The following is a 144,179-nucleotide window of genomic DNA, read 5'->3' on the forward strand; positions in this document are numbered from 1 at the left end:
AATCTGTTCAAATCATGGACAAAAGCCACCAAGCTGTTCAAATTCCTGTGCTGAGTCCCCAAACTGTTATCTCATGGGCTAACTCCTCTGTTAACTTAAACCTGACACACACAGAAGCTCACCTTGTGCCGTAATCTGTTAAATTTCAAGAGACAAACTAACTAACCCAGATTTCATAATTTAAGGTAAATTTGCTCTTTAAGTCCAAAGAGAACATTAGACAACTATTTTCAATTCTTTTCTCTTTAACCTATCTTTTATCTCCCACTTTACAATACTAGTCCAATAAATTCCCTCCTAAATTTACAGCAAATCAATTTCAAACCAAGTTGTCATCTTCAGATGTCAAACTTTCTCTGTAGATTTCTCTCGGTCGGTTTTGGTCCTCTGCTGCACAAATTTCTTATGCACAAATACTTTTTGAAGAATTATCTGGCTGGCCTTATATTGGCGCTTGCTTGGCTGCTCTTTGCTATTCACCCTCTAACAGTTCAAAATGTCCAATTTTATATCCCAAAACATCTGATTATTTCATTGGTTTGATGACATCAAAATATTACATTCAAATTTGATTGGATTTTGGTCTCTGGGTTGAAGGGCTGTTGCGATGTTACTCTATGACAGCCTTGATTTTATTTATAAGTTCACAAAATACTTTGATGGCTAAATTTCAAGCTCACAAATTTACAGTCGTGGATTATGTAACCCAAAAAATAATAACAATGCTACCATTGGCACATTTAGCAGGTCTTCCTCAATCATAACATGATTGTTTGAGATGTTTCCATAAGTATCTCAAGATTTGTGGGCAGCACGGTGGCACAGTGGTTAGCACTGCTGTTTCACAGCGCCTGAGACCTGGGTTCAATTCCCGACTCAGGCGACTGACTGTGTGGAGTTTGCACGTTCTCCCTGTGTCCGCGTGGGTTTCCTCCGGGTGCTCCGGTTTCCTCCCACAGTCCAAAGATGTGCGGGTCAGGTGAATTGGCCATGCTAAATTGCCCGTAGTGTTAGGTAAGGGGTAAGTGTGGGGGTATGGGTGAGTTGCACTTCGGCGGGTCGGTGTGGACTTGTTGGGCCGAAGGGCCTGTTTCCACACTGTAAGTAATCTAATCTAATTGATCTAAAACATAATATTTGGATATTCACAAATGAAACAATTAATTTTTCATAGTACATTTAATATAGAAAAATATCTCAAGGTCTGTCCTGTGAGGAAATTGCTCACTGAGACATCGAGAGTGCATGGGATCTGGAGAAATGTTAAAAACACTGACTGTTAAAGCATGAGAGGACGATGCAGTGGATAGATGAGGAAAGGAGTTTTTGTCAGTTGGATTCGGAGAGTTGACACACATCTCATAGAATCATGGAGTTCCTACAGTGCAGAAAGAGGCTATTCATGTCTCAAGTCGGCACTGAGCTGAAAATATGTTGCTGGAAAAGCGCAGCAGGTCAGGCAGCATCCAAGGAACAGGAGATTCGATGTTTCGGGCATAAGCCCTTCTTATGCCTGAAACGTCGAATCTCCTGTTCCTTGGATGCTGCCTGACCTACTGCGCTTTTCCAGCAACACATTTTCAGCTCTGATCTCCAGCATCTGCAGATCTCACTTTCTCCTCAAGTCGGCACTGACCCTCCAAAGAGTATCCCAGCCAGACCCAGCCACCCGACCCTATCCCCATAATCGCAGCTACCCTTACCACAGTTAACCCACCTAGCCTGCACATTCTTAGATACTACGATGCAATTTAGCATGGCCAATCCAACTCTTCTCCACATCTTAGGACTGTGGTAGAAAATCAGAGCACTTGGATGAAACCCACACAGAAAAACATGCAAACCCTATACAGGCAAAGTTACAGATCACACAGCACCAGGTTATAATCCAACAGGTTTATTTGAAAGTACAAGCTTTCAGAGCGCTACTCCTTTGTCAAGTAGCTAGTAGAACAGGATCGCAGGACACAAAATTGATTGTAAAAGATCAATGTGCCATAAAACTGATGCGATGTTTTGAACAAACCTATTGAACAAACGAATGTTAAGTCTATAATCACTTAGAATGGGGATGCAGGTTTTGATTGTTTAATATGTAACTCAGAACTTTCTTCAAGTCACATTCCCAAGTTAACTTAAGGTTTTACAAAACAAAAGTGACATCTCAGCTCAGACAATGCATTAAAGGTGTGAGGTTAGAGCCTGTCTGTTTCCCAACCTTGAGTCAGACTGGTTCTATTTCCAAAGTAGGAATTTATAAAATGTCACATTGACTGAATGACTACAGATTGTGCCTTTTGAACAAAATAGAATGTATCTGCAAACACAAATACACCCCATAACCTTATATGTGCATGCATGTGTGTGAGAGAAAGAGAGAGAGAGTGTGTGTCTGGAAAAGAGGGATTGAGTGCATGTATGCACAATGGATAAAAAACATGCGTGCGAGTGTGATGGGAGTATATGCCTGTGAAAGGGTGTGCACATGAGAATGTGTGAATGAGAGAGGGTCTGTATGAATGTGATCGTGTGTGTGTATGTGTATATATTATAGTCACCCAAGGCTAGAATTGAACCCAGGTCCCTGGACTGTGAGGCAGCAGTAATAACCACTGAGCCATTATGCCACCCAGTGGGTCTGTCCTATGTGTCAAAGCAAGTTGAAGGGAACCAAAAATGTACAGGCTTGCTGACATCATAAGAAATTTGGGTTGAGGGCATAAAAAGTTGGTTAAAGTTACAAAGATGAAGAGAAATGTGACTATGGAAAGATCCAAAGACAAATGAGAATTCATATTTGAATTGTAATGGAATAAGTCAACATAGGCCCATGAGAATGATGAACCAAATTGAAAGCAGGATAAGATTTTGAGACTTGTTGACACTGAGATATTGTGTTATAGGTTATCTTTATCAACTCACTCATGAGCTCGCTATATTCACTGATACCAGGTTGCTGTTCATTCATTCATAACCCTTTATTAACCTGTTATTTACTATAGCTAAAAATGTGTTACTCATGCCCGAAATGTCGATTCTCCTGCTCCTTTGATGCTGCCTGACCTGCTGCGCTTTTCCAGCAACACATTTTCAGCTCTGATCTCCAGCATCTGCAGTCCTCACTTTCTCCTGTTATTTACAGTAATATGATTTCAACAATAAAACTGCAGTTCTGTAATATCCAAATGGTAAAACAATCCTTTCAAACCCATTACTACATTTACACACCTTATCAGCATACAGAACCATACCATCTCCATCGAGTCTCCACAAAACATTATAATACTAATCAGCCCTTGCTCACCATCTCCTGGACCTGAGCAGATTAAATATCTGTTGAATACCTTTTAACTGAGCCATTATCCGTTTAAGAAACTGACTGACAGAACAGTGCTTGCATGAAATTGTATGAATGAATGATACTCATACCAGCAAATAGTAAATAAATCTCTCAACCCAGTTGCATTAATCGGTTTAATATCCTTTGTCCTTTTATTATTATTTCTAAATTATTTAGAGCATATAGGCCTAATATTTTTTCTAATATTTATTAATTTGAGACAAAAAGGCTAACACCTTAAATTACACAAGCAGACTGGACAGATATCCCATCTGAAGTAGCAGCCAGCATTTAGTACATTTTAACCCATCTCCTGTCTCCCAGGACAGAAGCCCTTCAAATTTTTGTGTGCTATAGATAAAAGATTTAGATTTTAATATATGTAAGAACTGTATTTTGGGATTCTATCGCCACCTCGAACTTGTGCAGTGATTACTGATTAAGGAAGCTATTTTCACCACTCATCAATTCCGTCGTTATTTGAACACTATCCCACAACACTTACAAAGATGGAGAATGGCAAAGAGAACATAGGAGGAAGAGCGTAAAGATGTAATAAGTACACGAGGGTGCCAGCAGCAAAAAGGCTGAGGCAGCTGCCATTATACCAGTGAAAATAGACATTCATTGTGATGGGAAAAATGTAGTTAGAAAACATTATTGAAGGTTGAAAGGAATACAAGGTTGCAAACAGTTTGGCTTGTTCTTGGAAGGGAGCTGGGTAGAGGAATATTGGATCATTTTTGTGACTGCGACTTATTAGTCTTTAACTGCAAGAAATTAAGACATATCTAAGTCAGTGTTGGGTAATTAGTTTGACAGCACAGTGAACAAGTGAGAACAGTGGCAATCTTGATATTATCAATGCACACAGAGATTGATCCAGTTTACGGTTGATTAAAATGTTTCTGTAGACAGGGATGAAGGGAACTTTCATGGGTTGTAGTTGGGGAGGGAAATACTCTAGAGAAGCTCTGACCTGTAAGATAGGTAACAACACAAAAGAGAGATTTAAAGTCATTAATTTGTTCTTTCCAGAGAAATGAGTAATACCATTGTAAAAATTCCAGATCCTAAAGTCCCAAAGGAAATCTCTAACAGGCAATCCATCTCAGCTCACCTCATCTGTTTTTGTGAAAGGGACTGTTGAAAATGTATGATCAGTAAGCTGTGCACAAGCAGTTGGGAGATGGCATCCTCAATGAGGCAGAACCAATGCATGCATTTTTGGGAATTTGGAGCAAAATGGAAGAGGTGCTTCCTGTTTTCTTTTTGGTTCATACGTCTATAAACTATAAACCACCAAAACATTTACAGAGTTTATTCTTCAACTTCGACTGAACAGAGTCAGCAGCAGGATAAATTGAGGCCAAGAATGAAGGGCCAGCACTTCAGCTTTAACTGAGCAGAGGAGAGTCTTAGTTTAACAGCTACAAGGGGTCTGCTTGTTGGGAAAACAGATTAGGAAAATGATGCATTGGCTGGTTTGAGAAGCCAAAAAGTGAATTTTTTGGAAGAAGGGATTAACTCAACAAAAGGAATAAGTGAAAGTCAGAGCCAATGTAATAAATAAGCAAAATAGGGTAAGAAAAGTAGTTAGCGTAAGGAAGTAATTATTTTTACATAAGCTTACTTTTTTTTTAAAAAAGGGAATATCTAAGGGGCTTAAAGGACGCTATGAAAGGTGTGATGATCTTCTCCCATGCTACAGGGCAAATTATGGAAGTTTGTTCTCTCTGGTGACATATGCAGGAAGAGTGTCCATCTGCAGCTACTGGCTAACTACACTTCAGAGCCAGGGCTGCAGGTGAACTCACTATGAAGCATCTGCAATTCTGAGCATGCCATTAATAGCACATTCAGTAAGGCAATCACACTGCAGGTAAAAACGAAACAGACAGAAAAGACCACAAAGCAGTGGCCCCCTAAAAGTCCAAGTGAAACAGAAGGGCAGATACATAGACAAATTTCAGGAAGCATGAACGTAATAGGATGGTGATAGTGGGAATTTCAACTTCGCCAGGGGCAGAATTCTTTAAAAAACAGCCTTGAATGCATTTTAAGTCAGTATATGGAAGGGCGTATAAGTCACGGGGTGGTTGTGGACATGATTTTAAGCAATGAAGCCAGCAAATGGTTGAAGTATCAGTGGTGGAGCATTTGCAGACAGCCATCATAACAGTTAGATTCAGGCCTGTCATTGTCTGAAAAAGGACAAGGACAGGCCGGAAAGTAAAACTATAAACTGGGAGTATAGGCAGTTTTAATAAGGTCTGATTTGGCCAGTGAACGAATAGTGGATATGTTTAGATAAATCGGTGTCAGAACAGTGGGACATATTCAGGAAGGAAATAGGGATAGCATTTTGCCAACATGTTCCAATGAAGTGTGGGACAAATCTTGGAAATCCTGGATAGAGGGACACCTAACTAGACTGTAACTTTATATTTACTGGTGCCCTGAGTAAAGACAATGTTATTAGAAACCTATTGGACCAGAGGGCTCCTCCCTCATTAGACGGAGGTATCTGATAATGGTTTAACTGAACGTCACCAGAAGAGATGAGGGGAGAGGTCAAGAAGAAAAATCCTTCATGGTAACCTCAACTGGTGTAGGAATTGACTTCACGCTGTTGGTGTCACTGTACATGATAAACTCTCAGTCAACCTAGCTAACCAACCCAAAATATTAAAACAGAAGGTGCAATTAGATAAACTCCTATAATATTTCAAAAGGTGAGAGACTACATAACCAATAGATTATATTATTCCAGACTATCAAAGGAATTATGTTATCTCTGGTTATTTAACACCCAGCCACATTTTGCAAAGTACACAGGACTTCCAGTTCATTTGTCTATGGAAGTTCTCACATCTTTATACTTAATGGATGTAGATGAGATAGTAAGGCCTACATTTTTTTTTTAAAAAACTTACCTCTGCCCTTGAAATTAGTGTTTTGCTTGGTCATTTCAGAGGACAATTAGCAGTTAAATTGCTATGGACTTGGAGTCATGCGTGGGTCAGACTGGGCAGATTTTGTTCCCTAAAAGAACCTTTGTGAACTAGAATAGTTTTTGCAATAATTTATGACAGCTTCATGTTAATATTACTGAGATGTGCTTTATATTCTAGATTTATTTAGTCTTTTGCATTATTAGTTTAGTAGGAGAAAGTGAGGACTGCAGATGCTGGAGATCAGAGCTGAAAATGTGTTGCTGGAAAAGCGCAGCAGGTCAGGCAGCATCCAAGGAGCAGGAGAATCGATGTTTCAGGCATAAGCCCTGAAAAAGGGCTTATGCCCGAAACATCGATTCTCCTGCTCTTTGGGTGCTGCCTGACCAGCTGCACTTTTCCAGCATTATTAGTTTAGTGTTACAATGGTTAGCCCTGTTGCCTCACAGCACAAGTAGTCACGTTCAAATTCAGCCTTGGGCAACTTTGTGCAGGTTGTGTGTTCGCACCTTGTCTGCATGAGTTTTCTCTGGGTGCTCTGGTTTCCTCTGCAGTCAAAGGATGTACAGACTAGATGGCGAAACCGTGGCAAATGCAGGGTTGCGGGGATAGGTTGGTTTGAGACATCTGAAAGGGATTCTCTTCGGAGGGTCAATCCGGAATTACCCCTATCGGCACTGCTGAAATTCTATTACCCACTATACCATCACCATCAACAAATGGACAAAATTGCAAAGCAATGAATTTCATTGGCACATGTTATAGACATAGATGTTCTGAATTTCTTCGTATATAGTTTAACATATAGCTTGGATATTAATCGTTTTGATTTAGTATATAAATAAAGTGCAATTTAAAGAGAACATTATTAATAGTGCAAAACAAATTGTCAATATTGTGGTCATTTTGCTTGGGTGAGGGATGAGAGAGACACATGGGCTGATATTGTGAAATTCCTAAAACAAAGCAACTTTTCTCCAAGAGAAGCAGTAATTAAGAAGGTGATGCAAATTAGTGTTTATTTACTGTACAAATGCTATTACAGGAATGATTCGGTTTACCAATGAAACAAAATGACATCACCAGAAAGCATTTCTGACAGTGAATTTCTGATATTTGTACAGAAATGACAACCAAGCTTGCTTATTTTTCAATAAAAGTTACAAAATCATAGAATCTGTGATTTCATAGAGACTTTTGAAACTATCACAAAATAAATTGGAGAAAAATGTACAAATGATGGCACTGATTAGGATCTGTAGAACAATATCCACAGTTAGATCAAGTCCTGTAAACATTAGGAAGTTAGAATTTATTATCTGGAAATGCTGTACTCACTTTCAGAGATTGTGCTTCAGCAGTGATAAGACCATGACTAAGTTACAGCATTCATCCCCACAGTAGACAAAAAAAAACTTACAGCTGTAGTTCACACATGATTGGCACTTCTACCTTGGTCACTATCACAAATTTAGCAGTTAATTATTGCTCGATATGTCTGGATCTGCATGTTTATTTTGTTCATGATTTCGAATTTTCAGCATGTGGTTCTCTAACAGAAATAAGCAACATTCTTAAATACCAAACCTTTTACAGTCTCGAAGGACATCTGTTCTTTCTAAAATCAACTATTCTTAAAAAAAAATTGAAAAACACCCCATACCTGCCTCCATGAAGCTAATTGTACATGATTTCAAGTTTAAAAGAATTGTAATTTAGTTTATAAACAATGTTACAAAACATTAGTTCATTATTTTCCTGTTTTCAATGAAATCCAAGCAATCTATGTATAAAAAACTCATGCTGCATTTCCAGTTACATCAGTAGAAATATTGAACACAGTGCAATACTCACACACACATTTGATTATTGAGGTCTCCCAATAAATCAAGATTGACTCTTGCACTCATTCTATATTTTAACAGACCCAGGCAAATTTAGTCTCAGTCAGATTGTTTCATCAATACTCTAAAAAGTTAGACTTATTCCTCTCCAAAAATACAGGACTTTAGTTAATACCTAGGTTAGAATTTTATAAGATTGATTTAAGTCTTCACATTTATAAACATGGACCTTGTTGTTCCTACACCATATTTAACCTAAAAATGATTAGTGTTCACAAAAAATTCCTTTAGTACCCTGAAGTGAAATGGTAAAAGGATGACAAGTGTTCAGTTCAAGAAAAAAAAAGTGGTCTGTGCAACCGCGCAGTAGAATTCTAGGTTGTGTGTATCAACATTGGATCAGCATTAAGTTGCAAGACACCATTTGAGAGTCCTTCAGTTTTGATGAACCAACAGCCTACTGCAGTTGACTTGACTTATAGATTATCTCCAGGTTGATACTGGGGCTCTGTCGCAGTAAAGTAGTCTTCCAGGAAGGACTGTATATATTCAAATGTTGGTCTTTCATCTGGATCTTTTTTCCAGCACTGTTTCATGAGCTCATGCAGCGACTCTGGACATCCCTGAGGGCAAGGCATTCTGTAGCCACGTTCCACTTGTTCCAGAACTTCCCGATTGACCATACCTAGGGAGTAATCAACAAATTACGCACACCTTCAATTAAAAAGATTTTCGCCAGGTTTTATTCAAACTAAAAGCAGATCAGATTTTTAAGTACCTACATGTAATGATGTCAAATTTAAATACTATGAATCAGTTAAATAGGAACTTACTTCAGAGACAAAAACAGAGGAAGGGTCACTGCATCTGAAATGTTAACTGATTTCTTTCCACAGATGCTGCCAGACCTGCTGAACTTCGCCAGCAATTTCGGTTTTTGTTTCTGATACACAGCATCCGCAGTTATTTCTACTTTTACTTATTCCAGAGACTCATTTTATTGACAATTAAAACTATTACAGCATGTCATTTTGTACATTTGACTCTGACTTAAATCCCCAAAACTACTTGCAAATTATGAACAATTTTTATGCAAGGCAGCTGTGAACTTCCATCTTTTTAACAATCCAACTGAATAGTTTATTCACCTTTTCTGTGCATCCCAAATTTTGGGATGAACACAAAACGCTGAAGTTGGTAAACTGCAGTAATTTCCTTCTAAAGGCTACTCTCACATTACTGAATTCCCAGATAGAGCTTGTAGTCTTTATTTATCTCTCACTACAAACTATGACCGAAGAGTCTGTTTCTGTGCTGTACATCTCTGTGACTCTATTCCCCAGTCCATACACTAGGTACGTTCAGTGCTGTTAAGAGTTCCCGAATTTGAGCCAATGACAGTGAAGAGATGTGGCTTGGAAGGACACTTGCAGGTGGGAGTACTCCTACGCATCAGCTGACATTGTTCTTCTACATGTTGAAAGTAATTTGTTTGAAGGGTGCTGTTAAAAGGCCTTGGTGAATGGCTGTGATCTTGTAGTTGGCACATTCTAGTGCCAGTGCGCACTGTTGGCTGATGGACCAAACATTTAAAGGTAGATGGTATATCAATTGAGCAGGTTTACATTGTTCCAGACCAAACTTTTTTAGGTTTTGTGATTTACACACGAAAGAAGTGAAACTATCACTGTATTCTAACAGATGAAAGGCTTAACAGACAATCAATTTTTCAATGTATAATTTCAGTTACATCACACTGAAAATTTTTGCTATAAATTCTGTGTTACGATCGAGCCCTGATGAAGGAGCATCGCTCCGAAAGCTAGTGTGCTTCCAATTAAACCTGTTGGACTATAACCTGGGGTTGTGAGATTTTTTTTTAAACTTTGCCAACTTATTTTGGGACAAATTCTGCAGAATGTTTCGTGTTAATTTTAAAAGTTCTGTATCCATTACAGCGTCTTAGAAAGCCTAAGGCAGGAAGTGCACAAGTACTTCAGCTCATTAAACGAAGAGCCCAGAAAAAAAAATGTATGCAGAGTCCACTCTCTCAACTTTGTGATACTTGTGTGGGTTGCATAGCTGTTTTTCTGGCACACACAACAGACAAACTACATCACTGCAAACCACCTTCCTCTGTACCAAGAGGCACCTCATTTAAATATTTTCTCAGCATTTTGTATGAAGAATCTGTGGAATTTTCTCTTTTATGTTACCTGGATATGGCACTCTGCCCTTAGTAACCAACTCTATCAGCAGAATTCCAAAAGACCACACGTCAGATTTGATTGTAAACCGCCCGTATAAAGCCGCCTCTGGAGCTGTCCATTTGATTGGAAATTTGGCTCCTAAAAATGAGAAGAATGTGGTAGTCATTGAATGGACTCGTGCACCTATACAGAATTATCCACACATCCAGCAAAAATTAAATGACCAAACATTACCTTGTCTTGCTGTATATTCATTGTCTTCAATCAGTCGCGCCAAGCCGAAATCTGCTATTTTACATACAAGATTGTCACCTACAAGGATGTTGGCTGCTCGCAGGTCTCTATGGATGTAGTTCATTCGTTCAATATACGCCATCCCATCAGCAATCTTATGGAATGAGAAAGTTCAACATATGTGAGCAGGTATCGACAGAAATTTTTAAAAATCAATTACACCAAATGGCAGGATTAAATAGGCAGAGTTATTATAAGAAAGTTGCCACATGTAGTTGAATATTTACTACTTATGCACAGTACTCTTACTACCATTAACTTACATGGGACACAAAAACCAATCACATGTGACAATTTACCTTGAAATTTATGATTCATAGAATATAAAAGATTTCTATATAACCATATTTTAATGGAAGAGAGATTTTGTTAATTTACAAAACTCAGCCTAAGACAAAATAAATTTGGATAGTTAGCGACTTTTGAGAAGATTTGTAACTCAGGTTGAGGCTGTGGATGTAGGTTTGCTCGCTGAGCTCAAAGGTTAGTTTTCAGACGTTTCATCACCATACTAGGTAACATCATGATGAGTGAGCTTCCTGCGAAGCACTGGTGTTACTGCCCACTTTCTATTTGTGTGCTTAGGTTTTCTTGGGTTGGTGATTTCATTTTCTGTGTTGGTTATGTCATTTCCCATTCTTTTTCTCAAAAGGGTGGTTGATGGGTTCCAAGTTGATGTGTTTACTGATAGCGTTCCAGTTGGAATGCCATGCTTCTAGGAATTTTCGTGCATGTCTGTTTGGCTTGTCCTTGGATGGATGCGTTGTCCCAGTCAAAGTGGTGTTCTTCTTCATCTGTGTGTAAGGATACTAGTGATAGTGGGTCATATTTTTTTGTGGCTAGTTGATGTTCATGTATCCTGGTGGCTAGTTTTCTGACTTTTCGTCCAATGTAGTGTTTGCTACAATTCTTGCAAGGTATTTTGTAAATGACACTATTTTGCTTGTTAATTGTATCGGGTCTTTTAAGTTCATTAGCTGCTGTTTTGGTATGTTGTAGATTTGTGGCCTACCATGATGTCAAGAGGCCCGAGTAGCCTGGCAGTCATTTCCAAGGCGTCTGTGATGTAGAGGAGTGTGTCTAGGGTTCCTGAGCATTTCGTAGTATTAGTCTGCTTGTTGGGTTTGGTGCTAAGAAATCAGTGAACTATCTTCAATAGGTACCTGTTCTTTTTGAATACGCTGTATAGGTAATTTTCCTCTGCTCTGTGTAGCTCCTCTGTGGCTTATTGAAATTATGTTCTAATGCAGCTTCGTTAGAACTGTAACAAACAACACTGGACAAACAGACAGAAAACTAGCCACCAGGAAACATGATCAGTTAGCCACAAAAAGACAGAGCCACTATCACTGGTACCCTTACATACAAATGAGGAAGGACACCACTTTGACTGGGCTAAAATGAGGACTGCAGATGCTAGAGATTAGAATCGATAGTGTGGTGCTGGAAAACCACACCAGGTCAGGCAGCATCCGAGGAGCAGAAAAATCAATGTTTTGGACAAGAGCCCTTCGTCGGGAATGAGGCTGTGAGCTGAGGTGATGGCGAGATAAATTATGGACGATGCCTAACCTGCTGTGCTTTTCCAACACCACACTCTCACCACTTTGACTAGCACAAGACATTCATTCTCGGACAAGCCAAACAGAGACACGTATGAGAAGTCCTAGAAGCATGGCATTCCAACCAAAAATCGATCGACAAACACATCGACTTGAACACCCCTCCTACCACACTGAGAAAAAGAACAGGAAACTACATCACAAACACAGGAGATGACACCACCAACCCAAGGAAATCTAAACACACATATAGAAAGTGAGACATAATATCAGAGACTCATTGATGATGTTACCTAGTGTGGTGACGAGCTGTCTGAAAACGAACCTTCCAGCTCAGCAAGTAAATTTAACGTATCACAATATCCAAATGTTCTGGATGTTAAGTCAAAAAGATAGAGATATCCATGTTGGGGTCATAGTTTCTGTTGATGTTCAAATAAGGGCTTTATTGTGTGATAGGCTTGTCTATTTTTCCTAAATCTGAACAGATAGACGTATTTGGGAGGAAGATGGCCAAGTGGCAGGACTTGCATGCCGGAAACCCTATATGATATCACTGCAATTACATGAATCATTAAAATAACCACCTTATTTTGCCAACAGGTATGTACAGATTTTAAGAGAGTCAGTTAGCTGGATATTTGGTTTGCAATGCAGTTGACACCAAAAGCAAGAGTTCATTTCTTGCTCAGGCAGAGGTTACCTCAAAGGATTTTCTTTTTTAACTTCTCCCCTTGCCCAACGGTTCAAGTTAAACCACTATCAGTTGTCTCATACTCTCTAATGAGGGGGTCAGACCTATGGTTCAGTAAGATAACGGTGACTTTCCCTTTTATATACAATTTATCCTAACCATGAACTCCTGTTTACAGACAAATTATTTTCACCAGTTCTTAGAGCACATAAATTTGTTCAGCTATTTTACTTCAAAAAGTGGCCTACTCAGTAAAAACTTTACCAACCTGGAAGTTCATAAGTCAATTAGGCCAGAGGGGCAAAAGACTTTGACAAAATCAAAACTCTCCCTCGAGCTATACATTTTACAAAGAACAATAACAAACTTCAATAGCTCAATACTTTGTCTCAATTGTGTGCATGCTTTTACAGTTTAAAAGAATTAAATTATTTTTCAATAAAAGTAGCACTTCAATAATAAACAATGTACTCACCTGTGCAGCCATATCAACAAGCTGAGGAAGTTTCAAAACTTTGCCATCACCTTCCTTTACAAAATCCAATAAGCTCCCTGTAACACAAGAGTTAATTCTTAATTTAGTTGCACCAATTTCATTCATAATTTTGACAGAACTATACATTTAGTCTGTTGGAACTGTTTTGTAATGGCCACTTGATATACTTTTAGGAGAGTCAGATATAATTGGATTAAACAAAGGCAGCATATTAAAACAGCGATTAGCAATCAGCATTATCGACAACATTGGAGGAGTCCTACATCTGTAAGCATTCTTGGCAAATATACTAGCAGAGTCACCTGGTCATAATAATGCCAAGCTGCAGTAAGGATTTAATTTTGAACTGTCCCCTAATTTTAAGCGTTAAGATCCTTATAGGGACTTGAGGGCGTAAAAGTTGTAAAATGGCAAGAGCATTATAATGCATATATGAATGTGAGTATAAGTGTCTACACATCTGTTTCATAAGGAGTACTGCATTTTACAATGTCAACAAATTAGAAACAACCTCTTGCCAGTGGTCCGAAATGTTGAAGCAGTCTTGTTTGTGAGGTGCCAAGCAATGCAAATTTGACTGTATATTTAGTGGATTAGCCATGGGAGATGCAGGGTTGGGCGTCTGCATGGGATTCTCTTTGAAGGGTCAGCGTGGACTTGATGGGCTGAATAGCCTGCTTTCACACTGTAGGGATTCTATTAGCTCTGCTTACGACTGGGCAATTTCTGCAAAGTCACACACTGCATTTCAGAACAATGTTTCTATTAATTACCAAAACCTACATTTAATTTCTAATACATTCAGAATGAGTGGCTTATCAAAGTCATTAATAGATGACTTAATAAAGCTTCAAAATGACTTTGGTGTTACTAATCCTGTTCACAATGAGACACAGCAATGCACAAATCAAAACTGTAAATTTTAAGCAATTTACCAAATTAATGGAAATCAAAACATTAATTCTAATTCAGTTTGTGCACATTTTTATCCTGTACAATAGGAATGCAAAGGATTGTTTTTGCAATTTTTCTCATTTTAAACTTTATCTGGAGTTTACAATACAGTATTGATGAATTATTTTATTGACAGAGGTGATATCTTTTGACCATTTATAGAGTCAGAGTTATGGAGATGTACAGCATGGAAACAGACCCTTCGGTCCAACCCGCCCATGCCAACCAGATATCCCACCCATATCCTTCCAAACCCTTCCTATTCATATACCCATCCAAATGCCTCTTAAATGTTGCAATTGTACCAGCCTCCACCATTTCCTCTGGCAGCTCATTACATATACGTACCACCCTGTGTGAAAACGTTGTCCCGTAGGTCTCTTTTATATCTTTCTCCTCTCACCCTTAACCTATGCCCTCTAGTTCTGGACTCCCCGATCCCAGGAAAAAAAGACTTTGTCTATCTATCCTATTCATGCTCCTCATAATTTTGTAAACCTCTATAAGGTCAACCCTCAACCTCAGACACTCCAGGGAAAACAGCTCTAGCCTGTTCAGTCTCTCCCTATAGCTCAAATCCTCCAACCCTGGCAACATCCTTGTAAATCTTTTCTGAACCCTTTCAAGTTTCACAACATCTTTCCAATAGGAATGTTCTTACAACCACTCTTTCTTCAACCAAAACCACTTGACACGAAGTCTTGTAAAACGTATAGCTCCTTTCTCTCTTTTGATTTTTTTGGTAGAAGACTTTTAAATTCCTAACTTGGAAGCCAACTGCATAAATATTTTATTGCTGGCCTCTTCAGATTCTGTTAACTATTTTTTCCGCAATAACAGATGAAAACATTCTAAATGTTTTAAAATATGTTAAGAACATACAAAGACAACAAAACAAAGTGTATTACACAAGGATCCTTGGTCAATTGGAATTTACTTAAACCCCCATCATGTGCAACTGTGCATTTATAACTATTGCATCAGGTTTACAAGACAGTCATTTATAAATAATCTAACCTTTCGCCATGTATTCTGTCACAATGTAAATTGGTTCTTCAGAAACAACAGCATACAACGGCACAAGTTTATCATGACGCAATTTCTTCATAATTTGAGCCTCTTGCAAAAAGGCTTCTGGAGACATAGTACCAGGTTTTAGTGTTTTAATTGCAACTTTTGTGGTTCCATTCCAAGTTCCTGAAAAGTGAAAAAGAGGATAACATATTGGAAACATTTCCATAATTCAGACGTAGTAACTTAGAACTGGTATGTAATGTTGCGCTTGGAGAGCAATTCTCACATTTCTAAGTTTTCAACTCAAAACCTGAGATTTGGATATGTAGTACAAGAAATGGAATACTATTACAACTTGATTTAGCAAATTTTCTGCAACGTGTTTGGTTTGCTTATAATTATCAGTTTGGGTGTCCCGTACATAGATTATATAGTAAAACTCGGAGAAGTAGAAATGCCTCAAGGCAAATACCTACAAAAAAAAGTGATAGAAGTAACTTCCATGATGAAATATAGATGAGACTTATGGAAACTATGGGCGCTGGCAAACTAGAACTCTAGATACCCTGAGTGAATTATGTCATTTTACAATTTAAAAAGGCTCACAGCCTTCTGCAAAGCTGCTTAATTGTGAACCTTCAGCGAGTTAGGATCACCAATGCCAACACTTGCAGTTTACTTCCCTTCTGGATCCAGACTCTCTTGGACCTGTCACTTCTGTAAAGTCTGTGCATGCAAGTCACTGAAGACATGGTGAGTTTTGTGAAAACCTGCTTTTCTGGAATGAGGAGCTCTTCAGTCAGCATCAAGAGCAGCAGAGAATCCACTAGGCCTGGGAAACAAAATACTTGCAGTGCTTTACAGTCATAGAGATGTACATCACTGAAACAGGACTCTTTGGTCTAACTCATCCATGCTAACCAGATAGTCTAAATAAATCTAGTTCCATTTTCCATCATTTGGCCCATTTCTTCTAAACCCTTCCTATTTAGACACCCATCCAGATGCCTTTGAAATGTTGTAATTGTACCTGCCTCCACCTCTTCCTCTGGCAGTTCATTCTATACATGCATCACCCTGCGTGAAACATTTTGCCCCTTATGTCTCTTTTAAAAGTTTCCTCTCTCACCTTAAACCTGGGCACTCTAGTTTTGGACTCCCCCCAATCTTATTTACCCTATCCACGCCCCTCATGATTAAAAAACCTCTACAAGGTCACCCCTTAGCTTCCAACCAGGAAAATAGCCCCAACCTATTCAGCCTCTCCCTGTAGCTCAAATCCCCACAACCCTGGCAACATCCTTGTAAATCTTTTCTGAACTCTTTCAAGTTTCACTACAGCAGGGAGACCAGAATCGCATGCAGTATTCCAATAATGAAAAAGTGTGGTGCTGGAAAGCACAGCCAGTCAGGCAGCATGCGCGGAGGACAGTCAACATTTCAAGCAAAAGCTCTTCATCAGGAATCTGGTTCACATTCATGATGAAGGGCTTATGCTCAAAACAGCAAGTCTCCTGCTCCTCAGATGCTGCCTGACTGGCTGTGCTTTTCCAGCACTACACTTTTTGACTCTGATCTTCAGCACCTGCAGTCCTCACTTTCTCCTAGTATTCCAATAGTGGCCTAATCAGGTCCTGTGCAGCCACGACATGATCTCCCAACTCCTATACTCATTGACAAACAAAAACAGAAGCTGCTGGAAAAGCTCAGCAAGTCTTGCAGCATCTGTGAAGAGAAATCAGAATTAATGCTTCAGGTCCAGTGACCCTTCCTCAGAACTTGAGGGCTTGAAACATTAACTGATTTTTCTTCACAGATGCTGTCAGACCTGCTGAGCTTTTCCAGCAACTTCTAGTTTTATTTACAGCATTTGCAGTTCTTTTGGTTCCTATACTCAATACACTGATCAACTAAGGCAAGCATACCAAATGCCTTCTTCACTATCCTATTACCTGCGACTCGACTTTCAAGGAATTATGGACAAGGTCTCTTTGTTCAGCAACACTCCGCAGAAATAGAGCAGTTCCGCTATTGCAATGGAAGCGATATTACCAAGTCCCCATTTGGCAAACGTCATGAGTGCCACTGGCACTTTGCACTTACTTGCATACATTGACCTCACCAGTCGCCTGAACCACAACACACTGATGCGAGAAAGATATTGTTTTCTACCCCATATTTTCTCAGTGGATGTTTGCTCCCCCCCGCAATCAATTTCTTCTCCCATGGCTTTAGTTGGGAATCTGCTACTCTGAAGCAGATTTGGGAAGTGAAATTGCACATTTGTACTTTTCAAGATGACAAACATGCCTGAGAGTCTCAGCTATCAGTTTTCTTGTTTGTCATTCAGTCTCTCATGAGGACCCACTCCTCAGCCAAAAAAAACCTATAGGTTCTCCAAGAGTGATCTGTTTCATTCCCTTCCAGATGCTCTCAATCCCAGGCTTGCATTCAAAACTTTGAAATATAGCACGACAGTACTATGATATATGCCTCATTCTTCTTTCCTGTAATTGCCCTAATATAGACCATATCTGGAGTATTATTTGCAGTTTCAGACTCACCTATTGATACATTTACTTACCACAAACTAATTCCTGTAACAGATCATCGGAGGAAACAATTTTAAAATTTTTTTTAAAAAACTGGACTTTTACACGCTGTAGGAGACTGAAAGACGATCTAAGAATTCTTCAAAGGTCTTAAAGAATTGATCAGGCAGTTTCTGGAAGGATGCTTCCCTAGGTCAATGGGGAGAAGTTTCAAAATAACTGTAGGTCGTTTAGGACTGAGTTGAGGAGAAATTCCTTCATTTAGCAGATGGTGAATCTTCAGATTCTCTGCTGCAGAGAGTTGTGGAGGCTTAGTCATTGAATATGTTTGAGACTGTGATAGATACACATTTACATATTAAAAACAAAAGGTACAGGGATAGTGCAGGAAAATGGTGCTAAAGTAGATCAGCTATGATCTCGTTGGATGGTAGAGCAGACTTGAAGTGCCTACTCCTGCTCTTATTTTTCTAAGTTTTTGTTAATACTGATGAGCAGAACTGAAAAATAAATAGTACACTCTACAAAGCAGTTTGAAATTAATCAGGGAATTTTGCATTGAAAAACTGTTCAATGTCATGGGAGGGGTCTCTTAGCATCAGTGCAGCTGAGAATGACCTTTCTGATTATGAAGTTTTTTTTAAAAACAAAAAAAAACATACACTGACCATTTTGGGATCAGGACACTTTTTTTTGTAAAACCAAGGACTACTGGTATCAATCAGGCAGATTTCTGTAATGCATAAGTTCACTACATATTAAGCGGCTATACTTGCTTTTTCTCACAAAAATACTGACCCATCCAGACTTCTCCAAAACATCCTTGTCCAAGCTTAACTTCCAGACGCAAGGAGTCCCGAGGTATTTCCCATGCATCTTTAGCCAGTCCCTGGGTTTGTGGTTTTACAGTAGGGCACACAGTAGTTAATCTATGGCATAAACCATCCGCATGATCTAAAGAGTTCAGTAAAACACAATTTCAGTCATAAGTTTAGATTTTGAAAGGTGAAAGACTGAAAAAAATTGAAAATGTAGGGAACAAACAACAAAGCACTATATAAAATGTCAGGTCCATCAAAAATTAATAATGTTATCCATCAGGATGTAACCCTATTTGGCTGTAATAGATTGAGGTACTTTTAAATCCCATCATGAAATTTGGATTTTTAAAAAGATTTTAGTCTCAATACTTTGGTTATCTTTCCCAGTTGGTTGCATTTATGGACAATACCACTGTTAGGTGGAATATTAAATGTGGATGTGAAGAAACAAATAAATCTGCAGACTTTTTTAAAATCAGGAGGAAGTATCTGAAATAATCCACCTTAACTACTGCGCTTTATTTTGCAAGCAGTCTGAAAACTTTCCAACAACAATGAACACCTTCTGGCAGTGGAAGAATTTAGCTGACGTGTTACAGCAGGTTATGCAGCAAAGAACACGGATACAAATATTTTATGAACATGTCAGTCTGACACATCTACTTGCATTCCTTTACTTTGCTAAATGAAACTTTCAGATCTTTGAACGCTGGTGCAAATACCTGTGTAACAACAGCTGCAAGTGCACCTGTGACTAAGCAGCTGGATGTGCAAATTCAAATAGCAGGGGGATGAGAACCTATAAAAGGAGTTGACGGAAGGGGAACCAAGGAGAAGAACATAAGACAGAAAGGGGAAGAAGAAAGCTGATAGGCAGAGGAATCAAAAGGCCAGGATCAAGTAGGATCACAGTAAAAAATGATGGGAATGTAACAAGTTAAAAAGATAACTTTAAAGCTTTGTGCCTTAATGAGCACAGTAGCCACAACAGAATGGATGATTTAACCATGCAGCTAGATGAAAACAGGTATGATACATTCAGGATTAAAGACATGGTTGCTGGATGACCAAAGGTGGGAATGGAACATCCTAAACTACGAATACCCCCAGAAGGACAGACAAAATGGAAAGGCAGTGGAAGTGCATTTCTGGTTGAAGAGGTCAATAATGCAACAGTGAGAAAAGGCATTAGCTCTGATGTTGTTGAATCTGTATAGGTAGAACTGAGAAACAGAAGGGTAAGTAATGGCTACTGCCTTTATATAGATCCCTAAATTGTAGGGTATGGTTGGGAATAAACAGGAAATTCGAGACGCATACAATAAAGGAACATTTGCAATTAAGGGTGACTTTAATCTGCACACAGATTGTTATGCTTTCTATTTGATTTGCCCAAAGAGGAGAAATTCTGGACTTTGAGGTGGTTTTTTTAGACCATGGGAATTGGAACTAGAATACAGTATAGGTTATTTTAGATCACATAATGAAAAATTAATAATTGGCAATCCAGCCAGTGGATTCAAGTTCAGTAGCATGCAAATCTTGTTGCAATTATAAGGGGCTTTGGTGAGAATCCATCTGGAGTGGTGTGTGCGGTTTTGGTTTCCTTATCTGAGGAACAATGCTCTTGATATAGAGGGAATGCAGTGACAGTTTACCAAGCTTATTTCTAAGAGATGTCGAATTGGTTGAGATTATATTTTCTGTAGTTCAAATGAACAAGGGGGGCCAGAATTTCTCAGAAACCTATAAAACGCTAACTCATCTAGACAAGGCAGATGTAGGATGGATGTTCCAGAGGGTGGGGGAGCCCAGATTCAGGAATCACTGTTGTAAGAATAAAGGGTGAATCATTTAGGCCTAAGAAAAGGAGAAAGAGCATCACCTGCAGAATGGTGAGCCTGTGGAATTCGCTACCACAATATCATATGATCTCAAGAAAGAGATATAGCACTTGCAGCTAAAGGGATCATAGAGTGTTGGGGAAAGGCTGGAACAGGCCGTTGAGCTGGATGATCAACTATGATCACACTCAATGGTGAAGCAGACTCAAAGAGCTGAATGGCCTTATCCTGCCATTTAGAGCAGCACTGTGGCTCAGTGGTTAGCACTGCTGCCTCACAGCTCCAAGGACCTGGGTTCAATTCCAGTTTTTGGTGACCTGTCTGTGTGGAATTTATGTTCTCCACATGTCTGCGTTGTTTCCTCTGGGTGCCCTGATTTTCTCCCACAATCTAAAAATAGTTAAGTGGAATGATTATTTTAAACCATCCACATGTTCAGGGATGTGCCAGTTTTGTGGATTAGACATGGTAAATGGGGGTGGGGGTGGGGCTGGCGTGGATGGTTGTGGCTGAGGGGTCTGGGTGGGATGCTCTACAGAGAGTCAGTGCAGACTGAAATGGGCCAAATAGCCTCTACCTGCACTGTAGGGATAACATGATTCTTCTAATTTGTAATGTTTCTATGGATAACAGTGGCCATATTTAAAGGCAGCTCTCCATTGCCTGTATTGGGAACACACTCCAATTCCAATTATAATAATGTAGGCACTGAGTTTAGGTCATCCTTTGATATGTTGTAAATATTGTGTATTAATTTGGAAGCAATTACAAAAACAATTATACATCTATACAATATATTTCAGAAACATGGCAGCACTACTGATTGAAAGTGATATGTCTTTACATAAACACAGGCAATGTGATTTTTTAAGAAAACGTAAAGGAAGTCTTGCACCAATAAATGCTCATCATGACCACTTGATATCTTGAAGTTCTCTACAGTCAATGAAGTACTTTTTGAAATGTAATCAATGCTGGAAAACAGGAAACACAGCAGCTATGTTCATGACCAGAAATCCTGTGGTTTGTATTATAAATTGTGATTGACTGTTTGCCAGGAAAATAGAGGCAACTCCACTGCTATTCTTCAATATAGTGCCATTAGACATCTTTAGTCAATCAAACAGGCAGAAGGGGCCTTGGTTTATTATCTTTTGTAAAAGATACCTCCTCCTTTATAGTAACTAACACTGGATATTTGTGCTCAAGAGCTGGAAGCTTGTGATTCAGATATGAGAATGTTACTAACTAAGCCATGATTGATACACAGCACAAGCTTCATTCACACTTGCTGAAGTAAATTAGATGTTTTGTCAGACTTTCAACATTACATATATTCCATTGTTCCACTACTTTTCAACAACAAATTATATTTCAAAAACTCAGTTATCTAAACCATCGAGATGGAGGTACCTGTGTAGTGTTTCACCAGCTTCTGTAATGACTCAAACTGTGCTCTTGTTGTAATATAATAACCACCGCTGTCAAGTTTTCTGATTTTGTAGTGTTTGACATTATCACCTTTTACTTCATCCCAGTCTCTTATCGAAAGGGAGTATGCACCTGAAAGAAAATTCATAAATTTTTTTTAAAAAATCATGTTTCAATTTTTAATAGATTTCATATAAACCTATGTCTCAGCTTTCTGGGTAGCTCAGATTTCATCAGTGACAAGAAACTAGACAGAATTAATATCATTGGCTTCCCTTTGATCAAGATTACTTTGAAGCTCCAAGGTATGGCACTTCTTGGGGTTCTTCCATGAGCTTGTGGCCAAGCAACACTAATTCTTTCCTTTAACACTTCACAACTGTGGACTCTGCAGGTCAACAAGGACCTCAGTTTTTTTGATTTGAAATTCTAAATCAAAAAACAGTCAGTTTCCAACAACCCTCATCACTTGGTTCCAGGTGCTTTACTACCTATGGGAGGTGCACTCTTTGCCTGTATCAAAACTACTCCCAAGCTAATTTCAATTACTTTTTTTCTGTGACTCTTCTAACTCAAACTGTTCTTCAAGTGGCATTTATTCTGTGGATATTTTACCAGTTTCTCCAACTCAGGATATTATAATTAAAAACAATTCAATTCCCAAAACATTCCTCCTGAAACTTCTGAATCTTACAATTAGATATTTGTACCACATTGTAATACATACAAACACATGGTGGAATCTAAAATTACTTGGATCTTTTTATGCTTCAGATTTTTTTTTCTTCTAATTTTCCAAGGTCTATATTTGAATAAAGTATTGATGAGTCTACTCAAATAGTATGACAAAAGTGCTAAGTTAATATCTTTGTAGAGTCAGTACAAAAGTGTTTATCTTCCTTGTAAACAAATCAGTATGACCTTTGTAATCACAGATATAAATGGAAGCAAAAACTCTATTCAAGTCAGAAACAGCTCATAAGCGAATCTAATACAGTGATGCTTCAAATGAAACAATTACATTTAAATAACAATTATAACAAAAACAGAACCAAGTCAAGATTATTAAAAATGTTTTGTTTTCATTTCAAAAATTTATAGCTGCCAATTAATTTTCAATTCATCAATTGCAGCCTTGAGGACACAATATAGAGTTCAATCATTTTACAACCTGAACATCCCTTTCCATGTCCTGCTTTCAACAAAGCTAATCCATTTTTTCACTTACTCATTATCAGTTTAGTTCCTTCCCTGACGTACTATCAACCACTAGTTTGTTTGCCTAACTGCCTCTATTTTGGACTACGTCGCGCATATCCACTCACTCCTTCTCCTCCCCATGCTCTGTCATCAGCATAAATGCCACTTTTCCTAGCTATCAGTTCTGAAGAACGATCACTGGTCTCAAAACGTTAACTCTGATTTCTTTCCAGAGACACTGTCAGACCTGCTGAATTGCTCTAACGACTGCCAAGATTTTAAGCAAAAACAGAAGTCATTCATTAGAAAAACATCCCTTCATACCCGAACATCTTTCCATCCTATTCTTGTATATACTTGCCAATATTGACCATCCATATTGAGAAAGTTTATAGCCTTAAAACTTCTCCTTAAACATATAGACTAAAATGTAATTTTGAATTTTAGAACACATTTGCTGAACACTAGAAAATAAGATGACAGGGAGGGTAAGATAATTAAGAACATTTGCCTTAACATCAACGAATCTGTATAAACAAGATACAGAGTGATAACATTCACGGCTGTTCCTTTGTGAAATTAATAAACAATGTTTAGTTCTGACCTCTGAACAAAACTCGATCAAATTAACTTTTCTCCCGAATTATTAGCCTTTGCTAGTATCTGTCTAGTTCAGATTATGCAGCACTTTCATTAACTTTTTGTGTTTGTGACAGTACAGCCTTTGTAAATGTGTGTCTAAAGAGAGTCTGAGATAGTACGATGAAGTAGCTAGCCAGGGTTCTTGAAAAAAGAGCAATTCTTACTTACCTGGGTTAATAGAATCCAGTTAACACTGATACCTATAAGTCAGAGTATGTTGTAACAGTGATATTATTAATGAAAGGGATAATTAAAATTAAACTAAAGAGTTTTTTTTTAAATTCCAGACTTTCAAAGAGTACGAACTCTGGGACGAACAGAGGGGCTTACAGGTTTGAGTCCACAAGGGGTTCTCTGGGCCGTCTCAAATCTGTATTTTAACAATTTGGCGCTGTGAATGGGGTTCCAACAAGGGTTATGTTTGAGTGAAACTGGCAGAGGAGATCCACCTAAGGGTCAGACTTGAGACCAAAGGGCCCACAAGGTAAGATTGCACCTTGATTGCTCTCGGTCTGCTTTAATTGTGTGTTGCTTCCCCCATTTCACTCTCTCAGTACCCTGACGGAACCCAAAACGAAATCGTTTAAATAGGTACTAACAACAGAAACTGTCAGGGTTTTAGAATGTTGAAAACGTTGGCAGAAATAATTTGTCTTGTTTATTGTTGGGTTGTTATCCTGTAAAATGTGTGTGTGTGTGTGTGTGTGTGTGTGTGTGTGTGTGTGTGTGTGTGTGTGTGTCAGAGAGAGAGAAAGAAAGAGAGTGAGCAAGACAGACAAACCGAGACTCAGCGCTGATCCCTTGCAGCTTGCAGAAAGTTTAACCCTTTGAGATTCGGTTTGGATGCACATTTGCTTGTTGGTGAGTGAATGTTTGTGTTTTGTAGGGTCAGAGCCCCTGTAGATCAGTAGTTTTGTGAAGATTTAAAGTTAGTAAGATAAATATGGGTATGACCCTAGATAAAATGAAGGACAAATGTCCCTTAACAAAAATAATAAGTCTGTATCCTACCTATGAGTAACAATTAAGGGAAATATTGGCTGCAGCTGCTCAACAGAATAAGGATTTGCCTCTAGGAGGCGCACACGATTTAAATCTACTCATTAAAATTGAACAAGGGACTTCGCAAAAGAAAGGAAAGTAAGCAGAAAGAAACCATTTCAGCTTGGAAAAAGGTAGCTAGGGAAAAGGGGAAAAATCCATGCAATCATTATGGAGACTAAACTGCATTAAAAGGGAATTAGTCCATTAACTGAGAAAGGATTTGAACTAGATTGGATAGAACTAAAATACAAATGTGAAGCACATGATTTAGAAGCAAAATTGGAATTAGCTAGGGAGAAAATAAAACGTCAGGGGCCCCAAAGAAAAGGAAAACCAGTGAATAAACAACAGACCGCAGCCGTGCAGGATCAAACTAACAACAAAGACTGTTCCTTATACCCCACCCTCCCCTCTCACAAAGACTCATTACTAAAGAAACCCGATCCATCAGTGGATGGGAAACCGATTCAGAGGAGGGAATATTTTACGCCTCCCGTCCTGTCAGCCAACCTCCTCCGGTTCCCCATATGAAGCCTCCTCCTTACTCTGAGGATGAACGTGCTGAGGCTCATGACCTTCCCCCAACTGTTCAGCAGAATAAGGATTCGGCCTACCATGAACCCATAGCCCACTGCACTAGGAGTCAATTAAAATTAAGATGGGGAAGAAACACCAAAGAGACTCCTTTGATTTCTACTGCTCCTAAACTGAAGTCCCAAAGAGATCGATGATTTGCAATCAAAGTCTCGGGACCTTAATATCGGTCCTCGCACTCACCCTGATGTAGGAGGGCCAAAATGGAATTGCCCGAATAAAAGAGTTCCTAACCCTGAATCCAGGACAAGCTCAACTTGTGGATCTTTACCAACTATGGAAACCTCATGAACTCTCAAACCTTATCAATAAGGCTCCAGATTATGGAAAGAATCTTGAGGGATTTGTTAATTACATTATTAGGACTAGGACCATTTATAATGCTGCCTCCTGAGACCTACTTCACCTCAAAGAATGCACCCTTTCCTCTGAAAAAGGGGCTAAGTTCTTAGAAATTTTACAATGTAATAACCATACCCAGCTTGTAGTCCAGCACGAGGCCAAACCTAACCCATCAGATTGGATTATTACCTGTCTCCGCCAAGCAGTGCATCGTGCAGTTGATGTGGGTAAAGTCTTAACATGTAAGACTTGGGCGAAAGGGCTGTGGAGTTCCTTGCCCGTTTTAAGGAATGCTACGGCGCTTACTCTGGTGACGCTAACTACCCACAAGGCTGATCACCCTGATTTAATGCCCTGTATATGACCATCTTATCTGATCAGGCACAGAAAGCTATTAAAACACACAACTTCCATTGGCAAGTTGCAGGAGGTTGCACAATTCAGCCAAGAGATTTGTTACTCCTGGGAATTAAATCATCTCAACAGTAAGGCTACCATTGGCAAGGTCAAGACAGAACTCACCCAAACTACAGGGGCTAATATCTAAACCCAGGATTCAAAACAGACCTGACCGTCTGCAAGGTCAGTCAGGCTATTAAATGGAACCCTCATACTACTAACCAGTATGGCAGGACAGTAGGGCTGGTACCATGTATTGTAGTAAAAAGTGAGGTCTGCAGATGCTGGAGATTAGAGCTGAAAATGTGTTGCTGGTTAAAGCGCAGCAGGTGAGGCAGCATCCAAGGGACAGGAAATTCGACGTTTCGGGCACAAGCTCTTCATCAGGCACGTTTCGGGCCTGATGAAGAGTTTGTGCCCGAAACGTCAAATTTCCTGTTCCTTGGATGCTGCCTCACCTGCTGCGCTTTAACTAGCAACACATTTTCAGCGCTGGTACCATGTATTCACAACATCCCATTGGACCTTGGGGTCCTCCTATGTATCCTCCCCAACAGTCCATGATGCCCCTTGCTCTCTATACATCCTCTCAGTACTATTCACTGCCCCCCCCACCCCTTAGAGACCCCCAACAATCACACAATTGCTTCAATTGTAATCAACCAGGACACTTCCCAAAGCAGCCCCTGGTTGATCACCGGAGTGGAAACAGCTGGCAACCTCTTGGTCACCCTCCCCAGGGACCTCAGCAGGTTGCCCCTTTTACCACACAAAACCCTTTTCCATCATTGCCACATGTGCTACAGCTGTTCTTGCCCAGGAACATGGCTCCTCTTGGTGCCTTGTTGCATTTTATTCTACTAAGCTTGGCCGTGTTGCTCAGGGTCTGCCTTCCTGCAACCAGATTTCCTCACCATCCATACTAGTGGCTGCCTCTAATATAACTTTACATCAACATGTAGAAGCCTGTACCTCCCACTCTGCAGTGTCCTTGCTTACCTCTAAACGTACTCAACACCTCACTACGGCTCGGCTCAGTTGTTCTGAGATTTCATTACTTCAGAATTGGCTTCTCTCCTTTAAATTCTGCTGTGCTACATACCTGCAGGAAGGACCTCTAATTGCCTGATCCACCCAATGATTGTGTTCTCATTAACTACTAAACCACATCCTGATCTTATGGATTAGGCTCTTGTTAACCCCGACCTTACACTAAGTCAATGGTTCTTCTTCAATCTTTCCAGAGGGCAAATGCATGTCAGGATATGCAATTGTCACTTTGCCCCATACAATAGAAGCTTATTCTGTCGACCCACCCTGTTCCTCCCAACAAGCTGAATTCTTTACTCTCACCTGTGCCTGCACACTTGCTGAAGGAAACTCAGCTAATATCTATAATGATTCCTGCTATGCTTTTGGGTGTGCCTATGATTTTGGTCAATTCTGGCAGCAGCACAGCTTCAATGCCTCATCAGGAGCCCCTACCCTCAACCCCTATGTTGCTAATCTCCTCAATGCTATTCAATTTCCCTCTCAAGCGGCAATTATCTAATGCTCTGCTCACTCCTCTGATGCTTCCGATGTCTCTAAAGGCAACATTGCCGCTGACGCAGCTGCTAAGAAAGCAACTTCTGAGCAAAAAGACATGGTTACTCAAATGATGAATAGAAAACCAAAAGGAGACTCTTCTATTTTCTCTTTTGACACCCAGACCATGCCTGATCTAGAGCATGGGTTATGCCATCACAGGAAGCCTCTGATGAGGCAAAATAAAGACACATGAACCATGGTTGTTATGTAAATAGTTACAATAAGTTTTGGGTTATGTCGGTAGGGCAGACATGTCTGCCTGATTCACTTTGTCTATTCTAGTTGATTATGTTCATAGGTGTATGCATGTAGGTAAGGAGGGAATGGTGCCAGAATTCTCCCAACCTAGCGGAATCCCCACCTGCAAGAAAAAACAAAACAAGCGGCTGCAAATTGCCTAATTTGTCAAAAGGATAATCCCGATAAAGGAGTAAAGTGCCCACCAGGTGAAACTCTCTTGCCAAATGCACCTTTTAATACTATCCAGTTAGATTTTATCAAGTTACCTAGATGTCATTGATTATCAGTAAGCAATACTTATAACAATGTATTTGGAAATGGATTGAAGCTTATCCCTGTAATGACTACTCAACAACAACTACTTATAAAATTCTACTAAGGGAAATCACACTCAGATTTGGAATACCAGTAACGGACTCCTCCAATAATGATCCCCACTTCTGTAGGGAGCTAAATAAGGCACTATGTAAGAGTTTGAATATGAATAAAAAGTTCCATTGCGCCAACCATCCCCGAGCAGCGGGAATTGGAGAAAGAGCCAATGGCACCTTAAAAGGTCAGCTAAACAAGTTGGTAGAAGAAACAGGCCTTAATTGCAAGTATTCCCAATTGCCCTTTTTAATAGGCAAACCATGACACTGAAAAAGGTGGGATCCTTGGTGGCTGAACTGATATATGGAAAGCCCCTGAGGACTCCCTGGTCTACGCCATTAACTACCCAACACCCTGTTGATGTGCAGGTCATGGCAGAAGAGATGTACAGGTACCTGATTAAGGTAACCAAAGCATTGCAGTCTTGTCATCTACAGGTCAAAGAAGCCTATTGAGTACCAGGGAAGAAGAAAGAGCTCCAACGTTTAAAGACATTGACCCTCGTAAAAGACTTTAATCATGAAAAATGGACCCCTGCTGGAAAAGGTCCTTATCAAGTTCTTTTGACAACGGAAACTGCAGTAAAAGCAGAAGGACGTTCAACATGGTCTACAAAGGACACTGCAAGCTTGTATCTCCTCATAGTCCTGTGTTCGTACTGATACAGGCATCCTATCAAAACCTAACGCAGTACATGCGCCCAAATGTAACCAACCCATCTGTGATATCTCAGACCAGCTAAAACTCCAATGTGACTGTATAACTGAAACCTGTACTAATACCATTGGAAGTCATGAATACAGCTGCCCAGCTGAAATTCATTTAAACTATTCACATTGTGTATCCAAACATCACTCTCAACCTTATTGTCATCATCGCAACACTTCTATGCCAGTCATCATGAGATGGCACAATTCCATAACCTCATCCGCTCCATAAACCAAAAACTGTTACTTTGAAATGTTTGTCTGTTCCCCTCTCAAAATGAATCATACAGATTGCAGTATTGAGCACATAGTACCAAAATTACCAAACCCTAAGGCACCTATTGCTATGACTGACCATCTATACTTTCTTGACTGAATCCTCTCCTATCCGACCTATCACCACTGACAGACGTACCTCTATATATTTCCTGTATCCAGTAGCTGCTATAATCAACAAGACAAGCTGGAAAAATGAAGACAGACAAAAATACTACACACTTCCAATTCTCCGTTACTCCTGGTTTCTTTATTCAAGCTAAACTCCCGATCCGTGTGTTATCTGCTTACTCTTCCATCATCCTGATGTACAGTGTGTAAATAGGACTCACCCACTCATGCAACCCCTCATTTCTGATGGAAAAACCCATTCGATAGAAGCAGCGCATCGCTGTGTGAAATGTACTAATGAACCTCAACATTAATGTTATTCCGCTGTTAGAATGGTGCGTTGAAAGACTTCCTGGTACCCGTGAAATGGGGCAAGCGAAACAAGAACTATATAAAAATATTGTCAAAGACACTGGTCGTACTTCTACTCTCCATCCATTAATACACTTGGACAACCGAAGGTTTGACAGCACCACTGTTTACAAGATTCAGCTCTTGCGGAGTCATTCACTCTCAGAACTGCAACCATGGAACTCCTTTTAGCCTTCATTAGCTATGCAAAAACAAAGCCTACCCATATTTACCCAATGAGTGGTACAGACGTTGTGCCCTAGTGTACACCTTACCACTTTTTATCCTCCACCATAAAGTACCTATATGACGAATGAACACCCACCAACATGTGAATTAGTACAGAACAAAATAAAAAGAGGAAAAACAAAATAGGACTTACACAACAACTTCCAACAACAAACCTAGTGGTCCAGGTTGCTGGGAGATCTTACTCCTGGCTGGGGTATTGAGACTTATGACATCAAAAACTTGCCAACTCAACTGCACACACTTTGAAGCTGGTGAACAAAGGGTTACAGGAGACCTGGGCGATGACGCTTCAGAATTGGCTAGTGTTAGATTTTTGCCTTGTTAGAGAAGCAGGAGCTTGTTCAGTCATTGGCGTGCAACATTGCGTCTACATCGATGACTTCTCAAAAGACATTGCGGACAACACAGATGTTACCAACAAAACGGGTCAATACACAGGGAAGATACCTGCCCTACTGTTGTCTGATTCATGTGGATGGAGTGTAACTGCTGGTTATGGTCGCTGTGTGGATGGATCGTGTGGAACATATTGATAGTCCTTGGACTCATCCTAGGAATAAACATTGTTGTCTACTTATGCATGAAATGGACTGTACATTGCTTTTCGCCTAAGCCAAAGAGAAATTTGGTTAATCAACCCTTGTCTACTCTTGTACCTTCATGCCTGAACTCTCATGCTGAAATCCAGCATCTTTCAGACTTTGCTCCTCTGGATGATGACTCGCCAAAGGAAACGCTTGACTTATTAAGAATACAAACCAACTAAATGGACTAATTATACTTGTATAAGCTATGTAGTCGTCGTGAAATGACCAAAGGAGGGAATGAGAAGTTTTATAGCCTTAAAACGTATCCTAAAGGATTTAACTAAAATGTAATTTTGAATTATAGAACACATTTGTTAAAACACTAGAAAATAGTATGGCAGGGAGGGTAAGATAATTAAGAACATTTGCCTTAACATCAGCGAATCTGTATAAACAAGACACTGAGTGATAACATTTACGGCTGTCCTTTGTGAAATTAATAACATTGTTTAATTTTGACCTCTGAATGAAACTCAGTATCAAATTAACTTCTCTCCTGAATTATTATCCTTCGCTGGTATCTGTCTAGTTCAGAACAGGCAGCGCTTTTGTTAACTTTTTGTGTTTGTGACAGTACAGCCTTTGTAAACGTGTGTATAAAGATAGTCTGCTTGAGATAGTACAACGAAGTAGCTGGCCAGGGCTCTTAAAAGAAGAGCAATTCTTACTCACCTGGGTTAATAGAACCCAGTTAGCTTGACTTATAGGTTATGTTATAACAGTAATGCTATTAATGAAAGGGATAATTAAAATTAAACAAAGTTTTTTATTCCTTTCAAAGAGTATGACCTCCGGGACGAACAGAGAGAGGCTTACAGGTTTGAGTCCACAAGGGATTCTTTGGGCTGTCTCAAATCTATACTTTAACAATATGCTTTAGTGTAGAGGAGAACAAAGATTCACAATCTTCTGAGTGAAGAAATCTCTCAATCTCAATTCTAAATATTTGAGCCTCTATGCTAAGCGTATGTCCTCCGGTTCTAGACTCGAGAAACGGGAGAAGCAGCCTCTCCGCATCTACCCTTCAAATTTTGTACACCTTGAGGTGATTCACTTGGCTGATTTCTTGGATGAAGGTGCTGCCTTACAAAGAAAAATTAGGCTGATACTAATTGGAATTTAGGAGAATGGGAACTGATTTTATTGAAACAAACAGGATTCTGATAATGACAGAAATTTCTAGAAAAACCCAGGTCTGACAGCATCTATCGTGAGAAAGCAGACTTAACATTTTGGGTCCAGGTGACCCCTCTTCAGAACAGTTCTGAAAGTCGCTGGATCTGAAATGGTAGCTCTGTTTTCTCTCCACAGATTCTGTCAGACCTGCTGAGCTTTTCTAGCAAGCACAGTTTTTTGATTTCCTTATAATTCTAACAATGCTTGACAGGGTAAATACTGGGAAGATGTTGCTTTTTCAAGGGGGAAATCTAGAACAAGGGACACAATTCAATAACGAAAAGTGGACCATTCAAAATAGAGATGCTTTTTATCCCCCTGCCCGAAAAAATAATTAATCTTTGGTATTCTCTTCCACAAAAAGCAGAAGAGGCACATTCATTGAATATACTCAAAGCTTTCACATTTTTGATCAACAAATGTTACAGAAGAGAGGAAGGAAAAGTAGAGTTAAGGTCACAATTAAATCAATCATGATGCTGTGTTCCTATTTCTTACGATAGTCTAAAAGTTCGTAAAATCTCAAATTGTAGGCCATCAGAGCCAGGGAATTTGTTGGTTTTTAAGCCCCATTAATTTCAATGGTGTTGTAACTGAATATTTATGATTTTAAGTTCCTCAAACAGCCTATGGTCCACACAATTTCCAGATGTTATGTCTTCTGCTCTGAAGACAGAAAACATTTGCATATTTGCACTACAATTCCTCCCACCTGGGCCTCTAAGGTAGCCATACTTATTTTCTTAATCTCTTCCTTTTTACATACTCGTAAAAGTTCCAACATGGAATCGTTAACAATTCTGAACTTAAGAGTAAAGTGGTAAAGTACAGAAAAAGCTATCTGTGACATCAAATATGCATTTGATCTCTGAATGAGCAATTCAGTCCTTGACCTTCTCCTGCTTTATGCACACAACCTTGCAAGTTCTTCCTTTTTACATATCAATCCTATTCCACTCTGAAGGCCTTGAACAAATGCACCTTTCCTACGCCAAAGCATTTCAGACCTTAATCACTTGCTGTACAAACAATTTTTATTTTCTCATGCCACCTTGGCAAGTTAGATTAAATTTGTATCCTCTGATTTTCAGTCCTTTCACAAATGAGAATAGTTTCTCCCTAACTACACTGGTCAGACACCTCATGATTCTGAAATCTGCTCTTAGCCTTCTTCTCTCAAGAATATCCACCCAGCTTCACCATCTTCATAGCTGAAGCTCCTCAAGCCTACAAACATTCTTGTAACCTATCTGCAGTCTCTCCAATTCACTTACATACATCCTAGCTCAGCACCCAGGAACTGGACAATTCTCCAACTGAACTAATCTAGTGTTTTATGCTGTTTCAACATAACCTCTTTACTTTAGATTAGATTAGGATTACTTACAGTGTGGAAACAGGCCCTTCGGCCCAACAAGTCCACACCGACCCACCGAAGTGCAACCCACCCATACCCCTACATTGACCCCTTACCTAACACTACAGGCAATTTAGCATGGTCAATTCACCTAACCCGCACATCTTTGGACTGTGGGAGGAAACCGGAGCACCCGGAGAAAACCCAAGCAGACATGGGGAGAACGTGCAAACTCCACACAGTCAGTCGCCCGAGTCGGGAATTGAACCCGGGTCTCAGGCGCTGTGAGGCAGCAGTGCTAACCACTGTGCCACCGTGCCGCCCACTTATGTACTTTATGTTCCTCTTAATAAAGCCAAAGATACTGCACAGTTTATCGACTGCTGTTTCAACCTGTCTTACCATCTTTACATATGCACATGTACAACCAGGTCCCTCTGTACTTGTATCCTCATTAGAGTTTATAGACTGCAATTTATATTGTCTCTCCAAATTCTTCTTACCAAATGCATCATGCCACATTCCTCTGCATTGAGCTTCATTCTGCTACAATTCCTACCATTCTTTCAACTTTTCTATAATGATCTACATCATTTCCCCTCAGTCTGCACACTTTCACATTTCAGATCAAGTTTGAAATTGTGTCCTGTACACCATTAACATAGCAGGTAAAGCAAGGGTTCCAACACTGACCCCTGAGAAGCTCCACTACGAACTTCCCTCCAGCTGAAAACTATTCAATTAACTACTATTCCCTGTCACCCAGTCAATATTGCATTCATGCTACTACTGTCTCTTTTGTTTCTTTAGCTTCAACTTTGCTCAAATGCTGTTTTATACCAAGTATCTTTTGGAAGTCAATGTACACATCAACATTATTAACTTCATCTATTCTGCTACCTCTTCAAAACAAAAACTACAGTTAGTTAGTTAAACATGATTTTCCTTCAAGTATCCTTGCTACTTGCACGGGCCCATGTGACTATTAAGTTATGATTTGTACATGTTTCTTTACCATTGAAATTAACCTGACTAGCCTGAGGGTGTTGGGCCAATTTTTACATGCTTTTATAAACAAGGCTGTTACATTTGCGGCTTCATGATCCTCTGGTACAGGGGTCTGAAGACAAAGATTATAGCTAATATTTTGTAATATTCACCCCTACTTCCCTCAGTATCTTTTGATGCATCTCATCTGGTTTTAAATCCTTTAATATATGAAACACCTTCGCTTTCATTGTGATGTACATAGCATCTTCTTCCTTGACAAATACTGATGCAAAGTATTCATTTGATAAGTAGTGATAGACAACCCTTTATCTGCCAAAAATCCGAAGGTTTTTTGTGAAGTTTGTATCTCATTAACAAGGTTGTTTGGTCTGCAAACAGTTAACCCAACTCCATACCCACTTGATGCGTGTCACTCGGATGTGATGTGGAGGGACATGGCCCAGTACTGCAGGCCTCAATTCTGTCTCAGGGCCCACAATACTCACGGAGTCTGCTGTTTAGTAAGATTATTTTAAATTTCACCATTGAACTGTCACTTATTCAGAAATTCGAAAAATCAGCTGGTCCCAAGCGTTTCAGATAAAGGTTCATGTAGCTGTATTTAGATGTGCATTCCTGAAAGCAAGGCATATAAGGGTGTGGGCCAATAGCTTGCCCTACCTTGCCCATAACTGAACTGCGCCTGAAGACTCTTATTGAAGGTAGCCCACTGCTCAGCTGCTGTTTCTCCAGCCAACCTTTGATTCCTATTTATTCAGCCAAATTTATTCTGACCTCAGCAAAGTTGTTTTCCCCCATTAATTATTCTTATGCTTGAATATTCATTGCCCTTTCCTACAGCCAGACTGAACTTTGTGCTACAATGGTCACTGTTCCTAAATGCTCTTCCATTGTCACTTGGTCAAAGTATTCATAAGAATCAGGCCTAGTAGTACCTTCTTTTAATTCAACAAATTATGATTTTTTAATTAAATTTTTGAGGATGTGTGTTTGAAGGACCATGGACAGCAGAACATTCGATGATTGAAGAGATATCTGAACTGTACTTTTTTTTAAAAAAGGGTCACATCAGGAGATTTTCTTTTAGAAACATTTATTGGAAGTCACATGGCTTAGGTCAATTATTTGGGCTCATTTACTGGGAATCATAAGCATGGAATATTGGTGTCAGGTTTTGTCTGGACTTAACGGCACACAGTCTAAAATGACAGCAAAGGTATACAGCTCATCTCCTGCCTTTCTGAAGGAAGTTTTTTGGAGGGTCCAGTGTGCTAACTGTTTGCCTGCAAAGCCTCCGAATTCCTGACGATACCCAAAAAACGTCATCTGCAAAAGTCCCACTGACAAATGCCTACCTGCACTAGAATGCCAACTGCAGGTAGTCTTCAACATCTCAAATTATCTTACTTTCTACAGCAACCAATTATTGATCAAGGATTTTTTTTCCCAAAATTACCCCATTGCACAGTTTTGTCTTAAGTGATATGCACATGCACGCGTGGGGCTTATTTAGAAGGGTAAACATTTATATTCTCATTATTTAAAACTATGTTAACCAGTTTTACACCATTAACAAATAAGTCCAGTTTTCATAGTAAATCAATACTTTTGTTTCCGAAAGAAACTTCCTTAATATTTCTCTTTATTTCAAACCTAATACAGATAAAACTTATAGTTGGCCACATCAGTAACTAGGCAAAGCATTTAAATTTAGATTGTGACCAGTGGCCTAGTGGAATTACAAACCAACTTTGAACTTCTTTAATTTCAGTCAAGAATGGCAACATATTGTAGAAAATTCTCCTAAACACATGCTAGGAACTCCTACGTTTGCACTACTGCTATAGCAACCTGTATTTAAAAATTCAAGTCTCTCATTGATAGAATTATAAAATAACTATAATGTCTACGATTTCCTTGGAAATTTGTCTCTCTATATCTTTTCTACTTGTTGATGACCTATAGACTGACTCAGCAATGTAATTATGCCGTTTTGTTCCCTGATTCTTGCCAAACAGGTAACGTCCTTATGCCAAAATCAAAACATTTTTCATTAGAGTGTTCCTTTTGAGATAGTCTACAGAGCTCCTTTTTTGATTTTCAGGCAGGACATTTCTGATCCTCACTAACTCATTCATTAGATCATGTGGTCACATAATAGCAATGCCTTATGTATCTTTCTTGACACATTGGTATTTGAACTCTAAGAATTATCATAATTCATTTCAATTATCAACAATTCTCAACAATCATCAACATTCCACCAAATTTAAAAACCACAATACAAAAGAAAGGCATTCATTACTTGGACAGTAGCATTTAAGTATTTAGATTGTACAAGACAACGAGTTAAACTTTACCTTAAACAGAACTTCAAAATGATGATGTCACAGCTAATGTTTCTATCAAAATGCACAAAGCTGGAACACTGACCTGGCAGTTATAACTCAACTTACTGCATCTTGGATCTTAATCTCTGATGTAAAATTACCAATTGTCAGCACCAATCTCCAAACCAAAAGTGTAGTAATTCTTGAAATTACACAGCCTTAAACAAGAGACACACTTATTTGTGAGCAATTAGTTTTCTTGAATCTTATTATTACTATTATACCTTTATCTTAATAAAGTAGTCCTTTGTTGCTGTTTCCTTTGCAGCCTCTCCTCTCCCATACCTTCTACCCTGTGATTTCTTACAGCCTCCACCTTTCCCTCTATTCTTTGCTGCAGCCTCCCACTCTCACTTCTCTTGCAGGCTCCCTCTCCCTCCCAAAACCCCACAAACATAACTTTCTCTCCCACAATCCTCCACACACACTGCTCTAGCAGCAGTTGTCTTGCCCCATCCCCTTCTGTCAGTATCCTCCATGATCATTTCACTGACCAAGTCACCATCTGGCAGTGTCATCCTTCATACCCTCCCCATCATGGAACACTCCACTTGCTGCCCACTTCTCATCCCAGCTGAGACACAGCAAACAGAACTTTGAGATCTGGCCAATTGACCCATCATCCCCAGCCAAAGATTTCCACATCTTGGTGAAATCTGCTCAGTGTACCTCCAGCCCCACACAACTTGCCTCCATGCTCCTGGACCTTGTCACCTGCTGGACCAGTTCTCAACCCCAAGCTTCCACACTTTGGTGTCTGGTGACTCCCTCAACGCCAATGCTAACTTAGTGAGCTGCTACCTGCTCCTCGAATCACAGGCTGGTTTTCTCCCACATTTTCTGCTGATAGGTTCACCAGAGGCACAGCTCTTCAACATTTTCTTCCATGATAGGTTGCCTACAGGTGACTTTTGCAGGTCAATCTGGATTGAGGATGGATCGCCATGCTGCCTGGGTATTTCATAAACAGCCTTGACCCCTCTTGGAAACCTGCTCTTCAGCAATTTAATTGTCTCCTTAAATAATACTGCCTCCCCTTTCTTATTTCTTCCTTTTCTATCTTTCTTGAATTCCTTCTCCAGAAATATTTAATTCCCAGCTCCACGCACATTAACCCCCATTTAGACAATTATTTTCTCATTTAGAGTGATCCCACCGAATAAGTTACTATTCCTGCTCAAAGATAATATCTCTTTCTGTGCACCTTGGCACTAAGTTTTGCAATTTACTTTTGGTTCTCACATCTTGGCAAGTTGCATTATTCACTGCCAGACTAAGTACTTGTTATAGCTATTACCTTTTGTGGTTTCACTCTCTCGAACTAAGAATGTGCCACGTGGATTTCCTGGATGAAGCAGCAAACGCTCTGCATCCTTGCGACCCATTTTACCGAAATACCACCTAGAAACAAAATTATAGAAAGAATGAAAGAGCAGTGAGTAACTTCAATTAACAATTTATCACACATTCAGTTTTCTAAAAAGGCACACAAGAATCTAAAAACCAGAAAACACCTGCTACAAACTTGTAAGTGGTGGCAAAAAAGTATGCTCTTCTCAGAGCTCAAGTTTGAACCTTGTTTGAAACTCACATGAAAACAATTTTGCAATTTAGCTCGACTAGGAATATTCCAAAAAGGCAATAAAATCAGGACTTGATAAAAATCAAGTTACCAGTCTTGTGAGAATGAAATTCAAAGGAATGATGGGATAGAATTGCAAGATTGTTGAGGGATCCATTAAATGAACAAGATTTTTAGAAAAGCCAGAGACCAAGGGTGTCTTCACTTCACAGTATCAATGAAGAGCAACTTCATTTAAAGCAGTCCACTTTTACAGGTATGCTCTGCAAGACCCTGAAGCTCATATGCCATTGTTCTACATTGCATAAATAGAAACGTATCAAAGTGTTTCCTATTCATCGCAGAAAGGTAATAGCTTCGTGGCATCATCACTGAACTATTATCCAGAGACCCAGGAAATGTTCGAGGGGACTAGAGATTGAATCCCGCTGTGGCAGCTGGCGGAATCTGAATTCAATAAAAATTTGGACTCGAGTCGAAAGATGGCCAACAAACTATCGATTGTCGAGAAAACTGAGTCACTAATGCCCTTTAGGGAAAGGAAGCTGCTGTCCTTACCTGGTCTGGCCTACACGTGACTCCAGACCCAGAGCATCGTGGTTGACTTTTTATTGTTCTTGAAAAGGCCTAGCAAGCCATTCAATTGTATCAACTGCTAGAAAGGAGAAATGGAATGAAACAGATGGACCATCTGGTATCGACATTGGCAAAACAGCCCTGACGACCCCACAAAGTCCTCCTTCCAACATTTAGGGGCTCATGCCAAAACTGGGAAAGCTGTCTCACACTGACTAGTCAAGCAACAGCCTAACAGTCACATCCAAAGTATCATATTATGTCACCATCACATTCATCCAACAATAGTGCGGGTCCAGCAGAGATGGTGGTACAGTGGGAGGGAGCTGCCCTGGAAGTTGACACTGGACACCTTGAAATCTCATACATTCATGAGAAATTTGGCCAAGAAATCTCCTGCTGATTACCACACAGTCTTCCCTTGTTGAGGAATTAGTACTCTTCCATGTTAAACAACATCTGGAGGAAGCAATGATGGTAGCAAGGGCTCAGAATGTATTCTAGGCAATGACCACTTCAAAGAGTAGCTCAGCAGCAGTACCACTGATTTACGACTCAACCAGCTGAAGGATATTGCTGCTAGACTGGACCTGTGGTCAGATGGGGAAGGAAGCAAAAGGGCAAACATAGTTGACCTCATCCTCATCAATGTGCCTGCCACAGATGCAGTATTGGGAAGAGTGATCATCGCATGGTACTTGTGGAGACATAGTACCACTTTCATAGTCTGAAATACGTTACATTATGTTGTGCCAATATCACGGTGCTAAATGGGCCAGACTTCAAAGAGATGAAACAACTCAAGATCGGTCATCCATGAGTCTCTGTTTGCCATCAACAGCAGATCTGTACTCTAATACAATCTGCAGCCTCATGATCCATCATATCCTCAACTCTACTATTACCATCAAGCCAAGGGATGAAACCTAGTTCATTAAAGATTGCAGGAGTGCATGCCAGGAGCCACATCAGGCAAATCTAAAAGCAGGACTACTTGCATGCCAAACAGCAAGGAATACAAAGAACTAAGTGACCCCATAAACAACGGATCAGATTTAAGCTGTGCTAACACATCCAGTGGTGAATGGTGGTGGAGGGTCCACAAATATTCCTGGCCTCAATAATGGAGGAACTCAGCAAATCAGTGCAAAAGTTAAGGTTGAACCATTCACAACAGTCTCCAGCTAGGTGTCAAATGGATGACCAATCTTGGCCTCATCAGAGATGCTGGTTTTAAACCAATTAGCTTACTCCATGTGATATCAAAAAATAGTTGTAAGCACAGGACACTGCAAAGATTACAGGCCCTGATGGTGCTGGTATTGAAGACATACACTCCAGAATTCATTTCACCCATACAAAGGTATTTGACTACAGCTACAATACTGGCTATGTAGAAAATTGTCCAGGTAGGTCTTGTACACAAAAAAGCAGGACAAAGCCAACTCTGACAATTACCTTCCCATCTGTCTACTCAAATCATCAGTACAATTATGGTAGGTGTCAGTGACAATGCGATCAAGCAGCACCTTGCTCAGCAATAACTTGCTCTCTGCAACCCAGTTTGGGTTTCACCAGGACCTTTCAGCTGTTGACTGCATTGAAGTCTTGGTTCAAACATAGGCAAAAGAGTTTAACTCTAGAGATGAGGTGAGAGTAACTGCTCTTGAGATCAAGATTGCATCAGATAAAAGTGGCCTCAAGGAGCTCTATCCTAGAATTGGAATCAATAGGAAGCAGGGGAAAATCACTCTATTGGTTGGAGTCACTCCTGGTACACTGGACATTGGCTATGGTTTTTGAAGACTAATCATCTCAGTTCCAGGGCAGTTCTGTCAGAGTTCCTCAAAATTTTCCTAGGTTCGACCATCTTTAGCTGCTTTATCAATGACACCCATATGGTCTGAATTGGGGATGTAGCTGATGACTGCATAATGTTCAGCACCATCCGCAACTTCTCAGAAACGGAAACAGTCAATATCCAAATGCAGCAAGAGCTAGACAATACTTAAGGCTGAAATATGGTAAGTAATATTCATATTACACAAATGCCAGGTGGCAACCACTGCCAAAAAGAAACAAATCAAACTGTTACCATATGATACTTAATGGCCTTACTATCACTGAATGCCCCACATAAACATTGAGGGGTTACCATTGACCAGAAACTGAAATGAACTCACCATATAAATACAATGGGTCCAAGAGCAGATCAGAGGCTGGGAATACTGCAGTGAGTAGCTTACCTGGATCCCCAAAGCCAGTCCACGTCTACAACACTCAAATTGCTGCTTGAAAAATGTCTATTATTTGTCATTTGTCATTAGTGGGCAGCACGGGGGCACAGTGGTGAGCACTGCTGCCTCACAGCGCCAGAGACCCGGGTTCAATTCCCACCTCAGGTGACTGACTGTGTGGAGTTTGCATGTTCTCCCCGTGTCTGTGTGGGTTTCCTCCGGGTGCTCCAGTTTCCTCCCACAGTCTAAAGATGTGCGGGCCAGGTGAATTGGCCATGCTAAATTGCCCCTAGTGTTAGGTGAGGGGTAAATGTAGGGGTATGGGTGGGTTGCGCTTCGGCGGGTCGGTGTGGACTTGTTGGGCCGAAGGGCCTGTTTCTATACTGTAAGTAATCTAATCATTCTTCTATTACTGTAACTTGCACGCTTTGCAAGTATACACTTTATGCAGTGTACGATCGCTGCCCACAAAGCACTCTTGGTCCTGAAGGAACGCTGTCTCATTTTTACTGTATCAGTTGCATGTGGTAGAAACGTCAAATAAAAAGCTACTCCACTCTTACTCTATAATGTGCATTGTTGCAACATGTGGGAGCTGCTGGACATCATTGTGGTTCATATTGATTACATCTGCAACAAACTTGCGGAATGGTGGCTCACAGTTGATGGGCTCCAGTCTGAACTCTGAACACTACAACACATCAGGGAGATGGGGGAAGAGTGACCTGAATGCTATGATTCAGGAGGCAGAACACCTCATACATTAACCACCTCCAATTTGGTCAGTGGGAGAGGAGGGTGACTACACGAGACAGGTAGAGGGAATCAGGAAGCAGCAGCACACTGGAGCTGCAGGGAGGATGAGCAAAGTGACCACAGCAGCAAACTGGGGAGAAAAGGGAAATGTAGTTGTAAGAGGATGGTATCGTCAGAGAAATAGACACTGTATTTTGTGGCCAGAATAGAGTTCCGAGGTTGTGTTGTCTGCCTGGTGCTTGGGCTATCTTACTTACGCTGCTGTAGAACTTGAACTGGGAGGAGAACGATTCAGTTTGTATGGTCCACATAGGTACTAACAATATAGGTAGAATAAGGGAAGAGATCCTGCTGAAAGAATATGAGCAGTTAGGTACTAAATTAAAAAGCAGGACCACCAAGGTAATAATGTCTGAATTACTACCTGAGCCATGAGTACCCGACACAGGGTCATTAAGGTTAAAGCAGTAAATACATGGCCCACAGATTAATGCAGGAAAAATGGTTTTGAATTTACAGTCAAGAGAATCAATACTCTGAAAAGCGGGCACAGTACTGTTGGGATAAACTCCATTTGAATCATGCTGGGACCCAAAATGTATAACTAGGGTTGCAGATAGGGGTTTAATCTGAATTATGGGTGGGTGGAGGCAGAAGAAACAGAAAAGGGGTTCAGTTGCATGGCTAATTACAAAAATCAAATGACAAGGAGAAAGTAGGAGTACAGATTAGTTAAGAGGCTAATTGTTACCACAAAATGAAAGGAAACATGTGAATGTCATATTGCACCAAGGAACCATACATGAGCAGGGAAAATTCATAATAGGACAAACTTAAAAGCTTTGCATCTGAAATCACATAGCATTCAGAATAAAATTAATGAATTAACAATGCAATTACAGATGAATAGATATATAATTCGGTGGCGATCACAGATGTGGTTACAGGGATTATATGACACCACATTACAGTCCAACAGACTTGTCTGAAATCACAAGCTTTCGGAGCGCTGCTCCTTCGTCAAGTGAAGCTTGCGATTTCAAGTAAACCTGTTGGACTAAAACCTGGTATCATTTGACCTCTGATCTTGTCCACCCCATTCCGACACTTTTGCACATCCACACCATGGTTACAGGGAGACCAGAACAGGAAGTCAAATATCCAAGGATACTCTGTTTTGGAAGGATTGAAGAAAGGCAAAGGGAATGGTATAACTTTGTTAGTAAATCTGATATAGTGAGAAATGATTTGGTAATGGAAATTAGGATGTAATATTGAATCTGGGTAGAAATACGAAACAGTATGGCAAAGAAGTCCCCAATGGGAGTAATCCATAATTCCCTAATAGTTGTCCTAAAGGAAATATAGAGAAACCTCGATTATCTGAATATTGGATTATCCGAAGGAGATCTTGAGGTCCCGATAGAAACATTACATTAAAGACACGTCTCCAACACTGATCACGCTTTTTGTTTACAGTGATTAAAACTGAACTTGGCTCACTGCCGAGAATACTCTGGAAATCGATGGGACCGAGGCACCGTCTCCAAATGACTTAGCTCGCGCCCTCTCTCTCTCTCTCTCCCCATCACATTCCCTGGAGTTCTACACAGGCATGTACATAAACTTCCCTTCCCCAGATAATATCTCCAACATTGCCCTGTACAGGGCAAAGGTGGAACTTGTCAAAAAGTTGTAGTAAAAAGTTGTGTGTGTGGCTGCGTGAACACGTTATTTGGAGACTCAATCTGTCAAAGTCAGCTTGGTTTTATGGAGGGTAAATCATGTTTGACCAATTTGCTCGAGTTCTTTGAAGATCTAACAATGAAAATGAACAATGAGGTCCTGTTGATAGTATATACTTCTAGAAAGCTTTTGACAAGGTGCACAAAAAGTTAACGCACAAAGTAAGATCACATGGGGTTAGGAGTAATTTATTAGCTTGAATAGAGGATTAGCTGACCAAGACTAAACAGCGTCAGGATTATATGGTTCTTTTCTGGTTGGCAGGCTGTAGCTAATGGGAGTCCCAGGGTTCAGTCATCAGGTCCAAACAATTACATTTTATATGAAGGACGTGGATGCAGGAATAGAATGTGTTACACCCAAATTTGCAAATCACATCAAAACAGACTAGGAAAGGAAGCTGCAATAAAGAAATTTACAAATAGATATGATAGGTGAATGGGTCAAACTTTGACAGATGGAGTTTAACTGGATAAGTGCGAGGTTTGCCATTCTGTTTGGAGAAACAGCAAGACAATATTACCTCAATGGAGAGAAACTTCAATGTTTCCATGTGAAGGGATCTAAGTGTCCTCGTGCATAGTCACAGAAAGCCCGTATACAGGTACAGCAGATAATAAGAGAATTTTGGCATTTGTTACCAGAAGAATGAAGTATAAAAGTAGGAAAGTGCTGTTGCAAGCGTACAAGTCATTGGTGAGACATCAGAAGCACTGGGTACAGTTTTGTACCCCTTATTAGAGGAAGCATATACTTGCATTGGAGATAGTTCAGAGAAGGTTCACTAGATTAATTCTGGACAATAAAGGCTCGTCTATGAGGAAAGATTGAGCAGTTGAGGTCTATATTCGTTAAGAGTTTAGAAGGATGAGTGGAGATTGAGGTATAGAAGACGCTAAAGTGGATTGACAAAGTAGATGTAGAGCATATGTTTTCCTTGTGGGATAATCAAGAATGAAAGGTCATAATTTTAGACAATAGGATGGCAAATTTAAAACAAAGGTGAGGCAGAATTCTCAATTGGTTGTGAATCTGTGGATTCACTTCACCAAATGTGGTGGACACCAGGAAACCTAAAGATTTTGAGGAGATGGACAGGTTTTTAATTAATAATGGGTTATGGGTAGCAGACAGGAAAGTGGAGTTGAGGCTAAGATGTAGTCAGCCATGATCAGGTTCAAAGGGCTGAATTTCCTACTCCTCTGCTTACTTCTTGATAGCTATTTAAAATGACTGAATATTTTTGTCCCACTACTACCAGAAACAATTAGTTTTTAATTTATTCACCACTTACAGTACGCTGCCTTGAACAATGAACCATACTTGATTGCTGCAGAATTTGCTAACTTCTACAAGCTAAATGGATTTAAATGATCATTTTATCTTCGATATCACAAGAGTTTTGAAATGTCTTGAAAACATTTAGATTAGATTAGATTACTTATAGTGTGGAAACAGGCCCTTCGGCCCAACAAGTCCACACCGACCCACCGAAGCGCAACCCACCCATACCCCTACATTTACCCCTTACCTAACACTATGGGCAATTTAGCATGGCCAATTCATCTGACCTGCACATCTTTGGACTGTGGGAGGAAACCGGAGCACCCGGAGGAAACCCACGCAGACACGGAGAGAATGTGCAAACTCCACACAGTCTGTCGCCTGAGTCGGGAATTGAACCCGGGTCTCAAGCGCTGTGAGGCAGCAGTGCCAACCACTGTGCCACCGTGCCGCCCATTAAGTACTCTTTAAGCGAATACTATATTGTGATGAAAAATAAATTATTTTTGCAGAAGTTGCTAAGTAGAGACACCTTAAAAACTCTTGTCTGATCACTCTGTCAATGCACTGCTTTGTTCCAACATGCATGCAAAGATCTTTTTAGCTTGTTGAAGCCTGACTTGGCTAGCGATTGCAATAAAGTGGGAAGCTCATACAACATAAGACAAATAAAGATCAGGGAGGGGAAGGAATCTTTTACTAATGGAGTCACCCCATCAACAATTAATCTAATTAATGCCTCGATCCAAAGCATTTGGATACCAGCCCTTTGGAAGGACAGAGTCTACTGCTCCCCCTTTCTCCAATCTCAGAAAGGAGAGCTCAATATTATCGAGCTATACGTGTGTTAGGAAAAATGTCAGAAACAAAAACTGAACAAAGGTTGAATGAAAATGTTAGTGGACATAGAAATGCAATCGAGATGGACTGTAATGCTAAGTAAAAGAGATAAGGAATTAATGCAGTATAGTGGCCAAAGGAAGCACCTTCTAACATGGGAAGCAAGCTTTACAGTCAACAGTAGCATTCAGTTTACCAGGATGATGATACTTACTGGGAGTATGAACTCTAAGTTCTTGCTTCTATGCAAGTCCAAATCTTCAGTATATCAACACAAAGAAGAAATCTGACTGCATGACTTAATAAAGGAGTTAGAGGCTGTTAAAAACAGACCCTGAAGACCAAACTCTAGCCCACAAAAGTTTTTTAAAAAAGCCCTCAAAAATATTTTAAGCCCTTGCACCTATAATTAAGCATAATAATATTAGAAAAAGTGAAAATTGATCACAAACCAATTGCCTGATAAATGCTAAAAGAGCTGGTAGAATGGTCCATCATATGATCTAGTTAATGAAAAATATTGAATCAACTGCTAATCTCAACCTCAGCAACTGTATGAAGATAAACAATTACAACAAATTAAATAGTTAATCGACTTAAAATCATGAAATTTTAGATAATATATCAAACACTTGCAAAAACATAAAACAGAAATAAATCTTACTCCTCAGCTTGAATAGAGTCAGCAGGAGCCACATAATTGCTGGGAATGTAACCTTTTTTCCCTGTAGTGATAGATCGAGCTTCCCACCAGTCACCTTCCCTGCAACATCAAAACAGTTTGGAATTGATTATTCAGAGATATTACAATAAATGGCATACTAAAAAATTTTCAGAAGTCAGTTAACTGAACTTTGAAATCCTGTCAAAAATGGTTTAAAATAAGGAGATAGAGATCATACGTACAAATAGAACTTTTTAGATCCTCAGTTTGCCTCAAAATATACTGCAGCTGACAAAAAAAATCACTATTTCAATAAAAATTAATGATCGTTTAATTAGATTTTTAAGTGAGGTTAGTTAAGGGCTGAATGTTGGCTATATTGCCAATAGTAGGCACTATCCATTTTCAGAAGAGTAGCATGGTATATAGGAGCGAGGGCCTTGATGTAAACACGTGATCTGAAAGTAGCATTGCTCACAATGAAAGACTGCTTTATCTGAACTTCAAGTGTTAAAATACAAGAAAGCTTCAAAGTACTTCTGAGCTAACGATTACATCAGTCTTTTGGAATAGAATAAATTAATGAAAAGTAATGTGAAGTCATTTATTTGAAATCTATCATGTAATGATACCCAAACTCATGGATCAGACAAACCAATGAATCAGCTATTCCTGAGATGTGGAATATTTTTTTTAAAAAACACAACAACCTGAATAACAGAACTTGCAGTATAGTTTAGATTACTGGTTCTCAAACTTTGAAAGCGCAACTCAGTTAAGAGCTGTTAAGGGTGTTCAGATGAAGTGCAACAGAGGGTGGAGTTAAAAAAAAACCTCTAAGTATAATAGGTGGACACTTCAATAATCCCTAGTCAAAATATCATGCAAGTCAATGATGCAGTGCAATCCAGAAGCACCTCATCTTTTAAATGGTTAGCATCCTCTATGAAAAGTAATTTGCCTTTCCTAAAATAATTAACAAAGAGCACACATGGTTAACATTTAAAATCTAATCTGCAAATAATGTCATATAGACTTGCAGCACGAAAAAAGCCCTCAGGCCCATTGAAATTGTGGTTGAAAACAACAACCTAAATATTTAAATCCCTTTATCCAGCACATAATCCACAGGCCTTGTATGCCTGGTCATCACAAACATTTTTTTTTAGTACTTCCCTAAATTGAGGGTTTCTGCCTCTTCCACCTTTACAAGCAGTGAGTTCCAGATTCCCACCATCCTCTGGGTGCAAAGGTCTCCCCTTACAGCTCACCAAAACCTTCTGTCATAAATTTGTACTTTGGTCAGTGATCGCTCCATCAAGTTTAAGATCATAATTCTAGTGAAAATGTGTGATATCAATGTATGAGGAAATGAAAGCAATCTGCCTCTTGATTCTCTGATTACAAAATCTTATGAATCCTACAATATTTCAAACCAATTTTCTGCATTTGCTCTCATTTCCCTCTAATCTTATGCCATAACATATCATAATAGCAATAGCCTCCCAACAGCATTGTAGGGTCTACCTACAGCTTATGCAGCATTGCAAGGTAGCTCCCCAACACTTTCAAAATCAAGGGGAATAAATTGTGGCCAAACCAGAATTGCCCATCTCCCACGAGTGAATAAAAAAAAGTTAATAGAGTCTGCATCTGAAGAAATTAATGATTCAGCCAATATCGATGATGCACAAACAAAATGTTGCAAATGCTGTTAATGTACTAAATATATAGATATTGTTGGAGAATTTTAATGAGTTTGGAGCAGAGGAATGTCTCATATCAGTGAACTTTTATCAGAACTCTGTCACTGACCGGAAATGTTAGCTTATTTATTGCTACAGATGTAATGTTTGACATTTTAACTTTATTTCTTTAATTTTCTAATTTTATGCTAAGACGACTGTAGTGCTGAAATTTTAAAACTTATTTTGTTATTTTTCTATTTCTGTAACTAAGATTTTGTATCTAGGTATTTTGTACCTAAGATGGCACAGTGTGTGGTGACATGTTACACTTTTCAATTTACTCTTATACACCACTCTTGAGTACGTGACAATAAAACTTGAATCTAAATCTAACATGTTGTCTGACCTGCTGCACATCTTTAGCATTTTCTGTTTGTATTTGGAATGCAAATCTTAGAGAATGTGCAAAGCCATGAAACTTCTATAGGCAGTGCGTGACTACCAAACATTGAAGTGCCCTGGTTGAAGTGTCTTTCAATGTGGTGATATCAGCTAAAACTTTCTATTCATGCAATGGAAACTAGCATTGAAGGGATACTTATAACAATATACAGGTTTGGCATAGTATAGTGCTTCAGCCTTGAGTTGATCATTCTAAGATTCTAAAAAAAATTGAATCAAACTTGCATAGAACTTCACTTATAATAAGCAGCTACAGAAAATTTAGAATATAACTCCCTTGAAGTTTAAAATACTTACGTATTGTTTATAATCTGGAATCTCTCACCCTTTTTGAAAGACAAATCTTCTGTTGTTCTTGCTTCATAGTCATATAAGGCCACAAAAATAGTTACTCCACCTTCAAGGAGATACAAACATTCATTACTGTTTCGAAATTTTCATGTTTTGAAATTAACTGATAATTTAAACTTAAAACCATAAACTCCAGAAGATACTGCAACTTCCATAGTAACTGCTACTGGGCCACAAGATAAACATCAAGGCTGGCAAGTTTTTAGAACCTGCACAAACAGGAGATTTATGCCAGCAGGTTCTCATGCTCTGTCGCATACATAGTGCAGTCAATGGCAAAATAGCAACAGCTAATGATAGAAACACAGGGACTAGGGCTAGATTGATCCAATCACCCTCTTCATTTTATTAACCACAGAACAACAGAGCTGCCGAGTGACAAAAACTAACAAATTTAGTTTCAGCGTGAATGCGAAGCTCAAGACCCTCAGCTGTGCAGTATGGATATAATTTTCAATTTAACTTCTATAAGAATTAACTTATACAAGAATTATGTATCAATGAAATAATGGACTTGTGATTAACATCCCAAAGCACTCTTAACTGCTGCTTATTGAGACAATACTTTTTAAAAATGTTTATACTAAGTAGTGACTGGATCAAACAAAGCCAACAGAGCAAGATCTGAAATTTTTGAAAAAAGGATAAGTGAGAAAATTGTGATTAGCTGACACCAAGCCTGGAGTTTTACAGGTTTAAAAATTGCACAATGAAATAAGGAGTAAATAACTTTTGGTTTGGGAAGGAAAAAGTTTGAGAAGACTGCACTATGATCTAATTTAGCAGTGAGGATTTAGGAATGAACGCGGAAGTGTGCATATAAATGCACGTCTGATAACAAAAGATATCTCAATAATGATAAAATATGACTGGGATCTGGTGGCTGAGTTAATTGAAAGGGCGAATAAATGGAGAGTCTACAATGAGGAAAAGGAATGAAGCAGAGATTTTAATCAGGGGCAGAAACAGTAAGAGTGGGAAATAGGTAAAGAATTCAAAATTCAATCTGAAGTACATGTTGTCAAATTGTGACTTGGGAGTGGAGATGATAAACCTAGTGTCAGAGGACTGAGGATTCCATGTATGACTGCAAGACAAAGAGGTCACTAAAGCATGGTAAAAGACAAAGCCTTGAAATGATTTACAACAAGGACCGTATTTTGAAATCAGCAAGGTATGGAATTGGGAGGTTTGGTTAGTATGGCATAACCCTAATATGAGACTAGGTTGATTTGTGGTGGGAGTCTTTTACGTAGTCTTTGAAGAAGCCATACTTTGGGTGGTGACAGGTAATTAGGGTTCCAGCTGAAGGGAGAAACTGGGCACGAGTGATTAAACTTTGAGGGAAAAGCAAGCCATTTAATAATTGATCAGATATGGGGAGGAAGCAGATTGCAGAGTCAAAGAGTGGCAAGGTTGCAAAACTTCTGTCTCTGCACAAGGTTGCGATTTCACCAGCTAGCAGAGGGAGAGAAACAAGATCAGTCTCCATGATACAGAAGTAGCATTCAAACTGATAACTTTAGCTTCAGAGACAATCAACAGATTTGAGAAGTATTTGATATGACAAAGGAAACAGCTTCAGAAGCCGAATGAGAGATTGTAATGTGAATAATGCTGCTATAATTGCTCGGAGACCAAACAGAATTAAGGTGAAACTATTGAGAGCTCCAGATGCTACCTATTGGTTAAAATTGAATTTTAGAAAAATATCACGATTAATCAGTTAAAAATTATCACTGCTTCAGAGAAGAGGTTGAGAGAGAACCAGAAACTTACTGGAGTACTATAGAGAGAAATGAAGGTTTATGAAAAATTAAGCATGCAAAATAAAAGTGCAGAGAATTGGGGACAAGTGTATTGACATGGATAGAGTAGGGTAGTTTTCTGAAGGGCAGCCAGTTCTCTATCCATTTCAGTACACTAGACAGTGACCAGTGAGTTACTATAAAGAATTACTCAGGGGGTTAGTTCTGCTGCCTTACAGTGTCAGGGATCCAGGTTCGATTCCATGGGTGACTGTCTGTGTGGAGTTTGCACATTTTCCCCGTTTCTGCATGCATTTCCTTCAGGTGCCCCAGTTTTGTCCCACAATCCAAAAATGTGCAGATTAGGTGAACTGGCCATGCTAAATTCCCTAGAGTGTTCAGATATGTGTTAGTTGGGGTAAATGTAGGGGAATGGATTTGGGTGGGATACTCTGAGGGTCGGTGTGGACTTGTTGGGCTGAAGGACCTGTTTCCACACTGTTGGGATTCTAAGAACAGTGCTTGGACCTCAGATATCGAAGGCTGAACTGAGGAGATGATGCACAGCTGCTTCACTGAGATCAGGACAAGATGAATGAGTGGGCAAATTCAGAGCTGATTAAGTATAATGTGGATAAATAAGTAGTTATCCACTTTGATAGCAATAACAGATATTCACATTATCTGAATGGTGATAGATTGGGAAAGTGGAGGCACAATGAGAATTGGGTGTTCTTGTACATTAGTTGTTGAAAGCAAGCATGCAGTTGGGGAAGGTGGCAAATGATATGTTGGCCTTCATAGCAAGAGGATTTGACTATAAGAGCAGGAATGTCCTGCTTCAGCTGAACAGCGCTTTTGTTAGACTGCATCTGGAGTATTCTGTATTTCTTTGGTCTCCTTATCTGAAGACTGTTCTGATAATGGAGGGAGTACAAAAGACCGATTCCAAAAACTGACATATAAAGAGAGATTGAATCAGTTAGGACTATATTCACTGGAGCTTAGAAGAATGAAAATTGCACAAAAACCTATAAAATTCTAACAGGATGAGACAGGATAAATGCAATAAGGATATTACAAATGACTGCGAATCTGGAACCAGGGATCACTGTCTAAGGAGAAAGTGAGGATTACAGATGCTGGAGATCAGAGTCAAGAGTGTAGAGCTGAAAAAGGACAGTTAGGTCAGGCAGCATCCAAAATGCAGGAGAAGCAACATTTCCTGAAGGGCTTACACCTGAAACGCTGATTCTCCTGCACCTCAGATGAAGTCTGACCTGCTGTGCGTTTCCAGCACTACACTCTCATCACTGTCTAAGAATATGGAATAGACCATTTAGGTGTGAAATGAGGAGAAATTTCTTCACCCAGGAAGTAGTGAGCCTGTGGAATTCTCTGCCACAGAAAACAACGAAGGCTTACCAAAGGTTCCAAGAGAATATGGTTAAAAGGGTCAAAGAGTATGATGAGGAAGTGATCATATTGAATGGTCGAGCAAGTTTGAAGGTCTGAATGTTCTATTCCAGTTCCCATTTTATGTTTTGAAATGTGCACCACTTTAAAGATTTTATTAATTTTACTGTTGAGTAATCAGCAAAATGTGACTAGGGATAGATGAAAAGTGCAGAAGGAAGTCTTTAAAAAGGAATAGGAAAGAGAAAAATGAAGGAAAAAAAAGTCTTTAGGCAGCTCTGACCTAATGGGGAGATCAAAGGATTCAGAGCAGAAACAGGACCACTGCCCAGTACTGTATTTTGGAGAAAACAAGATAAACAAACAAAGCTAAAACATGCCAGACATACTAAGATCTGGCAGCATCTGGAATGACAGAAACAGATATTGTCTCAGGGTCTCATACTTCACTAGAACGGAGAATAGTTCTCAGTCATAATTCATTTAGAAATAGAAACAATCTTATCCAAGGTTATGGCAGATGATTTGAGAAAAGGTAAAAAGAGTCACTATTAGAGCAGAAAAGCTGAAACAAATATGAAGGTCATTTTCTATTATAAAAGCAAAATATCTTGGATGCTGGAATTCTGAAACAAACAATGCTGGAGACACTCAGCTGATCTGGTAGTATCTGTGGTCAGAGTTAATGTTTCAGGGTATGACTTCTTCAGAACTGAAAAGTGTTGGAAATTTAATAAAATGTATTTTGACGGAAGCAGAAGGGATGTTTGAAATAAACAGAGACAACTTTGATACAAAAAAGAAAGATGGATGTAAATTAAGATGTGAGAGGGAGAGAATAGTTCCTCTCCACTAACAGCAAAGTAACAAGCCAAAGTTGTGGAAGAAGGAGGTGGAGCAGAAGAGAATGCAAGAAAAATTGAGAACAGTCATCTGAAGTTATTGAATTCAATAATGAAACCTGGAGGCTGTAAACTGCCTAATCAGAAAATGAGGGGTTGTTCTTTGAATTTGCATCATACTTCATTGAAATATTGTTTAAAGCCCAGGTCACAAGTGCTAGTATGAGAGCAAGATTGGGCGGCACGGTGGCACAGTGGTTAGCACTGCTGCCTCACAGCACCAGGGACCTGAGTTCAATTCCCGCCTCAGGCGACTGTCTGTGTGGAGTTTGCACGTTCTCCTCGTGTCTGCGTGGGTTTCCTCCGGGTGCTCCGGTTTCCTCCCACAATCCAAAGATGTGCAGGTCAGGTGAATTGGCCATGCTAAATTGCCCGTAGTGTTAGGTAAGGGGTAAATGTAGGGGTATGGGTGGGTTGCGCTTCGGCGGGTCGGTGTGGACTTGTTGGGCCGAAGGGCCTGTTTCCACATTGTAAGTAATCTAATCTAAAAGATCATTTTAAAATAAAAGTTCCAGTTATTTCTGTGAATGGAGCACCACCCTTCTATATCATCTACCAGGGATATGTTAACACTCCAAAGTAAGAACCACAGCATTCTTAATAGCAGGTTTAACAAGAAGGTTGGGCCTGAGGGAATGGAATGCAGAAAACTCAGAGGAAGACAGTCTAGGGTGGGCAACGGGAACAGAAAAATTAAGGCGACCAATGTCCATTGATAATTCTCAATGTAGAGATCAAAAGCAGGCTAAACAAATGGATGATCTTATTGTCACAGATCTAGGAAGATAGCGAAAATTGTTTTGTCGCCACAATCTAGCACATGAAGTAATTTCTTTCTATTCTTTTGCAACTCAGAGTCCATCTTTTGTTCAAATTTAGGTCTCAAGCATGGCAAAGGTTTTGCAAGGTCTCTGCAAGATGTTCTGGACTTCAGGAATCCCTCCTCCATGACTGTTGTGCCTCACCAATGCTGCCAAGAATCCTTCCTCCAGGCACTGCCCTGCCACCATAAAAAGTCCTGGCTCTGGGCCTACTGCCACCAGGAATCCAGGCTCCGGCTCCAGGCCAAAGGCCAGAGGGAGGGCTCCAGATGGAAGGGAGGTATTAGAGACAAGTGAAAGGGTTCATGTGGCAGGGAGAAGATTCCTGTCCAAAAACGTGGACCCAAGGCAAAGACGACACAAGATTAGATTAGATTAATATGGAAACAAGCCGTACGGCCCAACAAGTCCACACTGTCCCTCCGAAGAGTAATCCACCCAGACTCATTTGCCTACCCTATATTTACCCGACTAACGCACCTAACACAACGGGCAATGTAGCAGCTCAGCATTTGGTTACACCCAAGATTCCTTAAGGTAGGGATGTCAAGGGATAAAACCAAGTCCTTTGTTGAGCACAGATCGTTCTCATAGAGGGGGATAAAGTCAGAACGTATAGTGAATACATGGCAAGAACTAAGATTGATGAGATTCTCTACAGTGTGGAAACAGGCCCTTCGGCCCAACAAGTCCACACCGACCCTCTGAAGAGTAAACCACCCAGTCCCATTTCCCTCTGACTAATGCACCGAACAGTATGGGCAATTTAGCATGGCCAATTCACCTGACCTGCACATGTTTGGACTGTGGGAGGAAACTGAAGCACCCGGAGGAATCCCACACAGACACGGGGAGAATGTCTGTGTGGAGTTTGCACAGTCACCAGAGGCTAGAATTGAACCTGGGACCCTGGTGCTGTGAGGCAGCAGTGCTAACCACTGAGCCACTAGATTAGATGAAAAGATGGAGTCAGAAAGGGAAAGGAAACACGTATAAAAACAGACTTCAGCACCCTTGAGTTTTTGGAGCTTGCATTCTTTAACACCTTTAATATGGAGACATTTTACCTTTTTGTTTACTTTGTTTCTGCGTTTAAAAGCACAGGATATATTTTTCTAAGTGTAGATAATTTAATACTTAAAGGAATTCAACACGCTTCTGTTCCAGTAAACCAGTTCGTAATCTGACCAATTTTATTACCATCTTTTGAAAATTGCCCATTTTATTTTAGCATTAATATTAGACTGTTCATTGGTCCTCAAATTTGGAGGTTTTGACAAAAGATCCTTCTTGGATTAAGTGGTCTCTTATTTGTGAAGATGTTAGAGAGCATCATGTCAATCCTTATACTTTTTTTCCAAGACAATAACCCCTTCTGATACTTAACTCATGACTCTATCCTCAATTTTCAGGAATTAACCTCAAAACTTTGCATTAGATGCCTTCCATCTGTCTAGTAATTTTGAAATCAAAACTGAACCATGCTCCAAGGACAGCCTCATTAAGATCAAGATCCATCTTTAAAATAAACTCCTTTGGCACAATCTCAATCCTAGTTGTAAGAGTGAACCTTTATTTCTTCACTAGCAGTGAACTGGTGATTTGGTTGATCAATCAAACTCCAAGACATCTTTCTTGCTACTTCCTAAGGCAGAAACCTGCTCTGTTCCAAAGTCATTGACCTTCTGCATAAAGTATCACTCCTACTCAATTGTTGATCTTTAACAGTCAGCTCCTCATCAAATGACTAACCTGTTTACTTTCAATTTGAATTATTGTACTTTTGCTTAATGAACAATTTTATTTAAATAAAACCTATTCATGGAGTGTGGGGATGCTGCTGACTAGGCCAGCAGCTGCTGTCATTGCCCGTTTGGCTTGCAGAAGAGTGTGCTGGGTCACTTTCTTGAATTGTTGAAGTCCTTAGGGTGTAGTATACCTACACTGTTGCTGGGCAGGGGCTTTCAGGAGCACGTAACAATGAAGGAAGGATGATACAGTTGCAAGTCAGAATGGTATGCAGCTGAGAGGAGGAATTGCAGGTGATTGTGTTCTGTGAATCTGCTACTCATTCTTCTTGGTAATATGGGTCACAGGTTTGAAAGGTTGCTGCTACACACAACTTTGATACAGGATACCAAATAGTATCCTGCTTTTCAAGGAATGTATAAAATTCAGCACAACAGCTCCCAGGACGTCTCGGTGGGCTCCCACTGATGATCTTTTCTACTCGGACATCACTCCAAGCATCAGTAGTTTTCTTCCAAAGATAAGAAATAAGAGGAGGAATACATGAATCCAAACTGTTTTGTCAACTTTCCCATCTGATTCCAGCATGAAAATCAATCACATTAAGCTCAAAGGAAGTTCGGCTACTGAATCCAGAATTGGCTGAATGGCAGGAAGCAGAGGGTATGATTGAGAGGGGTATGCGTGACTGAGAGCCTGCATCCAGTGGGGTTCCACAAGGATCACTGTTGGGGCCATTGCTGGTAGTGGTATATAAAAACGACTTAGATTTGAATTAGGAGGGTTGATCAACAAGTTGCAGGTGATATGAAAATCCATCGTGTAGCAAATAGTGAGGATAACAGCGTTAGGAGGAGATAGATGGACTGGTCAGATGGGCTTAACAGTGGCAAATGGAATTCAATCCAAACAAGTGCAAGATGATCTACTTGGGCAGGACAAACAAGGCAAGAAAATACATGATGGATGGTCAGATCCCGGAAAGCACCAAGAATCAGAGGAACCTTGGTGTGTATGCTTACCAGTCCCCTTAGGTAGCAGAACAGATAGATAAAATAATTAAGGTGCCAAGTGGAATACTTGCCGTTATTAGCCTAGCATAGAGTTTGAGAGGGAGCCTGTGCTGAAACAGTACAAAACATTGGTTGAGTCATAGCTAAAGTACTGTTTGCAGCTCTAAAATCCACAATACGATCACATTGGAGAGGGTGCAGAGGAGATATACCAGGACTTTCCCTGGGCCGAAGAATTTTAGTTATGAGAAAAGATTGGACAGACTGGGATTGTTTTCCTTGGCGCAGAGGAGATTGAGAGGAGACATGGTTAGGATGTATAAAATTATGAGGAGCATAGACTGGCAGTCAGGAAGAAAAATTTCCCTTGATGGAGGGATTAATGATCAGAGTGATAGATTTAAGGGAAGGTTCAGGAGGCTTAGAGGGGATGAGAGAAAAACATTTTTCATTGAAAGGGTGGTGGGGATCTGGAACTCATTTCCTGTACAATACTTCTGTTAAATTCAACTGCGTATGTTGAACAGACTATTTGGCTTAGCCCTGAAGGAAACAAGAGTCTAATTTTAAAACTAACTGCACAGGGCTATAATCCAATAGGTTTACTTGGAAGCACTAACTTTTGGAGCGATGGTGGTTGTGGAGTATAAGATCATAAGTCATAGAATTTATAGCAGAACTTTACAGTGTGATGTAACTGAAATTATATGTTGAAAAAGACTTGGACTGCTTGTAAGTCGCTCATTTTTAGAATTAACATGTTGGTTTCAGTTCTTTCATATGTAAATCGCAGAACTTTTTAAAAATTACATTCTCAAGTGAAGTGAACTTTAACAACTGACTTGAGTGTATAACTTTTAAAAAGTTCTGCGATTTACATATGAAAGAACTGAAACCAACGTGCTCAATCTAAAAGATCAGACTTAAACAATCCAGGTCTTTTTCAACATATAATTTCAGTTACATCACACTGTAAACTTTTGCTATAAATTCTATGACTTATGATCTTATTCTCCACAATCACCTGATGAAGGAGCAGCGCTCTGAAAGCTAGTGCTTCCAAATAAACTTGTTGGATTATAACCTGGTGTTATGAGATTTTTAACTTGAATTTTTTAACCTCAGTCCAACACTGGCACCTCCAAATCAAGAATCTAATTCCTTACCTACAATAACAAATACACTAAGGTAGTGATCATAAAAAGGAACCAGTGTTATAGCCAGGAATACTGCTTTAATGATTTATCAAGATTTGAATTTTTGATCATTTTGGTTTACACGAAGGATTTGGGATGGAGTTATCATCAATGAGCATTTTTCTTCAAAAAAGATAATTTATAAGAAGCTAATTTTAAAAAGTCTGCAGAAGTAAACATAAGGTTTTATGTATTAATTAACTATCCTTAATGTCCACAATAATGGGGACCATTAAGCAATTATTTTTTTCTGATGGCCTAACAAAAAAACACACCTGTTACAGTAGGAATAATTCCATTCATGTGAACCCAGGATGGCTGCTGAGAATATACTCTTGGAAGAAGTGGTAGGTCTGTTTGGTTGACAAGCCTACTGGCGAATATCTGAACAAAGAAGTCGGAGGCCCCACCCTTCCACTTCCTGTGAATACTCAAGAATATAGGAGAAAGAGAGACAAATGGACAGACAGTGAGGTTTCAAATTGGGAGACTTTAAGGTGCAGTTCTGTGCTAGAGCTGTAAGCTAAGATAAAGGTGAGCTTCTGAAGATAGCAGTTCTAGAGAAAGAAAAGCAATACCAAAATCAAGTTAGCTAGCGCACACAGTTGGGTGCATTATTTATTAAGATTTCTGAGAACAGAGATCGAGTGAATAAATGGGATTTGCTTTAACAATGTCTTTGTAAATTCACTAGCTGCACGAAATAACTTGCCCATATGCATCACATCTTATCTCACTAGCATACAATAAAACAAAGAATTGCCAAGGCTGGAGCTCAAACAAAAGAAATAAATTGCTGGAGAAACCAGCACTTCATCACCATGCCCAAAACATTTGTCCCACATGTAAGAAGCAAAGCTCAAAATATTTTTTATCACACTTATACCTGTAGCTATCATGCTTTTAGCTTGTGTGTAAACACTGAGGCAGCTAAATTTCAAGTCAAATGAAAACTCAGCCAAGAACATAAAATCACAAGTGAAAACAAAAGCCATGATGGAAGTCTTCGTTCAAAAGAGGTCTACAGCATAGAAAAAAAAAGCCCTTTTGAGTTGGCACCAGCCAAAAGTAAGCACATAACCGTTCTAATCCCATTTTCCAGCACTTAGCCTATTATTGTGTATGCCTTTGCATTGCAACAGTACATTTAAATATGACATAAATGTTGAGGGATTTTGCCTCTACCACTCTGACAGAATTCCACTATACCTTGATTTTAAAAAAAGTTATAAATCTCAAATCTTGTCCTCCCTCATTGCTTTCATCTATACATCTGCTTCCTTGCTTTATGCTGCCCAAATGTGAAAGACATAATGAAATTGTGGCAATTGCACTTTTTTAAAAATATAAATTTCTACAAGGCAAAAATGCACCTCGATGTTTGATCAACTTGTAAGTCTAAAATCCATTCCAAAGGAATTTTGGGACCTGACACTTGTTTGCATCTCACTCTTGAAGTGCACAGCTTGCAACTCTACAGCTAAACTTACATCTATGGTTTGATTATCCAAAGGAATCTTCTGAACTTCACAACTAATGATCATTAATACATCCATCAGATTTTTCTTCTCAAAGTTCTATTATTCAGAGATACAAGGTTTTGCCCCCGCGGGCGGCACGGTGGCACAGTGGTTAGCACTGCTGCCTCACAGCGCCTGTAGACCCGGGTTCAGTTCCCGACTCAGGCGACTGACTGTGTGGAGTTTGCACGTTCTCCCCGTGTCTGCGTGGGTTTCCTCCGGGTGCTCCGGTTTCCTCCCACAGTCACAAAGATGTGCGGGTCAGGTGAATTGGCCAAGCTAAATTGCCCGTAGTGTTAGGTAAGGGGTAAATGTAAGGGTATGGGTGGGTTGCGCTTCGGCGCGTCGGTGTGGACTTGTTGGGCCGAAGGGCCTGTTTCCACACTAAGTCTAATCTAAAAATGCAGAGTATCTGCAGACCCTGGCAAACTCCCATAAATGGAACTTTAAAACACTTCAGCCATTTGTAGAAATCTAACAAATTATTTTGCGATATTAAGTCATTGTAGCATGAGAATCTGTCTGCAAATGGTTGCATGATAATGTAGAGAAGCAGATCATTTTCTCAAAAGTTGGTGCTGTAACTCACCTGTAACACCACTTGGGTACTGACTGGGGACAACTGTAAATGATGAAGAGGCCCCTCCAAAAGGCGCCATACCAGCGGACCCACCAAATGGTGCCATGGAATGCTTGTTGAAATTACCAGATGGTCCTTTTGATGCTGGTGACTGTGTTAGCTGGGTGGGATCAGGACCATACTGAGTAATGTGTGTACCAACAGTTCCAGTAGCATCACCTGGTCTGTATTTCATAGCCGGCTCTTTGTCCTCCTTGCTCTTTATGCAACCCATAGTTGAAGCTGCAAATAAATAAAACTTATCAGCATACATGGTAAAACCGATATCCACACTGCCTTTAAATACCAAATGCATAGGCAAAAACAGAATATAGAAATACAACTAATTTAAACATTTTACAACTAGTTGAAAGGGAAAAGTCACATGGTGTGCAAACAATGCACTTGCCTGTTTTCACAGCACCAAAAGAGGTTGTAAACATAAGATTAAACCAACTGGTTTGAGGTGAAGTACATAACAACTAAAATTACAGTATTTTGATACTTAATAGACAATAAAAATCCTTCACCAGACTACCAGGTTTGAAGGGTGAAGCACTGAGGCTCAAGTTCCCACATTTCCAAACTTTGATCACAACCATGATGAAGGACATCACTAAGACTGAGCAATGGTTAGTAGATATTGATACATCAGATCAGACTAGAGGATCAGATAAACGAACTAAGTACAAAAACAGGTACAACAGGTAAGAGGGCAAATAGAACTCTGGCACTTATTGCTAAAAGAATGGAGTATAAAAGTAGGAAAATGTTATTGCAGTTGTAGAAGGCATTGATGTAACTGCATCTGGAGTATTAAATGGTGGAGGGGCTGAATTGCTGCCTCTTGCTCCTAATTCACGTACGATGTTTAAAAGGCCAAGAAACCACTCAATTTTGTAGAAATGTTTAGATTTTTGTGCAAATAAGTTTTGATTTTGTGAGTATAGCAGCGTTCACATTGTACATGGTGAACATTTTTTGTAATGGTGGGTAATAAATATTATTTATGAAATTTATACTTGATTTTCCCCAACTCCAAGGTACTTTTTAATTTAAATAGCCTCATTACTGACTGTGGAATAAGTACACAGCATTCTATTCTTATAAAAATGGCTACTGTGAACTGATAAAACTTAACAGTGGGCAGATTTGTTACGTACATAACATTGAACATGACCATTTACGAAAATGTATAAAACAGACTCTCCCATATTGACTTGACATAAAATCTAAATGCCTCCATTTACTCATTAACTCTTCTTATACCTTTAGATCCATGCATCAAATGAAACTTGCAAAATTAGCTGCCCAAGTTTCAGAAGGGAAGTTTCCTTAATTACCACTCACCATACAGCAATCTCAGCTGTTGGTGGAAATCAACTAAACTTTGTTAATTACCAAAGCTTTAGAATGAACTCCTGTTGCTTCCTCCTGAAGAGAGGATACTTGCTTGCCCTTTAAGACAGCAGAATTCAATTGACATGTAAACCTAGTAGTTTAACCAACTTAAAAAGAACCATACATGAACTTCAGTTTATCAGTGTTCAGCTAGCTCTGTGACATCAAAGACTGAAGCTTATCTCCACAAATATTCCAACACCAAAGACTAGTTCTGAAGAGTCATACCAGATTTAAAAACATCATCTAAATTAATTGTTTACTATCTCTACAAATGCTGTCAAACCTGCCAAGGGCTTCTGCCTGAAACATCAATTTCCCTGCTCCTTGGATGCTGTCTGATCTGCTGTGTTGTTTCAGCACCACTTTAATCTTGACCCTAAACTCCAGCATCTGCAGTACCCACATTCACCTTGCTCTATTTGAATAACCCTTGAACAGATAGCAACTCCAATGATGCATCATTTCCTCAGCGTAGATAGCGATCGCTATTTTGGACTTGTAAAAATAGAGAAACTGCAGGTGTTCATCATAAATTTGTGAAAATGACAGCAACTACTGCACAGGAAAGTCAAACTGTTAAGGTCCTTAGTCCTCAGATTTATAGGGTCAACATCTATCTCAATATTTTACTTTAGATGACCTTCTTAACAATTATTGTGACTATGTAAGTGGCAGACAGAGTACAACGTGGGAAAGAGTACTGTCATGTACTTTATTTAGAAGAATACAAGCATGTGACTATTTTCTATATGAGGAGAAAATTCAGAAGTCTGAAGTGCAAAGAGACTTAGGAGTTTTAGTCCAAGATTCTCTCATGGTAAACTTGCAGGTTAAGTCATAGTTAAGAAGGCAAGTGCAATGATGGCATTTACTTTGTGAAAACTTGAATATAAAAGCAGGGATGTACTCCTGAAGCTCTAGAAGGCTCTGGTCAGACTACATTTGGAGTATTGTGTGCAGATTTGGTCCCCACATCTCAGCAAGGATGTACTGGCTCTGGAGTGGATTCAGAGAAGGTTCACAATAATGGTCCTCGAAATGAAAAGCTTAACAGATGAGGAACTTTGGAGGACTATGGGATGATACTCAATGAAATTTAAAAGGATGAGAGCGCATTCTAATTGAAGCTTACAGAATACTGAATGACCTGGACAGCGTGGATGTTGGGAAGATGTTTCCATCGGTAGGAGAGACAAGGACACAAGGGTGCATCCTGAGAGTAAAGGGAAGACCTTGTAGAAACTTCTTCAATCAGAGGGTTGTGAACTTATGGAATTCATTGCCACAGAAGGCTATGGATGCCAGGTCATGGAGCATAGTTAAGATGGACATAGATAGGCTCTTGGTGAACAAGGGGATCAAGGGTTACGAGGAGAATGGGGTTGAGAAACTTTTCAGCCATGACTGAATAATGGAGAAGACTTGATGGGCTGAATGGCCTAAATTTCTGCTCCTACTTCTTATATACTTGCTTTTGGCCAATATCTTTTAACACCGTTACTTAACGAAATCTTTATGTATGTCTGATTTAACAACTACTCCAGCATTAGCTGCTACTTGTGAAATAGAGCTCTAAACTTCTCCCACATTGTGCATTGAAGTGCTTCCTAAGATCTTTCCTGAACAGTTAGGTCCTAGGTTTTAGACTATGCCCTCTAGTATTACTTTCTTTTAGATAGCTAACTTTAGCTTTCAAAAAAAAAGTGGGTCCCTAGAATTACTGACATTCGCACAGTGTCTGATCAACCAAAATTCGAAAGCCACTGCTTTGATGATGAGCTGATGAGTCTTAAGTTCAATAATTTCCCTAACATTAAAGGCAAATCATTAATGCAAATAGAAGAGGCGGCAAGAGAGGGGTTGTTAATCATGAATGATTAAAAGAATTAAAGCCATTCCAAGTTAACAGGCTGCAGGTCCAGTGAATGACTTTTTAACCTAACTTTTAGGCCATTGTACGTTAGATAATTGGATAGCTCACATCTTTTTAATGCCAAACTTTTAAAAAAAATATTCAAATCAGGTTTCATCTACAATGGAAAAATTAAAACTTCTATTCTAAATAGTACCAGAAAAAAGAAACATGGCAGCAAAAGGCAATGCAGGGGACAGAACAGAATGCTCCATTGCCATGCCCATTAAAACTACTACATGTGGTTGTGAAACCCACGCATCCTGCTCACCTGATGGCAGAAACAGTCAAAAGCCAGGAATAGAAGTTTTCCTACTCTGTTATGGGATTATGGAAAAAAAAACATCCAAGTATATTTAACTTTCACCTAGGCTTCACCAACCCCAGACAGCTGAGATGTACATCTCGTTTTTCAGTCAGCTGTTTGAAATTCAAAACAGGTTCTTTTCACTTCTACACTATGGCTGCTGACAGCAAGGTCAACACAGCTGTGGTCTCAGTCGAAGTCTCAGTGGGATGAAGAACAAATTAAATTTCAAAATTGGTTTGGCATAATTGCAAAACCAGCTATTTTAAAAATACAATTTTGTGCTTTGATGGGAGAAACATTACCTGTAATACCATTTGACACCATCAGCTGATATAGCTATTTGTCAAAATAAGCATTCAAAAAGATTCAATGGTCCTTCATAATGAATGCAATGTGCCTGAAGGTAAAAATCTTTGCAACTCGTCCTGACAATTTTCCAATATCGTTTGCTGCTAAAGGTGGTCTTTTGGTAGTTAAAAACATTTTTTTTAAAAAAAGATACTAGTCTTTAAAAGATTAACAAGTTCAATGTGAATCCAAATTAATTCTATTTCAAAGTTAACAGGTTTAAATTTAATCCAAATTAATTTCAGCTCTCTCTAAATAGACAGGTCATCAAATTGCGGGGTGGGGGGTGGGTGGGAACAAGCTAAGGAAATGACTTTTGCATAATCACTTTATTAGCATTTGTCTCAAATTACTGGTAACTGTATTGAACTACAGCTGTCATGTCTAGTTCAAGGAAATTCATGATGTGGCGGAATCACAGCATCAAATTACAGTCCAACAGGTTTATATGGAAGCACTAGCTTTCGGAGCTCTGCTCTTCATCAGATAAGATTTGTCTAAAAATTTAAAAACCATTGCTAGTTCGCAATGTAACTCCTAACAGATTGGATTAGTTATTAGTGTTAGATGTATGATATGATTTTATTAAATAGGAGTATCTGTATACACAATGAAAAATTTAATTGAAAGTAATGAGTAAGCAATTACGACACTATCTTTTGCAAACATTTAGTTTGGTTACTCCTGGTCCACTTACCAGGATTGACAATACTTATGAATTTTTGGTGGGACAAGATGGATTCCAGTTCTGACCTAGAAGAATGAGATGCTGACCCTGAGGAAAAAAAAACTAACATTTTACAGCAAGCTGTACTTTGTATACTTCACGGAGAAAAAAAAAGTTACAGTTAACACTGAACATTTTGTACTGCCCTACAGCTATGTAACAATATTGTAACTACACTGTAAATAACATGTATACACCAAACAGTTATCTGTAAGGTCAATTGACTTTTGAAAAATGCTTATTTATGCAAGAATTACATTTTACTTTAGATGGAGGGACTAAAAACCTAGAACTGACTGAAAATAGGGCATGTTTGAAAATATTGACATTAGAAACGTTTTGATTTCATAAATACTAAGCGCCTGTTAAAGAAAATAACAACACAGGTACAGACCCTTCAGCCCTCTAATCCTGCGCCAATCCAGATAATCTTAACCTCTTGCCTAATTTCTAAGGATCTGAACCCCTCTGCTCCCTGCCCATTCACGTACCTGTTTAGATACATCTAGAATGACTACCACCTCCGCTGTCAACGCATTCCTAGCACCAATGACCCACTGCGTAAAGAACTTCCAACAGATCTCTCAAAATTTTCCACGCTCACCTAGAACTCGGTGACCCCTAGTAATTGAGAACCCAATTCTGGAGGAAAAAAAAGCTTCTTGCTGACAGTATTTGTTCCAAAATGAGGAATTTTCCTGAGTTTTTCACCAACTCATCTGTCTTAAACTTCTGCGTTTTGGTGGGTATTCGATGAAGTAAGGATCCAGTGGGTATTCGATGAAGTAAGGATGATTACAATACTTTGGAGGAGCATCAATGATTCTGCAATTTCAGGTGAACTTCCTTCAGGTGAACGTACTTATTTTGTAGGATATACACATCCAACACAGGCCTCTGCTCACAGGCATCCTGCTGCACCACAGCAATCATCTTCGCCAAATAGTCATAATCCTCTGTATAATTCACCAGCTTCCTGCTTCAATGTTTCGGTCAACCTGTAGGGGTTAGCTAGGGTTTCGTCTGCTTGGGTTCTTGTCCCAGCAACATTATGATGGTTTTATTGATAACGGTAGTATAGATGGACTCTTGTCTCTCACTGAGAGCAGCTAAACCACAACCTCTTGTTTTGGAGGAATTTCCAGAGAGTGACATCAGATTTCAAGCTTCTCAGCAGGAATGGAGTCAGGATCTGGTGAAGCATGTACAGAATATTTTGTTCCTGCTCGCTGGCAACTATATCTGTAATGTTTTCTGTTGTGCTGGTAATGTCAAACCAAGATTCAACACTTTTCAAGTCATCAAATACATCAGGAAGTAGAAAGTTGAGCAGTAACCACAGTTTAGCCAGGCTATTCTGGAGAGGGTTCCAGTCAACAGCAGCTTGTTGTCAGTGTTGAACCTTTTCAATTCCTGAATAAGACAACAATTTAAGTTCTTGATTCTGTGGCCTTCATCCACAATAACGTATTTTCAGTGACAATTCTGAAAGCATTCTCTGTCCCTCATGGCTATTTTGTAAGTAGTCATGACAACTGGTCATTTATGAATTTAGCACAGGTTTTGTAAATGATCTTTCCATGATAAAGCCACACCAGTAATTTCTGGTGTGAATCTCAAACTCTAATACCCAGAGTAGATAAAGGGCCACAGACAAAGAAAGGTCTCAGGATTCCTCGATCCACCATTATGGCTATCATAGCAATGCACTGGACAGACTTCCCCAGGCCTATCGCATCTGCCAGAATCCCTTTAGTACCGTTTTCTCACAGCACCTGAAGCCACTCCATTCCTTCCACCTAATATCACCTCAATACTTCTTGTAAAGAGTTCGGGCTATGGATATGGAACTGTTTGACTTTCTTTACTGGGTCCAGGTGTGTTGAGAATTATGGTACACAGTTTGGGCTATCAGTTTTTGATTGCAAAGATGGAATCTTGGCTTTTCTCAATATCTGCAGCTTCAAGTTTTTGGAAGATGTTGCATTCTCAGTTTTAGCCTTTTTGACCCTTGACAAAACGTCCAGTTCGGAATTTCCTGTATTTCAGATTTCCTTGACACTTTGCATTTTTCCTTACTGACGTAATCAGACAGATTGTACGTTTCTTCTCTTCTTTTCTTCATTGCTGCTTCAGTTTCATGTCTTGACTGGTTGACCCCTTTCACCATTTGAACTGGAGCCAACCATTTTCTTTTTTTTAAAAAAAAGTTTTGATTTTCTTTTCTGTTCCTCCAGCTGCTGTTTGCTGCTCCATTGGTCAACAAAATTTGTAGATGTCACTCTTCTCCAGTAAGTGCTATAACGCTTGTAACACATTTCACATGAGCTCTTGTCCCAATACATTTTGGCCTGTTGCATCAGCTTTCTCTCCCAACATACTGGCTGTTATGATCTCAGTTACTTCAGGCTCAGCTATCTCACTATTTCTAGACTCTGGGACTGAAATAGGGTCCAACAGCTCCTGCTTCATGCAGAGGTTCAGTTCAAGACAACAATTGTTTCGTTCACCCATTCAGCCCCAGAAGAACAACCTGAAACTTCCCACCGGTCACCCTCTATCCTCATCCTTGAATGGTAACTATATCCAAAATAACGAAAGCTAGTAAACTAAACAAACAATACAATGTCTTACTTTTTTCCTCTTGGGTCCTCTGTTCTCGGCATGTGAATGAAAAGGCTACTCTTATATTGATGAGGATGAAATCAAGGATATGTGATTTTATTGTCCAAACTCTGGAAAAACCTGATAATTTGTAGGTCTCTTTCCCAAAGATGGCAGTCTTGACACTTAAATCTTGTTATACTTACTTAGTTTCAATGTCATATTGCATCCACTTCTTCATCTAATCTCAAAAACCACTCTCATTCTGTAGCAACAAGAATTATTGCTGACCTCATTTCCTCAGCCGTAAACAACAACATGCTACATGGAACAACTTGACAAATTTATCAGACATGAGAATTAAAAACATTCTGTATTTTCCAGCACACTCCTCAACCCATCAAGATGAGAGTGAAGACAGATGCCCTGATCAGGGAACTTCTGAATGGATATTAAACCATAGGACCAAGTGCTTCCATATTCTCATAACAAAGCCTGGTAAACTTAATCAACATCAATCACTTGCTAATGACAGTACGATTGTCCACCTAGGAAATTCTGTTACTGGTCATGGGTTCTGTGGATCCTTACGTGGCTAAGGAGTCTGATCCAAAGCTGCATCTCTGGACCACGGATTTGGTATGTGTTGCCAGGAGGTGAAGTGGTCTTTGACCTTGAGATTATTGGCATTCTTTCTCTGGTTCCTTTTCTGTACTACTTCTTGCCAACAGGCATGCTTGAAAAACTGTCGCCTTCATATAGGAGTTTTTGTGAATTCCCAAGTGTTGATGTCGATGTGGCATTTCTTGAGGGTTGTCTTCAAGGAATCTTTGAAATATTTCCTTTGTCCTTCTCTTGTTTGTCTGCCTTCCTTGAGCTGGGTGAAGTTGATTTGCTATGGCAGTCAGAACTCAGGCATCCTAAACATGTGGAGAGTCCAACAGAGTTGGTTTTGGATGAACACTGCCTCAATGCTAGTGATATTAGCTGCTTCTAGAGCACTGATGTTTGTATGCTTGTCCTTCTAACTGATGTGGAGAATCTAAGATGGCATTGAAAGTACTTCAAGGGTCTTAAGATTATTCTAAATCCGCCAACTAGACAGAATAGCTAAGAGAGTAACTGCCCAAAATAAGGATTTTGGCACCAGTATAGATGTCACAGTTGTCAAAGACTGTCCTTCTTAAGACAGCACTTGCAGACTGGATGCAATGGTAAATCTTTGAATTAATGTCAGCCACAGATGGGCAGCACGGTGGCACAGTGGTTAGCACTGTTGCCTCACAACGCCAGAGACCCGGGTTCAATTCCCGCCTCAGGCAACTGACTGTGTGGAGTTTGCACGTTCTCCCTGTGTTTCCTCCGGGTGCTCTGGTTTCCTCCCACAGTCCAAAGATGTGCGGGTCAGGTGAACTGGCCATGTTAAATTGCCCGTAGTGTTAGGAAGGGGTATATATAGGGGTATGGGTGGGTTGCGCTTCGGCGGGTTGGTGCGGACTTGTTGGGCCGAAGGGCCTGTTTCCATACTGTAAGTAATCTAATCTAATCTAATAGCTTCCCAGGTGAGGGAAATGTTCCAAGTTTGGGAGAATTTCTTAGTGAATCTTAATGGAGAAATGAACCATAACTTGACCTGGGATAGGTTGGTAAAGGATTTGAGTTTAAGGTTGAAACCAATTCTTCAGAATGATTCTGCGAAAGCATTAAGCGAGGCTTGAAAATTCTCTTCCAAAACAGAGATGACATTGTTATCTGCAAACTGAAGTTCCACAAGTGAGGTCGGTGTTGTTTTCTTGTTAAGATTTTAATAGGTTTGAAGTTCAAAAGCTTTCCATCGTCTTGTAGACAGACAATGTCTGCATTACAGAAGTTTGTTCTTAAGATGGAGATAAGAATGGAAGTGATGATATCACTGCTTGACTCAACCTCAAAGAGTTGTCATATTACCAATGATGAAGGCCGCCATCAACATCTTGTCTTGGAGGACATAGAAGATGTTGTAGAAACTCACTGGATAGCTGACCTTTAACAGTGCCTTCCATAGCTTTTTCCAACTGAGTCGGAAACCTTGGTCAGATAAATGATGGCCAAATAGAGTGGTTGGCGTTATTGTTGGCATTCCTGTTGAAGTAGCAGTGTGAAAATCATGTCTACAGTTTCATTGTTTGTTAAGAAGCCAGAATAACTTTCCGAAAGGACTTCCTCAGTGGGAGAAGCTACTTACCTCTGATTTGGGCAATGAACTTCCTGGCAATGGAGAGGAGGGAGATGTCTCAGTAGTTCCCAAAGTCTACAGAGTTTCTTTTCTTGGAGATGGTGATGGAAGCATCCCTGAGATCAGCAAAAATTTCTTCTTCATCCCAGATTTTCAGGAACAGTTGATAGAGATGACAGATAAGCACTGCTCCTCCAAGTTTGAAAATCTTTGTTGGAATCCCGTCCTCCTGCAGCTTTTTTATTCTTCCTATGTCTCATGATGGCTTCAACTTTTGTCACACCAGTTGGGAGTCAAAGATCACCTTTGATGGGGCATTGGGAGATTTCCTCCAATATGTCCTCATCATGAACTGTATTGCAGTTTGAGTTCTTTGAAGCTCCATCAGAGGCAAATGTTTTTGTCTTGCAAAAGGATTCCATCAACTTACACCTGAGAGTAAAAAATTATTTTTCACCTAAACCTTGAAATTATTCTGACTCCACTGCACCAAGATTTATTACCTAATTTCCTAAGCTGTAGATAATAGCAGTTTACAAGGAACAATTTACCATAAGTTATCAGAATCAATAAATTCCATCTCTGGTGTCCAGGATGCATCTTTAGCATTACATGCAAAAACAGAGCCATCAATAAAGAAATCATTTAAGTTCAAACAATGTAGGCATGCTGACGCAAATTAAGGAAAGAGATTTTTCTGGCTTGGGCATGTAGATATGTCGTCCCGTTTCCCTATCTACGTATCAGTCGAAGCAAAACACTCAGACATAGTATGGCTTTACCTCCTTCATCTTTATTCTGGGCCCTAGAGGGAGAGAGAACAATCATCCATGTGCACAGAGACATAAGTTCGCGGTTTTGTCTCAAACAGCAGTTTCTTAAGGAATTATGTAGTCACTTACAGGGAGGAGCAACATAATATAACATAACAGATAAAGCAACATACATATTGATTGGGTGACCATTACAAGCAGCGAGTGTCAATATAAAGATTAAGCTACTTGCTGTTACACAATGAATAATTGGATTCACATAATGAATACTTTTCACCTTGTTAATTGACTTTACATATTGAATGCTTTTCCACCTTGTTAACCCATTATCCTTGCCTCCAGCACCTCATTGTTTACTGCAAGTTCTTATCTGATATGAGTCATGCTTAGCTGAACTTCTGTTTAAAATTCAAAACTTAACTCTTTCCCTACTTGTTCATACTTTAAACACTTTCTCAGATAGAAGAAAAGATTGTTATATCCCCCAAAAATGTGTTATACAGGGCAGCTGTCTCTGCCAGGGGACCACGAGGGTGCTTAAAACTCCAATTCAAGGATGCTGTCAAAAGTGACAGAGTACTTAAACACTAATCATGTCAAGTGGGCAAGTTTAGCTGATCATCGGTGCAAATTGCAACATGAATATTGAACAGAAAGTTGTCACCACATGGTTTTACAAGTTCCAAAGCAGATACCAGCCCTGAAAGCTAATTGTCAACAGAAATTACCCTGCACTGTATTAAGAGATATTATGATGTCTGCATTTGTAGCAAACTTTGCCTTTCTAGAATTGATTTGCTCAGTCATTAAAACTGCAGTAGATAATCTCATTGGATCTAATCGAAGTTCTGGGGCTGCATTCCCATCATGACTCTCAGTTTAACAGCTGGTCAATCATTTAAGTTCAACGTGATTTTGGCCACAGGCTATTAACTTTAGGACATCTAATCCCCAGACATTATGCACCTTTCAACCAGTGTCAATAGATTCTAGATGATCTTGGAGCAGTAGTGATTTTACACAGTGCATTTGATGTCACAACAATGAAAACATTCGTACATTGATAATTAGCTAAAGCAGTCATCTAGGTCCAATTACACCCTGGAGAACTTAATCAAGACATCAGCCTTACTGTACTTCAAAAGAATAGATGGACTTCAAAATTAGATAAGCACATAGTATTTCAAACAAGACCCACCAGAACTAGACATAATTAAAATATTTTAGCATTTTTAAAACAGAAAATTATTACACTTCAACAAAACTTTGTAACCATAGGTTGGATTTGATAATACAAAACGAATTGATATAAAATTGATACAAAATTGGCTGAGTGATATAAAACAGTAATGGTCAATGGATATTTTTAAGGCTGAGGGAAGGTTTGTAGTGGAGTTCTCCAGTGATTGGTATTGGAACCCTTACTTTTCCCGATATATGTTAATGATCTGGATCTTGGTGTGCAGGTGACAATTTTCAAGTTTGCAGGTGACACTAAACTTGGAGGAACCATAAACTGAGGATATCATGGAACTCAAAAGATATGGTCAAGTTGGAGGAGTGGGTGGACAGATGGCACTATATCACGATACCACTATTTCGATTTATTACTGTGCGAAATATAATCATTTTTAAAAACAAACAAGCTTGAAAAATCTCAAATTAATCTGACTAGTTTCTTTGCTTCCTATTTGATGTAAATCTCTCTCAAAAATTAACACTGACCACTTTTGGGGAAAAATCTGAAAGCCTGAGGAAACTGGAAATTAATTAGATGCTCCAGATTATTCAATTGCTTTCACTGTGATTTCACTTGGATCATACTTAGTTACCATATTGCTATTTGTCCCAGAGTGTTGCCAATTTGTATGATTGTTACACTTATCCTCTCACCAAAGTAGTTGAATCAATGTTTTCAAACAAGCTCAATTTTAAATTCTCCCGAGCAATGGAATATTGTTCAATCTTTCTTCATAAAGTAAGCCCTTCATCGCAGGAATGAGTCAAGCTGCCAGACATGAAACACATACACACCTCTAGTGGAACAGACACCATTAGGCTTTAAATACTTTATATTATTATGGCTTATCCTGGATATTCCAATTGACGCAAAGCATAAATTGGGCATAACCACTTTACAAAAGTAAGAACAGTAACACTGAATGTCTTATCAGTTACAGCTGTTAAGTTTAATTTGAGGAGCAAAGGAGACTGGAGATACATCAGAATGGGGAAAAATTTTCAGTTGTCACATCTTTACTGGTCAGAAGTAAAAAGTAGTGCAAGTTGTTAGAGGAGTATTATTTTCTCTCTGGTACCACCCAGTAGATTCCAGTGGAAAAGTATAATGGACTTTCTTACCAAGAGGTCCACTGCAGAAGGCCATAATAGTCACTGAAAAACAAACTGCTTTTGGCAGAGCATCTTAATTCTTAAGATTAAGTAAACTGGAAGAATGTATTTAATTTTTTGTTGCATTTCTATTTTCTTTGCATCTGTTTAAGGGAGCAGGCATTCACCATGATCTCTGCACAAAGGCCAATATTTAGCATTAGAGTCTGAGGTCTACATCACAAAGAGGTCCTTTGGCTCATCATATCCCACCAGTCAAAAATAACCACCTAACTATTTCAATCTCATTCTCCAGCACATGGGCCACAGCCTTGGGCCTCGCAAATGCACATCTAAATACTTACAAGTTGCAAGAGTTTCTGAGTGTTCAGTCCATTAGCTTAAACTTAAGTCTCTGGTTACTGATCTCTCCATCAAGGACAGAAGTTACCTACCATCTCCCCGATCATTGCCCTTCATAATTTTACATTATACACACACTTCACCACTGTTTAAACTCATTCATCAGCTGTAAAGCTTTTTGACCAGCATCCAGAGGAACTACAATTTCCACCAGTTGAAAATAGAGACGTTCCCTCATCACAGATGATCATGATCTTAAATTGAATGAGAATTCACATGTCAATATTGACTCAAGAGCCTCAAAATCATCAGCTAATCATTTCCGATCACTATTTGCAGGCTGAAATCAGCTTGTCCAATATTTAAAGTTTTCAGCTTCCAATGATATCACTGATTCTAAAACTAGCTTCTTCCGTCCTTACAACAAAAAATTAATGATCATCCAACTCTTGTGTTCAATCTTCCCTTCTCTCCATCATTGATAGCTGACCTTCAATGGATGGGCTTCAGACTCTAATTCTTACTTTAAACCTCTCTGCTTTGTTAGCTTTCTTTTAATGCCGAAGTTCACATCATTTGACTAAATAGTTACCATTTAAATCATCTTGGTTTGACATCAATTTTTGTTTGAATGTGTTTCTGTAGGACCACAACATTGTTCACAGTGGTACATAACTGTTCCATAACTTCAAAAGACTGAAGCTGAGATTGTTTTTCTGGCACAAAGGTCAGAAAGTAAGTTGAGAGTTGTAGAGGACATAACTATCTTATTGTGGCTTCCTTAAGTGAGTGGGTAAGGGTCTGACAAATAGTACATTATGAGGAAAATGTGAAATTGCCCAGTTTGGCAGGATGACTTATAAGCATATTATTTAAATGTGAGAAACTGCACAGCTCTGACATAGAGGATCTAAGTGCCTTTGCAATTGCAAAAGGTTAGTATGTAGATACAGCAAATAATTAGGAAAGCTAATAGAATGTTATCATTTATTGCAAGGGAATAGAATAGAAGCAGGGAGGTTATGCTTCAATTATGCAAGGCACTTGAGATACCACATCTAGGACACAGCGTGCAGTACTGAGTTCCTTAATAAAAGGAGGACATAAGTACATTAAAACACCTCAACTGCATTCAATGGACTAACAGCTGAAATGGATAGGAAATCTGAGGAAAGGTTGGAGAGGCTAGGTTTGCATTAGTTGGAGTTTAGACTTGCTTGAAACCTTTTAAATATTCCTATTTTTATACCTGGTTAACCACTTACCTTACATGCCTAATCACTTTCTGTCATTTCATGTACTAGGCCACAAAGATATCTAAAGTTATCAGTTGTACAATCTCTCTCAATTTAAGTAATATATTAGTGAGATCAGAAAAATGAAGTGGATAAATTCACATTTTTACCCTTTGCATTCTATCTGCCAAATTTTCATCTATTTATTGAACACATTGGTAACTCCTTGCAGACTCCTGGTGCCCACTTCCCTACCTGCCATAGGTACAGATAATTTGGCACCTACTTATTAGGTTTCTTCATCTAAGTCATTTATACAAATTGTAAATAGAAGAGGCCCCAGCATGGATCCCTGTAGCATTCCATTTGTCACATCTTGCCAACTTAAAGATAACATATCTCTTAACATTGTCTGCTTCCTATTAACTAATCAATTCTCTAGCCGTGCTAATACTTTACCCCTAGTCCATTAACTCTTATTTTGTGTAGTAACATTTAGTGGCATGCAGTCAAATGCCTTCCAGATCCAAACAGTTAAATTACAGTATGGCAGAAGAATATTTAGATGATAAATTAAAAGGAACACAAAGGTTTAAAATTTATTGTTTTTAAAGAAGGAATTCTGAAACCAGAAGTAAATACCATGATACCAGCAGAGTAAATAATTTTATGGTAAACCTTTGGTGTTCATTTAGCTTCTTGCAAATAAAAATATTGTTAACTCAAGAGACATTGCCAAACTAAAATTGCTAAGTTATTTCTTTAATCCAAACTGCAAAAGCACCCTTTTTATATTAAATACATTTTAAAATTTCCTGTCCAGAAGACATTTTGACCTTGATTCAGCTTAGAGATTTTGGCAGTAATGAAAAATCTTTTAGTTGTACAGTCAGAGGTGGTTTTCCAGCCTGGGATGGAGAAATTGAGCTATAAAAGGAGAGATAAGACAGACTCAGGATGTTTTCTTTAGAAACGATGGAAGGGGTTAAGACTGAAATAAAGAACATTATGAGGGGTACAGACAGAGTGAAGAGAGATCAGCTATTTTCCTCAGTTGAGGAGCCAATCATGAGAGAGCATGGTTTGAGGGTAAGGGGCAGGAGATTGAGGGGATTTAGGAAAATAACTTTTTTCCACTCAGCAGGTGGTGGGGATCTGGAATGCACTGGGAAGGTAGCAGAAGCTGGAAACCTTACAACTTTAAAAAATATTTAGATGAGTACTTCAAATACCATAACATTCAAGGATAAGGGACAAGCGCAGGAAAATTGGGATTAGCACACTTTTAGTGGTAGTTATGCTGGTGCAGACGTGGCAGGCCAAAGTACCTTTCCTGTGGTTTTTGAATATATACAGCCATAGTCAGGACTCAAATTGAAGGAGAGTCTATGTAGGTCATATCAGGCCCAGGAAGTTGTTAATCAGCTTGATTGAGAGGGGTGCACACCCACTGTTCCATCTAGAGTTTCAGCAAGGAAAGAAGAAAAAGACAGAGGGCTGACAGGTCAGAACACAATTCAAATCAGCCACAATCTAAATTGTTGAAGGGCTAAGGACCTACTTGCTGATGAGACTGTATATTGGAGGTTCATGAAGAATTTTGTTTTCCCACTTTTCTTTCAATAAACTGAAATGTGAAATTCTTTCCTGTTCAAGATAATCAGTTCAACAAATCACAGTAGGAACCTTAAATGGATTGCAATTGAGATTGGATTTCAGCATAGCAAGAGGTGGCAGCTTGTTCCATTGTTGGCCTCAAAATGTTGAGATATGAACCTGCAGAATGCAGACTGCCACAACATTTGTTCACACAAATCTGCTTTTTCTGGAAACAGACAAATAGATACTGCCTTGTAACATAATCTTAAATGCCAATAAAATTTGATATGTTTGAACAAGTATATGCACAGGCATGCAAACTATCATAAAAACCATGAACTGCAGATGCTGGAGATCTGAAACAAACAAAAACAGAAATTTCTGGAGAAATTCAAGCCTGGCAGCATGTTGAGTGCAGTTACCCTTCTTCAGAACTGCAAGTTATCATATCTCATAATTAAGTGAAATTTCCCTGTTAGCTGTGAACTCCACCAATAGTGGCCATTACATTTTCCAAACACACTTTACAAAGCAACATATAGAAACTCTAAATTGGAAAATGTTAATAGTATCATTCCTACAAACCAGACAGAACATCTTAGAACTATATATGTTGCATACCTGTTATATCAGAATAATTCTTTATTCGATTAAAGTTCAAAGTAAATGGAGGTACAATCTTAACAATACACTTTAGGATAATATACTGGTATTAATTCAGCTGGTCAGAGATCCAGCCCTATTCCAGCTCAACTTAAATGGAATAACATTTTTAAGAAACACACTAATAAACATATTCCAAACATAGAAATCTAAGTAGTCATATTGTACCTGAAAAGTCAGGTCTGTTCCTTTCTCCACAGATTTGAAGTGCGTCTCCTGCAGGATGAAGATTTTCTTGGGACTGCTTTCACAAGCCTCAAAATATTTTAACAGGGTAACTTGAACATTATAGAATCAGTAGTAATTTTACTAAACCAATGCAAGGGGCAAGAAAACCTTAACAGGGAAAAAAAATCAGGAGATAGCTCAAGAAAAGTCAAACTATACCCCACAGGGGGTAATGTAGGACATATAAACCCAGAGTTCCATGGACATTGAAAAAAGAGAGGAAACAGCAGAAATGGTGTGCTCATAAACTGGCTGGATAAGGAGAGCCAGAAGTCGAAAAAGAAATTTAAAAAAATATGAGTAGATACTAGCAGTTAGCCAAAAAGGGAATTTCAAAATTCTTCCAATGGCATAGAAACAGGGAAAGGATGGTAAAGCAAGGACGGGAAGATGAGCAGGATCCAAAAAGTGGGACTATCCATGGAGAAAGGAGGCATGGTTGATGTACTCAACCTTTAACTTTTTACGCTGAAGATACTGCCATTTGAAATAGAGGTGGTGCTGTCAATAAAGGCCAAAGCAGCAAATTGAGCCCAGTCCCATTCCAAGGAATGGATTCTGGTGTTTAGCACCTTGTGTAGCCCCACCTCCAAAGTTTCATCTGTTCCTCATTAACTTCCACAGCAACCTGACCATTGATGCTCACTTTGTAAAGGTCTGAGAGGAAGGGTGCTTCTATCAGTTGGAGTTATTTCTTTCACAAAAGGGAGAGGACTGTCACACTGGAGGTCAGTCATTTCAGTTCCAGGATATCACTGCAAGATCCCCTCTGTGTATTGTCCTAGGCTCAAAATTATAGGAAAAACACAAGAAAGTGGATGAAGCTATGATCTTACTGAATGACAAAGAGGCCTACAAATGTTCCTATTTATTTTTATTTAACCTCCTTTTTTAATCAACCAGCTTAGATATGTTATTACACACCTCTGGAGGAGGGGAAACTTGAACCCAAGTCTCTCAGTCCACAGGCAGAGACACTACCACTACACAAGAGTCCCCTACTGCTATTCCTTTATCTTATGGTCTTATTATCTTCAGATGTTTCATCAAATACTTTCCTTTTGTAAGATCAAAAAAGTGTTCTCGTTTGTGGAAGAGTCTAGGACCAAAAGGCACCATTTCAAAATAAGGGGTCGTACATTTAATACTTAAGTGAGGATTCCCTTACAGCCCTTTGTAGTAAAGAATCCCACAGATACGCTACATACAGAAGAAATTCCTCCTCACCTCAGTCTGAAATGTGTGAACCCTTATCCTGATGTCATGCCCTGTAGTCCTAGACCCTTCCACAAGAAAACATCTTTCTGCAACTATCTTGTCAAGTGTCTTAAGAATTTTGCGTATTTCAAGAAGATCACCTCTCACTTTCATACTGAGTACAGTATATATATTCAGAGTACGGCCCTAGCCTACTCAATTTCTCAAATGACAGTTCCTCCTAACCAGGTATCAACCTAGTGAATTTTGTCTGGTCTGCTTCCAATGCCATCATATCTTTCCTTAAATAAAAAGGGCCCAAAACTGTTCACAGTAATCCAGCTGTGATCTGACTAGTGCCTTGTATAGTTTTAGCACAACCGTCCTTTTATACTCCGTTCCCCTTCAATTAAAGGCTAACATTCCACTTGCTTTCCCTATTACTTGCTGAATTTAGATGCTAACTCAAATTCATAGAGGAGGACCCCCAAATCCAGCTGCTCCGTAGCTTTCTGCAGTCTTTCTCCATGTAAATAATATTTCAGTTTCTCTACTGATCCTGCTAAACCTCTAATTTCCCTATATTATATTCTACTTGCATTGGATATTATACGCTCACTTTTCTCATCTAAATCATTAATATAAAACTGTAAAATAATTTTTACCCTAGCACCGATCCCTGTAGCACTCCACTAATCACAAATTGCCATCCTGAAAATGCATCTCTCCCACCCTTATCCCAAGGTCTATTAGTTAGCCAACCCTTAGCATGAAATGAGGTACCCTATCAACCACCTTCTGAAAATCCAGAAATACTACATCCATTGCTTCCCTTTTATCTATCTTGCTTGGCAGGTATGATTTTGCCTTCATGAAGCCATGTTGATATTAAAATTTCCAACTGCACTATCATATTCTTTATAATAGCTTAATATGTCAATGGGAAAATATTAGTCTAACTGGTCTAAAGTGATCTATTATTTTGTTCCTTTCAATTTTTAAATAAAGGTTTTACATTTACAATTTTTCCATCCATGGAACTTTTCCAGAATGTAAGGATTCCTGGATGATGACTACCATTGCACCTACAACTGCTGTAGTTGCTCCTGTTAATATCCTAGCGTGTACTTTATCAGGTCCAGGTGTTGTCCCACTCCCACCTCAATCGAAGCAAAACGCTCAGAGATACAGTATAATTTACCTCCGTCATCTTAATTCCGGACTCTGGAAGGGGGTGGAGAGGGAGAGGGTTCGTCCATGTGCACAGGGACATGAGTCTTATACACTTTCTCACAGGTGACTTATTGATCTTCAGAACCATAAATTTCCCTACCACCTCCAGTGATAGTGTTTTCATTTCCTCTCCTCCTTTGTCCCATACTTACTTAGGAATTCTGGATTGCTATTCGTACCTTCCACTGTGAAGACTGATGCAAAGTATTTATTTCATTTCCTGGTTTCTCATTTTCCCAGACTCATTCTCTAACACCCTAGGTTCACTTTGGATTTTTAAAAATATATATAGCCTTTGTTTTAACTGGCACTTTTGATAAACTGGCAAAAACATACCTCAAATACTGAAGTTTACTGTATTATTGTCTAATTATTAGTTTTTAAAATTCATTTATCTTAACATAAATATACTTGTCCAATTGAATGACAACGCAAAATATTAAGTTGATTAAATTTCGAATCAATTTCTCCTCAAATACCGCAATGTCCAAGCAATCACTTGAAGATACAAGTTAGAAGGCTCGGTGCCAGTAAGTTTTAGTTAAGGCAAAGTTACATTATTTAAATGATTTATGCTGTAAATAAAGTATAACAGTAATACGTATACCCCGATTATATTTCTATTACTGTGTTTTACTTTGATTAATATGGACCTCAGCTGTGGGTAAGGTTAGATTCCTACAGTGTGGAAACAGGCCCTTTGGCCCAAGTAGTCCACAATGACCCTCCGAGTAACCCACCCAGACCAATCTCCCTCTGACTAATGCATCTAACACAATGGGCAATTTACCATGGCCAATTCACCTGACCTGAACAACTCTGGATTGTGGAAAGAAACCAGAACACCTGGAGGAAATCCACACGGAAATGGGGAGAAATTGCAAACTCCACACACACAGTGGAATTGAACCTGGGACCCTGGTGCTGTGAGGCAGTAGTGCTAACCACTGAGTCACCATGCTGCCAAATGTGGTCTGACCAGAGCATTATAGAGCTTCAAAAGTACATTTCTGCTTTTATATTCAAGTCACTCAAAATAAATGCCACCTTTGCATTTGCCTTCCTAACTACTAACTCAACCTGCAAGTTTACCTTGAGATAATTCTGGAATCCTACCATAGAATCCATTGTGAAGGATGAGATACCTGATTACTTGGAAGTTTATGGTAAAATAGGGGAAGTCAGCATGGTTTCATCAAGGGGAGGTCATGCTTGACAAACCTGCTAGACTTCTTTGAGGAAGTAACGAGCAGGAAGAGCCAATGGATATTATCTATCTGGACTTCAGGAAGGCCTTTGAAAAGGTGCCACACAGAAGGCTACTGAGTAAGATAAGGGTTCATGGTGTCAAAGGCAAGGTGTTAGCATGGATAGAAGCTTGGCTGGCTGGCAGTAAGCAGAGAGTGGGATAAAAGGGTCCTTCTCAAGATGGCAATCAATGACAAGGCTTGGTGTTGGGACCACAATTTTTCACTTTATACATTAACGATATAGATGAAGGAATTGAGAGCATTCTGGCTAGGTTTGCAGATGATACAAAGATAGGTAGCGTTACAGGTAGCATGGAGGCTGCAGTAGGATTTGGACAGGTTAGGACTATGGACAAAGTAGTGGCAAGATGAAGTATAACGTGGAAAAGTGTGAGATCATGCACTTTGATGTTCTAAAGGAGAAAATTCAGAAGTCTGAAGTGCAAAAAGACTTGGGAGTTCTGGTCCAGGATTCTTTCGAGGTAAACTTGCAGGTTGAGTCAGTCTTTAGGAAAGCAAATGCAGTGATGGGATTTATTTTGAGAGGACTCGAATATAAAATCAGGGATGTATTTCTGGAGCTTTATAATGCTCTGGTCAGGTCACATTTGAAGTAATGTGCAGTTTTGGGCCTCATACCTCTGGAAGGATGTACTGGGAGAAGGAGCATCCTCAGGGGAAGCTCACAAGAAGAGTTCCAGGAATGAAAAGGTTAACATATGGAGGAGGATGAGGGGGGGATCTAATTGAAAGATACAGAATACTGAATGGCCTGGACAGAGTGGTTGTTGGGAAGATGTTTCCTTTGGTAGGAGAGACTAGGACCCAGGGGCTTAACCTTAGAGTAAAGAGAAGATCTTTTAGAACGGAGATAAGGAGAAAGTTCTTCAGCCAGAGGGTGGTGAATCTGGATTTCACTGCCACAGAAGACTGTGGAGCCCAGGTCATTGAGTATATTTAAGACTGGGATAGGGTTACAGGGAAAAAGCAGGAGAATGGGGATGAGAATCTTAACAGCCATGATTGAATGGCAGAGCAGACTCGATGGGCTGAATGGCCGAATTTCTGCCTCTGTGTCTTATAATCCAGAATATTTGATCAATTGGCATATTTCTGGTCGCATAGGTGCCTGATAATAGAGTGTTTACTGTACTTTGAAGAAGCTTTGCTGTCTGTCTTAATATTACTTCCAAGCTTATCCTCAATTTTCCCAGTCCTTTCGTTTACCACCAATCTTTGCCACATTGAAAGGAAAAAAAAATGTTGCTATCCTTAACTTGCCTGGTTTACGTACCCCCTTCCTAGAATCCTTCTTTCTTACCTTTATTTCCTCTTTGCTGTAAGCCATGACTATTTTCTTAAACATCTACCTGTGGTCTTTAACAGCCTTTGCTGCTAAACCTGCTCCCCAGTCCACTCCAGCCAGCTACACTCTCTTTCCTTTGTAATTACTGATTTATACACATACAGTTGTTTCTGACCCAAGTTCCTCCCTCTCAAACTGAATTCCTAATTCCACCACATTATCACCACAGTTTCTAAGGAGATATAATGGAATAAAAATTGGATTGAAGCAATTTGCCCTTCACGCTCGTTTCCGAGTTATGGTCATAGCTGATCATCCAGCTCAAGAGTCTGGATCCATTAACAAATGTATGATGAGATGTAGAAATATTAATGAGTATTGCTGGAAATAAAAATAATTGTCATTTTTGTCTTGCAAGATGATCATACGCATTCACATGCATTTGTATGGTTAATTCATTTATTTTGTTCCGAATATGCTTACTTAAAATCCATTAATTGTGCCCTTTTACAAAATTTCTCCCCTTCCAACTGTCCATTTCTGTGCTGTACATCTCTCAGACTTCCCCCAATAATGTCTTTTGCTTCATGAACTTAAACTTCTCTTTAATTTTATTAACATTTTGTAAATCTGTATTAATTCTTGCTTGAACATTTGCTGGACAATTCGTACAGCGCAAATTATACTGATAATTAATTTTGGATTGTCACTTAGACACATTTGCATGTATTGGAAGCTATAAGTATTAGAACACAAGGTCTTAGGCACACTGCAACTGTTTCATAATCAACAAAATAGGTAACTATCATAGCTTAGCTTATTTCTCAGCACAATGCCCTGACCAGTCAGCCAGCCTGGTTTAAAATTTAAAATCCTAGCAGTTAATTGTCAACCATTAATAGGAGTAAAAAATGAGGTCTGCAGATGCTGGAGATCACAGCTGCAAATGTGTTGCTGGTCAAAGCACAGCAGGTTAGGCAGCATCTCAGGAATAGAGAATTCGACGTTTCGAGCATAAGCCCTTTCTGCTGTGCTTTGACCAGCAACACATTTGCAACCATTAATAGGTACATTCTTCGTGACAACATCTCTGCCAATCAGAATTAGCCTGCCAAATAATGATCACCAGGATCAGATTTTTAAAAAATCTAGTAGAAAGCTTTTATTCAATTAACTTGGTGAACGTGTCTATGTAATTTCTAGCTGCTTTGTGTTCTGCTGAAGCTTTATTTCCACATGTTTAATTATCTCTTTCCATGATGCCTCAAACTTGGTAACCAATTTCAAATATAGTTACATGATGTGAACTATTCAGTTCATCTGAAAAATTTCTGATTGGTTAATCAATATTGGTCTAGTCAAAGCTATTTGTTCTCTCTCCTCTGAATCCACTCCATTATCACTCTGTCCAAGATATCATCTTCAGGTTTATGCATAACTTTCGGCTTATTCATTTCTTTCTAAATGTCACTTGAAGCTTAAAATTTCAAGATCTGATGGTTCTATTTCTTTAACTTGTGAATGAAGAGAAGGTTTCCATTTCATACCTAATCTGGTCTCTCTATCCAACTAGAGCAATAATTCCACTGTCTTGGCTAATGACAATGAATGATGCTTCCATTTTGCAGTGCTAACCATGGTGTTGTCCTCTGACATGATTGTGACGGCAGTTCAAACTTTTGGATGGAGCCAAGTGTAGGAATGAGGCTGGTATGCCACTGCAAACAAAGTGGCAATGCTGATAACTGATCTGGCACACCACTGAGAACTAGTGTCAGTAAGTCAGGAATACTTTAACTAAACATGGAATGAAAAATTTATACAAACTTTTGGTTTTTAGCCAGCCTATTTAATAGTACATTCAACACATTGCACGAGGTAATATACTGTCAGTATTTGTAAAAAAATACCGATTTGAGCCAGCTGGGATTAAGCAATCTTTTAGAGCCAAACAAGTGAGAAATATTTCACACTTTGGCAAAGCTGTTGCTTAGCTCTAATCATGATTATTTTAGACAGTCATGATGATGAAAAGCAGATGTCAGAATTTAAAAAGTAAGATGGACAACATTTTTCTGAAGATTCTAGTTTTCTTGAATACAATATCAGAATACAACACTTTAAATAATATATTCCTAGAAACCACACAAATTCAAACTACTTACACTGAAGCAGGCAATATCATCTAAATGTATGCAATATCAGGAGATGGTTATGTAAACCAAGACTTGTGCCCTTCATAACAAACAAAAATAAAGTGTAATTAACTTTCGACACTAGTTGTCATGACAAACAACCAAAGAGAAAAAGTGATTAGGAAGAGCAAAATCCTATGACCATAACACTTCTTAATTACCTACTCCTACATGTACCACTGATCTTGACATTGATCTCCATCAATGAACAACTTCTTGACCTCTGTCTCCTTTCTGCAGTGCTGACGACTACTTCCAGACGGATAAATTGCTGGTCAGGACTGTTTTGGTCACAACGCTTTGCTTCACCACTTGGAGGTCCAAGAGAGTTATAATTTGGAACTGATTAAGGTTGAAGCTGTCAAATGCCTTGTCAATCTCCTGCAGCTCTGCTCTCCAAGACAGATTTGCAAATGTCTAAGGAGGCTTTAGACCATTCCTTATTCCTCTACTAGTGCTGTTGCTACTATGGACCATGAAAGCAAGCATACAGGTACAGCAAATAGTTAGGAAAAGTCGTTGCAAGGCAGTCAGTGCAACCGTACAGGGTCTTAGCGAGACATCACTTACAATAGTGCATGCAGTTTTAATCACCTTATTTAAAAAAATACACAGTTGTCATAGAGGGAGGAGTATAGTGAAATTTCAACAAACCAGTAGCTGAGATACAGGGTTTCTCATGAGAAGAGATTGAATTTAGAAGAATGAGATTCAAGCTCACTAATGTGATAACATTCTGATAGTTAGACAGAGTTTTGGTGGAAAGGAGAAGAACAAAAGCTCCTACAACAAGGACTTGCAGCTTTTGGATACAGATTAAGGTTTTAGGGCCTAAAGAGGAAAAACGGTTTCAAAAGATGGTGAACCTGGACAATCCTCTACCATATAAGACTCTGAAAGTGAAGTTGCTGAACAATTTAAAACTGAAACAGATTTCTAGAAACTAAAGCGTTAAAGGGTATTGGGTGGGGGGAGGGGAGCAAAGAGAGAAGAGAGGAAAATTAAAACAGAGGATCAGTCATGATCATTTTAGACAATGTACTTTTGCTGTAGTTTCTGTGCATAATCCTCAGTGCAGATCCATTTGAAGATGCCTTCACCGTTAAAACCAGGGATAAAGAAACTGAAACCCAAGTTGCTTCACTCGGCTGGACACTACGCAAACACCGAAATAAAGTTTTACACTCATTCCCAACTACTTCATAAGTTATATAGTAGGTGCATGGAGAAAGTGAGGACTACAGATGCTGGAGATCAAGGTCAAGAGTGTGGTGCTGGAAAAGCACAGTTGGTCAGACAGCATCCGAGGAGCAGAAGCATCGATGTTTCAGGCAAGAGTCCTCCATCAGGAATGAGGCTTGTGAGCCAAGGGGGCTGAGAGATAAATGAAAGGGGTTGGTCTGGGAGGAAGAAAGTTGAGTGTGTGATAGGTAGATGGATGTGGGCTGGATAGTAATTTAACTGCTTAAAAACAAAACATTACTCAAAATGGAGTACGGGTGCATAAGGAAGAGAAAAATTACTGTGAATTCTATCATGTTAAAACATTTCAAAATATTGGCAAAGTTATCATTTAAAAAGATCACAAAATACATTTTACTATTTGCCAGTAGATTCCATGTGTCATTTCCGAACAGCAAGTTGAAAACTATTTTAACCAGTGCATTCTAATTGCGGCTTATAAACCCATAGTTAATCAGACACCCATGAAGACTAATGTTGCACATAACCAACATATTTAGGGAGGGGTTTCTGCTGTGACAAATCTTACTTAACCAAAACAAATAACTTACACAAGTTTTAAATAGATGGGTATACCATAGCCAGAAAGACATCACACAATAATCCACAAGAACAGAATGAGGTTTTCAAAAACAATTATCCTTTCCAAATTATGGAAGTCCATGTTAGGAAGGTACACTTACAATTTCAGAGAGATTTTCAGTGGAAAATCACGACTTTTGCATCAATATCAGGCACAATGACATGAAAGCACCTAACTTGAATAGTTTACACAATGCATTGAAATGCAGTACTGAGGGATTGCTGCATTATTGAAGATGCTGTCTTTCAAATGAAACCTATAATCAAACTGCTTCCATCATCCAATATTAAAAGTCACTCAACACCAGATTACAGTCCAACAGGTTTGTTTGGAAGCACTAGCTTGTTTTCATCAGGTAGTTCATCCAATGTGTGGATGTAAAAGACTGAAGTAGACAAGCTGAAGAGCAGGGAACACTGCCATCATGACATTCAAACCTTTACTGACAACAAATATTAACTGGTTATTTATCGGAATATACCATTCCAGAGAATTTGCCCTGCACAAACGGATAAGTATAGTGTTGGGGGGAGACAGGGGAGGGTAGGACAGAGCCCTTCCTGGGTACAGGGGCTGAACCACCTCGCAAACAAAACCAGGCCCAGGTGCCTCTCACCTGCTCTCCGGCCGGGACTTGAACGTCTCCTCACATCCGCATCACTTTAACAACTCTTCCTGCAGCCGAGAGGAGAGGCCGAAGCGGCTCCACCAACTGATCCGACCAGCTCGGGGCTAGGCCCGACTCACAGGGCCGCCGCTGTCATCATCATCACCTCATTCCCCGCCCGCCAGCTTCACACGAGGCAAAGAGAAAAAACCCAACTTAAACCCCTTAAACTCAAATTCTGTGTTCCGTATCTAAACCATTCTCCTGCCAGCGCACACTCTCCTAAAGCCGCAAACCTCTGAATACAAGATGGCGACTCCTCAGGGAGCGGAGACCGCCTCCGGTTCTGCTCCGCCCCTGCACCTTCAACCCCGCCCACATAGTCCCGCCCCTGCACCTTCAACCCCGCCCACATAGTCCCGCCCCCGCACCTTCAACCCCGCCCACATAGTCCCGCCCCCGCACCTTCAACCCCGCCCACATAGTCCCGCCCCTGCACCTTCAACCCCGCCCACATAGTCCCGCGCCCCCAACCTTCAACTCCGCCCACATAGCCCCACCCCCGCACCTTCAACCCCGCCCACATAGTCCCACCACCGTACCTTCAGCCCCGCCCCCAACCTTCAACCCACGCCCTTACAGCCCCGCCCCCGCAAATTCATCCCCGTACGTGCAGTTCCACCCTCACGGCCCCACACCTGCCGGAACAGCCCCGTCTCCGCACCTTCAATCCCTCCCTCAAAGCTCCGCCCCTGCACGTTCAGCTCCGCCCTAACAGTCCCGCCCCTGCACCTTCAGCTCCGCCCTCACGGCCCGGATCGTACACCTTCAGCTTCGCCTTCACGGCCCCGCCCCTGCATCGTCAGCTCCGCCCTCACAGCCCCGCCCCTTCATCGTCAGCTCCGCCCTCACAGCCCCGCCCCTGCACCTTCAGCTTCCGCCCTCACAGCCACCCGCTAATTCCTCTCTCCATCTGAGCCAATCACCTGCACCGTCAGCTTCGCCCCTCCACCATTAGCCCCGCCCAGCATCTTCGGCTCCACCCTCTGCCCGCGCCAGACCCCGCTTGGCCCCGCCCCTTGACATTTTATCCCGTCCGCCCAATTATCCACAGCATGGCACCACCCCCTTCCACCCCGGACACGCCCCTTCCACCGCCTCCAGCTGAGGCCCCACCCTCACCAGCTGCGGCTCCGCAGCGCCTCCTGTCCCGTACAGTAACAAACCGCTGGGTCTTGCACACTGCTGATCTTGTTTTGTTATTAAACATGTTCGGGGCAAGTTATAGAATTCAGGCAGATATGCAAAAATGAGTGTTTGAAATTTTACTTGTTCGTGACCTGGGAATCAATATAGATCTGTGAGTATGTGATAAGTGAACGTTGAAAATGAGTTCACTTATTGAAGTTTGAAGGCTAGTGAAGAAAGTTTTGGAATAATAGGTTTGAGTTATAAAGAAAGGCTGGTACTTTTTCACTTAAGTGTAGGAGGTTGAGAGGCGACCCGAAAGAAGTTTATAAAATAATAAGAAATAGGGATGGAGTTAATAGTTATTTTTTCCATAGGATGGGGATTTCAAGACGAGGCGTAAAATTTTAAGGTGAGAGGAGAGAAATTCTAAACAAACATAAGCAATTTTTTTACATGAATGAGGTTCATGTGTAGAATGAACTTCCTGAGAAAGTGGTGGATGTGGGTACAATTACTATGTTTAGAAGATATTTGGATAGGTACATGAACAGGAAAGGTTTGGTTGGATTTGAGCCAGGAGCAGGCAGGTGGGACTAGTTTAGTTTGGGATTGTGTTCGGCATGGACTGGTTGGACTGAAGGGTCTGTTTCCTTGCTGTATGACTCTATGGCTCTATGATAGGTTTGTAGTTATTGGATGTGATTCTGAAGAATGTGGGAACAAACATTCAAAACTGTAACAATTCTGTGATGGGGTATTTATTTGTGTGTAGATACTTGCTGCCAGCTATTCTGTTATGAAAACAGATAACCAAAAAGGTTTAGCAGTCCTGGCAGCATCTGTGGAGTTGAAACTGTGTTGCTGGTTAAAGCACAGCAAGTCAGGCAGCATCCAAGGAACAGGAAATTCGACATTTCGGGCCAGAGCCCTTCATCAGGAATGAGGAAAGTGTGTCCAGCAGGCTAAGATAAAAGGTAGGGAGGAGGGACTTGGGGGAGGGGCGATGGAGATGTGATAGGTGGAAGGAGGTCAAGGTGAGGGTGATAGGCCAGAGTGGGGTGGGGGCAGAGAGGTCAGGAAGAAAATTGCAGGTTAGGAGGGCGGTGCTGAGTTCGAGGGAATCGACTGAGACAAGGTGGGGGGAGGGGAAATGAGGAAACTGGAGAAATCTGAGTTCATCCCTTGTGGTTGGAGGGTTCCCAGGCGGAAGATGAGGCGCTCTTCCTCCAACCGTCGTGTTGTTATGTTCTGGCGATGGAGGAGTCCAAGGACCTGCATGTCCTCGGTGGAGTGGGAGGGAGAGTTAAAGTGTTGAGCAACGGGGTGGTTGGGTTGGTTGGTCCGGGCGTCTCAGAGGTGTTCCCTGAAGCGTTCCGCAAGTAGGCGGCCCGTCTCCCCAATATAGAGGGGGCCACATCGGGTGCAGCGGATGCAATAGATGATGTGTGTGGAGGTGCAGGTGAACTTGTGGCAGATATGGAAGGATCCCTTGGGGCCTAGGAGAGAAGTAAGGGAGGAGGTGTGGGCGCAAATTTTGCATTTCCTGCGGTTGCAGGGGAAGGTGCCGGGAGTGGAGTTTGGGTTGGTAGGGGGTGTGGACCTGACGAGGGAGTCACGAAGGGAGTGGTCTTTGTGGAACGCTGATAGGGGAGGGGAGGGAAATATATCCCTGGTGGTGGGGTCCGTTTGGAGGTGGCGGAAATGACGGCGGATGATACGCTGTATACGGAGGTTGGTGGGGTGGTAGGTGAGAACCAATGGGGTTCTGTCCTGGTGGCGGTTGGAGGGGCGGGGCTCAAGGGCGGAGGAGCGGGAAGTGGAGGAGATGCGGTGGATGGCATCGTTGATCACGTCTGGGGGGAGTCTGTGGTCCTTGAAGAAGGAGGCCATCTGGGCTGTACGGTATTGGAACTGGTCCTCCTGGGAGCAGATGCAGTGGAGACGAAGGAATTGGGAATATGGGATGGCGTTTTTACAGGGGGCAAGGTGGGAGGAGGTGTAGCCCAGGTAGCTGTGGGAGTCAGTCGGTTTATAGTAGATGTCTGTGTTGATTCGGTCGCCCAAGATAGAAATGGAAAGGTCTAGGAAGGGTAGGGAGGAGTCTGAGACAGATATATTTCCCTCCCCTCCCCTATCAGCATTCCGCAAAGACCACTCCCTTCGTGACTCCCTCGTCAGGTCCACACCCTCCACCAACCCAACCTCCATTCCCGGCACCTTCCCCTGCAACCACAGGAAATGCAAAACTTGCGCCCACACCTCCTCCCTTACTTCTCTCCAAGGCCCCAAGGGATCCTTCCATATCCGCCACAAGTTCACCTGTACCTCCACACACATCATCTATTGCATCCGCTGCACCCGATGTGGCCTCCTCTATAATGGGGAGACGGGCCGCCTACTTGTGGAACGCTTCAGGGAACACCTCTGGGACGTCTGGACCAACCAACCCAACCACCCCGTTGCTCAACACTTTAACTCTCCCTCCCACTCCACCGAGGACATGCAGGTCCTTGGACTCCTCCATCGCCAGAACATACCAACACGACAGTTGGAGGAAGAGCGCCTCATCTTCCGCCTGGGAACCCGCCAACCACAAGGGATGAACTCAGATTTCTCCAGTTTCCTCATTTCCCCTCCCCCCACCTTGTCTCAGTCGATTCCCTCGAACTCAGCACCGCCCTCCTAACCTGCAATTTTCTTCCTGACCTCTCCGCCCCCACCCCACTCCGGCCTATTACCCTCACCTTGACCTCCTTCCACTTATCACATCTCCGCCCTCCCCGAAGTCCCTCCTCCCTACCTTTTATCTTAGCCTGCTGGACACACTTTCCTCATTCCTGATGAAGGGCTCTGGCCCGAAATGTCGAATTTCCTGTTCCTTGGATGCTGCCTGACCTGCTGTGCTTTAACCAGCAACACATTTTCAGCTCTGATCTCCAGCATCTGCAGACCTCACTTTTTACTCGAAGCATCTGTGGAGTGACATCAGAGGTAATGTTTCCATTCAAGTGACCCTCCTCGGAACCTGTTCTCTTTTTCAATTGTACATAGGAAGCCATTTGGCGCCTTTTACAGTATTTTTAATTTTACAATAGTGGAACAACTAGTAATGATTCTTAAATACTAATAAATCATACTGGAGATCTGAAACAAAAACAGAAATTGTTGAGGAAACTCAGCAGGTCCAGCAGCATCTGTGGAAAGAAAGCAAAGTTAACATTTGTAGGACCTAGGAAAATCTGAAGCCAAAGTGAGGGGGCAGGGGTTGGTTTTTGGGGTAAGGGGAGAGGTGACTGGATAGGTGGAGACAGAGCCCAGAGAGAGACATGAAATGGATAGATATATGGAAAGATTGTGGATATCAGGCCAGGACAGAAGAAAAGATGAATAAGGAATAATGAAGAACCAAGAGTGAGAAAATAGGAGAGCAGTGCTGAATACAACCCATATAACACGACAATAAGCCCAGAAATACGTGAGACTAAGTGACTGTGCAAAAAGCAACCCATGTCATAACATGGAAGATTGGAATCAAGCTCTGCACTTATTGAACTCAATGTTAACCCTAGAGACCGCATGGTCCTGAAGCAGAAAATGAGATATTGTTCTTTGAACTTGGGCTAAGCCTTTGTGGAACACTGTAGCAGGCATGCAACAGGGATGTTAGTGAGGGAACACAGTGGTGTGTTGAAGTGGCAGGCAACTGGAATTTTCCCTGTGGAAGATGGCATCATCAGAACATATGTGAAGGAAGAAAAAGAAACTGGAAGAATGGGATGGAACTCTTCCAGGAAGCACAGGGTGAGGATGTACAGGGGTTAGTGAGAACTGCAGATGCTGGAAAACCAGAGTCACTAAAGTGGGGCATTGGTAAGAGCACAGCAGGTCAGGCAGCATCCAAGTAGCAGGAAAATTTACATTTCAGGCAGGACCCTGTATCGGTCCTGATGAAGGGTCGTGCCTGAAACGTTAACTGCCCTGCTCATCGGATGCTGCCTGACCTGCGGTGCTTTTTCCAGCGCTACACTTTATCGACTGTGAGGATGTATCATCCAGGTAACTGGGAATTGCTGAGTTTGTAATGGATATCGGTGGCTAGTCTATAGCCAGAAATGGGAACAGAAATGTCAATGAAGGGAAGGGAGGAATCAGAGATGGAAAGGGGGACCAGATGGAAATTGGAAGTGAAATTGATACATTTTTCCAATTCTGGATGAGAAAGGGAAGCAACAACAATAATGCCATCAATGTACCAGAGAAAGAGTTATGGGTGGGGGTTGGAATGGGACTGGAACAAGGAATGTACCCCACAAAGAGACAGGCATAACTGGGTGAATGCAGGTACCCATGCCCACATCTTTGATCCAAAGTAAGTGAAAGGAGTGAAAGGAGGAGTTGTTCAGGGTGAACTCAGTCAGGTGGATGAGGATGTGGTGAATGGAGATGATTCAGGCCATCTTTACAGGACAGCATCTTGATGGGGATGGGCATGTAAATGGATTGCACATCCATGGCAGAGGAGATGGCTGGAGCCTGCAAACTGGAAATTTTGAGACTGACATAAAGCATCAGAAGAATGTGGATGGAGAGGGATGGAACAAAGGGAGAAAAAAAATGATTCAAGGTTGGAATAAGTAAGTTCTGTGGGGCTGGAACCAATGATTCTTAACAAGAAGAGATTGCTGTCTTAGCATTGACATTGTATAATCAGATCATCAGACATTGTTATTTCAAATTATTAGGATACACTGATGACACACCTCCAAATCAAAACTGTTCTAATGATTTCCCTATCCAAGACTCTATAACTTCATCAGATTGTATGTACCTTAATGCAATCCCCTTTAATCCTTTTAGATCCATGACCTTAGACAACAGCGGATGCATCAAACTTTACCAGATCTAGGACCAATGTCCTTCAATGTGCTTTGCTAATGCTATGGCACAGGATTTAAACTAATTTGGCAGGGGAATGAGAATGGGATGTAAGATCAGGAAGGATAAACAAGGATGCACAAGGGAGCAGCAGATGACATTACATTAAGAAATAATAAAGTAATACTAAAGTCATAATAATAGTGTTAGGTCAGGTAAAGATGTAAGATAATATGTTTTAACTATGACCTTGACTGATGTTCTTGCTGTGGAGTGCTATTGAGTGAGTACAGCAAAGATTAATCAGATTGATTCCAAGCATGGCGAGATTGAGGTTGAATCAATTTAGATTACATTTGCGCGAGTTCAGAATAATGCTGGAGTATCTCTTAGAAAGCTATAAAATTCTAACAGAAATAGATAGAGTAGATGCAGAAAGGATGTTCTTTATGGTGGGTGAGTTCTAAACCAGTGGTCACAGTCTAAGGATGTGCAGTAAACCATTTAGGTCTGAGATAAGGAGAAATTACTTCACGCAGAGAGTGATGAGCCTGTGGAATTTGCTGTCACCAAAAGCAGCCAAGGCCAAAACATTGGATGATTTCAAGGAGTTGGACTCAGCACTTGGGCTAAAGGGAACAAAGTATCGCTCCAATAGAAGGACAGGGCCAGCAGACAGATGGAAACAAAGCCATCTACAAGTCCCTCTTCAAGCCTAACTTGTAACCATATTTTTATTCTCTCACTGGGTCAAAAACCCTGAACTTGCTTCCAGCTGCATTCTGGATGTATTTGTGCCACAATGGCAATTCAAAAAAATAGCTCATTCTGAAGATTAGTTATCAATGGATAACAAATGCTGCCTTTGTCAGCATTATCCACCTCCCATGAAAGAATTAAAACAATTTGAGTGGGGTGCTGGAATAGATGAACATAGACAAATGAGAGATAATCTTCTTGAAACATCTAAGATTGTAATGGAAATGGCTGGAATAGATGTGGAAAGATTGCTTCCCCTTGTGGGAGAGTCTAGGACCAGAGGGCCTAATCTCAGAGCAAGTTTTTGTCCATATAAGACATAGATGAGGAATGTCATCTCTTAGAGGCAATAAATCTGTGGAAGTCTTTACCATTAAGGGCTGTTTAGGCTGGGTCATTAATTATATTCAAAACTGAGATAGACATACTTTAATGAGTAAGGGAATCAAGAGTTATTGGGAAAAGTCAGGAAAGGGGAGTTGATGATTATCAGATCAGGCATGATCTCATTGAATGGTGGAGCAGTCTCAATGCGATGAATGGCCTACATCTGCTCATATGATTTATATCCTTATGGAAACCTGAGAATATACCTGCACAAAATCACTGAAGATGGTAAGACAGATTGAGAAAGAGTTAAAAAGGGTTTATGGGTTCCTGTGCTTTGTAAATAGAGGCAAGGAGTACAAAAACAAGTAAAAGCTATGATGATCATTTGTAACATATTGGGTTGACTTCAACTGGACTTATGTCCAATTCTGGACACTGCAATGTAGCAAGGATGTGAAAACTTTAAAGAGGGTTATAAAGGAGAATGGTTCCAGGACTACAATTAGTTTGGAGCTTAAAGAAGAGATTTGATAGAAAGCTTCAGAACCATAAAGAGTCAATCATCCAGTGTGAGTGAAGAGAAACCCCTGCCATTGGTGTCAGTTTGATAATCTGAGGTTAGTGAAATTGGGTGATTGACTGACTCCCACAGCTACCTGGACTACACCTCCTCCCACCCTTCCCCCTGTAAAAATGCCATCCCATATTCCCAATTCCTTCGTCTCCGCCGCATCTGCTCCCAGGAGGACCAATTCCAACACCGCACAGCCCAGATGGCCTCCTTCTTCAAGGACCGCAGATTCCCCCCAGACGTGATCGACGATGCCCTCCACCGCATCTCCTCCACTTCCCGCTCCTCCGCCCTTGAGCCCTGCTCCTCCAACCGTCACCAAGACAGAACCCCACTGGTTCTCACCTACCACCCCACCAACCTCCGCATACAACGTATCATCCGCCGCCATTTCCGCCACCTCCAAACGGACCCCACCACCAAGGATATATTTCCCTCCCTTCCCCTATCAGCGTTCCGCAAGGACCACTCCCTTCGTGACTCCCTCGTCAGATCCACACCCCCCACCAACCCAACCTCCACCCCCGGCACCTTCCCCTGCAACCGCAGGAAATGTAAAACTTGCGCCCACACCTCCACACTCACTTCCCTCCAAGGCCCCAAGGGATCCTTCCATATCCGCCACAAGTTCACCTGTACCTCCACACACATCATCTATTGCATCCGCTGCACCCGATGTGGCCTCCTCTATATTGGTGAGACAGGCCGCTTACTTGCGGAACGCTTCAGAGAACACCTCCGGGCCGCCCGAACCAACCAACCCAATCACCCCGTGGCTCAACACTTTAACTCTCCCTCCCACTCCACCGAGGACATGCAGGTCCTTGGACTCCTCCACCGGCAGAACACAACAACACGACGGCTGGAGGAGGAGCGCCTCATCTTCCGCCTGGGAACCCTCCAACCACAAGGTATGAATTCAGATTTCTCCAGTTTCCTCATTTCCCCTCCCCCACCTTGTCTCAGTCGGTTCCCTCAACTCAGCACCGCCCTCCTAACCTGCAATCCTCTTCCTGACCTCTCCGCCCCCACCCCACTCCGGCCTATCACCCTCACCTTGACCTCCTTCCACCTATCCCACCTCCATCGCCCCTCCCCCTAGTCCCTCCTCCCTACCTTTTATCTTAGCCTGCTTGGCTCTCTCTTATTCCTGATGAAGGGCTTATGCTCGAAACGTCGAATTCTCTATTCCTGAGATGCTGCCTGACCTGCTGTGCTTTGACCAGCAACACATTTGCAGCTGTGATCTCCAGCATCTGCAGACCTCATTTTTTACTTACTGATTGGTAAAAGAAACAATATTAGCACGAAAAAAGCATCGTTAGCAGCAAGTAGTTAGAATTTAGAGTGTACTGTGTAAAAGTGTGGATTGAAGCACAATGTGATTATAATCAGGATTTATAAAAAATAATTGGATAAATATCTCAAAAAAACTATTACAGGTCAATAAAGAAAAGAGTGTGTCGCTAATTGCTTGGTTTTTCAGAGACCAGCATGGATACAATGAGCAAAATGCAAGTCTAGAGGGCTTGGAGTTTTTTTCAGGAGGTGCTGATGCTAGCAAACTTGAGGGGAAATTACTTAGTACCTGACAAGGAACTGTTGCAGCTGACAGCTCCAAATACTGTCGGGGAGCTCAGCACTGCCACCTGCAGATTCCAATATACACAGACAGAACATTTGGCACCACAACAGACAGGTATAGACTTAGACCATAGAACATTACAGCACAGTACAGGCCCTTTGGCCCTCGATGTTGTGCCAACCTGTGGAATCAATCTGAAGCCCATCTAACCTACACTATTCCATTCTTGTCCATATGCCTATCCAATGACCATTTAAATGCCCTTAACGTTGGCAAGTCTACTACTGTTGCAGCCAGTGCGTTCCACGCCTCTACTATTCTCTAAGTAAAGAAACTACCTCTGACATCTGTTCTATATCTATCACCCCTCAATTTAAAGCTATGTCCCCCAGCGCTCGCCATTGTCATCCGAAGACAAAGGCTCTCACTGTCCAACCTATCTAAATCTCTGATTATATGTTTCAATTAAGTTACCTCTCAACCTTCTTCTCTCTAATGAAAACAGCCTAAAGTCCCTCAGCCTTTCCTCATAAGACTTTGAAATTAATTATTTATTTTATATTGATTTCCTTAATTTCTGTCTTTTGCCTGCTAAGTAAGCTTTTATTGAAAGGTGGAAAATATCAGTTTAAATTTACCGTACAAAGACAGTGTTTCAGCAGATACAGAGACGGAGATAGATTTCTTTTCCACAAAATAATTGGAACAACTTTTGAAAACTGTTGAGTATTTGACAGGTTAATAGTGCCATCTATTTCAAAACTAGGACAGCCCCCTGCCCCCCCCAAGAAAGCCATTGAGAAATTTAATGATAGCATTGGCCTCTGGAATTTTCTCCAGTAGGATGATTTAATTGGTAACTCAATCAATTAACATCCTTTTCTGTATTTGGGAATATTTCCTTGTTAAAAGTTGAATATATTAAGTGAATTATGATAACTTATATATTACTTTAAAGAAAATATCTATATACAGAGGGGTACCAGAACAGATCCTTGAGAGCTTGGCAATGACTGGTTATCATTAAACTTCTGAGTGGAAATCCTGTAATATGTGAAATGTCCAGTCTTATATTTGATGTGTGTGACCTTAACTTTATAAAAACGTATTCAACAGATGTGGTGTTGCTAGTTAGGCTGGCATTTGTAGCCCACCTCTAATTGCCCAGAGTGACACCAAGTGGGAGCACAGTAACGTGTGGCACATGATGTTTTGACAACGCCTGACGTTGACCGGCTAGAGATGGTCAGCAATGCCTTTTATAAACAGTGAGTCGAGTAGAGAAGTAGAATAGCTTTTTATTTGTCATTTCTACCATATACAACCGATACAGTAAAAACCGATACAGCGTTCCTTCTGGACCAAGGATACTACATGGACAGCACAAACTACACAAATCGTACATGATTGAAGTGGTGTCCTTCCTCATCCATATGTGGGGATATTAATGAATATCCTCTTCGACTGGGACAATACATCCATCCTAGGACAAGCCAAACAAAGACACGCATGAGAATTCCTAGAAGCATGGCATTCCAACCGGAACTCTATCAACAAATACATCGAGTTAGATTCCATCTACCCCACCCCTGAGAAAAGGAACCGGAAGTGACCTCATCAAAGGAAATAACATCACCACAGGAAATGACATTTCCAACCTAAAGAAACCCAAACATATAAATAGAAAGCAGGAATTTTCAGCATTGCTCTACATGAGGTCCACTAAAGATGTTACCTAGTAAGGTAACGAAACATCTGGAAATGAACTTTTCAGCTCAGCGAGCAAACCTACATCCAAAACCTCAACCTGAGCTACAAATTTTCTCAGCATGCACAGAACGTAGAGATGCTGCTGGGCTTTCTTGGCTATGGACGGGTGTATGCCAAGAAATTTGGTGCACTTCACGATCTCCATGGGGGAGCCGTCCGTGTCCAGCGGAGAATGGTCCGTTCATGCCCTCCTGAAGTCGTCAACCATCTCTTTCGTCTTGTCCACAATCAGGGGCAGGTAGTTGGCTCTGCACCAGTCCATTAGCCACTGCACCTCCTCTCTGTATGCTGATGTGACCCACTACAGTCGTATCATCAGCGAATTTGATGATGTAATTCAACCTGTGCACCGCTGCACCATCGTCTGTCAGCAGGGTGAACAGCAGTGGACTGAGCACACAGCCCTGGGGGCCTCTCGTGAACAGTGTGATGGTGTTGGAGATACTGTTCCCAATCCGGACTGACTGAGGTCTCCCAATCAGGAAGTCTAGGATCCATTTATAAAGGGAGGTATTTAGGCCCAGCAGACTCAGCTTTCCAATCAGTTGCTCATGAATAATAGTGTTAAATGCATAACTGAAGTCTATGAACAGTAGTCTGACCTAGATGTCCTTCTTCACTAGTTGGGTGAAAGCCAGATGGAGGGTAGTGGAAATGGCATCATTTGTTGAGCGGATGGGTCAGCATGCGAACTGCAGGGTGTTTTGTGAGGGGGGCAGCAAGCTCTTAATATGCCTCATCATGAGTCTCTTGAAGCACTTCATGTTAATGGGTATAAGTGCAACAGGGCGCTGAAGACTTCTTTGGCAAGGGGCCGATGGTAGCGGCCTTGTAGCATGTTGGAACTATGACGCAGCTCAGGGAGATGTTGAAGATGTCTGTGAGAACATCTGCCAAGGTCCAGCAGCCTTACATGGGTTGACTCTGCATAGGGTCATGTCAGCCATGGTAAGACACAACACTTGGTCATTGGGAGGCGTTGGCGGGGGGGGGGGTGGACTTCCTCGCTGCCACATCATTTCATGCCTCAAATCATGCATAAAAATTGTTCAACTCACCTAAAAGAACAGTCAAATTCCCTGTTACCCAAACAGTTCTAGGGTATCGGGTGGTTGTAGTAATTGAGGGCAGTCTTATTTGAAGTGTCCAGCCCTACCGCAGCTTCTACAGCTCTTTGAAGCATCCTTTGTTCAAACAGACCACCAGGCAGGCCCTGGACCACAGACACAATGATTGGATCTATGCTTCCTATGTGGCAATCTGGTCAGCCGACCTGCAGAGCCTGACACTTGTCCAAGCTGACACTTATCTCCTGATTGTAGTCCCTTTCCTGGCTGAAGAAAGACAATAGAGATTTGCCTCTATTAAGTCCACTCAACTCAAAATGGATGTTGGGGTTGAGAGTGTGGTGCTGGAAAAGCAAAGCAGGTCAGGCAGGATCTGAGCAGGAGAATCGACGTTTCGGGCAAAAGCCCTTCATCAGGAATGAAGCTGTGAGTCTACGGGGTGGAGAGATAAATGGAAGGGAAGGGAGATAGGACTGGGGGCAAGGTAACTGAGACTGAGAATGCAATAGGTTGATGGAGGAGGGGGCTGATGGGGGGGGGTATGCAGTGAGAGAGAGACCCACTGAGATCCTTGTAGAGAGAGGAGGAGAACTTCTTCAAGGTATGCATCCTTGGAAGAGGCTTCGCAGTAAGGTTGAAATCAACTAGGAGAAAGTGAGGATTGTAGATGCTGGAGATCAGAGTTGAGAGTGTGGTGCTGGAAAAGCACAGCAGATCAGGCAGGCATCAGAATGGATGTTCCCAACTCTCAGGGGTTCTGCTACCTGTTCCTGGTTGATTTGGGGGTGGGAGGACAATGCAATCAAACAACATCATGAGCTCCAGATTTACAAGAACCAAGTCCTCCCGCTTGTCTTATTTGTACAGATAAAACCTCTGTTGTAGCTTTGTCAGGCTACTGCTGATCCCAGTTCTCAATGATCCACTACCTCAATGATCCACTTCATTGAACAACAGTACTTCTTCCCAGTATTTCTCAATAGGCTTTACTGCACAGATGTTCCATCACAAACACCACTACTCACTTACATTGAGGCCCCTGGATGCCATGAGTGGTGTACCCTCAATCCAATCTTCAATTGGCAGGTCATCGTGTGATTCCGATTTTAACCCAAATCTGTGTGTAAGTTAGCTCTCTGAGCTGGAAGGTTTGTTTTCAGATGTTTCTTACCATATTAGGTAACATTATCAGTGAGAGTCTCTGGTGAAGCATTGGTGGTACGTCCCGCATCTCTATTTATAGGTTTTGGTTTCTTCAGGTAGGTGATGTCATTTCCAGTTCTTTTTTTCAACAGAAGGTAGTTAGGGTCTAACTCAATGTGTTTATCGGTGGAGTTCCTGTTAGAATATCATGCCTCCAAGAATTCTCATGTGTATCTTTGTTTCACCTGTCTGAGGATATGTGTGTTGCCCCAGACAAAGTGGTGTCCTTCTTTGGTCTGTATGTATAGAAACTGATATAGAAACATATCAACTTAGACCCTATCAACCTTACCTTGAAAAAAAAATTGGGAAATGACATCACCCACCTGAAGAAACCAAGACCTATAAGTAAAGAGGTGGAACATGCTACCAGCGCTTCACCAGAGACTCTCACTGATGATGTTACCCAGTATGGTGATGAAACATTTAAAAACTAAACCCTCAAGTGCAGTGAGCTAACTTACACACTTATCGTCAACCTGAGCTACAAATCTTCTCAAAAATCATTAACGCAAATCTGTCCAACTTCCTATCCATGGGTAAATGGAACATCCACCCAGGACTTAGATTAGATTCCCTACAGTGCAGAAACAGGCCCAACCAGTCCACACCAACCCTCCGAAGAGTAACCCACCCAGACCCATTTCCCCTCTGACTAATGCACCTAACACTATGGGACAATTTAGCATGGCCAATTCACCTAACCTGCAAACCTTTGGACTGTGGGGGGAGACCCACAAAGACACAGGGACAATATGCAAACTCCACACAGACAGTTGCCCGAGGCTGGAATCGAACATGGGACCCTTATGCTGTGAGGCAATAGTACTAACCACTGAGCCACCGTGCTGCCCTTACTATTTCCTTCCTGTGTAGCGCCAAGGGAACACACATGGGGAGCCTCTGACTGGTTTTGGCTTCAATATCTGCTTCCCTCTGCAATACTTGAGATTCTAATGATTCTGGATCAGCTTCAGCCTAGTTAAGGGCCAGTTTTGACCCCTCCACCTTCTCCTCCATCTTGGAGGGCACTTTTCATCATTGCCTGCCACAACTTGGTACCTTTGGAGTCCTGCTGACTATACCAGAAATGTAACTAGAGATCTGAAAACATGGAAGGCCCAGAGATCATTAAGCAGAGATTCTTTATTCCACTGGAATCAGATTATTGCAAATATGAAGGACAATCAATGTGAAACAAAGAAGTATTAACTGATTTAACATGGAATAAAGCCTGTCATTTAAACAGGGTTGAGGAATCCTTTGTTGTCTACTCCTCCTCCCATGAGGCCTCATTTCCTCAAATGTACCCTTGTTTTCTTTGAGGAACTATTCACCTGCTCAGCTGCCCTCACTCACCATCTCCTACTGGAATTTCTGTTTTCTTTTGTTAGGGGTTGCTTATATTTGAGCATGCAGAGAGAGATTTGAAATTGTCCCAGCATTCAAATCAGGCAAAAGGAAAATAGGAAAATCAGGGTCTCAATTTGTAATATTTGTCAAGTGAACACAGTATCCTCCTTAGGTCAGCTGTGTCCTTGGAAAGACCAGCTTTAGACCAGGAAAATTTCAGGTATTAAAATCAAATGACGTAAATTGAATATTGATAGTCCATTTACACTACAAGAGTAACATTGGTATCCTATCTTGCATAATTCCCACTCATCCATCATCTCTGTTGTCAATATCTTGCATTTCAATTAATCATTCCTATAATTTAAGTTTTTTTAAAATCTTGCCACCCCGTCTCAACTTTCTACATATTGGCAAACACTGAGCCCTCTGACCTTTTCACTGTGATTTGTTTTGGGCACTTCCCTCTACTTCCTTCATCTCAGCAATAATAGGTTCACTTGCAATAATCACAAATATTTTCTCTGCCTCTTTGCTTCCTTTTCCTTCTTTGAGAGTCTCCTTCAAACTTTTGTTTAACTAACCAGTTTCTCAACCCTTCTAATATGTCCTCCTTTGGTTTCATGTACCTTGGGACATTTTCATGATTTACAAAGAGCTTGATGGCTGCAATACAAATTAGAGTTGGAAATAGATGGAAAAGGGAATAACACATGTAAAAGGTGAAACAATGGCTACATGAGGTGGAAGCAACATGAATCAGTTTGGAGGGGCTTAATGATTGCACTCCAGTGGGAATGGATTGAATCATGACCCTGCTTATTTGCTGTAACCAGAATAGAATATCTGCAGAAACCCGCGAAAAAGTTATAAACACCAAAGTTACGACAGATGGTTAGCATTACCCTTACTGAAAACTCGTTCTTGTAAATCTAAACTCTCAGCCATGTACATGCTAGATTTACCAGCGGACATCTTTCTCTTGGGCAGAAAATGGTGCAGAAAAGTGATGGGACAGAATTTCTTGAGAGCAAATGTGAAATGGACTGAATATGTTCACCGCCCTGGAGTTGTTGAGGTCTGTTAAATTATCCTGATGTGGATGAGTTCTGAGTACTAAGTGTGCCAAACATTGATATCCTAGTATTGGAGACAGTGTAATGGTGTTCAGTTACATGGTTTGAAGCATTTCACCAGCTAAAAAGGGTGGCATAACAAAATCTGAATTTTCCCATGGTCTGTGGAAAGCAATTTTCCAAAAGTAAAGGAGAACAAAATGCTATTCTGAGGAAGGGTCACTGGATCTGAAATGTTAACTCTGATTTCTGTGCACAGACCTGCTGAGCTTTATCAGCAATTTCTGTTTTGTCGCTGTTTTAGATTTGCTGACAGGGCAAAGGAACTGAAACTAAGTGGAGCATTGGAGCATCCTAATTTAAATGTCCATGGTATTAATCAGCAAAGTTGGTGGTGCAACAGGAATGGAGGATGTCAGTCAGGAAAATAAATGCCAATAGATGCAAATCCTTTTAAAATATTATCAGGTTTACCATAATAACAGCAGCTAATCCTACCATACAACATATACTGAATTGAACTTATTGGAACTTACAGTTACCCCTTCCTTTATGTATTTGAATGTTAGAAGCCCAAAATCAAGATATAAGAGGTACTGCAGGGATACTGAACCTTCAGCCTTCTTCATTCACTAGTATTTCAGTTAGGAGGTGAGCAAGATTTTATTGTGAGCTGGTTTTGGGATGAGAGTTTGCCTAGCGGAGAGTTTGGGAAAGTTGGCTAATTGAGAGTTTGCTGCAACCTTATGCACTATATGCTAAAGGATAATGAGGAAAGTGAAAAGTAATGGGACTTAATGACTCATGGAGGTTGATGCATTTTTAAGAAGAGAGAATGCTTCAATTTACTATTACATAAAGGATAGTGCCACTTTAATTTTTTTTGCTGTCCTTAGAGAGAATGATGCAGGAAATACAGATTGTCTAGAGCGGGAATATTATTTCAGATGAATCATCAGTGTGCGTGTAAATGTAGCCATGGGGTGATTGATCAAGTCTCATGACGGAGAATGAATCTTTACTGTTACATGATCAGAAGTTACTTTGCACATCAGGGAGCTGCAAAGATGCGTTTTGTCAATGACTCAGTAAACTCACAAGGGATCCATATTAGAAGTGCCAAATCAATCCTAAATGGGAAAATGTACTTGTTTTATCTCAACCTTGCAAAGTTGTAAGCAAAGCAACACTAAAAATTGTGAAAATACTTAAGTCCCACAACAGTTTGACAGAAAGAATATTGAGAAAAGCAATGCAAATCTATATTGAAAAAATTTTTAAAATGGAAGAGCATTTGTTTTTAAAATAAAGGTGATAAATACTGAGCACAGGCGGGTAGATAATGAGCTGAAAGATATTTAAGGACATGTTAATATTTGGCTAAGGACTGAGCAGAAATAAAGGAAGATCAAGTTAAAAAAAGATGATATTGTGACCTATCCAACTCATTATAATTGGCTTGACTTTGAGAGCAGCACTTTTACTTTACTTAATTAGTTAAATTAGTTAACTTGATATCTCTTCCCAGAAAAATAATGGAAAATATTAACAAAACATTAACTAGTGTAAAACCCAAGCTGATTCATTAATAAAATTTGGGGAAGAGACCCTATCAGTTCTACACAGTCAGGTCCGTTTATCTCTCCAGACCAATTCAATATGATTCACATTCAAAATCTTTTGAAGTCGCTTACAAAATTATTCAGTTGTACATAAGCCTATGAAGTTCAAAGATAAGCAAAGCTGTAGATAGTCCAATTCACAGGAACCTAGACATCATTGTATCCGACTGAGATTGTATCAATCTAGTCTACAAAGTGACCAAGCGGTCAAGCAGAAGTTGGAATTTTTTTTCTTCTTTCATGGAAGTGAGCATCACTGACAAGGTCAACATTTGTTCCCCATCACTAACCTCCCTTGAGAAGGTGATGGTAAATCATTGTCTTACAGCATTGCGGCCTATCTGGTGAAGATACATTGACAGAGCTATTGGGAAGGAAAGTCCAAGTTTTTAACAAAGTAACAGTGATATAATTCAGGATGCTGAGTAACTTTGAGAGGAACTTGAAGGTCTTGGTGTTCCCATCTTTCTTGTCATTTTCGGTGGTAGAGATAGCAGGTTTGGAATGCTAGCAAAGGTATCCTGGTGAGTTGCTTTTAGTGGAATTTATCAGAAGGTATACACTGATGCCATTGTGTATCAGTGGTTGAAGGAATGAATGTTTAAGGTGGTGGATGGGTGATCGATTAAAAAGGGTTACTTTGTACTGGATGATGTTGAATTTCTTGATTGTTGTTGGATTTGCACCCGTCCAAGCAAGTGGAGATTTTTAGATTACACTCCTAAATTGGACTGCATTTGGGAACCAAGAGATGAATTACTCACTGTGGAATTCTCAAAGAAAGAGCCTTCCAGTTGAAAACACATCTAAAAACCATTTATCGTGACTGTGACAAGGTCATCCAGGTGGACATTACAGAATATGCATTCCCTGATTGGTCCAGTCAGGGAGCACTGGCTGACAGATAAGAACAGAAGTGTCAGACATCCTGTTAACTCTGAGAGCTGCCTCTGAGGAAGTTGGATCAGTGTCAACGACTCTCCTTGTGTAAATAAAAGGTGATTTGGTGACAGGATACCAGCCTCTGTGGTGTTATTTCAGTGAAAATGACAGAAATATGCGCTCCTGAAGAAATGCGCACACAACAGTTGTCTTTGAGTTGGGGAAGGATTTCTGGCATCATGCCATGATTTAAAAAGTTTGACTTGCTTGATCTTGCCAACAAAGACTGGGCCCAGTATGTGGAAAAAATGCCTTTTTTTGTGGGCAAATGATATTGGGTATGTGAAAGGCAATGAGTAATTCTCCTGATGGCTTGCGACTCGCAGCGTTTTCAGTTATCAGGAGACTAACTTTGCCTACGGCACCAGATACTAAATCTTTTCAAGAGTTGATGGATATAGCTAAGGAATGTAATGATCCCAGGCCTCCTCTAATTCTAAGATGCTGTTGACTTTACTTAGCAATTTGAACCAGGGAAGTCTGTATCAGGATTTTGACTAGGTTAAGATAACTGGCAGAGGCATGTGACTTTAGTTTAACACTTAATGGGGTGCTGAGAGAATGTTTGGTATGTGGGCATTCCCAAATTGGACGGCATCTGGAACTCTAGGTCAGCCCACAACAAAACTCCAAAAACTTTCATCACACTCAATACCCGCTGCTTCTATCACCAGTATAGTTGTGTGTACTATTATAGGATACTCTGCAGCAACTCAGCAAGATTATTTTAATGAATATTTCTCAATTCAAACTCTGCCACACAAAGGGTAAGAATAGCAATGAGTGGGAACTTTCTTACCTTCAAACTCCCTTCAATCATATACCATCCTGACATTTTTTCAACATCATTCGTTCAATATCCTGCAATTTTCTCAAGAGCAGTTGTGGAAAGTAAACATCCTTCAGGTTACACTTGATCAAGGAGATCACCCCTTTTCTGGCTAGCTAATGATATGTATTGATTTTGATCTGCCTGAAGTCCCAGTAGTGGCCACCACACCTGGTTGGCACCACAGGGTCTGTGGAGCTATTGGCCATTGATTGGCTAGCAGTTTTCTAAGGCACAACCTGCTGTCAACAAAGCATGTAATGCTGCTCCCAGTGATAAATTGCTGTGGGGCAATCACTGGACATCACACCTCCCTTGATTTTTAATGGAACTTGGAGACGATGGTATCTGGTAAAATTCATTTGGAAAATGTTAATTAATTAAGGAAGACCATACAATCATAGAGTCATGGAGATGTACAGCATGGAAACAGACCTTTTGGTCCAACCCATCCATGCCGACCAGATAAGCCAACCCAATCTAGTCCCCACCTGCCAGCACCTGGCCCATATCCCTCCAAACCCTTCCTGTTCATATACCCATCCAAATGCCTTTTAAATGTTGCAATTGTACCAGCCTCCACCACTTCCTCTGGCAGCTCATTCCATACACGTACCACCCTCTGCATGAAATGGTTGCCCCTTAGGTCTCTTTCATCTTTCCCCTCTCACCCTAAACCTATGCCCTCTAGTTCTGGACTCCCCCACCCCAGGCAAAAGACTTGTCTATTTATCCTATCCATGCCCCTCGTAATTTTGTGAACCTCTAAAAGGTCACCCCTCAGCCTTCAAAGTTCCAGGGAAAACAGCTCTAGCCTATTCAACTTCTCCCTATAGCTCAAATCCTCCAACCCTGGCAACATCCTTGTAAATCTTTTCTGAACCCTTTCAAGTTTCACAACATCTTTCCGATAGGAAGGAGACAAGAATTGCATGCAATATTCCAACAGTGGTCTAACCAGTGTCCTGTACAGCTGCAACATGACCTCCCACTCCTGTACTCAATACTCTGACCAATAAAGGAAAGCATACCAAACACCTTCACTATCCTATCTACCTGCGACTCCACTTTCGAGGAGCTATGAACCTGAACTCCAAGGTCTCTTTGTTCAGCAACACTCCCTAGGACCTTACCATTAAGTGTATAAGTCCTGCTAAGATTTGCTTTCTCAAAATGCAGCAACTCGCATTTATCTGAATTAAACTCCATCTGCCACTTCTCAGCCCACTGGCCCAACTGATCACGATCCTATTGTAATCTGAGGTAACCTTCTTTGCTGTCCACTACACCTCCAATTTTGGTGTCATCTGCAAACTTTCTAAGTACCTCTTATGCTCGCATCCAAATCATTTATATAAATGATGAAAAGTAGAGGACCCATTACCGATCCTTGTGGCATTCCACTGGTCACAGGCCTCCGGTCTGAAAAACAACCCTGGACCACCACCCTCTGTCTTCTACCTTTGAGCCAGTTCTATATCCAAATGGCTAGTTCTCCCTGTATTCTGTGAGATCTAACCTTGCTAACCAGTCTACCATGGGGAACTTTGTTGAACGCCTTACTGAAGTCCATGTAGATCACATCTGCTGCTCTGCCCTCATCAATCCTCTTTGTTACTTCTTCAAAAATCATGTTTGTGAGACATGATTTCCCACGCCCAAAGCCATGTTGACTGTCCCTAATCAGTCCTTTGTCCTTCCAATTACATGTACATCCTGTCCCTCAGGATTCCCTCCAACAACTTGCCCAGTACCAATGTTAGGCTGACTGGTCTATAGTTCCCTGGCTTGTCCTTACCACCCTTCTTAAACAGTGGCACCACATTAGCCAACCTCCGGTCTTTCAGCACCTCACCTGTGAGTATCGATGAAAAAAATAGCAAGAGGCCCAGCAATCACTTCCCTAGCTTCCCACAAAGGTCGAGGAGACACCTGATTAGGTCCTGGGGATTTATCCACCTTTATGCGTTTCAAGGCATCCAGCACTTCCTCCTCTGTAATATGGACATTTTTCAAGATATCACCATCTATTTCCCTACATTCTTTTCTACAGTAAATACTGATGCAAAATACTTGTTGAGTAAGTCCTTCATTTTCTGTGGCTCCACACAAAGGCCGCCTTGCTGATCTTTGAGGGGCCCTATTCTCTCCCTAGTTCTGTTTTGTCCTTAATATATTTGTAAAAACCCTTTGGATTCTCCTAAATTCTATTTGCTAAAGCTATTTCATGTCCCGTTTTTGTCCTCCTGATTTCTCTCTTAAGTATACTCCTGCTTCCTTTATACTCTTCTAAGGATTCACTTGATCTCTTCTGTCTGTACCTGACATATACTTCCCTCTTAAACAAACCCTCAATTTCTTTAGTCATCCAGCATTCCCTATACATACCAGCCTAATACCCTAACAGGAATATACTTTCTCTGGATCCTCACCAACATAGATTTGTTAAAGGAATATCATGTTTTCTTGAGTTTTTGATTAAGTAAAAGAAAGGGCTAATGAAGATATTGGAGTTAATGATTTCCAAAAGACTTTTGATAAAATATCACACAACAGACCTGTGAGCTCAAGGGATAAAGGGGCAGTAACAATATAGATACAAAATTGACAAGTGATAGAAAACATAGAATAATGGTGATTTTTTTTTGTATTAAAGGAAAATTTATAGTTAACTTCCCAAGTGTTGGTGTTATGACCCCTGTTATTTCTAATCTATATATTAGCTATTGAGTCTTGTGTACATGGGGCACACTTCAAATTTATGGGTGACATGAAACTTCGAAGTATTGTGAGCTGTGAGGAGGATTGTGTTAAAATTCAAAAGAGCATAGACATTTAGAAGGATTGATTGATTTGTTGTTGTCACATATACTGAGATACAATGAAAAATGTTGTTTTGCATGCTATGTAGGCAGATTGTTCTGTACAAAGTGCATTAGAGTAGCAGAACAGCATGCAGAATGCAGTGTTACAGCTGCAGAGAAGGTAAAGAGAGAGAGAGATCAGAATTAACATTTGAGAGGTCTGTTCAAAAGTCTGATAACAGCAGAGAAGATGTTGTTCTTGAATCAGTTCAAGCATATATTCAAACTTTTTTATCTTCTGCCTGACAGAAGAGGGTGGAAGAGAGTATAACAGGGATGGGAGGGGTCTTTGATTATGTTGGTTGCTTTGAGGCAACAGGAAGCATATATGGAGTCAATGGATCGAAGGCTGGTTTTTGTGATGGACTGGGCTGAGTTCACGGCTCTATAGTTTCATGTGATCTTGGGAACAGCAGTTACCATGCTATGCTGTGATGCATCTGGATAGGATACTTTCTATTGTGTATCTGTAAAAATTGGTAACATGCCGAAATTCTATAGTGTACTGAGGAAGAAGAGACATTGTTGAGCTTTCTTGACAATTTTGTCGACATAGATGGACCAGGAAAGATTGTTGGGAATCATCACTCCTTGGAACTTGACACTCTTGACCATATCCATCTCAGCTCCATTGATGCAGATACAACGTACCCTATACTCTGCTTCCTGAAGTCAATGACCAGCTCTTTCATTTTGCTGATGTTGAGGGAGAGATTGTTGCTTTTACACCATGCTCCTTAGCACTCAATCTCTTTGATGTATTCTGTTGGTGTTTAAGATCCAACCTATAATGGTGGTGTCATCAGCAAATTTGTAAATGAAGTTAAGGTAGAATTTGGCACCACAGTTGTGAGTGAATAAAGAATATAGTAAGGGGCTAAATATGTAGCCTTGCAGAGCACTGGTGTTGAGGATTATGGTAGAGCAGGTGTTGTGCTTATTCTGACAGATTACAGTCTATGGGTCAGCAAATTGAGGATCCAGTTACAGAAGGGGGATCCAAGACCTAGGTCTTAGAGTTTAGTGAAGTGTTTGTTTGGAATTATGGTGTTGAAGGTGGAACTGTAGTCAAAATGTAGGAAGCTGCTGTAGGTATCCTTGTTATCCAGATCTTGCAGAAATGAATGTAGGACCAGGGAGATGGCGTCTGCTGCGGACCTGTTGTGCTTGTAGGTGAATTGCAAATTGGTAATTTGCTAGGCTGGAGTTATTGTGAGCCATGACTAACCTCTCAATGCACTTCATAATTATGTAAGTGAAAACCACCAGGCAGTAGTCATTAAGGCACGCCACATGACTTTTTCGTTGGCACTGGGATAGTGATGATCTTCTTGAGGAAGGTGGGGTTTCTGATCTTAGTAACAAGAGGTTAATAATGTCTGAAAATACTCACACCAGTTGGTCTGCACAGGATCTGAGTCCACAGCCAGGAGCGTCATCCGTGCCGGTCACTTGCCGAGGGTTCACTCTCAAGAAGGCCGATCTAATGTCTGCATTGGTCACCACGGGTACAGGCACATCTGAGTCTGTTGGGATAGTGACGTTGTTTCACTGACGATCTGTTCAAAGCAAGCATAGAATGCATTGTGCTCATCGAATAGGGATGGACTATTGACAGCTATTCTGTTTGACTCACTTTGTAGCCTATTATGTCAAGTAAGCATGCCACAAATGACACGTATGCTTTTTGGTTGGTCTAGGTCTCAAGCTTAGTTTGGTATTCAGCTGGGAGTTGAAACTTAATGAAGAGAAGCATGAAGTTCTTCATTTATTTAGCAAGAATGTGGAGACAGAAAATAAGTAAAAGGTTTCTAAAGGTGTGCAAGAGCAGAGAGACCTGGGTGTATATGAACTTTAATCTTTGAAGGTGGAGGCCATATTAAGAGAGTGAATAATAAAACATATGGGATTCTGAGCTTTATAAATAAGGGAATAGAGCACGAAAGCAAGGGAGTTACAATCAATTACCTCTGGTCATATCAACTGGAGGATTTTATCTTGTTTTGGGCAACAGGAATTCAATAGGATGCATAAAAGATTCACAAGAATAATTCCAGGAGTGAGGAACTACATGTTATAATGCCATAAGACATAGGAGCAGAATTAGGCCATTCAGCCCACCAAGTCTGCTCTGCCATTTGATCATGGTTGATACACTTCTGAACTTCAATCTCCTGCCTTCTCCCCGAAACCTTTGATCCCCCTATTCAGCAAGATCCTTTGATCCCCTTATCCATCTCTGTCTTGAATATACTCAATGACTTGGCTTCCACAGCCTTCTGCGACAATGAGTTCCACAGATTCATCACTCTCTGGCTGAAGAAATTCCTCCTCTTCTCGATTCTAAAGGGTCCCTTCACTCTGATGTTGTGTCCTTGGGTCTTACTGTCTCCTATAGTGGAAATATCTTCTCCTCCCCATCCACTCCATCCAGGCGTCTCAGTATTCTGTAAGTTTCAATGAGAATCCCCTTCATCCCTCATCGAGTAAAAATCCAGACTCCTCAAATGCTCATCATTTGACAAATCTTCATCCCATCCACAGGATCATTCTTGTAAATCTCCTCTGGACTGTCTCCAAGGTCAACGCATTCTTCCTTAGACACAGAGCCTGAAACTGCTCACACTACTCCAAACGTGGTCTGAGCAGAACCTATACAGCCCCAGCAGTATTCTAGCCCTCTCAAACTGAATGCCAACATTGCATTTGCCTTCCTAACTGCCAACTGAACCTATATGTTAACCTTAAGAAAATTCTGAACCAAAACTCCTAAGTCCCTTTGTGCTTCAGATTTCTGGAGCCTATCCCCATTTAGAACATAGTCTATGCCTCTATTTTTCCTACCAAAGTGCATAACCTCACATTTTCAAGACCTTCTGCCGCCTCTCTGCTTCCTCAACATTACCTAATCCTTCACCTATTTTTGTGTCATCTGCAAACTTAGAAACAATGCCCTCAGTTTCCTTATCCAGATCATTATTATATAACATGAATAATTGTGATCCCAACACTTACCCTTGCAGAATTCAATTAGTCACCAGCTGCCATCCTGAAAAAGGTCCCTTTATTCCCAGTATCTCTGCCTTCTACCAGTCAGCCAATCCTCTATCCATGCCAGTATTGACAGGATGCAGAGATGGGCTGAGAGGTGGCAGATGGAGTTCAATCTGGATAAATGTGAGGTGATGCATTTTGGAAGGTCAAATTTGAAAGCTGAGTACAGGATTAAGGATAGGATTCTTGGCAGTGTGGATGAACAGAGGGATCTTGGGGTGCAGGTACATAGAACCCTTAAAATGGCCACCCAAGTGGACAGGGTTGTCAAGAAAGCATATGGTGTTTGGCTTTCATTAACAGGGGTATTGAGTTTAAGAGTTGTGAGATCTTGTTGCAGCTCTATAAAACTTTGGTTAGACCGCACTTGGAATACTGCGTCCAGTTCTAGTCGCCCTATTATAAGAAAGATGTGGATGCTTTGGAGCGGGTTCAGAGGAGGTTTACCAGGATGCTGCCTGGACTGGAGGGCTTAACTTATGAGGAGAGGTGACTTTTTTGATTGGAGAAAAGGAGGAGAAGAGGGGACCTAATTGAGGCATATAAGATGAGAGGCATAGATAGAGTCGATAGCCAGAGACTATTTCCCAGGGCAGAAGTGACTAACATGAGGGGTCATAGTTTTAAGCTGGTTGGAGAAAAGTATAGAGGGGATGTCAGAGGCATGTTCTTTACACAGAGAGTTGTGAGAGCATGGAATGTGTTGCCAGCAGCAGTTGTGGAGGCAGGGTCATTGGGGACATTTAAGAGACTCCTGGACATGCATATGGCCACAGACATTTGAGGGTGCATACATGAGGATCAGTGGTCGGCACAACATTGTGGGCTGAAGGGCCTGTTCTGTGCTGTACTGTTCTATGTTCTACCTTACCTCAAACAACATGGGCTCATATCTTATTTAGCAGCATTCTGTGTGGCCTTGTCAAAGGCTCTTTGGAAGTCCAAATAGATGTCCATATCCACTGTTTCTCCTTTGTCTAATATACTCCACAAAGAATTCTGCCAGACATGTCAGCTATGGCCTCCCCTTGTTGGAGCCATGATGACTGCTCTATTTTTTTGTCGCTAAATTGGAATAGCTGGCACTGTTCTCTTTGGAGCAGAAGAGTTTGAGAGGAGATTTGATCAACAAAATCATGAAGCATCTGAACAGAGTAGAGAGTGTGGGGCTGTTGACATTGGTTGAAGGTTTGGCAAGCAGAGGACACCTTTAAAACAATTAGCAAAACAAGCAAAGCTGATACGGCAAAACTCTACTTCATGCAGTGAGTGGTTAGGACTGGAATGGGATGCTGAGTGGAATGCACTGCCTAACAGTTGAAGGCACATTCGAAAGTGCCTTTCCAAAGAAAATTGGATCATTTTCTGAAGAAGAAAATTTTGCAGGCTTGTTAGGAAAAGCTGCATGGATATTGATGGATTGTGGGAGAGAATGATACTAGGCAAACTACCCTTGGAGAGAGCTAACACAGACATGATGGGCTGAATAGCTCCCTTGTGCACATATTCAGGACATTTGTTTTTAATTATTTTATGCACTGCCCCTATTAGCTCATCTTCCAGCTTCAGATCCATCTAATGATTTAAAAAAGAGACATGAAAAGACCCACTGATCGATCTATCCCATTGACATAAACGTGATATCTTGTGCATTTCAATGTACTCAGCCCACTTTACCATGGAATCTTCTGACAGAATCAAAGAAACTGATACAAATCCCATAAATTGGAAAGAAAAACTGAACAGTAGTTAGGAGATTGTCACAGGTAAAGACTACCAGTTTCAACCTATTTAATACTATACTGTACCTGCCCTTGGTATAACTTGATCTCAATCCCAGTGAGAAATGGGAGCGACTCTTGCTTCAGGGAATTCAGTGAAATAGCATTCACCACAATCAGCAGACTGTTAATGTCTGTAATATTCTCTGGGAAAAGGGCTACCTCTTATTTGCTCACAATATTCTGGCTTTATATATCATGATTTTTACTACACATAACATTTTGATTGTTTCAATTGTTATTTATGATTAAAATAAATTGGCATGTTATTTGCAATAATAATATGTATTAGGCTATCAGTGCTCAGAATTATTAAGCAACAAATTGGACAGCAACTGTCGATAAATACTCTTTGCAGTTAAATGCACAAGAAAGGAAGTTATTATTTGAGTTTTCCTACTCTCCCGGACATTTTTCTGCTACAATCTCTCACTGAGAGACACAGCATTGAAACAGCTGAATAAAGTAAAGTTGTGGTACTCACTATCACCCCAGAAGAGAGAAGCCTTGCCCTTTTCAGCATATGTAAATGTTTTAATCATGTGATGAGATTTAATTGTTGTCAAATAATTTCTCCAACACTGAAATTTAATTTTTACAAGTGTGGTAATTCATTTTTTAGTCTTTAATTAATACTGGTGATTTAAAAATCAAATATACATTAAACATTTCTTTCTGTCTCTTTTACATCTCAAGTCTCATTTGTTTATCTCACTCTTTATTTTGCATTCTCTACCTGATTTGACAATGATTTATAACTCACTTCCTGGTTGTGATGCTGGATGTCTTATGAACAATTGTTCATGCTGTTAAGTAGATGCACAGTTTCCTGATAGGGAATGCACTCAAAAATGTAATTCTAATCCAATATAAATGTCCATATAATCAAGAAAAATATCCTATATAGTATCATTAATTCACTGCTGACTATAAAATAAGCACCTATCTATGTACATAAACAATATGAAAATAATCTTTTAATTTTGATCTTAATTATCTGGATCAATAAACAAAGTGATGACACTTTTTAGTTTTAGTTTTTCTCTACTTCTACCCAGCCCAACATTGATAAAATTATGAATCCCATTAATATTTGCCAAGGCATAAACTATTTCATAAATAATAACTACTTCAAAATGAAAAGTACAGCTTCATAATGATATTAGCATAATGTTCCTCTATTGTGTGTCTCAGATACACCGATTTTTCAAAGCAGAAGGAAATCCTGGCAAACACTGTTTTGGAGGAAGGGTAAAGTTTCTACCTTTGCAATCTGGTAGCCGTTGATATAGTGTGTAAATAATTTGCTCCAATATTCCAGTTGAATGTATATTGGAAGTCATTGTGTAGTCATTGTTCTCAGTTCTGCTTACATTGGAGGATCTGCTTTGGGCTTAAGTTCAAGCCACCTGGAGTGAAATGCTTTATTTTGCAATACCAGGCAGAGGATCTTCAAGTCGAAACACTTTCAGGCTGTTTACAGGTTTCGACAGGCAACTTCCAGTTTTTGGCATTTGTTTTCTGTTACTCTTACCCTCTCTCTATCTCTCTGTACCTCTCTGTCTCTCTGTCTCTCTCTCTCTCTCTCTCTGCCTATCTGCAGTTTTTCCCACTTCTCTCCATTAACTAAAAGGAGAAAAGCTGAACAGAATATTTATATCTCACAACGAAAATTCAAAATCCTCAGTGACAGGATTCCCACAATTCACAATTCAATTTTTCACAATACGTGATACAAATTAAAAATACTAAGGAAGTTTTCTGAAGAGAATTGTTTAAAAATATTATCATGCCTTAAAAGATTTACCTCAACTTCACATTTAAAGTCATGAGTTCAGGCAATAAAACTACATTTAAATTCATTTCCTTGTTTAACGAAATTAAACATTATAACATTGAGTGCACTAAAAGCTACATAAATACTAATAACACGCAGTGTTTATTGTTTACTTTAAGAAATTATTAGACTTGCTCAATTTTCACATTCAAGTATACGTAGTAAATTTGAGGAAAGAGACAATTAAGCCTGTGAAGTTCTATTAGATGTTGTTACATTTACACAAATTCTGATGTGGAACAAATCAATGGATTTTTACTGATGTTTCTAGTTGGATAAGTTTATTGTAATGTACACTAGATTAAATACATTTTAGGCTCCAATTCCTTGTCAATATCCCAAACATTATGGACGGTTTTTTTGAAAAGGAGAAAGGACAGGGGTGTGGCATTGTGAATACTGATACGGCGCTGACAGTTGCTAAATTGTGATCGTTTATTGCTGGATGGAAAAAACAATGAGAGGAGAGCATTCATTACTGGAGAGGAAGGAAAGATGTTTACTGAACTTGACACAGCATTCAAGTTGAAACTGGTATCATACCAGAGTGCATGGCTCAGCTATTGAATAGAATGGAATGCCTCATTGAGCCCAAAAGGGAAATCTGAGGAAGGGTGGAGCTAAAATAAACTATTATGCTCTATGACTGGATTTTTATTTGCCAAAATGAGTGTGCTGTGACAGCCTCCAACCCCCAATCTGAAAAAAAATTGGCATAACGCTGTCAGATTGACAACTCAATGTCATCACACCAGTTTAGAATAATAGGGAATGTGTGCGGATGCTGAAATCAGCAATCCATCTGCCATTTTTGAAACACTAATTTACAAGCAATTCAGCTTGTTAACAATTGCCTGGGATTTTTATGGCCCATACTAAGTTTTGCCAGACACGCCATAAAAATATTGGGAGAGATTTAAGCATTGTACGAGGAAGTATTGCAACAGAGGATAAAGATGCCTACGAACTGGACTATGGCTGTGTTTGGTGTAAAAATATACAAATTTTGCTGGGACTGTTACAAATATGTTTCTTTCACAGAATTACTTTAAGAATTCAATAAGGCGAGAGAATGGCCTGCAAGTAGAGCTACAGTATCTTTGAGGTTTCCGAAATATCGCTTGGAGCTCACAGCCCTTGACGTGCATAAAGCACTATGGAGTAGCCATCCTCCTCCAGTGAGGAGGGGAGGAGAAGGAAACAGAGGAGAGTAGCTGTCCAGGACAAGTGCACATTCTAGTCCAGCTGGGCAAGAGACCTCTTGCCATGCAGTGGTCTGCACAGGCATGGCAACATTAGCAAGTAAGCAGGAGCAAGATGTGATACTGCCCGACCAATACAGTATACAGGTCAAGGACATAGTTGTGATGTCAGAACTTCAGTTCCTTAGAAGACTCTGTCTCTCCATAGAGACAGTCACAGTCTTTTGTTAAAAATCACACAACACCAGGTTATAGTCCAGCAGGTTTAATTGGAAGCACACTAGCTTTCGGAGCGACGCTCCTTCATCAGGTGATTGTCTCCGAAAGCTAGTGTGCTTCCAATTAAACCTGTTGGACTATAACCTGGTGTTGTGTGATTTTTAACGTTGTACATCCCAGTCCAACACCGGCATCTCCAAATCATGACAGTCTTTTGTGACATGCTGTCTGGGGAGATAGCTTCCAATTGTCCTGATGGCCTCCCTATACCTGTCGCTTTGAAGGTTAGAATAGCTCTGAATTTTTTTTTGCATTTGAAGTTTTCCAAAATGTGTGGCAATCAAAGCACACTGGGGACAGTCGGGGCATTGGTTGACAGAGAAGAGTTCCATTCAATCAATATTTGCTACCACCAGAACCAAAGGATTATGCAGTCATTATGCATGCAGAATTCCTGGATGCAGCCAAGATTTTACATACTTAAGCACTTTCAGATGCCAAGGATGTTTTGCAACCAGAACCTTTGGATGGCTGGGTTCTGGGTGACAGCGGATGCTCATTGAATATATGGGTCAAGATTCCAATGAGAAATCCTTGCTGATAGGTTACAATGTAGTAAAACGAGAGCCATGTATTCACCGGGGCCTTCATCAAGCAGACTATTGGTCAGATCAGAATGAGATGTGAATATCTGAAACACAGAGGTAGTGTACTGCAATACTATCCTGCTCCTGTGTCACTCGTAGCAGAGGTTTCCTCTGCTTACAAAACTTGGTACTCCACAGTCCAGTAGGTATGTCCTTCAGAACTTGAAACCTTGATCAGTAGTGCTGCTATTGAGCCTCTCTCAGTGGTGGAATTCTCTCCCACCCAAAGTACATTCTACCTGGTTGCCACCGTCAGTGTTTCCTCCAAATTATTTTCAACTTGGAGGAGCACTGATGCATCAGCTGAGGTTGTGGGGTGGGACTGGCGGCTGGGATAGGTATTGGTGTTAATCAGCAAGAGGTTTTCTTTGCCCATGTTTCCTTGCCATGAACTGATAAGAGGTCTGGAATCAATGTTGAGGACCACTTTGGCAACTTCCACCTAACTCTATACCACTGTGCTGCCACCTTTCCTGACAGTGGGCCAGGGCATACCCAGGATTGGTAGATGGTGTAGTTTGGAACATTGTCTGTAAGGTATGATCCCATGAGAATGACATGTCAGACCGTTGCTTGTGTCTGCTCCCGCAATTAAGGCAGTAGCCCCCAGATTTTGGGAATGAAGACTTTGCAGGGCTGACAGGGCTGTGCATGCTGTTGTCATTTCTGGTGCTTTAATTGATGCCAAGTAATCTGTCCAGTTTCATTTTTGTTTCAAAACTTGAATGTTTGCTGGGCTATTTTAGACACATTTAAATTGGACGACAAAGCTTGTCAGTATTCGCACACTGATTGTGTATTCCTTTGTCTTGTCTGAATTTCCTAAATGTGTCATATCGCAGTTCTCTGCATTAATGTTCATTTCCAATTTTTTGCCTACCTGATCACGGACCATTGATATCTTTCTGCTGTCTATATCTTCTGTCCTATCAACTATGCAGACAATTGTATCCACTGCAACCATCTGAATCATCCCTCATGTTCAAATCATTTAAATGTACCACAAAAAAAACTTAACTGTGAGGAACCCAATGGAAATTGTGTTTCAATTGAGATAAAATACCATTGGTTTTATTCCAATGCATTGATTTTATACCCAGTTTGTTACACTCCCCTGGATCTCATGGGCTTTTTTTTTATCAGTCTGTCATGTGGGACCTTATCAAAACATTGCTGAAATCCATGTAGACTGTCCTACCTTTGAGAATCCTCTTTGTTACTTCCTCAAGTAATACAAAGCCAGCATTGTTTTGTGAAAACAGACACAAAGTCTAAAGAACCAAAGTTCAAAAGAACATTACCCACATCTTCCATCCCTACACATAGTTTTCTTTTTGGCTTTGTATGGGTTCTATTCTTTCTTTAGTTATTCTTTTACTCCCAATGTATTGATGAAGCAAATTGAGTGGCATGGTGGCTCAGTGGTTAGCACTGCTGCTTCATAGTGCCAGGGATCCAGGTTCAATTTTGCCCTTGGGCTGTAGTCTTTGTGGTGTCTGCACATTCTCCTTGTGGTGTGGGTTTCTTCCGATAGTCCAAAGATGTGTAGACTAGATGCATTAACCATAGGGAATGCTGGGTTAGGGTAGGGGGTGGGATGGTCTTTGAAGGGTTTGATGGGCTGAATCACCTGCTTCCACACTGTAGGAGATTTTGTTCTACTCTATAAAAATAATTATGCATCCTCCTTGATTTTACTTGGTAGTAGTCTTTTCCACCCTTCCTTTGCTTGGCAAATTTTCTTTTTTAACTCCTGCTATTCCAAAACTTCCCGAACCATCTCCAGCCAACTTGAAGCCTACTCCCTCTCCCTATTTTCTGATACACTTTCTGACAGCACCTATAAAGTGGATTCAGGACCATTACATTTTGGAACATGGCAAACTGCATCAGGAAAAGGTGTGCATTTTCAGCACAGATTCCTGATCTGGATGGAAGCCTCCGAGCCCACAAGTTTACACAGAAGACCCTTCTGAAGTTAAACTGGCAGATGATCAGGGTCAGAATAGAGTTTCTGATGCTGACCAGAAGATCCTGGTCAATGTATTTAAAGATCCATTTTCTAATTGTTCATCAGCATCAGGGTTCCCTCTGCACCTCCCACCAAACTGTGCCAGAATGAACTGTGCTGAAAGCTTACCCTTTCTCAAGCTATCCTGTTGGGAGGCCACTAATTGGTTGAGACATGCTTTTTATAGCATGAGGAAAAGGCCATAGTTGGTGTACTGCACTTTCTGGGTCAAACTTCCTCATTCCGCCAAAAGACATAAAATCTAGTTCAGTATTTTTAGGGTCAAGCAATCTCCTGAATCCAGATTGTATTTGCTCCTAGTTCAATCCCCCAACCTGTTCCTTAAAATTCTTTACTTGAAGAGTTTTTGCCATTGTATCCATTTTTCCCTTCCTAGCAGAGGACATAAGATACACATAGGATAGAACAGTCAAGGTAGGTCATAATCATGCCAGCTCATTGCAGTTGTTTAGGAGATGTTTCAAGTGTAATAATAAAGTTATGGCTGAGGGGAAGAGTCATCAGCCTGAAGCTTCAGGTTTCCAACAATTTGCCACTATGAAAGTGTCTAAAAGTTAAAATTCTTCCAAAATGTCTGCTGTGGCACTTTTAGTATGCCACTCCAAGTGCAGAGTCATTATGTAAGCTGCTAATGTCAATGGGAATGCACAAGGACAAATAAAGGTGTGCTAAACAAAATGTGGTAGTTCTAGGAAATATAAAACTAGAGAGCAAAAGTGCAGTTCCACTGCATTTCTGGTAATAACAGTGCCATTAGATCTCATATTGTCTTCTGTTAGCCATATATAGAACATAGAACAGTACAGCACAGTGCAGGCTCTTCGGACCTCGATGTTGTGCTAGCTTTTTATCCTACTTTAAGATCAGAGTGACCACAAGTCCTTCATTGTACTACCTTCCATGTGCCTATTCAAGAGTCACTTAAATGTCCCTAATGTGTCTGACTTTACTACCACTGATAATAGTGCATTCCACGTACCCACAACTCTCTGTGTAAAGAACCTACCTCTGGCATCTCCCCTAAAACTTTCTCCAATTGTCTTAAAATTATGCCCTCTCGTGATAGACATTTCCGCCATGGAAAAAAAGGTCTCTGGCTATCCACTCTATCTATGCCTCTCATCATCTTGTACACTTCTATCAAGTCACCTCTCATCCTTCTTCCCTCCAATGAGGAAAACCTTAGCTCCCTCAACCTTTTTTCAGAAGATATACCCTCCAATCCAGGCAAATCTCCTGGTAAATCTCCTCTGTACCTTCTCTAAAGCTTCCACATCCTTCCTATAATGAGGTGACCAGAACTGAACTCAATCTTCCAAGTGTGGTCTAACCTGGGCTCTATAGAGCTGCAGCATAACCTCACAGCCCTTAAACTCAATCCCCCTGCTAATGAAAGCCAACATACCATAGGCCTTCTTAACGGCCCTATCAACTTGGACGGTAACCTTGAGGGATCTCTAGACATGAATCCCAAGATCCCTCTGTTCCTCCACACTGCCACGAATCCTGCCTTTAAATCTGTATTCTGCATGCAAATTCAAACTTCCAAAGCGAATCACTTCACATTTTTACAGACTGAATTCCATCTGCCACTGATCAGCCCAGTTCTGCATCCTGTCAATGTCCCATTGCAACCCATAACAGCCCTCCAGACCATCCACAAGTCCACCAACCTTTGTGTTATCAGCAAACTTACTAGCCCACCCTTTCACTTCCTCATCCAGATCATTTATAAAAATCGCAAACAGCAGAGGTCTCAGAACCAATCCCTGCGGAACGCCACTGGTCACCAAGCTTCAGGCTGAATACTTTCCATCTACCACCATCCTCTGTCTTCTATGGGCCAGCCAATTCTGTATCCAGACAGACAGCTTTGACTGTATCCCATCTCTTCTTACTTTCTGAATGAGCCTACCATGGGGAATCTGATCAATGCCTTGCTAAAATCCATGTACAGCACATTCACTGTTCTTCCTTCATCTCTGTATTCTGTCACATCCTCAAAGAATTCAATAAGGTTTGTGAGGCATGACCTCACAAAGCCATGCTGACTATCTTTAAACAAATTGGTTTTCCAAGTAATCATAAATCCTGCCTCCCAGAATCCTCTTCAATACTTTGCCCACCACTGACATAAGACTGACTGATCTGTAATTCCCAGGGTTATCCCTATTCCCATTCTTGAACAAGGGAATAACATTTACAACTCTCCAATCATCTGACACTACTCCAGCGGACAGTGAGAATGCAAAGATCATCGCCAAAGGTGTAGCAATCTCTTCCCTCGCTTCCTGTAGTAACCTAGGGTATATCCCATCTGGCCCAATGGATTTATCTATCCTTATGTTTTTCAAACTTTTTAGCACATCCTCCTTCTGTTCGTGCATGTCAACCTATTTCACGATGTCTTCAGAAATGTTAAGGTCGCTCTCAGTAATGAATACTGAAGAAAAGTATTCATTAAAGACCTCCTCTACCTCCTCCAGGTCCAGGCGCAAGTTCCCTGATTGGCCCCTACTCTCACTCTGGCCATCCTCTTGTTCCTCGCGTAAGTGTAGAATGCCTTAGGGTTTTCCTTAATCTTACCCCTAAAACATTTTCAAGACCCTTTGAGTTCTCTTAAATCCATTCTTCAGTTCCTTCCTGACTACCCGGTAATCGTCTAAAGCTCTGTCTGATCCTTGCCTCCTCAACCTTAAGTAAGCTTCCTTCTTCCTCTTGACTAGATGTTCCACATCCCTCGTCACTCAGTGTTCATTCAACCTACCATCCCTTCCTTGCCTCAATGGGACAAACCTGTCTAGCATGATCAGTAAGTGCTTCCTAAACAACTTCCACATTTCTGTTGTGCACTTCCCTGAGAACACCTGTTCCCAATTTATGTGCCCCAATTCCTGCCTAATAGCATTGTAATTCCCCCTCCCCCAATTAAATACTGTCTGCTCCTATCCTTCTCCATGACTATAGTCAAGGTCTGAGAGTTGTGATCACTATGACCAAAATGCTCTCCCACTGGCATGGTTCGTTGCCAAGCACCAAACCCAATTTGGCCTCCCCTTTATTTGGCCTATCTACATATTGAATCCTCGATGCCTTTTAAAGGTTAGTCAGACAGTAAAATGCCATTCTTCCATAAAATGGCTCATCCTGGAGACCAAATGTTAGATTTGAGTATTTAATTGCCAATTTTCCTGAAATTGAAATTGCTGCAATGTTTTTTTCATTAATAAGGATGAGTGGCATTAGCCTCCCTGGTATTTTACCAGAAAAAATAGCCCATTGAAAACAACCTTAGCTTAATCTCTGTTTCTTTCTCCTACTAAAATTATCTCTTTAAGGCAACTGCAGCTCTTTTAATAAAAACAAAATTCTGCAGATGTTGCAAATCTAAAATAGAAACAGGAAGAGCTGGAAAACTCCAACAGCTGTGACAATGTCTGTGGAGAGAGAGAGAAACAGAGTTAATGTTTCAAGTTAAGTATGAATCTGAAGAAGAGTCTTGAAAGAAGAAATTCAATTAAATTTTAAACATTAACTCAATTTCTCTCTCCACAGATGTTGTCAGACCTGCTGAATTATTTTAAAAGTGTTATGCTGGATATTCAACTCTCTATTGAATGAATATAATTATGAGGCATACTTTGGGATGGGGTTTACCGGGAATTTCTCATTTGATCCAATCCTGATGAATCAGTTCTGTTCACATCACTGTCAAGCCTGGCATGCAGTTTCTGTAAGACATGATATTATAAACTTGAGAACTTTAATATCTGTTCATGGATTGAAAGAATCAACAAAGATAAACTTAGATATGGAAAGAAGCAGAAATAACTTTGCCTGAAATAAACTATTTAAGTACAAGGACAAACTTATTAAGGAATTGAAAGCAATTAGACATGCTAGGGAAAGCGAGGAGTTGAAGCTACATAAACAAAACTGTTTTATCAATTGCTTGATGAATTGCTGCCTCATGCCACAAGGACAACTGATTACCTGCCAAAAGAATTTAAACTGAGGAAAGCTGTGTCTTCAAACAGACAGTCAGTGCCAAATGAAACAAGAATAAGGAAGCTACTTCTGATAAGAAGGCAAGCTGCACACTTGCAATATTTTGGATGAAAAGAATCTAAAGAATCACCAATAACATCACATCATAGACGTGAAGAATGAAAACCTATATGAGATTCCAACACCAGAACTATTCATCGGCAGAACTTCGAAGAACAACAGTGCATAAGGATCAAATCCTGAACATTAGAGACAGACACTTTTTTTTTGGAGTCATAGCTAAATTCCACCATTAACCAGGTAATAGCCAAGTTGGGTTGTGAGGCTTAGTGTGCTTACCTGAGGGGGGTCTTATTTTGATTGCTACATGCAATAAAGTTTAAATCATTGTTTCTGTACTTGATGGTCTGTGAGATTTCTTAATAAGTAGCCAAATTACAGATAACTTGTGGTGATTTACCCACAGCAAAAGATATTAGTAGAAACAGAAAGTTTGCTTATTTTAGAATTACTGAAATACATAATTACTTTATAACTTGAGTAAACCACAAAGTACTCACCACTAATTGGAAAGGATCAAAGTGAAGGGATGATGGAGATAATAGTTTATGTTAACAACTGATGCTGTACTGAGTTAACTCTGATTCGAAGTAATGTATTGTTCAAAAATGTTTCCACTTTTGGTGGGATAAAATTAAACTAAAAATACCCCAGATAACAGTGAGCATGATCGAACAGCAAAACATTTCTGAAGAATGACAAATTATAGTTCATTTGCCAAACATATATGCTCCGAAGGTCCTTACCAGTGAAATTCTACTTGCCCTGAGAGTCTGAGCTCCAGTGTTCGGAATCAAAGCATCTTTATCTCTGTTCTAAAAAAAGACTCTGAACTGAGGAAGAAGAAGCCAGCTTTCTCCAATATCACATTTAAGTGGATAAGCTTTGAATAAGACATGAAGGACAGGACATAATTGTTGTATCTCTCTATCCTACTAGTTTTATTTTACAGCAAAAATACTTCTGTTTAGTCAGGAAAGGTAAATAACTAGGCCTGTCTGCCTGCTTCATGCATAAACTCAAAAAGGATGCCAGGGGAAGTTGTGTAATTTATTTTATGAACTCATTTAAGAAATTGAGTTAAATTAATTGAGGTGCACTGTGTGCTTTGAGAGATGTTTGCAACTAGGCTGGTTTTGAACAAGCTGCTGTGAGTTGCTGGGAAAGTGCCAGTTTTCGCAAGTGCAAACTACTGAGGTGTGGCATTTTGCACAGATCTGACAATTATATTTTTCTGAAAGCTTTCATCATGCCATTACATTGTCATTCCAGTAATAACAAACTTTATTGCCCAAGAGATCAAAACAAATGACTTCAACAGTTGATAAGCACAAATAAACTGAACAATGTACAACTCAAGCAATCTTAACGCAGGAACACTAAGTAAGCCAAGACTTGGGGCAGTAAGTACTGTTATTCACCAAATATAATCTTTCATTTTGTATCCTTTTACATATTTGCTTATCCTATCATTTAATTTAGTTCTCCACACCCCTGTCTTCTATTTATATGAAAACTATTGTCTCTGTAATGCCCTGAGAATGAATGGTATGGCTAAATTCTTTAGAGTTGAGCAAAAGATCAGTGAAAACTGCACCTACTAAATTTGAAGGGTGAGGGGAATGCATTTTCATTATAAAAACTTCATAAAAGAGGCAATGAATGAAACTTGTCAACTGCTGCAACAAAAAGGATCAAGGATGGGATTGCCTATGGTTGGCCATATAACTGTGACAGTGACTGGATTTCAAATGCCTCTTAATCCATTCAGGCTGTTCTGCAGAAATACGGAGATTACTGAGAATCTCAAAATATTTTTACCTTATTCTCTTGTAGAGATAAACACAAGGAGCTAGCATTTGGTTTTCAAGAATTCTAAGCTTCACCATGACCTACAATGCTATTGATTCTTTACACATTTCCCATGAGTCTACCTCTTTAAATCTCCACATGCATAAATAGAAAGGGATTCCTATTGGTGTACAATCATATGCAAGAGATCATGCATGTAATTCCTGTTATCCTAGGAGGAAACACAACTCTATCATTCTGTGGCAGTTTGCTGACCAAGTCAGGATTTGTTGACAATTCCCACTTGAACCACTAAGCCTTTGCAGTGGAGGTACACCTACATCACGGTGAGGAAGAGAATACTAGGATTCTGACTCTAACAGTAAAGGAGTGGCGATAAATTTCCAAGTCATGATGTATAACTTGGAAGGGAATTTGAATGTTGTGATGTTTCCATGCATCTTCTGTCCTACCCTTCTAAGTTTCAGATGTTGTGGATTTTGAAGGTGCTGTCAAAAGAGAGTGGGTGAGTTGCTTTATGTAAAATTTACTCATGGGATGTGAGTATTGCTAACTGGCCAATATTTATTGCACATCCCTAGTTGTTCTTGAGAAGGTAGTGGTGAGCTGCCTTCTTGAACCGTTGTAGTCACATGCCATTAGAGACAAACTTCCAGGGGTTTGATGAAGTGATAGTGAAGGAATGGCGATATATCCAAGTCAGGATGATTTGAGATTTGGAGGAGGACTTGTAGGTTGTGGTGTTCCAATTTATCTGCTACCCCTGTCCTTCAATATGGCACTAGTTGGAAATTGGAAGGTGCTGTATAAGGAGCCTTTGTGAATTTCCGTAGTGCATGTAATAGATGGTACACAGAGGAGCTCCTGAATGTTGGTGGTGGGACGAGTGAGTGTTTTGGATGTGGTGTCAATCAATTGAGTATCTGGATGATGTTGTGCTTCCTAAGTGTTATTGGAGCTGTTCTCATCTGAGCATGTGAGCAGTATTCCTTTATACTCCTGACTCAAGCCTTGTGGATAGTAGAGAGGCTTTAAGAGTCAAGAGGAAAGTTGCTTCCTTAGGGTTCCTAGATCCTGACTTGCTTTTGTAACCACAGTATTTATATGGTTAGTCCAGTTCAGTTTCTGGTCAATGGTAACTCCCAGGGTGTTGATTGTGGGAATTCATTACCGTGATGGTAGTGGCGTTGAATGTCAAGGGACAATGGTTAGATTCTCTGTTGTTTGAGATGGTCATTGCCTGGCACTTGTATAGTGTGAATGTTGTTTGCCACTTGTCAGCCATGTCTAGATATTGTACAGGTAATGCTTCATTAGGATCTGGACTGCTTCAGTACCTGAGCAATTGCAAATGGTAATGAACATTGTGCAGTCATCAATGAACACCCTTTCTCCTAACTACATGGTGGAGGGAAAGTCATTGATGAAGATGTCTGAGGCCTAGACAATATCCTAAGGACCTCCTGCAGAGATGTCCTGGAGCTGAGCTGACTGGACTCCCCTACCACAACCCTTGGCCAGGTAAGACTCCAACCAGCAGAATGTTTTCCCACTGATTTTGAGTGACTCTAATATTGCTAGAATTCCTTGATGTCACACTCGGTCAATTACAACTTTGACGTATCTCTCATTACCCTTTTGGAGTTCAGCTGTCTTGTCTGTGTTGTAATGTGTAAAGTCAATGCTGTAATGTGGTGAGCAGTGGAGTGGCCCTGGCAGAATCTCAACTGAGTGTCACTGACTAGTTTACTACTGAAATTGAAAGCTTCAGCAGTATCCACTCCATCACACTCTCAGGTGTGCAGTTCAAATCCCAACCACTTGTTTCAAGAAAAACATTTGCTCCTTCATCATTGCTTCATTTTCCAATCATCTGAAACCAATGCTCTTTGGTTCACAATCCCCTCATCAATAGGAATAGTTTCTTGCTATCTACAAGCACAAGACCGCTAGTGTTTTTGAATACCCCAATTAAATTAGCGTACTCTTTATTTAACGTGTACTCAATTTAAAATATAGTGAAAAGTGAGAACCATTAATTTAGAATAAAATTTTTAAAAATCTAAAGAGGTTCCAATGTTTCCTCTTCCATTGCTACAGCATACCACTACCAGAGTCCCTCTTTGGGCTTCCCAGCCACGCCATGCTGCCAAGGATTGCTCCAGGCTACACCACCCTATGCCACGCCACTAGGTAAAAACAATGACTGCAGATGCTGGAAACCAGATTCTGGATCAGTGGCACTGGAAAAGCACAGCAGTTCAGGCAGCATCTGAGGAGCAGTAAAATCAACGTTTCAGGCAAAAGCCTTTCATCAGGAATACAGGCAGAGTGCCTGAAAGGTGGAGAGATAAATGAGATGAGGGTGGGGGTGGGGAGAAAGTAGCATAGAGTACAATAGGTGAGTGGGGGAGGGGATGAAGGTGATAGGTCAGGGCGGAGGGTGGGGTGGATAGGTGGAAAAGAAGATAGGCAGGTAGGACAAGTCATGGGGACAGTGCTGAGCTGGAAGTTTGGAACTAGGGTGAAGTGGGGGAAGGGGAAATGAGGAAACTGTTGAAGTCCACATTGATGCCATGGGGTTGAAGTGTTCTGAGGTGGAAGATGAAGCATTCTTCCTCCAGGCGTTGGGTGGTGAGGGAGTGGCGATGAAGGAGGCCCAGGACCTCCATGTCCTTGGCAGAGTGGGAGGGGGAGTTGAAATGTTGGGCCATAGGGTGATGTGGTTGTTTGGTGCGAGTGTCCCAGAGATGTTCCCTATAGCGCTCTGCTAGGAGGCGTCCAGTCTCCCCAGTGTAGAGGAGACTGCATTGGGAGCAATGGATACAATAAATGATATTGGTGGATGTGCAGGTAAAACTTTGATGGATGTGGAAGGCTCCTTTAGAGCCTTGGGTGGAGGTGAGGGAGGAGGTGTGGGTGCAGGTTTTGCAATTCCTGCGATGGCAGGGGAAGGTGCCAGTATGGGAGGGTGGGTTGTAGGCATGCGTGGACCTGACCAGGTAGTCACGGAAGGAACAGTCTTTGCAGAAGGTGGAAAGGAGTGGGGAGGGAAATATATCCCTGGTGGTGGGATCCATTTGGAGGTGGCGGATGATTTCTTGTCAAATCATCACTGACGACATTCAAAACTAATTGAGATGGATAAATAATCTGTGTTCATCGTTCCGTTGTTGGGATTTGTAAAATATGCCCAAAGAGGCAAGTACAGCTACATGTTTATTTTTCTTTTCAGAGACTTCATAATTTTAACTTTTGCTCAAGTGGCTGAAATACACAAGTGACATTAAGTCTGGAGGAAAACATGCAATTCGAATAGGCAGTAACAAAACATATGAGAATTCTCATCTTCTGTTTTACAAACAACAATCATTACCTCATTGGGAAAAAAAGAAAAGCAATGAAATGCATTGTGTACTTTACGCTATTTAAAAAGAAAAAGCATTATTTTAATTCCTACTCAAGAATGTTATAAAAGAGAAAATGAGACATTGTTTTGCCAGATTAACTGCCTTGAAAGGAGGCTAAAAGTAACCAATTAAGTGAGTCCATTTTACAAGAGTTGGTGAAATATGTTCTATTTTGGCTTTTCAGCATCAGATATCCATGGCAGCCATTTTAAAGAGGTGTATGGGCCCCTGGCATATGCTAATGACAAGAGCTGTCACTGTTTAAGCACTCTGCTGCAGGCTCTGCACAATTTTTCAATCTCCACAGAGTCCTATCTGGCAGTGCTTAAAAAGGACCACTGGAGGTCACCAAAAAACATAAGTTTCACCTTTTTAATCTTGCCTTCAGTTGGAGCCAGGAGGAACACAGCACTTTCACAGAAGTGTTACAGGCAAAAGTGGGAAGATAGATTTTCATTTGCATGGCATTAGATTGGAAAAGGTGGGTAGACACAACAAAGCATGTATGTTCTTGTATACTAGTTACTGAAAGTAAACCTGCAGGTAAAGCAGGCAGTGAAGAAGGCAACTGGTATGTTGGCCTTCATAACAAAAGGATTTGAGGACAAGACCAGGGATATCTTACTGCAATTGTACAGGGCCTTTGTTAGACCACACTTCGTACATCATGTGCAGTCTTAGTCTCCTTATCTAAGGAAGCGTGTCCTGGCTGTTGAGGGAGTACAACAAAGGTTTGTCAGATTAATTCCTGGGATGGCAGAATTCATGGTAGGAAGAGAAACTGGATTGGTTAGGACTATTCTCCCTGGAGTTCAGAAGAAACTAGAAAACCATAACATTCTAACAGGGTTAATCCAAGAAGGATGTTCCCAACTATGGGGGGTCCAGGACTGGGGGACACAGTTTAAGGTTACATTATAGGGCATTTAGGAGAAATTTCTTCACCCGGAGAACAGTGGAATTCTCTGCCCAGGCAACAGTTGAGGCCAAAATATTGAGTTTTTTTTCAAGAAGGAATTAAAGGGATAAAAGGGTGTGGGGAGAAGGCAGGAATAGGTTATTGAGCTGGATGATCAGGCATGCTATATTGAATGGTGGAGTAGGCTTGAAGGTCCTTGAAAGACTTTTATTTTCTATGTTTTTATGGTAGAGGAATATTTGTATGACTGAAAGTCAATTTCAAATAGTGTTCCACAGGTCTTCCTCCTGGGGCTCTTGCTCTTTGTATTATACATTAATGTTTTAGACTTAAATGTAGGGGTTATAATCAAGATGTTTGTGGATAACATGAAAACAGGTAGAATGTTACGTTGTGAGGAGGATAGCTATAAATTACAAGAAGAAAAGAATGGACTGACCTGGTGTGGCAAATTGAATTCAACCAATCAAAGTGTGAGGCAGTGCACTTGAGAACCAACAGGGCAAGGAATTACACAATGAATGGCCCAGCACCCTGGAAAATACTGAAAATCTGAAGGCTCTTGGTGTGCTTGTCCATTGATCCATGAAGGTAGCCGGGCAGGTGGATAGGGTGTTTAAGAAGACATATGGGACACTTGTCTTTATTAGCCAAGACATAGAATATGAGAAATGGAAGGCTATTCTTGATCTGTATAAAATTCTGCTTAGGCAATGACTGGAGTTTTGTGTGCAGTTCTGGTCACAACATTATAAGTAAGATGGGATTACACTAGAGACACTCCAGAGGAGATATATCCAAATGCCGTCTTGGCTGGAACGTCTGAGCCATGAGAAAAGATTGACTAAGCTGGGGTTATTTTCCTTGGAGTGGAGGTTGAGAGGGTATTGTGAGGAGCATGGATGTAAGATAGAAGGCTAAGTGGAGAGTTGAGCAGAAAAATTTTCACCGAGAGGATGGGTGTCCAAAAGTTATTTTCTGAAAGAATGTTTGAATCGGAAACTCTTGTAGCAATTAAGTATAATTTAGATATGCATTTGCATTGCCATTGCTTATGGGCTGTAAGCTCTAAATCGGATTAGTGTAGCCAGATGCTTTTTGATCAATGCGGACATAATAGGCCAAATGGCCTGTTTCTGTTCTGTAAATGTCTGTGAGTCTGTGAATAATCAGCTGTTGCTCTTAAATTTGACATCACATGATTTTCCAGACACCATTTGGATTTTAATTGGTAGCTATGCCCTCAATTGCTACACTAAGCAGTTAATACTTTACCTTCTTATCACCCACCCACATACAATTCAGCAATGATCACCAGCAGCAACAACAAATGAACTGTACTTCTACAAAGTTGCACTGTTCCTTTGTATGTGTGACCCATGTAGCTGAGGACGGCATAGCGATGACCTGTGTTAAAGTGTCTCTTGCGTGCCTAGAATAAATCTGTGGCATTAAAAACTGAAACCATTGGAGATTAAGTTTCCATCTTTATCAACAGTCTAATAGGATTCCTAAATAAATAAAAGGGTCATTATAGTTTCAATGTATCTAACCAAAGTAAAGAATATGTATTTCCAGTGTATCCATATGATGTTATTGTTCTAAGTTGATTCAATCTGATAAACCTCTTTTGTGTCATAGGATATTTAGAAGGCTAGCCCCTTAGAGATGTAGAAATGAGATGCAAATATAGATGTTGACCGTTCAGCAAACTCTGCATACCAAATAGAGATCAAGTATAATGCTGCACAATGGAGCAAGCATTTCAAATGTGCAGACAATGCTTCAGATTAGGGATTCAGGCATGCACATGATATGGTCCAGTGAAGGATCGGCAAAATTGTTAACAGTATACAATCAGGTTAATATTGCTATGTTTTGAGATATCACTATGGGCTTGAATAAGATACAGTAACTTGACATAAAAGATTACAAATACAGCTGTGTGGAAGTCACTTGCTACACTATTCTCACTATGGAGATATGTGGAAAGGGATAATTCTCTAATGTTTCTGCTAACACTTGAAATTGACAACCTCAACCTTTTATTCACAATCAGGTACTGCCAGTTAATGTATTTGTTTGGATTTGGCTATTGGTCTTGTTTTTTTTTCATTTCTCAGGTTAAACATCCAACATTTCAACACTTCAAGGGAGAAGAAGCAAGATGTTTCATAGACCCTCTGAAGCTCTTCCTAAAGCATGACAGCATTGAGATCAATGACTAGAAGGAACATGCTATCAATCATTCAGAATGGCAATAACTTGTCCATCAAGCTGCATCGCGCCTTGACTCACAACAGGTTAGTCGTAAATCTGAGCAACAGCAGTGAAGGACAGAAAAAGAATAAATCCTACATCCATATTCCATGATCACATGGGATGTTCTCCCTCACACATCTAAAGATCTGCTGGTTCGAACCATCCTGTCCAGTTGCAAGCACACCCATGGCAGAAAACCATGACCCTGAATAGAAGTCATCACTAAATCAAAGCACAGCAGTCAATGTTCCTTTTGCTGAAGGATTTTTCTACTATCTTGCTTCTCTATATTATAATATTAAAAGTGGGATATCCCTTGATGACAGTACAATGATTCGTACCTCAGATATTGAAGTAGTTCATGCCTGCATTCAGCAAGACATGGAAATCATTCAGGCTTATGCTGATAAGTGGCGAGTAACAAGCCAACATGTCACCCAAGTCCCAGAATAGAATGACCATCTCCAAAGAGAGAATTTAACTATCCTCCCTCAATGTTCAGTGGGATCACCATCTCTGAATCTCACACCATTAAGATTCTTGGGGTTACAATTGATCAGAAAGTTAACTGAAACAGCCATATAAATTCTGAAGAGAAAAGGACCAAGTTTCAGAGGTGAGAATGTAGAAAATTCAGCAGAATGCTAAAATGTAGGTCCTCAAGGGTAGTAATATCTGGATATCTGCAATGAGCTAGTGAGAGTACGAACAGGAGGATAGAGCAGATGAATGCATTGCTGAGGAGCTGGCGTAAACAAGAAGACTTCACATTTTTGAATCATTGGAATCGCTTCTGGGTAAAAGTGACCTGTATAAGGAGGATGGGTCGCACCTGAATTGGAAGGGGACTAAACTGGTGGGAGATTTGCTCGAGCTGCTCAGGAGCTAGTAAACTCGTAAAACAAGAGGATGGGAGGACCCAGGTAGACAGTGAGAAAAGAGATCAGACTGAGACTGATGCAGGGTAGGCAGGAACAAAGCAGAGAATGAGGTAGGATTTATAAATTCAACTACATTTATTTCAATACAAGAGGCCTGACAGGTAACGCAGATGAACTCAGGGCATGGCTGGGAACATGGGACTAGGATATCATAATGATTACAGAAAGATGGCTTAGGGATGGATGGGATTCGCAGCTTAATATCCATAGCATCATTCAGGCTTATGCTGATAAGTGGCGAGTAACAAGCCAACATGTCACCCAAGTCCCAGAATAGAATGACCATCTCCAAAGAGAGAATTTAACTATCCTCCCTCAATATTCAGTGGGATCACCATCTCTGAATCTCACACCATTAAGATTCTTGGGGTTACAATTGATCAGAAAGTTAACTGAAGCAGCCATATAAATTCTGAAGAGAAAAGGACCAAGTTTCAGAGGTGAGAATGTAGAAAATTCAGTATGGATGCTATAGGAAAGATAGAAAGGGGGGCATGAGAGAAAGGGAAATGGAGTTTTTGATTAGGGATAACATTATGGCTGTACTTAAGGAGGATATTTTGTGGGTGTACATTCAGGGAAATTATTTGGGTGGAGCTGAGAAATAAGACAGGGACAATCACTGATTTGGAATTGCACTATTGACACCCTCCAACAGTCAGCAGGAAATTGAGAAGCAAATTTCTAAGTGGATCTCAGTTATCTGTAAGGATAATAAGGATAGTAATGGGAGAGGATTCTAACTTTTCAAGCATACACTGGAACTGCCATAGTGTTAAAGGGTTTGTGTATAAGAAAATTTTCTGATTCTGTACGTGGATGTACCTACTAGAGAAGGTGCAAAACCTGACCTACTCTTGGGAAATAAGGCAGGGTAGATGAGTGAGGTGTCAATGGGGGAGCACTTTGGGGCCAGTGATCATAATTCTATTAGCTTCAAGGGTTCAGAAAAGATTTGCAAGGATGTTGCCAAGGTTGGACGTTTTGAGCTACAGGGAGAGCTTGAAAAGGTTGGGACTATTTACCCTGGAGCTTCGGACTGTGAGGCTTGACCTTATAGATGTTTATAAAATCATGGGGAGCATGAATAGGGTGAATAGACAAGGACTTTTCCCCAGCGTATTGGAGTCCAGAACTGGAGGGTGTATTTTTAATGTGAGAGTGGAAAGATTTCAAAGGGATCTAAGGGGCAGCTTTTTCACACAGAGGGTGGTGCATGTATGGATTGACCTGCCAGAGGAAGTGGTGGAAGCTGGTACAATTACAGCATTTAAAAGGCATCTGGATGGTTCTATGAATAGCAAGGATTTACAGGGATATGAGCCAATTGGCAAATGGGACTAAATTAATTTAGAATAGCTGGTCAGCATTAATACATTGGACTGACTTTTCTGTTCCATGCTGTACAACTCTATGACTATGACTCAGGTGCAGCTAACTCAATTCCTGATTCCCAAAGTCCTTCTACCATTTGCAAGGCAAAATCAAGAGTGTTATTGAATACCATACATCCACCTGGAAGAGGGTGGCTCCAACACCGTCAAAAAGCTCAACATTGGCCAGAATAAAGTATTCTACATGGTGTATAGCCCATCTACCATGTTGAATCCTTACTCCCCACTAGTGCGCAGTTGCAGTTATGTATTGTTGCAACTTGTTAAGGTTTAAACAGAATCTCCCAAATTCACACCTACCACTTCAAAGAACAAGGGCAGCAGATACATGGGAACACCACTATCATCTGCAAGAATACTAACTTCTGTGCTCTCATCTACATCAATGGAACTGAGGTTGAGAGGGTGGAGAGTGTCAAGTTCCTCAGAGTGACAATAACCGACAATCTGTCCTGAACTTCCCACATAGATGTGATGGTCACGAAGGCACAACAACAACTCTTCTTCCTCAGGCAGCTCAGGAAATGTGACAGGTCCATAAGGACCCTCACCAACTTCTACACATGCACAATATCTGGGTGCATAACAACTTGGTCTGGCAACTGCTCTGCCCAGGATTGTAAGAAACTACAGAGAGTGATGTGCATAGCCCAGACCAACACGGAAACCAACCTTCCATCCATGGACTCAATTTACATGGTTCGCTGCTGTGGAAAGGCTGCCAACATCATCAAAGGTCCATCACACCACAGTTATGCTCTCCTACAACCCCTTCTGTCAGGCTGAAGATACAGAAGACTGAACACACGCACTAACAGGTTCAGGAACAGCTTCTTTCTGGCCGTTATTAGACTGATGAATGGGTTCTCTAGCCTCAAATAATATGGATCTTGCTAATGTTGATCTCGCCTAGTGCACATCCTGTGCAATGTAACCTCTATGCCTCTGTCTAAGTCTTTTTGATCTGTACATCCTTGCTTACTATGATCTGCCTGTACTGCTCATAAACAACGCTTTTCACTGTATTTCGGTAAAGGTGACAATCAATCCATCAAATTGTCTGTAATTAAAAAAAATGGAATGCCTCCAGGTGACTGGTGAAGCAAGTTGCACCATTGCGATATCAAACCAAGGACAAGTAGCAACAAATTTAACATACATATGTTGGTAGTTGTGTTATGGGCCCATTGCTACATATTAGCACATTTTAAGTGTTGCCATACCATATATTTAACAGCATATTTTGTTCCTTTTCTAAATATTTCAAGTAATCATACATCTAAGCCTTCCAGAAGGTCTAGGTCCAAGACTCAATTGCCTCAGATGTATATCTTAAAATATCAAAAGAGATTGTTTAAAATAACTTCATCAATGACTTCATTCATTCATTTACATTGTTCAGCATAAATTGTTCTTATCAATAAGCCCTGATTTGCTTCAAAACAAAGATTTTCAATTAGTAGTCATGGTGAATGCAGCAAATTGTTAAATATTGAACTCCAGATTGTGAATTGTTTACTGGTATGCACAATGGACATTATATTTGGTGCATGTACATGTGATGCTCCACCTAGTGGTTGTATTGGCCACAAACGCTGCCAAATTTTAAAAGACCTCAATGACTTTAGAAATGTTGGGTGCCTGTGACAAGCCATCATGACTTGTGCCTATTAATATGTATATAATAACTGGAAATATATTTTAGAATGTTATTTTGACTTTAGCATCTAATCTGAATATCCTGCCTATTCATTCAGTCAGAAAACCATTGTTAACTCTAAAATATACAGTATATTCTTTGGCCTCCATTTTCTTTCCTCCATTTACTTCAGACTACTTGAATATTTCATTGCCGCTTCACATGCAGGCCCCTCTGTAGCTTAACTGATTTCTCTTAACATGGTCCTTTATTCATTATACAGTATGAATATCAGTCAGGAGTGACCTTTCTAGATGAAATGTTCAACAAAATTTTCACCCCTTGGGTAAAAGATCCCATGCTATTATTTGAAATAGCAGCAGGGAAGTTATCCCTTTAGTCCTGGGTGACTTTTATCTCTCAAAGAACATCATTAAAACAGATGATGTTGTCATTGCCACAATGTTTGTGTGACCTTTCTGTGAACAAATTGGCCAGCACATTACCTATCTTACAAGAATGATAAGATTTCTAAAGTACTTTGTTAGCTGTCCAGCATCTAGGGTCATTCTGGCATCAGGTTAAACACTATTTTCTCTTGTCAGGAATCCTATCTCACATTCTGTCTTTTTTCCTTACTGACTTATTTGTTATATTGTAATGTAAACTGTATGATTCATACACATTTTTAATATTATTTATTAAAAGTTTGCATTCTAGGATGTTGGCTTAGTGAGGAACATAGGTTTTTTGGGTATGTCTGAACTTAATAATTAATTATAAGTATTTCTGTAGCTATGTGATTTGTTCTAAAATAGATTTTGAGGTCTAGCTTTGTAATTAGACCAGGAGTGTTGAGATAGAACTTTGAAGAGGTTTCTTGAAGCTGAGTATATTTTTCAGATCCTATGGTTGAAGAAGCTATCTGCATTTTCAGTCTATAAACCAAAATGGTTTAAACATGTCAAGGGAGTCTGGTCTGAGTACTGTCTGGGTACTATGCATGACATCCTTTCATGTACTGTGGCCGGGTAGGTTTCGGTTGCTGTACAAAACTTACTGTTCCTTCTTCAATTTATAAAGTTGTGTTTTGGGATTAATGAGATTATATACTTTTATTGTGTATTTAGATATCTTTGAATTTGTGTTTTAAATGGATAGTTCAGGTTATTCATTTTATTAATCATCTTCTGTTTTATTATTAAAACAAAATCTACAACATTGTGTATGTTTGTTTCAACAGGATACTACTTCATTAAAACCAAAACAAAACAAAATATGATCTAGGACCTGACTTGTCCAGTAGTGACATCCATTGGAGTTATATCAGTATTCTTAAATCTTCATTTATCATGTTTTACTATATATTTCTTCAACTCTATCCTTGATTTCTTGTATTTCCTGTGTTTTTTAAAAAAAAATGATACCTATTGAATTTATATACCGTCTTCTTCAATTTTATCTACTAATGATTTATTTTTGGCATGCTGAAACTTCTTCATGATAAATGTTCACATTGGAATCAATGATTTCCTTTACACTAAATGATCAACTATTCTGTGTATCATTTTCTCTTGCATGGCACATCTGACATTGTTTTCTTGTAATCTGTCCTATTCCGATCGGGTGCCTTTATTTTTTTATTAACTTTCTCCTTTACTATGTGGGTCTTGAATTTCACTACATTAATGTCAATGCTCCTTACCTGCTTAACAACACTGAACTTATTTGCCTGATTTATTTTGTAACTTATTTTTGGATCTAACAATACCAAAATCTAACAGAGTATTTCCTCTTGTGGGCATATGAATAGATGCCTTCAAGAGCAAGATAATATTTGGCTGAATATGGCACCAATCTCAGAAACATTGAAGTTAATGGGTGGGAAGAGGTGAAGTGTGGACAGATTCTTCAGTAACTGCACTAGTGCAGTTGCAGTGCTACTACTCATGGATGGCATGGTGGCACAGTGGTTAACACTGCTGCCTCACAGTGCCAAGACCTGGGTTCAATTCCCGCCTCAGGCAACTGTCCGTGTGGACTTCCTCCAGGTGCTTCGATTTCCTTCCACAGTCCAAAAATGTGCAGGTTAGGTAAATTGGCCTGTAGTGTTAGGTGTAGGGGAATGGGTCTGGGTGGGTTGCTTTTTGGAGAGTCGGTGTGGACTTGTTGGGCCAAAGTAATCTAATCTAGTCCACTTGATGCATTGTCATAGATCACCAAGTTTAGATTACAACACTGTTAATTCTACCAACCAAAAGGTCAACAGCAACAATATAATAGAAATAGTGTCATGATTATATACAGTCTCTTCTGATTGATTAACTTAAAAGCCTTGAACTTTGGTTCGAGAGAAATCCAATTAAAAATGAGCTAGAGTCCTTTAATATGACCACCAAAGCCATTTGACCTGAAGCAAGCCAAAAGGACAACAATTTACAAATGAATTTCTAAATAGCACAGTTGTAGAAAGGTTATTCAAGGGGTAATTACCCAGACATTAACATTTGTTATTTAGAATGTATATGACACACATTGAGTCCTGGGGTCAAAACTTCTTGACTGGAATAAAGACTTACATCTAAATTTCATTCCGAACCCCACTATCTATATATAAAGGAACACAGGAGCACTCTGATAATAGTTGCAAAATCAATTGTCTCCATTCTGTGCCAACAGTCGATTTTGACATGCAAAAAACCTATCCTGTGAGAGGCTTTGGTTGTAAGTTGGAATTTCTGCTTTAGAAATGGGACTTCTGGAAACATGATGTAACATAATAGGGAATTGCATAACATTAGGATGTGGTTCCTGTTTCTGAAAAGATGTGATCAGCCCTGAGAGAAAATGAAAAGTGATCTGAGGACATTTCAATAATTGCAACATTTGTGATGATTGATTGTACCCAAAAAAAAGGCTAATTGAAATGAAAGGACATTAAACCATTTTTCTTAACCTTACATTGTATTGGACACAATCCCCTCTGTAGCTGTATGAGTGTACATATGTGAGCCCAAGACGCTGCATAATGGCTGTCTGCCTGATGTCATTTTTCTGTTATTTTCCTTGTTTTTAACAGTTATCAAATCTGTTCTTCCATTGTTTAATGAAAATCTCAATGATTTGCCTCTTATTACTTGCAGTAAAAGCAGTTAAATACATTGCTAACTGGAGTGAGGCACCATCTCTTCGAAATAGAACAAACTCTTCCAGGGAGCAACTGAGGAGGTTGAACAGAGGGAAACTGATACACCTTTTCTCACCTGGTTTTAACATACCAATTCCAAGTTGCCTTCCAAGTCACTCAACCATCAAAATTCCTTCAATGACATTGGAAACATCCAAATCTAGGACTCCAGTAATGTAAAGTCAAAGATTTACCCCTTTCACAGCAACTTGAGCAAGTGAATGAAATGTGACTTAACAAGCACTGTCCACATCATGTGGAGAAACAAAGTAAAACATCCTGATATGTCTTGGAGTTCTTACTTTCTTGTTTAATTCAATGCTTCGTCTTAAAAGGACAGTCAAGCTCAAAAAAACCAAGCTCCAAAGGCCAACTTGAATTCCTGTAAGGATTGTAACTGAGGATACTGAAACTGGATCTAGTGCTCCCAGATTTTTAAACTTCTTCATAGAGGTTCCTTTGGGCTTATAAAGGGAGAAGATGGTGCTGTTATTTGGGATCCAGGAAATTTGCGAGAAAGTGAGGACTGCAGATGCTGGAGAAGCCAGAGTTGAAAAGTGTGGCACTAGAAAAGCACAGGAGGTCAGGCAGCATCTGAGGAGCAGGAGAGTCGACGTTTCAGGCATTAGCCCTTCATCAGGAAATATGACGAACCAAAGTTCAGTGAAAGGAGCTGACTTTGGCAGTGATACCACTAAACATATTTGGCAATCAATGTCAGATATAGTTGAATCTCACACCAACTCCTTCATCACACTTTGCAGCATAAGAAAGAAATTTCACGTTTTCAGTCTCCTTGCCTTTGTTAAACACTGAGTAAAAAATGAGGTCTGCAGATGCTGGAGATCACAGCTGCAAATGTGTTGCTGGTCAAAGCACAGCAGGTTAGGCAGCATCTCAGGAATAGAGAATTCGACGTTTCGAGCATAAGCCCTTCATCAGGAATAAGAGAGAGAGAGCCAAGCAGGCTGAGATAAAAGGTAGGGAGGAGGGACTAGGGGGAGGGGCGATGGAGGTGGGATAGGTGGAAGGAGGTCAAGGTGAGGGTGATAGGCCGGAGTGGGGGGGGGGCGGAGAGGTCAGGAAGAGGATTGCAGGTTAGGAGGGCGGTGCTGAGTTGAGGGAACCGACTGAGACAAGGTGGGGGGAGGGGAAATGAGGAAGCTGGAGAAATCTGAATTCATACCTTGTGGTTGGAGGGTTCCCAGGTGGAAGATGAGGCGCTCCTCCTCCAGCCGTCGTGTAGTTGTGTTCTGCCGGTGGAGGAGTCCAAGGACTTGCATGTCCTCGGTGGAGTGGGAGGGGGAGTTAAAGTGTTAAACACTTTAACTCCCCCTCCCACTCCACCGAGGACATGCAAGTCCTTGGACTCCTCCACCGGCAGAACACAACTACACGACGGCTGGAGGAGGAGCGCCTCATCTTCCACCTGGGAACCCTCCAACCACAAGGTATGAATTCAGATTTCTCCAGCTTCCTCATTTCCCCTCCCCCCACCTTGTCTCAGTCGGTTCCCTCAACTCAGCACCGCCCTCCTAACCTGCAATCCTCTTCCTGACCTCTCCGCCCCCCCCCCACTCCGGCCTATCACCCTCACCTTGACCTCCTTCCACCTATCCCACCTCCATCGCCCCTCCCCCTAGTCCCTCCTCCCTACCTTTTATCTCAGCCTGCTTGGCTCTCTCTCTCTTATTCCTGATGAAGGGCTTATGCTCGAAACGTCGAATTCTCTATTCCTGAGATGCTGCCTAACCTGCTGTGCTTTGACCAGCAACACATTTGCAGCTTTGTTAAACACTATCTACCATGTATCATAAATGTTCATGAAATACCACATTCAAGAGTCTTCATTCTTCATACACTTTTCCTTCCAGTTCTTTATCTAACATAAGGGAAACAATAAAACCAAGTTTTTTGCTTGTTTATTACATGTGCTATCATTCTAATTAAATAAATGCTTTGTACAACTTATCTTACATTCCTTATTGTGAGAACTTGCGAATGTTCCGATGATATTTTTTTAACCAAAGGAAGTATTTCATTACCAACACAAGGGACTGCCACAGGCCTTGTATCTCATTGTCTTTGGCCCTTTACTGCAAATAAGGAGGAAGCCCTGGAACTTGGGTAGGTCTGTTAGAAGGTTAGAAATCAGGAAATAAAGAAGGAAACACCAGTTTTTGGCTAATAACCTAATCAATGTCTTACCATTCTTTGACTCCCTTCAATATATAGATCATTTGTCATACCTGCAATTAACATTGTTGCAATCATTATGCATATATTCAACTCTCAGTTTTTAACACATCCTTATGTATGTAACAGTAACAAGAAAGGCCATAACAGCAGAAAGAACTTGACCTTCCTGATGAAATTCTCTATGCATTGTCTTTCCAGCAAGCACCAGCCTCATGATACTTACCTGGAGGAATAGTTAATGAATGTTAATAAATTGCAAAGTTGCTTGGAGGACCTGGAAGTAAAAATGAACACACACTCACGGTTCCTACCTAAAAGGCCTTGGGACCAAACATCAGATATTCTATACTTAAAAGAATGATGTCTTGTTGAGCATAAGAGATATGTACAGGAATAGAAGATGGTAACCAAGAAATTGAATTTTTACCCCACCCAGATAAGTAAAGTTCTGAAGAAGAGTCATGGTGGACTTGAAATGTTAGTTCTGTATCTCTTTCCCTATATTCTCTGAATTTGTTTCAGGTCAGTAAAGTGAATGGTTTGTGTCTCTGTTATCTCAACCTTCACACTTGGGTCTGATAGTTTCTTTGGTGATTCAACCATTGTTCCTGGCTTTCAGCTACCGTAACCTTGTTGGGTGTAGTGGTAAATAATATGTTTACATCGACTGCTATTGTTATGAGAGCTGAACTAAAATTCCCAAACCACCCTCGATCAAGTATTTTATCATACCAGGAAAAGGTCAAGAATAATTATAGCACCTATTTCAGGACTATTACGCACTTTAGTTATAATCTGTGGGACCTTTATTAGAGCCAGAACCCCTCAAAACGTTTCAAAAAGGTAGCCCAGACCCTAACGTTTTTTGTTTTTTTAAAGCAGGTTTGAGTGGATATTCCAGGAGTGATGCAGTTGGCCCAACCATTTGGTTTTAAACAAAACAGTATTTATTTGCACATGAACAAAAGAAAACTGTATTTAGAATAACATAGCTATTTAAAAACCCAATCGGCTCTATCACAAATTAATGCTGCTGTTCAAAATACTTGGAACATCCCCATAAACATCCTCTTGGCAAAAATGGTAAAATCAAGCATAGGTTCTTATAGGAGAGATGTCAGAAAGAGAAAGGAGTCAGCCTGGAGCTGTTTCTTTTACCAACAGCCTTACTACTTGCTAAAACCAAACTAAACTAAATCCTGAATTGGGACAGCAGGCCGCTCCCCTTTCAGTATACAAATTTGTTTTAAATTTGAAAGACCTTTGCCTGTTAGCTATAATCAAATTGGCCCTAAAACCCATACAACCCAGACACATGGGAATCCATGCATTTACGTCCCCTCTGAAAGAAAGCCAAGGACAACCTAACTTTGTTAAAGGAACAGCAACATCAAACTATGTACAGAATATGGAATGTAGCAATTCAAGAAGGCAGCTTACCACCACCTACTGAAGGGAAAGTATAGACACGTAATAAATGCTGGCTTAGCCGCAACACCGAAAACTCACAAAAGGATTAAAAAAACTTAAAACATTAAAGCCCTTGTCCTTGCTACAGAAGTGATGCCAAACTAACCTTAGAAATTATTGCAGTTCACCATGAAATTTGTAAATTCAAACTTTGCTTTGAAAGAATATGGGAACAAAAGCCTTGGAGTGAGGTTCATCTTGGGTGGGAAAACAAATTGAGTGATCAGCAGATCATGGCCATGAAGTCAACTGAATGGAAGTCCACGTAGCTGTAAACTGGTGTGTTGATTAATGATGATTCATTTTATGTTGCTACTGAAGATCAGTGAAGGGCAAGTCTTTGCAGTGAAACTCAACTGAAACTACCCTCCCATCCTTACCCAATACATGAATGGTCACACACCAGTGATATTAGCTTGTAATTTCCTTCTGGTGTATCTCAGTATACCACACAAATAAACGAATCCCTATCAAAGAACACAAAGACCCTAATCAGTCAGATCATTCAGGCAGAGGCATTGAATCAGAATATGACAAAAACCAAGCCAGTCCATTCAACCCTGCACAATCATGTTCACAAACTCTGGAAACTGTGAGGTCTGCCCCTCACATTAGTCAACTAAGTTGTACATTGCCCTGCTCATTATATTTGATGGTAGTACAATTGTCTTGTTCCCCAACATCAACACCATGGGAGTCACCATTAAGTCAAACATCAACTGGGACTGCAACTTTCTGGATAAACAGCTTAGTTACCAAGACATATTATAGTCTAGATATTACGTGCAGAGTGGTTCAGTTCCTTATACCCCAAAACCTTTATCAGGCATTTGTTTCCTGTTTAATTAAGTGCAGCTGCAACAGCAATCAAGAAGCTCAATGAGGAAGCAGTCTACACGATTGGCATTTCAACCCAACCTGAACACCCTCCATCAGCGGCCTATGAAGATAACGCTACAAGATGCACTGCACCAACTTAAGGTGGGTTTCTGCACGCACACTGCCAAATTGGTGATGTCGAAACCGAGGCAGATAACGGGCAACCAGGAACTCCCTCCCTAATATCATCACAGGACAGTATCACCCCAGGGAAAGTAACAGTTCACTGAATGTGGACCATTACTAGTTGCTCAGGCAGTTGGAGATGGACGATAAACGCAGCCTTGCCACCAGAGGAATGAATAATAGAGAAAAAAACACTGCTACAGTACTAGAAACAAAAAAAAGTAAAACGCGCACAGGATTCTCATACACACGTCATCGTCCTTCAGAAACAAAGATTCTTTTCACCAAAATATCAAACAGTCAAAAAAATCATATAAGAAATTCTTCTGTATAGTTCAACATATAAACAGAATATGATGATGCATGATGCCCTAACTAGAAATGAATCTTACTGGAGACAAGTTGTGCTCTGTTATTTCAGTAAGAATGACTAATCCGTCAGTACAAACCACATAAATACACGAGGCGATTCATAGACTTTTTCTTTGGACACACGGGGGAGCTCTGATCACGTCTTTTAGTTTTTGAGCATCCCGGACGTGGGGGTGCGAACACGAGCAAATTTAAAACTAATCACCTCGTAATTGCTTTAGGGATGTGTACAGGAAATGCTAAATGATCATTCGTTGCCCCTCAAGACGCTGACAACGTACAGTAAATGTGCAAAAGGATTTATGAGAATTGCAGACGTGCAGTTTGTGACTAAACCGTGCAATGTTGTATGTTGTAGATCGGCACGGGTTTGTTCATTCGGTTACATGACAGCGAACACAAGAGCACGTGCTTGACTTTTTAACTTGATTTTTGGTTGAAAAGGGGCAAACGAATGTGCTGGTTAAGATTACCTATCGGGCCCCGTGTGGGCATCATGTTCCAGTTATGGAGGCAGTATACAAAACATCTACACTTTAGCTCATT

At 40.4% G+C, this 144,179-nt stretch overlaps 1 protein-coding gene and 1 pseudogene across 1 annotated transcript; both read right to left on the reverse strand.

The window, feature by feature from the left end:
* Positions 1-7,296: 7,296 nt before the first annotated feature.
* Positions 7,297-86,492, reverse strand: LOC132814831 (tyrosine-protein kinase Yes). Its single transcript, XM_060823602.1, has 12 exons — positions 86,156-86,492; positions 59,792-60,064; positions 48,784-48,883; positions 46,337-46,435; positions 37,949-38,052; positions 21,993-22,142; positions 18,713-18,868; positions 15,366-15,545; positions 13,374-13,450; positions 10,583-10,736; positions 10,355-10,486; positions 7,297-8,823 (listed from the first exon to the last, which is right to left on the reverse strand). Exons 2-12 carry the CDS (start codon positions 60,054-60,056, stop codon positions 8,615-8,617), a joined length of 1,626 nt encoding a protein of 541 aa, XP_060679585.1. The 5' UTR covers positions 60,057-60,064; positions 86,156-86,492; the 3' UTR covers positions 7,297-8,614.
* On the reverse strand, positions 65,144-81,561 carry LOC132815222 (lymphoid-specific helicase-like; annotated as a pseudogene).
* Positions 86,493-144,179: the final 57,687 nt, after the last annotated feature.

The sequence above is a fragment of the Hemiscyllium ocellatum genome, chromosome 4 (assembly GCF_020745735.1).
Source record: "Hemiscyllium ocellatum isolate sHemOce1 chromosome 4, sHemOce1.pat.X.cur, whole genome shotgun sequence".
NCBI classification, from domain to species: Eukaryota; Metazoa; Chordata; class Chondrichthyes; order Orectolobiformes; family Hemiscylliidae; genus Hemiscyllium; species Hemiscyllium ocellatum.

Bases quoted from the DNA above. Each gene is read 5' to 3' on its own strand.
- LOC132814831 (XM_060823602.1), bottom strand. From the start codon at position 60,056: ATGGGTTGCATAAAGAGCAAGGAGGACAAAGAGCCGGCTATGAAATAC. The intron at 46,436-48,783 runs GTAAGTATTTTA...TTGATGTTGCAG, and splicing joins TTCCAGATTATAAACAATAC to GGAAGGTGACTGGTGGGAAG. The intron at 18,869-21,992 runs GTACCTCCATCT...TGAACTCTTTAG, and splicing joins GCTGGTGAAACACTACACAG to ATCATGCGGATGGTTTATGC.